At 48.7% G+C, this 144,179-nt stretch overlaps 1 protein-coding gene across 2 annotated transcripts; it reads left to right on the top strand.

Annotated features, from left to right (window-relative positions):
• Nucleotides 1-88,928: 88,928 nt before the first annotated feature.
• On the top strand, nucleotides 88,929-132,935 carry EGLN3 (egl-9 family hypoxia inducible factor 3). Of its 2 annotated transcripts, none has more exons than XM_085627419.1 (5): nucleotides 88,929-90,525; nucleotides 109,477-109,596; nucleotides 111,326-111,462; nucleotides 114,190-114,263; nucleotides 116,581-118,774. In XM_085627419.1, the coding sequence occupies exons 1-5, from the start codon at nucleotides 90,040-90,042 to the stop codon at nucleotides 116,625-116,627; spliced, it is 864 nt and encodes a 287-aa protein (XP_085483545.1). In that variant the 5' UTR covers nucleotides 88,929-90,039; the 3' UTR covers nucleotides 116,628-118,774. The 2 variants fall into 2 exon arrangements, with proteins under 2 accessions (XP_085483545.1, XP_085483543.1); XM_085627417.1 differs by lacking the exon at nucleotides 116,581-118,774 and adding an exon at nucleotides 132,764-132,935 and having other exon boundaries at nucleotides 89,022-90,525.
• The last annotated feature ends 11,244 nt before the right edge of the window (nucleotides 132,936-144,179 follow it).

Raw genomic sequence — 144,179 nt, 5'->3', positions numbered from 1 at the left:
TGCTGGGAAGAGCTGATACTGGGGAAGAGCTGCTGCTGGGAAGAGCTGCTGCTGGGAAGAGCTGTTCCTGGGAAGAACTGCCTTTGGGAAGAGCTGCTGATGGGGAAGAGCTACTGCTGGGAAAGAGCTGCTGTTGGGGAAGAGCTGCTTCTGAGAAGAGCTGCTGCTGGGGAAGGGCTGCTGCTGAGGAAGAGTTGCTGCTGGGAAAGAGCTGCTGTTGGGGAAGAGCTGCTTCTGGGAAGAGCTGCTGCTGGGGAAGAGGTGCTGCTGGGGAAGAGCTACTACTGGGGAACAGCTGCTGCTGGGAAGAGCTGCTGCTGGGGAAGAGCTGCTGTTGGGGAACAGCTGCTGCTGGGACAAACTTCTATGAAGAGCTGCTGATGGGTAAGAGGTGCTACTAGGGACGAACTTCTGTGAAGAACTTCTGCCGAGGACGAGCTTCAGTGAAGATCTGCTGCTAAGAAAGAGCTGCTGCTGGGTAGAGATACTGCTGGGTAGAGCTGCTGCTGGGGAAGAACTGCTGCTGGGGAAGAGCTGCTGCTGGGGAAGAGCTGCTTTTGAGTAGAGCTGCTGTTGGAGAAGAGCTGCTGCTGGGGAAGAGCTGTTGTTGGGGAAGAACTGCTTCTGAGAAGAACTGCTGCTGGGGAAGAACTGCTGCTGGGGATGAGCTGCTGCTGGGGAAGAGCTGCTGCTGGGAAAGAGCTGCTGTTGGGGAAGAGCTGCTTCTGAGAAGAGCTGCTGCTGGGGAAGAGCTGCTGCTGGAGAAGAGCTGCTTCTGAGAAGAGCTGCTGCTGGAGAAGAGCTGCTGCTTGGGAAGAGCTGCTGCTGGGGAAGACCTGCTGTTGGGAAAGAGCTGCTTCTGAGAAGAGCTGCTGCTGGGGAAGAGCTGCCGCTGGGAAGAGCTGCTGCTGGGGAATAGCTGATGCTAGGAAGAGCTGCTGCTGGGGAAGAGCTACTGCTAGGAAGAGCTGCTGCTGGGGAAGAGCTGCTGCTGGGGACGTGCTTCTGTGAAGAACTACTGCTGGGGATGAGCTTCTATGAAGATCTGCTGCTGGGAAAGAGCTGCTGCTGGGGAAGAGCTGCTGCTGGGGAAGAGCTACTACTGGGGAACAGCTGCTGCTGGGAAGAGCTGCTGCTGGGGAAGAGCTGCTGTTGGGGAACAGCTACTGCTGGGACAAACTTCTATGAAGAGCTGCTGATGGGTAAGAGCTGCTACTAGGGACGAACTTCTGTGAAGAACTTCTGCCGAGGATGAGCTTCAGTGAAGATCTGCTGCTAAGAAAGAGCTGCTGCTGGGTAGAGATGCTGCTGGGGAAGAGCTTCTGCTGGGGAAGAGCTGCTTCTGAGTAGAGCTGCTGTTGGAGAAGAGCTGCTGCTGGGGAAGAGCTGTTGTTGGGGAAGAACTGCTTCTGAGAAGAGCTGCTGCTGGGGAAGAGCTGCTGCTGGGGATGAGCTGCTGCTAGGGAAGAGCTGCTGCTGGGAAAGAGCTGCTGTTGGGGAAGAGCTGCTTCTGAGAAGAGCTGCTGCTGGGGAAGAGCTGCTGCTGGGGAAGAGCTGCTTCTGAGAAGAGCTGCTGCTGGGGAAGAGCTGCTGCTTGGGAAGAGCTGCTGCTGGGGAAGACCTGCTGTTGGGAAAGAGCTGCTTCTGAGAAGAGCTGCTGCTGGGGAAGAGTTGCTGCTGGGGAAGAGCTGCTGCTGGGAAGAGCTGCTGCTGGGGAATAGCTGATGCTAGGAGGAGCTGCTGCTGGGGAAGAGCTACTGCTAGGAAGAGCTGCTGCTGGGGAAGAGCTGCCGCTGGGGGCGAGCTTCTGTGAAGAACTGCTGCTGGGGACGAGCTTCTATGAAGATCTGCTGCTGGGAAAGAGCTGCTGCTGACAAGAGATGCTGCTGGGAAAGAGCTGCTGCTGGGAGGAGCTGCTGCTGGGGAAGAGTTACTGCTGGGGAAGAGTTGCTGCTGGGGAAGAGCTGCTGCTGGAAAACGCTGCTGCTGGGGACAAGCTTCTGTGAAGAACTGCTGTTGGGGGAAGAGCTGCTGCTGGAAAGAGCTGATGCTGGGGATGAGCTGGTGCTGAGAAGAGATGATGCTGAAGAAGAGCTGCTGCCGGGAAGAGCTGCTGCTGGGAAGAGCTGCTGCTGGGAAAATCTGCTGCTTGGGTAGAGCTTCTGCTGGGGAAGAGCTGCTGCTGGAAAGAGCTGCTGCTGGGGATGATGTTCTGTGAAGAACTGCTGCTGGGAAAGAGCTGCTGCAGGGGAAGACCTGCTGCTGTGGAAGAGCCGCTGCGGGAAAGAGCTGCTGCTGGGGAAGAGCCTCTGTGAAGAGCTGCTACTGGAGAAGAGATGCTGCTGGGGAATAGCTGCTGCTGGGAAGAGCTGCTGCTGGGGAAGAGCTGCTTCTGAGAAGAGCTGCTGCTGGGAAGAGCTGCTGTTGGGGAAGAGCTGCTTCTGAGAAGAGCTGCTGCTGGGGAAGAGCTGCTGCTGGGGAAGAGCTGCTTCTGAGAAGAGCTGCTGCTGGGGAAGAGCTGCTGCTTGGGAAGAGCTGCTGCTGGGGAAGAGCTGCTGTTGAGGGAGAGCTGCTTCTAAGGTGAGCTTCTGCTGGAGAAGAGCTGCTGCTGGGGAAGAGCTGCTGTTGGGGAAGAGCTGCTTCTGAGAAGAGCTGCTGCTGGGGAAGAGCTGCTGCTGGGAAAGAGCTGCTGCTGGGGAAGAGGTGCTTCTGAGAAGAGCTGCTGCTGGGGAAGAGCTGCTGTTGGGGAAGAGCTGCTGTTGGGGAAGAGCTGCTTCTGAGAAGAGCTGCTGCTGGGGAAGGGCTGCTGCTGGGGAAGAGCTGCTGTTGGGGAACAGCTGCTGCTGGGACAAACTTCTATGAAGAGCTGCTGATGGGTAAGAGCTTCTACTAGGGACGAACTTCTGCCGAGGATGAGCTTCAGTGAAGATCTGCTGCTAAGAAAGAGCTGCTGCTGGGTAGAGATGCTGCTGGGTAGAGCTGCTGCTGGGAAAGAGCTGCTGCTGGGGAAGAGCTGCTGCTGGGGAAGAGCTGCTTCTGAGTAGAGCTGCTGTTGGAGAAGAGCTGCTGCTGGGGAAGAGCTGTTGTTGGGGAAGAACTGCTTCTGAGAAGAGCTGCTGCTGGGGAAGAGCTGCTGCTGGGGATGAGCTGCTGCTGGGGAAGAGCTGCTGCTGGGAAAGAGCTGCTGTTGGGGAAGAGCTGCTTCTGAGAAGAGCTGCTGCTGGGGAAGAGCTGCTGCTGGGGAAGAGCTGATTCTGAGAAGAGCTGCTGCTGGGGAAGAGCTGCTGCTTGGGAAGAGCTGCTGCTGGGAAGAGCTGCTGATAAGAAGAACTGCAGCTAGGAAGAGCTGCTGCTGGGGAAAAGCTGCTGCTGGGAAGAGCTGATACTGGGGAAGAGCTGCTGCTGGGAAGAGCTGCTGCTGGGAAGAGCTGTTCCTTGGAAGAACTGCCTTTGGGAAGAGCTGCTGATGGGGAAGAGCTACTGCTGGGGAAGAGCTGCTGTTGGGGAAGAGCTGCTTCTGAAAAGAGCTGCTGCTGGGGAAGGGCTGCTGCTGGGGAAGAGCTGCTGCTGGGAAAGAGCTGCTGTTGGGGAAGAGCTGCTTCTGGGAAGAGCTGCTGCTGGGGAAGAGCTGCTGCTGGGGAAGAGCTACTATTGGGGAACAGCTGCTGCTGGGAAGAGCTGCTGCTGGGGAAGATCTGCTGTTGGGGAACAGCTGCTGCTGGGACAAACTTCTATGAAGAGCTGCTGATGGGTAAGAGCTGCTACTAGGGACGAACTTCTGTGAAGAACTTCTGCCGAGGATGAGCTTCAGTGAAGATCTGCTGCTAAGAAAGAGCTGCTGCTGGGTAGAGATGCTGCTGGGTAGAGCTGCTGCTGGGGAAGAACTGCTGCTGGGGAAGAGCTGATGCTGGGGAAGAGCTGCTTCTGAGTAGAGCTGCTGTTGGAGAAGAGCTGCTGCTGGGGAAGAGCTGTTGTTGGGGAAGAACTGCTTCTGAGAAGAGCTGCTGCTGGGGAAGAGCTGCTGCTGGGGATGAGCTGCTGCTGGGGAAGAGCTGCTGCTGGGAAAGAGCTGTTGTTGGGGAAGAGCTGCTTCTGAGAAGAGCTGTTGCTGGGGAAGAGCTGCTGCTGGGGAAGAGCTGCTTCTGAGAAGAGCTGCTGCTGGGGAAGAGCTGCTGTTTGGGAAGAGCTGCTGCTGGGAAGACCTGCTGTTGGGAAAGAGCTGCTTCTGAGAAGAGCTGCTGCTGGGGAACAGCTGCTGCTGGGGAAGAGCTGCTTCTGAGAAGAGCTGCTGCTGGGGAAGAGCTGCTGCTTGGGAAGAGCTGCTGCTGAGGAAGAGCTGCTGTTGAGGGAGAGCTGCTTCTGAGAAGAGCTGCTGCTGGGGAAGAGCTGCTGCTTGGGAAGAGCTGCTGCTGGGGAAGAGCTGCTTCTGAGAAGAGCTGCTGCTCGGGAAGAGCTGCTGTTTGGGAAGAGCTGCTGCTGGGAAGAGCTGCTGTTGGGGAAGAGCTGCTTCTGAGAAGAGCTGCGCTGGGGAAGAGCTGCTTCTGAGAAGAGCTGCTGCTGGGGAAGAGCTGCTGCTGGGGAAGAGCTGCTGTTGAGGGAGAGCTGCTTCTAAGGTGAGCTTCTGCTGGAGAAGAGCTGCTGCTGGGGAAGAGCTGCTGTTGGGGAAGAGCTGCTTCTGAGAAGAGCTGCTGCTGGGGAAGAGCTGCTGCAGGGAAAGAGCTGCTGCTGGGGAAGAGGTGCTTCTGAGAAGAGCTGCTGCTGGGGAAGAGCTGCTGCTGGGGAAGAGCTGCTGTTGGGGAAGAGCTGCTTCTGAGAAGAGCTGCTGCTGGGGAAGGGCTGCTGCTGGGGAAGAGCTGCTGCTGGGAAAGAGCTGCTGTTGGGGAAGAGCTGCTTCTGGGAAGAGCTGCTGCTGGGGAAGAGCTGCTGCTGGGGAAGAGCTACTACTGGGGAACAGCTGCTGCTGGGAAGAGCTGCTGCTGGGGAAGAGCTGCTGTTGGGGAACAGCTGCTGCTGGGACACACTTCTATGAAGAGCTGCTGATGGGTAAGAGCTTCTACTAGGGACGAACTTCTGTGAAGAACTTCTGCCGAGGATGAGCTTCAGTGAAGATCTGCTGCTAAGAAAGAGCTGCTGCTGGGTAGAGATGCTGCTGGGTAGAGCTGCTGCTGGGGAAGAGCTGCTGCTGGGGAAGAGCTGCTGCTGGGGAAGAGCTGCTTCTGAGTAAAGCTGCTGTTGGAGAAGAGCTGCTGCTGGGGAAGAGCTGTTGTTGGGGAAGAACTGCTTCTGAGAAGAGCTGCTGCTGGGGAAGAGCTGCTGCTGGGGATGAGCTGCTGCTGGGGAAGAGCTGCTGCTGGGAAAGAGCTGCTGTTGGGGAAGAGCTGCTTCTGAGAAGAGCTGCTGCTGGGGAAGAGCTGCTGCTGGGGAAGAGCTGCTTCTGAGAAGAGCTGCTGCTGGGGAAGAGCTGCTGCTTGGGAAGAGCTGCTGCTGGGAAGAGCTGCTGATAAGAAGAACTGCAGCTAGGAAGAGTTGCTGCTGGGGAAAAGCTGCTGCTGGGAAGAGCTGATACTGGGGAAGAGCTGCTGCTGGGAAGAGCTGCTGCTGGGAAGAGCTGTTCCTTGGAAGAACTGCCTTTGGGAAGAGCTGCTGATGGGGAAGAGCTACTGCTGGGGAAGAGCTGCTGTTGGGGAAGAGCTGCTTCTGAGAAGAGCTGCTGCTGGGGAAGGGCTGCTGCTGGGGAAGAGCTGCTGCTGGGAAAGAGCTGCTGTTGGGGAAGAGCTGCTTCTGGGAAGAGCTGCTGCTGGGGAAGAGCTGCTGCTGGGGAAGAGCTACTACTGGGGAACAGCTGCTGCTGGGAAGAGCTGCTGCTGGGGAAGAGCTGCTGTTGGGGAACAGCTGCTGCTGGGACAAACTTCTATGAAGAGCTGCTGATGGGTAAGAGCTGCTACTAGGGACGAACTTCTGTGAAGAACTTCTGCCGAGGATGAACTTCAGTGAAGATCTGCTGCTAAGAAAGAGCTGCTGCTGGGTAGAGATGCTGCTGGGTAGAGCTGCTGCTGGGGAATAACTGCTGCTGGGGAAGAGCTGCTGCTGGGGAAGAGCTGCTTCTGAGTAGAGCTGCTGTTGGAGAAGAGCTGCTGCTGGGGAAGAGCTGTTGTTGGGGAAGAACTGCTTCTGAGAAGAGCTGCTGCTGGGGAAGAGCTGCTGCTGGGGATGAGCTGCTGCTGGGGAAGAGCTGCTGCTGGGAAAGAGCTGTTGTTGGGGAAGAGCTGCTTCTGAGAAGAGCTGTTGCTGGGGAAGAGCTGCTGCTGGGGAAGAGCTGCTTCTGAGAAGAGCTGCTGTTTGGGAAGAGCTGCTGCTGGGAAGACCTGCTGTTGGGAAAGAGCTGCTTCTGAGAAGAGCTGCTGCTGGGGAAGAGTTGCTGCTGGGGAAGAGCTGCTGCTGGGAAGAGCTGCTGCTGGGTAATAGCTGATGCTAGGAAGAGCTGCTGCTGGGGAAGAGCTACTGCTAGGAAGAGCTGCTGCTGGGGAAGAGCTGCTGCTGGGGACGAGCTTCTGTGAAGAACTGCTGCTGGGGACGAGCTTCTATGAAGATCTGCTGCTGGGAAAGAGCTGCTGCTGGGGAAGTGCTGCTGCTGGTGAAGAGCTGCTGTTGGGGAACAGCTGCTGCTGGGACAAACTTCTATGAAGAGCTGCTGATGGGTAAGAGCTGCTACTAGGGATGAACTTCTGTGAAGAACTTCTGCCGAGGATGAGCTTCGGTGAAGATCTGCTGCTAAGAAAGAGCTGCTGCTGGGTAGAGATGCTGCTGGGTAGAGCTGCTGCTGGGGAAGAACTGCTGCTGGGGAAGAGCTGCTGCTGGGGAAGAGCTGCTTCTGAGTAGAGCTGCTGTTGGAGAAGAGCTGCTGCTGGGGAAGAGCTGTTGTTGGGGAAGAACTGCTTCTGAGAAGAGCTGCTGCTGGGAAAGAGCTGCTGCTGACAAGAGATGCTGCTGGGAAATAGCTGCTGCTGGGAGGAGCTGCTGCTGGGGAAGAGTTACTGCGGGGGAAGAGTTGCTGCTGGGGAAGAGCTGGTGCTGGAAAACGCTGCTGCTGGGGACAAGCTTCTGTGAAGAACTGCTGTTGGGGGAAAAGCTGCCGCTGGAAAGAGCTGATGCTGGGGATGAGCTGGTGCTGAGAAGAGATGATGCTGAAGAAGAGCTGCTGCCGGGAAGAGCTACTGCTGGGAAGAGCTGCTGCTTGGAAAATCTGCAGCTTGGGTAGAGCTTCTGCTGGGGAAGATCTGCTGCTGAAAAGAGCTGCTGCTGGGGATGATGTTCTGTGAAGAACTGCTGCTGGGAAAGAGCTGCTGCAGGGGAAGACCTGCTGCTGTGGAAGAGCCGCTGCTGGAAAGAGCTGCTGCTGGGGAAGAGCCTCTGTGAAGAGCTGCTACTGGAGAAGAGATGCTGCTGGGGAATAGCTGCTGCTGGGAAGAGCTGCTGCTGGGAAGAACTGCTGCTGGGAAGAGCTGCTGCTGGGGAAAAGCTGCTACTAGGGAAGAGCTGATGCTGGGAAGAGCTGCTGCTGGGAAGAGCTGTTGCTGGGAAGAACTGCCTTTGGGAAGAGCTGCTGCTGGGGAAGAGCTGCTGATGGGGAAGAGCTACTGTGAAGAACTGCTGCTGGGGAAGTGCTGCAACAGGGGAAGACCTGCTGATGTGAAAGAACTGCTGCTGGGGAAGAGCTTCGGAGAAGAGCTGTTGCTGGGGAAGAGCTGCTGGTGGGAATGAGCTGCTGCTGGGAAGAGCTGCTGCTGGGAAGAATTGCTGTTGGGGAAGAGCTGTGGCTGGGGAAGAACTGCTGCTGTGAAGAACTGCTGCTGGGGAAGAGCTGCTGCTGGAGAGGAGCTGCTGCCTGGAAGAGCTGCTGCTGGGAAGAACTGCTGTGGGGAAGCGCTTCTATGAAGAGGTGCTGGGGAAGAGATGTGGCTGGGGAAGAGCTGCTGCTGAGAAGCGCTGCTGCTGTGAAGAGCTGCTGGGAAGAGCGGCTGCTGGGAAGAACTGCTGCTGGGGAAGAGCTGTGGCTGGGGAATAACTGCTGCTGGGAAGAACTGCTGCTGAGGAAGAGCTGCTGCTGGGGAAAAGCTGCTGCTGGGAGGAGCTGCTGTTGGGAAGAGTAGCTGCTGGGTAGAGCTTGTGCTGGGTAGAGCTGCTGCTGGGGAAGAGCTGCTGCTGGGGAAAGACCTGCTGCTTAGAAGAGCTGATACTGGGGAAGAGCTGCTGCTGACAAGAGATGCTGCTGGGAAAGAGCTGCTGCTGGGAAGAGCTGCTGCTGGGGAAGAGTTGCTGCTGGGGAAACGCTGCTGCTGGGGAAAAGCTTCTGTGAAGAACTGCTGTTGGGGAAGAGCTGCCGCTGGAAAGAGCTGATGCTGGGGATGAGCTGGTGCTGAGAGGAGATGCTGCTGAGGAAGAGCTGCTGCCGGGAAGAGCTGCTGCTGGGAAGAGCTGCTGCTGGGAAGATATGCTGCTGGGGAAGAGCTTCTGCTGGGGAAGAGCTGCTGCTGAAAAGAGCTGCTGCTGGGGATGATGTTCTGTGAAGAACTGCTGCTGAGAAAGAGCTGCTGCAGGGGAAGGCCTGCTGCTGGAAAGAGATGCTGCTGGGGAAGAGCCTCTGTGAAGAGCTGCTACTGGGGAAGAGCTGCTGCTGGGGAAGAGCTGCTGCTGGGAAGAGCTGCTGATAAGAAGAACTGCAGCTAGGAAGAGCTGCTGCTGGGGAAAAGCTGCTGCTGGGAAGAGCTGCTGTTGGGAAGAGCTGATACTGGGGAAGAGCTGCTGCTGGGAAGAGCTGCTGCTGGGAAGAGCTGCTGTTGGGAAGAGCTGATACTGGGGAAGAGCTGCTGCTTGGAAGAGCTTCTGGTAAGAAGAACTGCAGCTAGGAAGAGCTGCTGCTGGGGAAAAGCTGCTGCTGGGAAGAGCTGATACTGGGGAAGAGCTGCTGCTGGGAAGAGCTGCTGCTGGGGAAGAGTTGTTCCTGGGAAGAACTGCCTTTGGGAAGAGCTGCTGATGGGGAAGAGCTACTGTGAAGAACTGCTGCTGGGGAAGTGCTGCTGCAGGGGAATACCTCCTGATGTGGAAGAACTGCTGCTGGGGAAGAGCTTCTGAGAAGAACTGCTGCTGGGAAGAACTGCTGCTGGGGAAGATCTGTGGCTGGGGAAGAACTGCTGCTGGGAAGAACTGCTGCAGGGGAAGAGCTGCTGCTGGAGAAGAGCTGCTGCTGGGGATGAGCTGGTGCTGAGAGGAGATGCTGCTGAGGAAGAGCTGCTGCCGGGAAGAGCTGCTGCTGGGAAGAGCTGCTGCTGGGAAGATATGCTGCTGGGGAAGAGCTTCTGCTGGGGAAGAGCTGCTGCTGAAAAGAGCTGCTGCTGGGGATGATGTTCTGTGAAGAACTGCTGCTGAGAAAGAGCTGCTGCAGGGGAAGGCCTGCTGCTGGAAAGAGGTGCTGCTGGGGAAGAGCCTCTGTGAAGAGCTGCTACTGGGGAAGAGCTGCTGCTGGGGAAGAGCTGCTGCTGGGAAGAGCTGCTGATAAGAAGAACTGCAGCTAGGAAGAGCTGCTGCTGGGGAAAAGCTGCTGCTGGGAAGAGCTGCTGTTGGGAAGAGCTTAAACTGGGGAAGAGCTGCTGCTGGGAAGAGCTGCTGCTGGGAAGAGCTGCTGTTGGGAAGAGCTGATACTGGGGAAGACCTGCTGCTGGGAAGAGCTGCTGATAAGAAGAACTGCAGCTAGGAAGAGCTGCTGCTGGGGAAAAGCTGCTGCTGGGAAGAGCTGATACTGGGGAAGAGCTGCTGCTGGGAAGAGCTGCTGCTGGGGAAGAGCTGTTCCTGGGAAGAACTGCCTTTGGGAAGAGCTGCTGATGGGGAAGAGCTACTGTGAAGAACTGCTGCTGGGGAAGTGCTGCTGCAGGGGAATACCTCCTGATGTGGAAGAACTGCTGCTGGGGAAGAGCTTCTGAGAAGAACTGCTGCTGGGAAGAACTGCTGCTGGGGAAGATCTGTGGCTGGGGAAGAACTGCTGCTGGGAAGAACTGCTGCAGGGGAAGAGCTGCTGCTGGAGAAGAGCTGCTGCTGGGAAGAGCTGCTGCTGGGAAGAACTGCTGTGGGGGAAGCGCTTCTATGAAAAGGTGCTGGGGAAGAGATGTGGCTGGGGAAGAGCTGCTGCTGAGAAGCGCTGCTGCTGTGAAGAGCTGCTGCTGGGAAAGAGCGGCTGATGAGGAAGAGCGGCTGCTGGGAAGGAGAATCAGAAAAATATAATTCAAGGACTTACTAGAAAGGTATTGATAAATCCAGCAATTTACTATTCTAGACTTTCTGTAAGCCAAAATTCAGCCTTCCAGTGATCTGTCCTGATTGGTCAGAGTTAAGTGGATTATCCAGGTGGCTTTGATGAGGTGATGAGTAGCCCTGGGGTGAAGGAGCCATTCTGGGAGGAGAGGGTTCTGCTACATCGAAATGCCAGAGCAAGGGGAGGGGTCCTAAAGAATGATCTACAAAAGAAGGAGGAGACAGGCAGGAGAAACCAGTCTCATTTACACCCCTACTCTTTGAACCCAGCAAGATGGCAGGCTTAACATAACATAACATAACATAACATGTGTATTTGTAAAGCACACATTCACCCGTATGCATCTTGGCACTGAATAACTGATGTTTATTGTTACCAAACTCAATGGTACTCATTTTATCGACCTCAGAAGGATGAAAGGCTGAGTGGACTCACTGGGAGTTGAACCTGTGACCATGAGCTCGCACACAGGCCCCTGCAGTGGATGCATTAGTCCACTGAGCCACCGGACTCGGCTTAAGGAAGGGATGTGCAGATGCCAGGGGGAGGGAGATTATGGAGATGAGCCATCCTGGAGGGTGGTTTAGCCAGCTCTTGCCTCTCTGCTGAGACCTCCACCATATTGAATTTTGGAGTAATAGTGCTACCTGGCAGACCACTGTGTCGCACTTTGGAGGAAAGGGCCATGCTCTGGGGTGTTGTCCTGCACCTCAGTGGAAAGGAGTGACCTCAGAGAACACTGAATAAGTATCTGAAAGGGGCGGAGCCTCTCAGCTCTGCTTCTTGAAACTGAGAGAAGAAGGATTGCCAAGCAGGAAATTTGATTTGCACCATCAGGCCCTGCATTCTGGCTGACTGCACCTGCTGCATTATCTGGAACTATAGCCCTTTGGATGTACCTTGCTTCAAGAGGAATAAAGAGTGGGCTCCCTGCAAGGTACAGGTTAATGGAGCTCACCTGAATCAACTCCCCCAAGAGGCCCCTGCTTGGAGTGTATCCAGTGGACTTTTGAGGGTGTAGTCCAGGTGCATTGTGGGAAATGTGGTCCCAACCTTTCAAGGACTGTCTTGGAGATTCCAGACCCTTGGATCGTGTTTTGGATACTTAGACCCTCAAAAGGAACTTCAAGAAGAAGTTTCAGAAGTTTGGGAAAGTTTGATGAACTTTTGTAAACAAAAAAGCTCCAGAGGGTGACTGGACTCTCACAGAAAGGGAATCCGGCAAACTCTCACTGAATCCGGCCTGCTGGAGAAGGCTCCACGACGTCTGGTGAGAAATCCTCCAGAAAAGTTTCTAAGTGTGCAGGTAAAATCTTAACCACAGCCTCCCGCTTAGTATATCCGACCAGGGCTCCATTGTGGTCAGCCTCAAACTTTGACTTTGTCCCGGTCAGAGGTGCCCCAATGTCCAGAAGTGGCACTATATGTTTCTAAGCACTAAAAAGTGTTTGATCTTTACAAATTCATATCCATTGTTCGTTACTGTGGATTGTTTTTGTTTTGATGTCATTTTAAAGATAAAAATATTTATATTTAAAAAAAATTGATGTTGGATTTATATTGTGTGTTGTGTCTTAATTATTTACTGAACTGGTGTTTTTAAATGCTTTACATACCTGTCTCTGAAGTTAAGCCTCCCTGCTTGCAGCCAAGCTACTAATGGTTGAGCATGGGAATAATTTTCTGAGCAAACACAAGTCGATGATGGATGGAGTGCCGAAACTTTTCAGACACTCACCCCCAGTCACAGATCTGGGTTGAATCCATCATCGTTCTTTAGCTCACTTTGCCACCCCAGTTCAGAGCCAGCCATATGCAAATCAGTTTTGACCCTGTACCTCATGGGATCAGTTCAGACTGAACTGTCTAGCCGGGTCTTCCCTGGACCGGAAACAAGCTTCCTGGGACTGGGTTCGGGGTAACAGCCCTCATTAACCAGGTTAGCTTGAATCCAGTGGCAAAGTGAGCAAGGGACCCTCGTCTGGGCATACCCTGCCAACTTAGGGCAACCAAAGCAAACACAAGGAGATGATGGATGGAGTGCTGGAACTTTTCAGACACTCACTCCCAGTCAGAGATCTGGGTTGAATCCATCATCATTCTTTAGCTCATTTCGTCACCCGAGTTCAGAGCCAGCCATATGCAAATCAGTCTGACCCTGTGCCTCATGGGAACAGTCCAGCCCGAACTGCCAAGCCATGTCTCCCCTGGACCGGAAACAAGCTTCCTAGGACCGGGTTCAGGTTAACTCCCCTCACCGGCCAGGCTAGCTTCAATCTAGTGGCAAAGTTGGCAAGAGACCCACGTCTGGGCACACCCTGCCAACTTAGGGCAAACAAAGCAAACACAAAGAGAATTGTGTCAGAGGTCATGGAACTCTGAGCGGACAACAATTTCAGTCGGACCCCCCTGCTCCTCTATGGAAGTAAAAAAATTGTATAAACGTTTCATTAAAAACGATATAGGTGCAATTACCTACAACATGAATTTTCAGTACTTTTGAAGTATCCCTGAAACTAAAAAATCATCTAAGTCCCAACGCATCACGAGTGCTTCAAAGTGCTATTAATGCAGAAACGATCAACAATGAACTAAAGTGGAAAAAAAAGTTACAGTGGCCTAATAACACGCTAAATAGAGATTTCTTTTTTTTTACCAATTAGGATGAAAATTTTAATTTGGAAGTTCAGGGGGAGAAAAGCCACTTTTGTGTCCAAGGTCATGGAACTCCGAGTCGTATAAAATTTCAGCCTGCCCCCCTTGCCCCAAGGAGGTCAAAACATTTAAAATGACTTATTCATTTAAAAACACTATGGGGAATATTATCCAACTGACATATCGCTGCTTTTCCGGCGCGTAGCGCCAGAAAAGCGGCGATCATAATTTCACGATATTTACAATGCGCCGCTAACATGCATTAGCGCATGTTAGCAGCAGTTTTCCTAACGCCTCGCCTTGCATCGCTAATTAGATGCAAAGTAGGCGTCCCTGAGGAAAACAACATTGCAAGACGCGCTGACACGGCTTTGCCAAATTGAGAAGCCGGCAGCGGACCCGCGAAGTGATGCCTGAACTCGCGCTAAGCCCCCATTATCGCCTGATTTTAACGTCTGCAGAAAAGCAGACTTAGCATTATGTCCTACGGGAGGTGGATTGTGAAGTTAAACCCACACTTCAGTATCAGCGAGCTCTGCCATTATCGCTGATCATTTATCTCCGGATTTCTCGCGTTGAAGGGGTTTTTGGCTGCTATCGCTGGATTTTATATCGCCAATGCGCAAAGTGTTGATAATACAGCGCTATCATGGCGATAAAATCCAGCGATAGAAAAAAACGCCCTAAGCGCGTTTAGCGATAATTATCGCTACGTGTTGTTAATATGCCACTATATGTGCAATTTTAGTGCCCTGAATACCCCTCAAAGGCATTTTCAGCACTTTTGAAGTGTACCTGAGCAAGAAAAACATCAATTTCCCAATGCATTACTGGTGCGTCAAAGTCACCTAAAACGCACAAAAACTGGCAAAAATTGAACAAAAAAGCACGTTACTGTGGCGTAATAACATGCTATACACGATGGACATCTCTAAATGTTTCTATATTCATTTTAAAAGTTACCTTTTGCGGATCACTTGTGATGCACATCAAGTCTGCGCGGCATCTCTGGTGACGAGAAGCTCTTGTGTCTCTTCCTTTGTCTCTGATACTAGTCGGGGTTATATTTTAAGAGTGCTTGGTCTGGAGAAGCACAAACCTACCACAGTGGTTGGGGATGGTGGTACTAATAAAATTGTATTCCTGCGCAAACAAACTCTTCCAAGCAACATTAGGATAATGAAACCCTGGGGAGCAGTACATAACGTTCCACCCTATACCATGCAGTTTGCGTTTAGCTCTTTGATGACAGTCCATAGCTCACTGTGATATATTAGGATTGTAACTTATGAACTGGAAGTAACAAAAGGATCTCTGCGACTACAGCAGTAACCCTCTGAGCTATCCACTTAAAATACAGTTGTGTGTTCTGCATGGTACACATTCTTTACAGCAGGTACCACAACCCTCTGTGCTACTTTACGATGAGTCAAACTACCACTAGACAAAACTCCAATCCCTCTGGTGCAGGAGCATTAATCAGCAGAGTTATCTTGCCATTTTTATTGTTGCCTGAAAACTGTTGGACACACACGGAACTCTACAGCCACTGTTGTTAAACCATTGCGTTATTTGTGAACACAGCACCCCCTTCCCTGAGATTGGCACCAGGTGCAGCTGCCCAGCCCTACAGCCTGAAGCCGGTCCTGTTCCTGCCTCTCTCAAAGACAGAGGCGCAAGGACTGAGCAGTCTGCAGAAGACCTGCCTATTTGAAACAAGCACTGGCAAAGCCAATCTGTCTGGCTTTATTGTACCAACAAATGTAAACACAGGCACCCAGAAATACTGTTTGCACACGTTGTATGCCCAAAGGTCAGGTATCACAATAATGCCTGTGCTACTGGGTTTGCCAATGACGGGGAAGTTCACGAGAAAATGTGTGTAGAATTCATAAAGGAGAAAAAGAACTGAATGCGACAAAGACCAAAGTTACGTTTACTTTTTAGGTTTAGAATAGTACCCTGTGCATTCTAATGGGTGTACTTCCTGGATACATCACCGGCTGACAGCATCAGGTGAGAGGGTGAAACTGCACTCAGTAGAGCCAATCCAAAGCCCGCTCTATGCATATATTAAAGAATTGCTGAAAATATATCGTCCAGAAAGCAGCGTTGTCGAGTCAGGCGTAAGAAGGGAAGTCCACCCCACCTAGAAAGTCCATTGTTAGGACCACTTTAGAATAGTCATGCACTAATATCTGATGTATTTTGTTGTTCAGGGACACACTACTTTAGGGGTCATTTAGAATAGATGGGAAGCCGGAAACACATGCAGGGAAGTGTATGGAGAGTGGATCTCACATTCAGAGAAAAGTACAACCTTCCTTGTCTATGAGTCCCTGAACACAAGCCAAACGCTTGCGTAATTTTACATCAAGAATTGCGTAAAATGAGACAGAAACACGCCTTGCACGTTAGTCTCTGGACTGGCAGTAATGACTTGTTAACTGGTCGTGGTACCAGCATCAACAAAGTGTGGTGCTCCGGCAAACCTGGCATTCTGTGCATGACTCCATTAGTGGGAGCGCGCATTTCTCCCACGTGGCAACGCAGGGGCACTGCGCTGTTTTACAGGGTCGGATTGGTAACACGGGCACTCGGGAAATGGCTGAAGGGCCGGTAGACGAGTTCCAGCTGTGGGCTGTTTAGGTCTCGCCTGACCCAGCGCATCCGCTGGTCTGGCGAGACTTATTGAGAGGGCTCCAAAAAGTGCTACCAGGCCAGCCTAGAGCTACAGTGCATGTGCGCGGGTGCGCGCGTTGCGCTTTACCGAGATTTGTTTGTTGTTTGATCGCGATCACTTTCACTTTTGCGGCTGCACGGCCGCTTGGCATAGCCAATAGGTCTCGCTTTTGGGACCTTATAGGTGTTTAGTTATGCAACTATTGCATGGCTAAACACTTAGAAGGTCCCAAAGGCGAGACCTATTGGCTATGCCAATGCTTGTTTTGTGCAGCTGTGGGGCTGTCTGTGCTGTTAGGATGCGGCCCGTGGGTGCCTGAGTGGCCTTTCTAGAGGCAGATGGGCGGAGGGGTCACTCCCAGTCTCTCGCTGGGCCGGCCCATTAATGGATGCTGATTGAGGGGGGGCAGGGGGCCTGAGCAGACGTGCTCTCACTTGCATTCATGTGTGGCTCAGCAGCGTGAACTCATCTGGGATTTATTTTTATCTAAGTGAAGTTAAAACATGATCCCACCCTCTTTCTTTTCATACAACTTCGCTGAAGAAGTGTTTTGCGGAAAGTCAATATGCAAATGAGGGCCACTTTTTTGGGTGTGCCCGGCCGATTGTTGATCCCAATCCAACCCTGGCACTGCACATAAACAGCAGAAGATAGTCCTGGAAGCGCCTCGACTGAAGCCCGAGGAACATTCCTCTAACGCTGTCAAGAGGGAGGCTATTCTGGATTGGGGGTCCCTGATATCACCTGGTGGCTCCTCCCTAGAGGTCCCTATACCGGGGGCATTGATAACTGGGGGGGGGAAGGGGGCAAAGGAAATAACAAAGATCCCAAGTATGGCCCTGAGGGTCGCATTAGAAATAAGGAATTACCGGGGATCTAATAATTCGATTCCAAATCCCCCCCGTGTTTCCCGCTCTGGATCCGGCTGCTCTCGGTAAGAGGCAGTGGGGAGTTCTAGGGTTCAGAAAAGGGTCGCATTAGGGGTAGTAAGGATATTTATAGTTCAGGGAAGTGTAGAGTTAAGGGGTAGTTATGTTTTTCAGGGTGCAGGCATGGATAGAAATAAGGGAAAGTAAAGGTATGTAGGGTTCGTGGAAGAGTAGCGTTAGGGAGTTTGTAGGGTTCAGAAAAGGGTCGCATTAAGGGGTAGTAAGGGGGTTTTAGAGTTCAGGGAATGGCAGTGTTAAGGGATAGTAAGGGTTTTTATGGTTCAGGGATGGGTACCGTTGAGGGGTAGGAAGGGGTTTTTATGGTTGAAGGAGTGTGGATTTAAGGGGTAGTTAGGGTTTTCGGGGTTCAGGGATGGGTACAATTAAAGCAAAGTAATGGTATGTATGGTTCATGGAAGAGTAGCATTAAGGGGTTTGTAGGGTTCAGGAAAGGGTAGTATAAAGGGGTAAAACACAGTTTTAGGGTTCAGAGAAGGGTAGCATTAATGGATAGTAAGAGTTTTTATATTAAAGGGAGGTGAAGAGTTAAGGAGTAGTTAGGATTTTCAGGTACGGGTAGAAACAAGCGAAAGTAAGGTTATGTATGGTTCATGGAAGAGTGGAGCTGAGGTGTTTGCAGGGTTCAGGAAAGAGTAGTATAAAGGGTTAACATACAAGGTTTTTGGGTTTAGAGATGGATAGCATTAAGGTGTATTTAGGACTTTTTATGATTCAGGGATGTGTAGCGTTATAGGGTAGTGTGTGGTATTTAGGGTTTAGGGAAGGGTTACTGTAGGGCAGGGGTCTTCAAACTGTGGGGCGCGACCCCCAGGGGGGCCGTGGAGTGATGCAAAGGGGGTCGCGCCTTCCCAGTCACACTTCTGCCCAGGCCCAAGAGCTTCAGCCCCCCCCCCCACACTTCCCCCGTCCTGTGTCTCAGCCCAGGCTGCTGCAGTGAAACTTGAGCTGCTGGGGGCTCAGCTGGGCAGTGTCTGGATTCCTATCTCCGGCACCCCGTGTTTTTTCGCAGGTCTTTAAAGACCATTTGCATTTTAACATGCCTTTGTAAACTGGTTACAGAGGCTTAGGTTTTTTTGCTGGTTCCAGTACCCCCTGGGTCCCCACTGTGCCTATTCCTTACATTTGAATTTTCCATTCACTGCCGTAGTGTGAGAATGCATTTCATGGAAAGGAATACAAAGTTGGCTTCCTGGGGGCGCCGTGTGTGAAAGTTTATTGTGCTTTTGAAGCACCTGCTGCAGCGTTTCTTTCCCCAGCAATTACCAGGCCTCACAAAAATGTCAAGATAACTCGTGTGATTAATTATCTTCCTGGAGAGAGATCAGAATGTTGTATAGTTGAGGTTTTGACATAGGTGATGTTAGTGCAGAGGGTTAATGTGCCTGCTGCAAAGAACGTGTACCAAGTAGATTACAGAGTGCGTTTGATGTGAAGAGATCAGCAGGTTACTGCTTTCAAAAGAGACATCTTTTGTTACTTGCAATTTATAACTTAAAGTCCTAATAGAGAATAGTGAGCTATTAACTTTCATCCTAGAACAGCATGCACACTACAAAGAATACATTATTAGACCATTGATTAATGTTGCAAAAAGGGTTAATTTGGCTAGAAATCAATTCTTATTATTAAAGTAAACTCCCAACTATGCTGTTTCTTTTTCAACTCTGAGTTTGTGCTTCTCCACACCAAGCACTCTTAAACTATACTGCCTACCAGTTTGGATGACATGTGACTCCTATACTTTTAGTCCTTTGGCTTATGTAACATTTCCTATACACTGATTTACACACTTATGATTGATTGTCTCTGTGTAATGTGTGTGTGATGCAAAGTGCTCGGACACCCTACACTGGTATGAGTGGCACTATATAACTAATTCAATGCATCTGAGAGTGTGGGGTTATGGAGACTTGGTCACTGTTAAAGGGTGCTAGTGAGAGAATCCGTGGTGGGGGTGGTCATTGTGGGGGGCACCAACAAACATTGTCGCACAGGGCACCACCAGCACTAAAGCCGGCCCTGGGAAGTATGCACAGATAAGCGCTGAAAATACCGCTTTAGGTGACTGCTTTTTTTTGTACCGACTGGGCCACCAAAATAATCTGCTGGCAACCCTAACCATAGGACTGGAAGTTTGTTGCAGGATCAGCACATTATTTATTTCCTTCACCCTCGATCCCCGATTAATGCCGCAATAGTTTAACTTAGATATTAAAGTCTACGCCCCCGTCAATAACATGCTGAGTTACTTCATGGGTCTGGGAATGCACCCTGCATTCAGACAACTCATTCCTCATTCTCGCCCTTTATTGTCCCGCTCACCTTGCACTCACAGTGATCACAATGCACTCACACTGATCACCATGCACTTGCACCATTCACCCGCTCACCTTGCACTCACAGTGATCACAATGCACTCACACTGATCACCATGCACTTGCACCATTCACCCGCTCACCTTGCACTCACAGTGATCACTCTGCACTCAAAATGCACTTGTCCTGCTCACACTATACCTCAACCTGCAGTCACACGAGTACACTACTCATCCTGCACTCATGTGACACTTCACTCACCTGTCCCCCTCACTACTCAATATGCAACTCACTCAAACAAGCCCATCAGTAATCATACATTCATTCATCCCATTCTGAACTTGCATCCGCACCCAAAATGAGAGAGGACAGCAAGGGAGTGAGAGAATTTCATTGAAGAGGTCAGGGATGAGGAGAAATGTGAATTGCCGAAGAGAAGTGTGGACACGCAAGAAGTGAGTGTGATCCAAAGGTGAGGGCTTCTGTTAGAACAAAGGGGAGATGTGAAAGAGGAATGGGGGGACTGGAGAGGTGTAAGATACAAATAGACAAAAATTTGAATGAAGAGACGAGGTGAATGAGAAGTGCTGAGGGGCACGGAAGGTGACAGGGCCAGAGAGGCCATGAGATAAATGTGAGAGACTGTTAGAGATGAGGGCAGTGAAAGGACAGAATGGCAAGAGGTGATTAAAGGTGAAGTGAGAGGTTGAATGGGGAGAGTTCAGAAGTTGTAAAAAGGGGTGAAAGAAAATGACCTGCAAAGTGAGAGAGGGATCCGGGGTTAGGAGAGGAGAGAGGGATGGAAGGGAGGGGGTGAGAGGAAAGCTGCATGGGTAAACGGCTTAACTCTACACAAAACCGCCAGGGTTTTAAGGGACCCCTGCTTCTTCCGGTCAGGGCCAGGTGAGCTTCTAATGTGGCAGCACGTATTGCTGCAGAGTGGAAGGCCCTTCACAAAGGTTGACTTGAAATCTTTCTGATGATAATTGCTGTATTTTGGTTATAAATGGGTACTGATTGGGTGAAATCTTTCCTCAGCGTTACTGTGTGTAACAAATATCAAAATAATGAAGCAATGATATCCCAAAATACGCGGCATCACATAACCTTATTTACATTTTCATCCCACGCAATTTAGTCAACAGGTTTAGACATTTTTGTCAAGAGGGGGTCCTTACGCCTCAAAATGTTGACAGGGGGGTCTCGGCATCCAAAAGTTTGAAGACCTCTGCTGTAGGGTACTAAGGTTTTTTTTAGGATTGAGGGATGAGTATTATTAAGGGGTAATAATAGGTTTTTAGGTTTCAGGGACGGGCAGCATCAAGGGATAAGAAGGGTTTTTTATGCATGGGAAGCTAGCATTAAATTGTTTGAAAGATTTTAGGGCTCACAGAAGGGTAGCGTTAATGGGTAGTGGTGAGTTTTTAGGGTTCATGACAGGGTAGTATTAATGGATAGTAAGGTGTTTTTAGAGTTCAAGGATGAGCAGTTAAGGGGCATAAAGGGGTATTTAGGATTTAGGAATGGTTATTTTAAATCACTGTAAATTAATTTAGGCCTGGGCGAAGCACTACGCTACGCTCGCGTAGTTTGCGAAGTTCGCGCTACTTCGCACTACGCGAACTGCACGTAGCACAGTGCGAACACGCGTAGCGTAGTGTTGCGTAGTGCTGCGGTCATTTTTTGCTTGCTCGCGGTCCTCAACGTCAAGTTGGCGACCGCGAGCAAGCAAAATGACATCCTGGCGAGACTTTTTCCTTGTTCGCGATCGCGAGCATGGAAAATAAACCTCCCGGCGAGATTCCCAACGCGAGAAGGTCAGGTTTCTCATTGCGAGGGGTCGCGTATGCTCGCGACCGCTCGCGATGAGAAACTACCAGTTCGCGTTGAGAAAGCTGCAGCTCGAGTAAAAATCTACTCGAGCAGCAGAAAACTACAGCTCGCACTGTGCAAGATGCCATTTTCAATGATTGCACAGTGCCGGTTGCTTGTCCGCACTGTGCAATCATTGAAAACAACATCTTGCACAGTGCGAACATGTTACTTCGCAGTTCGCGAAGTGCTACGCGTAGCTCGCGTAGTGCGAACTTCACTTTGCGTAGCTTCGCGAAGTGCTACTTCGCGAACTACGCCCACCCTTAAAATTAAATAGGTATATCCATTTCATTTAATATATACAAATATTACATTTGAAGCACATTAAATATAATATTTGTAATGCAATTTATAAAAGTTAAATAACACATTTCAACTAATAACACGTAACTTTTTGGAGCTATTAGCTTCAAATAAGTGTCTCCAGCCCATGCATCTTAAAACAAGGAATTGGAAAAAAATACCATTCCCTCAAGACGTGCAATATTCAGGTATCTCTAAAGTTGATGGGAAAGGGAAGGGGGGGGGGGGTAACTGGGACTGCAGTACAGCAACACATCCCTCTTGAATGCCCTCCTTGCATCTGTGCTGCTGCCAGACACTGGTGATGCCCTGGGAAGTTTGGGAGAACCTTGACTGACATCAGCTGTCACTCAGCCTCCACAGAGGAACTGGAAACCCTCTCTGTGCAGGGGTCTCCAGCTCATCTTGTCTCCCATGCCCCACCGTGTGATCCTGCCTCTTCCGTTGAAGGCCGTGTGAAGAAAGCTGATATTGTGTGACACACGGTGGCACGGTGGCACCGAGTAACCTGGCAGCTCTAAGGCTTACACACCAGACACAACGGGGAGTGTACAGGCTGGAGAGGAAAGGGTCGACTGAACTTCAAAGCTCCTGTGGGGCATCAGCAAGGATGAGGTGGGGCTGTTATTGAGGGTTTTGGAATGTTGATGTCAAAGGGCGAATAACATCGATTAACGCCCACTGCTTCTGCTTTATTTTCAATTACCCTGGGATTTCCAAAGAGCTGTTTGTCACGTTTCTCTGATATAATAAAACTCCTGCACTTTGGACTCCTCCGCGTTAATTGGCGACAGATGTGCACGCTCTGGAATGCATGTGTGTTGGTGCTACCAGGAATAAAGATTGGTATTTCACCAGGTATTTTAATTGATGTTTACCTGAGAAGTGATTCAAGTCATTATGTTTTGTAACTATGTTCACACCAAAAAAAGCCATTCGCCTGTTTCCGCTTGAGGGCTATTCTGTTCCCAGAATGCCCTGCAGTCTAGGGTGCATTGACGGCCTTCACACCCAACGCTCGTGTATTTTCAAACTGAGAACTCCAAGCTGACAGATGTGAGCCCCTGGATTAGAGAGAGCCTGCTTTTCACACAATGTAGGTGTGGGGAGCCTCTCTGCCCTTCCCATTTTCGGTCCTGATGAAGCACCACGGGTCATTTTTTGACCACTAGGGCGCGAAACATGTTGACCTTGTTGTACCTTACCCACACACATTGAGCTTCTCAGGCACATTATACCCTCATTGTTTCCTTAAACATTTTGGGATTTTGACTCTGTCAGCAGAATCTTTAGATTAAAGAATGATTTGATATCCCCTAACAGTTTTAATTCACCTTTTTCACAATCACTGCACCCCACCTCTTGGACACTCTCACAGCTTTCATCAGAGGGCATCAACAAAGAAAGATCTCCACTAAAGTGACCCTTTGGGGGACCCGTAGGACATTACAGTGCAGGCCCAAAGAGGACCCCCTTCCCGATGATGAAGCAGGCTATCCCGAGGGGTGTGTGAGGGCAGCAAGAAACAGCCCTGAGGATTGCCGTCTGCGTCCTGTCCACAGCCGAGTCCTCTCTGTTTAAAGGGACAGTACCTTCTTTGTTGAATGGACCTACTGTCCTGTCCACAGCCGAGTCCTCTCTGTTTAAAGGGACAGTGCCTTCTTTGTTGAATGGACCTACTGTCCTGTCCACAGCCTAGGCCTCTCTGTTTAAAGGGACAGTACCTTCTTTGTTGAATCGACGTACTGTCCTGTCCACAGCCTAGGCCTCACCTTCTTTGTTGAATGGACCTTTGGCGCTTCCCTGACTAACCACAGTGGTGGAAGGTGTCCGGCTTCTGTTCATCTCTGCACTGGTGCTCAGGGGCACCGGCAGGGTGGCAAGGGAGGGGGAGGGGACATGGGCATCACGGTGGCAATGGTGCTTGTGCTTGCACCGAAATGGGGCTTTATATCCTGGGTTAATTTGGTTTCTGACATTAAAGGGGTTTAAGCTGCCGTCTTTGCCCTCTCTGCATCCCTCACTCACAGTCCACAGCACCCTCGGGGGGGGGGGGGGGGGAGGCCTGGGGGCATGTCTGCGCAGGGTCACCGGTGCGCCGTTGTATAGACGTGGCAAATATAGGGACAAGAAAACAAATAAATTAAAAATAACTAGAAAAGCCTTCCGAAGAAAAGAGGGTAACGAAGCGTTGTACATGACGTATCTAGTCCCCTGCGCGCGACCACGAATTCATTTTAGATGAAAATGTCTAAATCGCCCAAGAAATAGAAAGCCAGGGCAAGAGCTTGATACTAATCATTCGAACACTAAATTGGATCGTGGGAATTAAGTTAATTACCAGAATGATTGCGGACGTTTTCTAATTACCTAGGGATTTAAAACAGGAAAGTTGTTCTGAAATCAGTGTCTTCTACCCAAATTCAAGAAGCGGTGGGTGCAATTTATGCCCATGCAACTCGATGACGTCATCGGCATGCATCTGTTTCTGAAAATGAATCCAGCGCATCTGAACGGAGCTGGCTTTCCTTATGGTGTAATTGCATTTCATATACAAAAGTCTACACTCTCGGCCTTGTCAGTTCTTTTGCTGGTTGCCTGTACTCCAGCCATCATCTTTCACTTCTCCCATCTCCAACAACGCCCTGGTGAGAGCTATTAATGGCTGAAATTTTTTTTTTTCTCTTTAGAAAACTCATGGTTTCTTAAGGCTAAGGTTACAGCGACTAAAAACGTTAACATTGTGGTTTTAAGCACTGCATAGAACAAGGTACTTAAATTCTTATTATGCCGGCACAGGGGCCTCTCCCTAAACTGCCCCTCCCTCCCCCCAAACCCCCAGCCCCCTCCGCTCTGCTGTGCCACCCCTGGGCCGGTGCCGCCTGTGCCCTGATAGCACCAGACCCCTCTCGGGGCAGTTCCTTCGCGTACCGGAGCTCTAGTCCTATCCGACCCCAGTACTGTCAGCTCCCCCCCCCCCCCCCCCCCATCGGCAGCCCCGCCCCTTATCAGGCCTCTTTCATGAGTAGGTGAGTGCTTGCAGCGCGCGTGCCTCGGCTCACGTAGGCCGCACGTATCTGTGCCCAGGTAATTATAATAATTAGAGAGGCGGGGCCCTCCCAGCAGGAGGCGTGGACTCACCTGGGGGAGACACCGGGCCCTGGTTAGAGGGCGAGGGTGAGGGGTACCGGCGGAGGCATCCTGCTGACAGGAGCACTGAGGGGCACCCAGCTCCCAGTGAACACAAGGCAAGGGCACCCTGCTGTTAGGGGCACCCAGAGCACACCCTCCCTCAGGGACCCATCCAAGGCCACTCTGCTGTCATAGGCGACCAGCTGCACGCTGCTGCAGGTGCATGTAGGGGCACTCTACAGCTAGGTGCATGGAGGGGCACCCTACCTCTGCGTAAACACAAGGGCACCCTGCTGTTAGGGGCGACCAGCCGCACACTGCTGCAGGTGCATGTAGGGGCACTCTACAGCTAGGTGCATGGAGGGGCACCCTACTCCTAGGGAAACACACGGGCACCCTGCTGTTAGGGGCACCCAGGGAGCACCCGGCCCCCAGGGACCCATCCAAGGCTGTCATATTCGACCAGCCGCACACTGCTGCCGGTGCATGTAGGGGCATTCTACAGCCAGGCGCATGGTGGGGCACCCTACTCCTAGGGAAACACAAGGGCACCCTGCTGTTAGGGGCACCCAGGGAGCACCCGGCCCCCAGGGACCCATCCAAGGCCACTCTGCTATCATAAGCGACCAGCCGCACACTGCTGCAGGTGCATGTAGGGTCACTCTACAGCTAAGTGCATGGAGGGGCACCCTACCTCTGCGTAAACACAAGGGAACCCTGCTGTTAGGGCACCCAGGGAGCACCCTCCCTCAGGGACCCATCCAAGGCCACTCTGCTGTCATAGGCGACCAGCTGCACACTGCTGCAGGTGCATGTAGGGGCACTCTACAGCTAGGTGCATGGAGGGGCACCCTACCTCTGCGTAAACACAAGGGCACCCTGCTGTTAGGGGCACCCAGGGAGCACCCTCCCTCAGGGACCCATCCAAGGCCACTCTGGTGCCATAGGCGGCCAGCCGCACACTGCTGCAGGTGCATGGAGGGGCACTCTACAGCCAGGTGCATGGAGGGGCACCCTACCTCTGCGTAAACACACGGGCACCCTGCTGTAAGGGGCACCCAGGGAGCACCCAGCCCCCAGGGACCCATCCAAGGCCACTCTGCTGTCATAGGCGACCAGCAAGTGCCCTGCTGCAGGTGCATGCAGGGGCACTCCATTACCAGCGCATGTAGGGGAACCCTGTTGCTAGCACATGTAGGGGCACCCTGCTGCCAGCACATGTAAGGGCACCTTGCTGCCAGCACATGTAAGGGCACCCTGCTGCTAGTGCATGTAAGGGCACCCCTCTGCCAGCGCTTGTAGGGGCACCCTGCTTCCAGCACATGTAGGGGCACCCCGCTGCAGCGTATGTAGGGGCACCCCGCTTCCAGCACATGTAGGGGTATCCTGCTGCAGCGTATGTAGGGGCACCCTGCTTCCAGCACATGTAGGGGTATCCTGCTGCAGCGTATGTAGGGGCACCCTGCTGCAGCGTATGTAGGGGCACCCTGCTGCCAGCAGATGTAGGGGCACCCCGCTTCCAGCACATGTAGGGGAACCCTGCTGCAGCGTATGTAGGGGCACCCAGCTTCCAGCACATGTAGGGGTATCCTGCTGCAGCGCATGTAGGGGTACCCTGCTTCCAGCACATGTAGGGGCACCCTGCTACAGCGTATGTAGGGGCACCCTGCTTCCAGCACATGTAGGGGTATCCTGCTGCAGCGCATGTAGGGGCACCCTGCTGCAGGTATGTAGGGGCATCCTGCTGCAGCGTATGTAGGGGCACCCTGCTGCAGCGTATGTAGGGGCACCCTGCTACAGCGTATGTAGGGGCACCCTGCTGCCAGCACATGTAGGGGTATCCTGCTGCAGCGTATGTAGGGGCACCCTGCTTCCAGCACATGTAGGGGTATCCTGCTGCAGTGTATGTAGGGGCACCCTTCTTCCAGCACATGTAAGGGCACCCTGCTGCTAGTGCATGTAAGGGTACCCCGCTGCCAGCGCTTGTAGGGGCACCCTGCTTCCAGCACATGTAGGGGCATCCTGCTGCAGCGTATGTAAGGGCACCCTGCTTCCAGCACATGTAGGGGCACCCTGCTGCAGCGTATGTAGGCTAGAAACAAAAGCAGCTAGGCATGCACTCAATATTCAAATTCAAACTGTAATACAGCAAAGTACTCAAGAATAGTTAAACTTCAAACAATTATGGTGTGCACCTGAAAGATGGCACTGCCAGCCACCTGCATACAACAATGTCGAGAAAAAATCTAAACAAATGTTTAGAAAAACAAGTGCACTACTCCGAGCCCAGGTGGGGCTATTGGTATTTGAACATAAATGGATAACGTACTATAACAAATGTTATCTGGAAGAATGAAACAATTAATCAGAAATGACACCAATTGAGTAACGTTTAAATCATCATAGTGGTTAGTTCTCCATGCTTAAAACACAAATGAATGTCGAAGCTGAATCCATGTGTCCATGTAGTATTTACTCGATAGCAAGAAAAAGTAAACAGAACAATGTTCATTCTCAACGAGAATTCGCAGTTTCATATTGGGTCTGTGTAGCTATCAATAGGAAACTGGTTTGAGCATTTTTTTGTCTTCAATACACACATTTTTTCGAGGCTTCTACACCATATTTTTCTGGTTTCTGCGGTGGTGGCACTTTACTCCTGGTGTTATGACTATAATGTTATCCCCTTGCGTTTTCCTTGTACAGTAAAATTGAATGTAGTATAATTTTTGACATACTTTCAATTGATATGTATATATTGTTTGTTTCTAGAGATTCCCCTGACGAAGGGCTATGTGTTAAGCCCGAAATGCATTGGGATCTGCCTTCTGAAACTGCGAATTCTCGTTGAGAATGAACATTGTTCTGTTTACTTTTTCTTGCTATCGAGTAAATACTACATGGACACATGGATTCAGCTTCGACATTCATTTGTGTTTTAAGCATGCAGCGTATGTAGGGGCATCCTGCTGCAGGTATGTAGGGGCATCCTGCTGCAGCGTATGTAGGGGCACCCTGCTTCCAGCACATGTAGAGGTATCCTGCTGCAGTGTATGTAGGGGCACCCTGCTGCCAGCACTTGTAGGGGCACCCTGCTTCCAGCACATGTAGGGGTATCCTGCTGCAGCGTATTTAGGGGCACCCTGCTGCCAGCACATGTAAGGGTACCCTGCTGCTAGCACATGTACGGGCACCCCGCTGCCAGCGCTTGTAGGGGCACCCTGCTTCCAGCACATGTAGGGAATCCTACTGCAGTGTATGTAGGGGCACCCTGCTGCCAGCACTTGAAGGAGCACCCTGCGGCCAGCGCATGGATGGACACTGTTCTGCTAGTGAAACAAAATGGCTCCCTAGTGTAAGGGACACCCAGCGACCCCTAAGGCCACTGTGCTGTCATAGGTAACCAACGCTTACCCTGATGCCAGTAGCACAGAGGGTTACCCTGCTGCCAAGAGCATGGAGGGTTACCCTGCTGCCAGGAGCACGGGGGGTTACCCTGCTGCCAGGAGCACAGAGGGTTACCCTGCTGCCAGGAGCACGGAGGGTTACCCTGCTGCCAGGAGCACAGAGGGTTACCCTGCTGCCAAGAGCATGGAGGGTTACCCTGCTGCCAGGAGCACGGAGCGTTACCCTGCTGCCAGGAGCACGGAGAGTTACCCTGATGCCAGGAGCACGGAGAGTTACCCTGATGCCAGGAGCACGGAGAGTTACCCTGCTGCCAGGAGCACAGAGGGTTACCCTGCTGCCAGGAGCACGGAGAGTTACCCTGCTGCCAGGAGCACGGAGAGTTACCCTGCTGCCAGGAGCACAGAGGGTTACCCTGCTGCCAGGAGCACGGAGAGTTACCCTGCTGCCAGGAGCACGGAGAGTTACCCTGCTGCCAGGAGCACGGAGAGTTACCCTGCTGCCAGGAGCATGGAGGGGCACCCTGCTTTCAGGGAAACACACGTGCACCCTACTGTAAGGCAGTGAGGCTTTAATGCATGGGGCTATCTCTACCTCTAACTCAGTTTCTTTACCCAGTGCCATCTTATGGATTTTTCGGGTCCTGCCAAGGCATATTACAACCGTTCCTGCGTGACCCTTTTAGTAGTGTATGTTGTGTACTGCTCATCACCATGTATTCTCACTGATGGGTTTTCACTGGTGGCCACACCCTTTTGGACAGCGGGTCGATATTGGAATCGGTCCGTATCTGTTTTTAATCGGTCCTTATAATGTTTTGATAAGATCTGCGTCTTTCAATGTGTTATTGGGGATGTAGCATAAAAATGATGTAATATTTGATAGTTTCATATTATCACATTATTGAGAAGAATGAGAATGTTTTTTTTGGGCAAAATAGATTTTTTTTTAAATGTAAAAGAGGTTCAGGAGAAGTTTTATTTTGATGCAATATTTACAATTCAATTGAAAACCTCTTTGCCCAACAGTAAAAACCCAGTTTGAGGTAATTATCGTGTCATCAAGTGAAATTAATATTTGACCGCATTTAGCGACAATCAAAATATAAAAAGATGGACATTCAAGCTTATAGTGAAATAATGAGGCAGTTACCAAATACATTATGACCCGCATCATATAAATCACAGTATTGACATCAGCCATAAAATCTGAGGTCGTTTCATAACAAAGAATCACAGCTTGCTTTTGTTACCCTGCAATAAACACAGATCCCGATGATACATTTATAAAAATATTGCAAATACATGGCGAGTTTAATGGTGGTATAATGAGGTAGTTATAAGATACATAATGATTTGAAGCATTTAAATCACAGTATCCAAATAACAAGTCACTTTAAATAGAGACAAAAATGAGGACGGTACACACAGAAATCAAGAGACCATAGCATATTAATGTTACCCAGTAACGCACAGTATCGACATCATTCATAAATCATACAAAAAGCACTGGCCTGAGATTAAAATGAGATAATTACATTAAAATAATAGTTTATTTTTGTTAGCCTGTAATAATCACGGATCTTAATAATACATTTGTGTGCGGCATAAAAATCAAATCCCGCATGACCCCTGTTTCAGTAGCAAGCAGAGTGCAGCGCCAGGGAGACAAGCAGCGCCATCTTTGAATGTGGTCCTTTTCTTGGGAGGAGCGCTCTACGCGGGGTTCCGGGTTCGCGAGTGTTGTCTGTGATAACTTGACGGTGATGCACTAATGTTCTTTGAGGGTCCTGCAAACATGGGATGCAGGGGGAGAAGGAATAACAAAAGGGGTGACAGCTCTTTATTTTCTTGAATTTTATTGTGGAGTCACTCAGCGTTCCCTGTGGGTCGGGGGTTGACATTGCCAATGATGTCTTGATTAGATTACTGGCTGGCGAATCTGGTTCTTTGACAGGAGGAGCTGGTGACTCTTCACTTTCAGGCATTAATAAAGTCAGGCCCTCTTTGTCCATGTTACCGTGATGGAACAGGTCAGATACTTTTGAAGACTAGAGGTGTAAACTTAGCCTTTTTGTGAACAGATAAATCACTTCGCTGTAGAAGTTCTCTCATCTTAGTATCCAGAAGTCCTGTGGCTGTTTCTCTAATGTCAGGATCATCACCTGTGGCACCGCACTCTAGCTGATGTTTAGGAACAAGATACATTTTTTCAGTGTACGCCATCACCGACCACCCAGCAGGACAGTCAGAAGCTGAATAGCGAAGCTTAGCACCGATGCTATGAGGCACCCAGACTGCCTGACAGGGTTTGAAGAAAAAAAGTTTTAATAGATATCCTGTTATTGCTCAGTTTTCTAACAAGATGACTTTTCTTTTTAAGCACTCAGATTTCCTGAAGACTCAAAGGGACAAGGTATTTCGGGCTATCCCAGATATTGCAGCTACTAAACCATCAGACGCGGAGCACACAAGAGCTTCCCTTCGTTGTGGGGTTGAAGAGGCCAGCAGTCTTTCCCACTACCCTGCTGGACAATGTCATCCGGAGGTGATACTCTAAAGTGATGTGAGCCTTTCTGTTTCATCTTCTTTTTATAGCCGAGGAGGACTTCTTCAGAGTAAAAGCAACAGGTGATATGGGAGGAAAAGGGGGTCCTCAATCTGTAATCCTCGGGTATGTCCGCTTTAAAATCTATAAAAAATACCCATAGGGTCTCTGAGTGGCATTCTCAAAGGCTTCCAAAAAGAAACTAGTGCGGCCAGGGTGCATCTGTCTGGCTAGAGTTGTTACTTGAAGTTTGTCTGGAGGGTTTTTGAAAAGCACCATGTATTTGGTGTTCAGAGCAATGGTTCAAGAGCTCTTATCTTGGTAGAATACGTTCTGCACAAAGTATAAAATGCTGAGATTCCGATGGTGAACATACGGGGTAAAAGCTTTTTCAATTTTATCGCTGTCATATGCAGAGGCCATTAGATCATCTACAATTAACAAAGTAACACTAGAGGGGGAAAACAAATTGTCATCATTGAAGGCCTTGAGGATCCCATCGACAGATTCACGGTGCGGAAACCTTCGTGAGAGTTCTTGATAGAGCTATTACCCACTATGTTGGTGGGTGGTTGTGTCAGCATTTGATGAGCATTTTCTAAAAGCTTTTTTGCAAAGTAACTTTTACCGGATTTGGAAGGAACAGCAAGGATGCAGAGGAATGGATGCCGTAAATGAATATCTATACTTTAAATGGCCACTAAAAAAACTATCAACCCGTGCAGAAAGTCTTTTCTCTAGCAATGTGCTTGTACAGCGGCCGTATGACTCTTAAAAGCCATGGGCAGAGTTTTCTAGTCATCGTTATGAAGACACTTATTGTATACAGCCCTCAACATCTTGTGAAGTGGGTGCATCTCAATATCCCAAAGATGTTTAATTCTTACAATGCTGGGGTTTGCAAACCTAAGCTTTCCGCCTTTGGAATGCATTCACTTCTATCAGAGGGCTTAGCATATTGGGTGACGGGCTCTTTTAAGTTTTGAAAATTTACATTTTCACGTTCTGAACATTGAGGGCCCCCTACACCTTCAAGCAGATTTTACTGCCTGATGAGCGGTAACCATAGGTTTTGGGGCTGGCGGAGACAAACTCTGTGATGTATTCACCGGAAGGTGTTTTGCTAGTGAGTTCCCCCAGATCACCACCCAGAGAGAGGGTTAACGTCGCCCTCTTTGCTCCCAAAAATCAAATAGTCTGTGTGGTTGTAAAGCGCGCGGTCTTGACGCAGCTCCAGGAGCTTCTACAGCTCTAGTCTAGCATTAGTGGTTGTGAAACTGTCAATACATTTTTTTTGCGTTGAATGAAGGTGGGTAATGTTCTTGGATAAACCTCCAGCACACACGCGGTAAAACAAGTACTTTTCAAATTCCTCAGGCTCAGTCACTAGAGCAATTTCTGAGCGATTTTCTCTCTGACCCAATTTTACCCATAGAGAATTGAGAGACAGTTTAGCAATCTGTCTTTTAGTGGGGTTCACACCTCTTTTACTAACTCGCAATCGAATACCCCCTTTCTGAAAATATTCCCGCCGGTCCTTCTGTTTCTCTGCATTACTGGTACACCACAGGGAATAACCTGACACTTCTTGCTTGTCTCCAAGATGTCTTCGAGCGGCCTCGACTACGGCAACGCCCTCTACATCGGAATCTCCGCCCAACTCCTCACAAGGCTCCAGACCATGCAGAACACCGCATCCAGACTCATCCTGGACCTGCCAAAACAGACCCGCATCACCCCCACCTCACAAACCTCCACTGGCTCCCCATCCGGAAGAGAGGCCAGCTCAAGATCCTCACGCACGCCTGCAAAGCTCTAAAGAACCAAGGACCATCCTACATCAACCATCGACTGAACTTCCACCTGCCTTCAAGACACCATTGCTCTGGTTCACTCGCACTCCCACAATCCCCTGCATTCACTGCCGCTCTTTCTCCTACATCGCCGCCAAGACCTGGAACGACCCACCCCTCCACCTTCCAACAGCACCCTCGCTGGCAGACTTCAGAAATAAGCTCAAGACCTGGCTTTTTGACGGAGACATGACAACTTTAGCGCCCAGATGCCCCTAGGGCTGACAGTGTGCGCTCTACAAATGCTGATTAAGTGATTGATTGATTGACTGATACTTCCCTACTTTCTTAAGTCTCTGAGGATGCAGCCACTGAGCTACTGGTGGGTCGGCCTGATGTCATCAACATGAGCGACAGCATCCTTGAATATGCCACCACTACCGATGAGCACCATGGCCTTCTGAAGGTAGACTTTCAGAGCTTGAAAGAAAGTTGCTTAACACTAAATCAATTAAAGTGTGAATAACTAACAGCAACACTGGAATTACTTGAGCAAATGCTCAGTAAGAAAAGGAACCGTAGCGGACTCCAAGAAAGTGAGAAACATGAAGGATGCTAGGGACAGTTACCTGTGTATGTGCTGAAGTGAAAGTGTTATCTCAGATCTCGGGGTGGGCAAAGAATTCCGCTCCACTGGCCGAGTTAGCAGAGTTTTGTTCTCTACACATTACCATAGAGTTGTGTGATCCATGGTGTTCCCACTGCTTCTCAGTGCGTACAATCCTCGCACGCTGCACTTGCACACATGTGCTTGTATGTGAAACATGTCAGTTCATTGCGGTAGCAAGCTGCTGGGGTAAGATGGCCCTCGGTATCAAGGGCCTTCTGAGGTCACCGATCATCCGTTGTGTGAATCATGCATTACACCAAAGTAACAGAAGCTACAGAAATGCAGTCAGGACCGGCGTGATTGGACACCAGACCCAGAACAGCACTGCGCACTGAAAAATACAAAAGTCTCTGACAGAAACATAACCGTGTGGTACAATATGAACAGGGGGTAGTGTTGGCACAAACAGTCGCACATCAACACAGAATCCATTCAATGTGGTTAACGTAATATTGCTTACAATTCAAAACATATAAATCTTGGTGCCACTCGAGGTAATAGGAGGACAAATACAGGAGTGCCGGGGTACAAACTGTAATATTGAAACCGTGTGGTAGGGGGAAGGGCAGCAGAGGTTCACTCAATGAGTCCAATTAGAAGACAGAGCAGCACATCCATGCGGACTCAGTGTTATCTCTGGCCGCAGACATGCTTTCAGCAAAATCCTAGCATCTGTGGACAGCCCCAGCGACCCAAAGCCCACCTCACTCCGCCAGCGCTGCCGAAGGGCCCGCTTCAGGCCTGAGGAGGGAGGGCGAGTGGTAGATGGGTCCCGGGTAGAGTAGTCCCGGGTCCTGAGGAGAGGAGTCATTGAGAGGAAATAGGCAATAAAGCAGGGCTTGGCGACCTTGTGCGGGCCATTACGGCTCACACACACCATGTTCAAATCCATCACTGTCCAGTCAAGAATTATTGGAAAGCATAGCTGTGACCAGGGAAGGCTTCATCCTCTTAAGGAGCTGGCAGTACATTCTTGAGGCCTCGTTTCCTCAGTGCTGGGCCGGCGTCTCAGGGTGCAAGACTTCTGTAGATATCACACTTTGCACCAGTTGCATATAAGCTCTTTCTGCGAATGTACACATTGTGTCATGAATAAACCTACTACAGTTAGAGGGGAAACAGCAGCTGTCACAGCTCGGGAAGCAGGCGCCCTTGAGAAACAGCCTCTAACATTTGACCCCGGTCTTGAATTCACAGCAAATGTAACGAGATAGGAACAGCACTTTTTAAAGAAATGGACCTTGGAGCACCAAAAACATCGAGTGCTCTGGTCAAATTCTCTTAGAGAAAGGTAAAGTAGTCCCTAAACAGATGTTACAGTGGGACAAGTGGAAGCTTAAAAGCACTGGGGTGATACTCCAGGGGAGTGAGCAACTTGGAAAAAGGAGGGACCAGGAAGCCAAATTACCCACTAGCAAGAAAGGATTTTTACAGGACAACTGACTAGACAAATCACAAGCGCAGGGAGGAGTCAAGACCCACAAAGGACATACAAAAGATCATCTTGACAGCTCCCAATCTTGATTCCTCCTCATCCTCCTTACACCCGCATCACTTCCCGTCTCTTCATCTCACTCTTGAAGTATCTTCTCCATCCTTGCGTTGTCACTTTGCCAATGAATTGCTGTCTTCCTCTTCCTCCCTCCTTTCTCTCTTTTCTGTCTCTCTGTCGCTCTCTCTCTCTTTCTCTGAGTCTGATGTTTAAAAGTAAGTCCTGGTGCCTGAAGGTGAGTGTCAGTGCTAGGCCTGAGTGGTAAACTCCGCTCCGCGGGCGGGGTACACAGAGTTTTTGTCACTCCGTGCTCCACTTGGAGCTGGGAGTTTGGCAATAACAGAGTTTATCACCCACCGTTAGCTTAAACTCGGTGTTTGATGTGCAAATATGGTATGTTTGGCGGGGGAGTCGTTCTTTGTGAATTACTAGAGCAGAAAAGCTATGAATAATCCAAGCATGTCCCTCCCCTCCTTCACAAAGGAGTGCACTGCTGTAACAATGACCGCGAGCTTGTCCTTGAATTGAAAATAACCCACCCAGCCAGCTGTTCAGTATAGTGTAGCTTATTATTATAAGGTCCTTTGGCAATTTTAGGGTGATGAAGTTGTGTACAGGTCCTGGTCTTAAAAAGGGTTGGGGTTTCAAGACGCACGTCATCACTCACCGCAAAAGGGAGCGCGACTTGTGGTATTTAGCGCCTTTTCTTCATAGGTCAGTGAAAAGGAGACTTGAACCACTAGGTGTACTGATTTTCACCCTGTGCGGTAAATAGTAAAAAAATAACATATCAACACCTAAAGGCCTAGCATGTCGCTTGAAATTATATTACATTTTATCATACAGACTCTTGGGATACAGGCTGAGCAATTGTACTTCATTATGGGGAAGTCGCTGTCATTTTCAAACAATTTAACAGTGACAAATCTATGTGTGGCAGTTTTTGTAGTGAAACCTCGGAAAAAACGCATTTCCCAGGAACTAAGTGTCAGCATAATCCATCCCACTAGTCTATGCCCCCCACCTGCAACCAGCACAGAGGTTACGCTATGTCCTTCTTCCACCCTCATCCTGAATAAGGGTTTCATCTCCTCCATTACTCCTCAGGGTGTCGGAAACCTGTCAGATGATGGAGACTTATGCTAGCCCTGGGGAAGGGGGTGATAACATAGAAAACTGTGTGAACAAGAAAGCAAGTAACCCAACTCCTGTCCTAGCGCAGCTGTCTGTGTGTAGATCCTCACGGGCAGCCTCCGACTTGCTACAACTGTACATCTTCCACTCATGTGTCGCCCTCAGGCTTGCTGGGACCACAAGGAACCCATGAGTACCCAGGAGAGCAATCTTTTTACACTAATTGTTTACAAGGGTGGGGAGTGGTGATGTCATACACTCACCTGGACCCAACTGCAGAGACAACACTGGAGCCAATGCTGGACCTCCTGTCCATCTCAGGGCGTAGCCTGGTCAAGGAATGGAAACACCTTAAAAAAAATGTAACCTAGGGGCGAGGGGGTTTGGGATAAAATAGGAAAAGAGAAACTTGCAGTATTGAATCTGCTTTGTGGCAGTGCGACACTGCATAAAAGGATATGCCACTTCTGACACCTTTGCGAGGTAGATGTGCCCGGGACCAGAACGTCTGTTTTTACGATGACGCAATGCATCGAAAATAACAAGACGAGGCAGTTACCATCCATACACTAATAGGCCTCTAAAAACTGACCATACATTGACTTCAGTGAGATGCACTTACAGGTGTCATCAACAGCACAACATGAGAGCAGAATAACCACAATCACAGATTGGAGTTTGGGACACTCGCAAGGATTAAACCCGGAAAATAGATTTCGGTACAAGGTTCATTCATTTATCAAAAACTCTGAAGTGCCTTCTCTAGACACTACTGCTCATCAGAAAAACATGGAGCTTAAGTCTTTTATCCTTGCGCAGTACCAGTTCTAGCACCAAGGTTGTAGGAAGGGTCCGTGGTTTTTGTGGGTGACGGGCATGGAAAGAAAAAAACAGGCGAGTATGCTCTCACTCATATAATGAAGGATTCTCTGTACCTCGAATTCCAAATGACCATCCAGCGTTATGTTGTGAATAAGACAGATATTTTACAAAGTCTTGTATGACTGGTACATTTTCAGAGTGCATTACAACATTTTCGGGCAACATACGAGGATGTGTACCAATTAAGCAATAGAATGGAGAAACCCCAGTGTCTGAATGCTGTGAGTTATTGTAGGCAAATTCAGCGAAAGGTAACAAGGATTCCCAGCCCTTAGGAGTAGAGGTCAATGGACATCATAGTGTCTGTTCTAAAACCTGGTTTACCCGCTCTGTCTGCCCATCAGTGTGTGAGTGATAGGTAGATGACAGTCGGGCATCAATGTCCAATGATGTGCAAAGACTGCACAAAAATAGAGAAATGAATTTCTGGCCCCTATCAGAAATGAGGACCGAAGGGAGTCCATGCAATCGCATGATTTGTTGAATAAACAGCATTCAGAGGGTCTTGACAGTGGGTATCTTTTATAGGGCAGCAGAATGTGCCCTCTTGGACAAAATATCTATTACTATTCAAATGGTTGTATAGCCATTGGATTTGGGGAGGTCAGTAATAAAGTCCATACTTGTGATATGCCAAGGAAGTTGCTCACTGGCAAGGTTCGTAAATATCCTGATGGGGCAGAATGGGATGCCTTGTTTTGAGAATATATTGGGCAGGTCTGAACATAGTCATGCACATCCGTGGACAATGTGGGCCACCAAAACCCTTGATGACAGTTTACTACGGTCTTTTGGAATCCTGGATGACCTGCTAATGGAGTGTCATGACACCAGGTTAAGGCTTCATGTCTTAATTCTTTTCTGGGGACATATAAGGTGGTACAATGTTAAGGAAGCTCATTGTATATATGATTATCCTTTTCAGTCACCCAAGCATTTAGAGACCCTTACTTCAGCAGACCTCTCCATGTTTTTGACCCATACCTAGAGCTACGGGCCTAGGGCCACGAGAGATCTGGTAGGACTTGGACCCCCACCTTCTCTTAAGGAGATTTTATTTCACCGCCTGCACCTTGAATGCAGGCAACTCACAGAGTTCTCTGTCACCGTCCACCGATGGTGGCCTCAGTCTGCAGCCCAGCATGCTACCAGGACTCCCCAAAAAGTGGTCCATGTGGGCTTCAAACTTTTTCAGCCAGTGATCCCTTGACCCCCACATCTGAAGGCCCAGAGGCACCTGCAAGTGAGCAAGCTCATGCAGGCCTCATCTCGAAGACCCCTCCAACACCTTCCCTCCTAGGTGGGGGGGTCCTCCAACTTCCCTCTCTCATCCCTTTGTTTGTCCTTCCAGTTGGAGGTTATCTAACTTCCCAATCTCACCCTACATCGCCTTTACTGGAGAAGTTCCTCTGACACACCTTTCTTCCATACCCTTTCATGTGGTGATACCCCACCTGCCCTTGCACCAGGCTGGGTCCCACAAGAAGGCCCCTGGATGCCATGCTCTCCAGTACCTTGTTCTACACTGTGTCCCACTGCCCTGAATGCCTACAACCTCTGCTTTGTGGACCACTTTGTTGGGCAGCGCTTGGGGGAGCGCATGCTGTAGGGGGTGGCCACTCTGCACCAGAGTGGCAGCTTCCAAGCCGGTGAGTCGGCCAACGCCCGCGGTGCCCTGGAAAGAAGGCACCAATATGTGGCGACCAGATCCTCTGAGGGGAGGACAACAAGAGAGGAGGTGAAAACATTGGGGTCCTCCAATTGCAGATGGACACAGTGATCGTACTTGCTGAAGGCAGCTTCAGCCGCTACAAGATCCGGGGCCGGCATAGGTCAGTGACACAGTGATCTTACCCATACCCCACGATGAGCTTCCAAAGCATCCCCTTAGAATGGCATCATCACTATCGTCCATGTAGTCCTGACATTCCTGGCCGCTGAAGCCCCTCATTTCAGGTGCCCATAGCGTGAATGGGTGATGGGGCTGGATGAATGGGTCTACGTGCACCAGAAGGTGGACTTGTGTCACCTGGTGTGTGGTGGATGGTGGGTCTACATTCATCGGAACATGTACATGTAAAATACCAGAGGTTGGAATCCATAGCATCAGCATCACGTTTTACAGAAATAATATATGTTAAAGGATTATCTTTTAGAGCCCACTGCTTCATAAAACAGCCAAAGACATTTGTTCACAAAATGTAATGTTGAAGGTTTTAAATTCCCAGAACATCATCTTCAAACATTTCTTCGGTCTGCTGCTTCCAGATGAAGAAAGAGGGTTGCCCAGGATCAAAGCTCTTCTTGTGCAGAGGAGACTTCAGGAAACGTTCAATACGTCAAAGGAAGTATGAGGTCTCATGGACATTGATAATGAGTTCCAAATGTTAGGTGTGCACCATGAGGAGGGTTTAAGGTGAAGGATCTGTTCTTTGAAGATATGGTCTGTAGTCAGTAGATTATTTTACCTCTAACCATAATCATAAATGCATCGCACTTCAAATGGGAGCCATTTTCAGAAGGAGAGGACCGTCTGAAATGGTCATGTTTACGGGAACTGGGGGAAGACCTAGCTGCAACATGTCGGACATGGTTTAGAGGTCCCAGACTCTTCAGAAATACAGTGAGGAGAGCGTTTCCATAGGCAAGGCAGAAATAGACAAGGGATTGCACTGCCATTTTATTAAGTGCTTTGCTGCGAGGAGAGGTTTGCAGCTAGGGAGATCTTTGAGTTGGGAAAACGCCTCTTTGATCAGATTCCGAATACAGGCTTCAAGGACGGGTTTCCTGTGTAGAGCGACTCTTAAAGATTTAGCTGCCTCATCAATTTAGAGCTGAATGATGGACCTCGTTGGTCCTCTTGGGATTCAGATAGAAGTCCGGTTTAGAGGAAAGGAGAAGACATTCTGTTTTGAGTTTCTATAGTTTTCGATGTTGATCTCTTAGCCAGGTTTGAATCAGGAGAAGAGGTGGCCATGATCAGTGTTGGAGAGACTATAAATGTATTATCTCCTTATTGATGATTCCAGACACCTAAATCTATTACTAAAGATGTGAGGGATTAAATGTCTACTGCAGACGTGATCCCCTGATTGGGACATAAAGATGGTGAATGGTCATCTCAGCGGGACTGGTGGAAGGTTTTGGCACAACCCAATCTTTGGCAAACTAGTGTAACTCCCGGACGACCTGGTCTCACTGGAGCCCAAACTCAATTACAGGAGCTTGCCCCACCATCCCAAAGTGACTAGGAGAGAACTGTGGTGAAGGTTATTCTGGCATACACTGATCCCTGGAATCACTCATGGCGCTCACACAGGGGGGATAGAGATATGAGCGAGATATTCCCGCTCTTATCACAAAGCACCTCAGTGATGCAGTGAGCTCTAAAACTGGAGGAAGCCGATCCACTCCAGTGTGCAGTACAAGGGGATCCGCTCCTCCAGGTGATCTGCACCTCACACTGCTCAGTGGAGCCTGTTTAGAAGACATTTACTAGGGGTGGATCGAATTTGCGGAGTTTCACTCAGTGGAGATACATAAAAACTCTGCAAGATTCCACAGAGTTCCACCAATGGGCGGAAATATGCACGTCTCCCTGCTCGTGCTGCAATTTAGCGCCAGTAGCGCATGCAGCGCTGAAAAGCCAGCAAAAATGGCACAATGTGATGCAGAAGAGCTCACACCCATTCAAGTCTATTTTGCTGCCGCTCGAGTACAAAATCTACTCAAGCTGCAGCAACTGTACTCGAGAAGCAGCCCTTGACGACTATACTAGAACGCCAGCGCCAGTGAACACCAAATTTCGCTTGCATTTCTGCACGCTCACGAGGAAAAATTCCGCCACGCGACAATTGGTGGAATTTGGCTGGAACTCCACATTACAAGAGTAACCGAGTCGCACAATTCTGCCAATACCGTGGGCGGATTGAAACATTCTGACCAACTCTACTTTTTGCCTGCAACTCAAGGAAGACGCTGAATCTACAGGTCTCCAGACTCATACTGGAAAACACCCACATTTTCCCTCTAATGGTTTCTGCAAAGTCTCAAAATATTTAAACAATCTACAGGCGACGTCACTTTCAGTTTGACAGTGTTTGCTCACAAAATCTGTGATTGTTGAAAAATATCTTGTTGAGCACTGGTCAACAAACACAGACACCTGTTTTGGGAAAATATAATTTCAAAATTATATTTTAAGACTGTTATGATGACATTAAGTATTTGTTTACCAGTTAGTAACTTTCCATGGACGTCTACTGGTTTATTTAGTTCATTAGCCAGGTGTATTTGCTAACCCAAAAATTAGTGGCAAAAAGTTAGTAAAGTTAATTTCACCCACTTTGTGATGGACGGAAACGTATTTAAAATGGATATTCAGAACACTATTCCTGCATCGTTTGTTATGCTTGCTACGTTTTCAATATAAATACTTGTTAAATATAATTAAACCATGTTACCAAGCGGCTTTAAACAATGTATAGTACAAACACAAATTCTACCTGCACTGTTTGAACAAATGTAGCTTTGTTCTCTCTGGGACTCTGTCAGCGTAAGGTCAAGGTCATTGTAATTCATGACTAATAATTTTGTGAAATAGGGGTGGAAAGAAGGGAATGGGATCTGAATTCTTTATTTGAGTGAGGGTTTTAAATAAACAGTTTTAATCATAGACTTTAATGATTGTGTCCCCAGTTTGGATTGGACATTTGAGAGCGCCCTTGCTGTTAGTCACCACTTCCGTAGGAGCTTACATTTGCCCCCCTTCTCTTCTGTGCTCTGCTATCACCACAGCCGGCAGCTCCTCAGGGATGGTGTCTTTGGGTTGCCCCTTAGGGCATAGAACACATTGAGTGGCACTTGGTCTCTCAGCAAGATGTAACCAGTTCAGTATTATGTGACGCTTTCATGGGTGGATAGTCGGGTAATTGGATCCGGGACATTTTAAAAAATAAAAATGTTATCTTTAGAAGTGGTGGACTCTGAACATTTTGGAGGCAGAAATGCTTTTTAGGTCGAGTCTAGCAGCGTGCATGCGCTGCCCTGTGAGGCATGTTGTATCTAGTCTGGGGCCATAGACCACGTCCACCACTTTTTATTTGTTTCTTCCTATGCCAGTCAAAATTGCTTTCTTTTCTTTGGTGGAATGCTGCTCATTGTCCTGCCTTTGGGTGTGTTTTGACTTTGGTGTTAACTGCCCCGGTCACATATCACCTTACTCATGGCTTTACATATTGTGTGTTTGGTGCACTCCTTTTTAGGTCGAGCCTAGCGCAGCATGCATGCGCCGCTCAAGGAGAGGACCTCTTGCGATCACTCCAGACTTTCAAGAGACTTCTCTGTGTGGGTCGGACTCCTCCCACACATTCCATTGGCCTTTGCATGTGGCTTTCAAAAATGAAAGCATGCAAATGGCGAAAGGCGGGGGTTTGTCTCGCCTTTTCTGTGGATGTTTACTCCTATGGCCTATGGGTCTCGGAAGTGAGCGGAGCGAGCAGCGGCATGCTGTGTGACAGCTGCATTCCTTAAATTCCTTGCAGCTCGCCTACCACATACGGGCTTGTTCTTTCCTGCACTTCCCTTGAAAATCCCTTCCATTTTCTCAACTCCCTCTTCCCCTGTCTACCCTACCCCCACCCCGTCACTTCTTATCTACAAGTTGTAAACAAGTCCTCGAGCGCTTCCCCGCACTTAAATTAAAATGTTGGTGTGACAACTCTTAACAGGAAGCAGACCACCGCCGCCACGGTAACAGCAGGCAGACACAGCACCCCTCACCCACTCCCCAAAAAAGGCTCTGCAGTAAACTTTATTTCCCTTCATTTACTCCTCACCGCATCCTTTTAATGTTACCCTATCTCTCTCCCACTCACACCAGAGCGCTTTACATGTGCACCAATTGCATTACACATTCATTTTGTTAGGCACGGGAGATTAAGTAACTTACTCAGATACACAGAGGTGCCGATCACGATCCGGTAAAAACCGGGTACGAACCGTCGGTCGGAGCGTTTTCCCCGTCCGACTCGTACCCGGTCGTAAAACTTTACAAACATGGAATTACGATTCGCACGGAAACACCATTTCCGTACGAATCGTAAAAAACACCGACCGACGAAAATATACATACGAATGTGATCCGGGAATGCTGCGACGTGACGTCGGGACGCTTTCAGGCAGCGTTTCACGACCCAGGAATTACGATTCGAACCGACAGCAGTCCGGACGGCAATATTGTCACGGCACCCAAAAAGTGCCGCAAAAGCGAAGTACGGCGCGAATCGACCAGAGTAGGTGGCCCGGTACGCACCGTACCCCCCCCCCACCCCCGTAGGTACGCGCCGCCCCCCCCCCAGCCCCCGTAGGTACGCGCCGAACCCCCCCCAGCCCCCGTAGGTACGTGCCGACCCACCCCCAGCCCCCGTAGGTACGCGCCGACCCCTCCAGCCCCCGTAGGTACGCGCTGACCCCCCCCCCCAGCCCCCATAGGTATGCGCCGACCCACCCCAGCCCCCGTAGGTACGCGACGACCCCCCCCCAGCCCCCGTAGGTACGCGCCGAACCCCCCCCCAGCCCCCGTAGGTATGCGCTGACCCCCCCCAGCCACCGTAGGTACGCGCCGACCCCCCCCAGCCCCCGTAGGTACGCGCCGAACCCCCCCCCAGCCCCCGTAGGTACGCGCTGAACCCCCCTGTATGTACACCCGTGTACGTGTCGAACCCCCCCGTGTACGTTCGAGTCGAACCCCCCCGTGTATGTACGGTGCGTACCCCCCCCGTGTATGTACGGTGCGTACCCCCCTGTGTATGTACGGTGCGTACCCCCCGTGTATGTTCGAGTCGAACCCCCCCGTGTACGTTCGAGTCGAACCCCCCCGTGTACGTTCGAGTCGTACCCCCCGTGTACGTTCGAGTCGAACCCCCCTGTGTACGTTCGAGTCGTACCCCCACCCGTGTATGTACGGTGCGTACCCCCCGTGTACGTTCGAGTCGAACCCCCCCGTGTACGTTCGAGTCGAACCCCCCCGTGTACGTTCGAGTCGAACCCCGCTGGGTGGGGGTACGCACCGTACATACACGGGTGGGGGTACGACTCGAACGTACACGGGGGGGTTCGACTCGAACATACACGGGGGGTACGACTCGAACGTACACGGGGGGGTTCGACTCGAACGTACACGGGGGTTCGACTCGAACGTACACGGGGGTTCTACTCGAACGTACACGGGGGGTTCGACTCGAACGTACACGGGGGGTACGACTCGAACGTACACGGGGGGGTTCGACTCGAACGTACACGGGGGTACGACTCGAACGTACACGGGGGGGTTCGACTCGAACGTACACGGGGGGGTTCGACTCGAACGTACACGGGGGGTACGACTCGAACGTACACGGGGGGGTTCGACTCGAACGTACACGGGGGGGGTTCGACTCGAACGTACACGGGGGGATTCGACTCGAACGTACACGGGGGGGTTCGACTCGAACGTACACGGGGGGTACGACTCGAACGTACACGGGGGGTTCGACTCGAACGTACACGGGGGTACGACTCGAACGTACACGGGGGGGTTCGACTCGAACGTACACGGGGGGTTCGACTCGAACGTACACGGGGGTACAACTCGAACGTACACGGGGGGTTCGACTCGAACGTACACGGGGGTACGACTCGAACGTACACGGGGGGGTTCGACTCGAACGTACACGGGGGGTTCGACTCGAACGTACACGGGGGGGGTTCGACTCGAACGTACACGGGGGGTTCGACTCGAACGTACACGGGGGGTACGACTCGAACGTACACGGGGGGGTTCGACTCGAACGTACACGGGGGTACGACTCGAACGTACATGGGGGGGTTCGACTCGAACGTACACGGGGGGGTTCGACTCGAACGTACACGGGGGGTTCGACTCGAACGTACACGGGGGGTTCGACTCGAACGTACACGGGGGGTTCGACTCGAACGTACACGGGGGGGGTACGCACCGTACATACACGGGGGGGTACGCACCGTACATACACGGGGGGTACGCACCGTACATACACGGGGGGTACGCACCGTACATACACGGGGGGGTATGCACCGTACATACACGGGGGGGTACGACTCGAACGTACACGGGGGGGTTCGACTCGAACGTACACGGGGGGGTTCGACTCGAACGTACACGGGGGGTACGCACCGTACATACACGGGGGGTACGCACCGTACATACACGGGGGGTACGCACCGTACATACACGGGTGGGGGTACGACTCGAACGTACACGGGGGGGTTCGACACGTACACGGGTGTACATACAGGGGGGTTCAGCGCGTACCTACGGGGGCTGGGGGGGGTTCGGCACGTACCTACGGGGGCTGGGGGGGGTCGGCGCGTACCTACGGGGGATGGGGGGGTCGGCGCGTACCTACGGGGGCTGGGGGCGCGTATGTGGGCACGTCTCCATGGTTGCTATGGGAGTTTGGTGCGGACGGTGATTTTTCCATCCGGTTGTAACCTCGGACGCACCGGATGGATCGTGATTCCTCGGTCGGACTTCACCTTTCACGTTTGTACGGTAAATCGTCCGAGGACGTGTCGGACACATTTTCCGACCCGAGGACGTGTGGGGAATGATTCCCAATGCGGTTCGTATGGACTTTTTACCATGCGAATCGTGATTGCCAGTTCGTACGGCACTTGTACGATTCGTACGGTAAAAAGACCGGATACGAGTCGCACGGGGATATTTTTTACCGGATCGTGATCGGCACCAGAATGTTAAGCATCCCTGCCTAGATTCGAACCCTATTCCCCATGAAAAAAATACAAATGCCTGCTGCACTTCATACAATTTTATTGTTTAGGCACTGCAAAATTTCCTAGCAATATCATCCTGAGAAACACTTCTCAGCTGAGGCTTTGCTTGTCACAGGCTGTCAATGTAGGCCCCTGCAGGGGCTTAATTGAAGCCGGTGTCTGCCGGAACGCACATTCACTTTACAAAATGCTTGTGTGACCGCTGACAACCGCTGAGATCAGAAAGGTTCTTAACACATTCTTTTCCTTCCCAGTTTTATTCTGTTCATGTGATGAGTCCCTGCTGGCACTTTGTGTGATCTTTGGCACGCATAGTGCGTAGAAGAGAATACCTTAGTAAATGAACATATGCACAGGCTTTACGTTGTCATGCAGTATTCCATTTTTCGAATAAACACATTTTCAAAGTCAAGGAATGAACCAGAGCACTTTACATGTGCACCTGTTGCATTATAGATGGACACATTTATTTTGTTAGGCACCGGAGATGAAGTAACTTGCCCAGAAACACAGGGTGTTAACCATCCCTGCCTAGATTTGAACCTGGTACCCCATGAAAAAAATCCAAATGTCTGATGCACTTCATAGATTTTATTGTTTAGGCACTGAGAAATTTACTAGCAATATCATCCAGAGAAAAACTTCTCAGCTGAGGCTTTGCTTGTCACAGGCTGTCCATGTAGGCACTTATTTTTCATTTTAGAGGACACTTTGAAAATTATTACTTATGGAGTCCTCATATTCAGCAACTATACTTACACCTCCCAAAGGCGAGACCTATTGGCTATGCCAATGCTTGTTTACATTGAATGGTCCCACGTCATTTCTTGTTGTTTGCCTGTCTCTGCTTGCTTGTGCGCTGCTTCATCTTTCTTCCCGGTCGCTGATCAGGCTAAAGCAGACTCTACCATTTATATACACGCACGGTAAGAGTCTACCAGAGCGGCCGAGTGGAGAAGATAAGTGCCAATTTTCGGAATGCACATATTAAAAAGCTAATACAGCTACTTTATAAGTGGAAGCACTGTTTAGTGCAGGAATTAAAGTAAACCCACCTGCTTGTTGTTCCACCCAGGATCATGTGCTGCATGGCTACACACTTATAATGCCCCAATAGCAGACCTATTGGCTACGCCAATGCTTGTTGATCGTTGTCAACGGGGGATGTCAGGCGCTGTGCTGGTCCAAGCTGGGGCGTAACTCAGGCCCCCGCAGCCCCAGCGGTGGGGGGGGGTCCCCAACCTGCAGGGGGCCCCCTTAGCACCGCACTTCGGCTGGAGAGTTCCAGATTGAGTCCAGAGGGGGGGGCCTCCACGTACCCTGCAGGGGGGACTCAGGTTTCATTATGCCACTGGGTCCAGGAGAGAGCATTGCATATTGTGGAGTTCTTCATTGGATCAGCAGAGGAGTTCTGGCAGCGCCTAGTCCAGCCTCAGTACATGTACTCCGAGGTGCGTGAGGTCTTGTAGGGGCTGCTCTTGGACCGGCTCCTCAACCGTGTCTCGCTCAGTGCTGTTGAATAGAGTCTCAAAAGCACTTTTCATGATGGCCTCCCTTGCCTCCATGCACAGCCTTGACCCTGTTTTTATGCACCTGCAGTGCCTAAAGTCAGTTCATGTGACCTGATATTTCTCCAAGTGAGAGCTTCGTTTTCAGACAGAGCAGCTCGGAGACAGGAGCAGTGTTTACCTTCCCCCTGTCTGTTTCTGAGCTGTGGGGTTTAAAATAATGCACTGACTTAGAGAAATATCTGGTTAAATTGGTTGACTTTGCGCACTGACTGCAGGCGCAACAAAGCTGCCACTTGGCTCTGCATGAGGTGGTGGAGCCCATCATGATACGGCTCATGGTGCCAGAACAAGTGGATATTAGAGCATTGTATGACCCCAGGTTCTCCCATCCTCTTTGCGGGATCTGATGAACTGCCTGGCAGCTCAGCAACGAGTGGCGCAGGAGGAAAGCTGCTTTACCAAATCACTGCTAACCATGGACTCTTCGAGCTTTGTAGACTGGGAGGTCCCTCCATCTTGAGGTACCCCTCAAAAGCTACGGCGCATCCACTTGCTCTGGGGTTCACGTCATGGCAGGGCTGATTCCTCGGCCTCTAAGGTCTCCGACCCCTAACTCTGCGTTTCAATTGGGTGATAATTGTGGTTTTAAAGTGTATCCCTCAAAGCTCTTTGGATAAAAAGCGGCACGCGCTTCTGTTGTGTCCATGTCAATTTCTGCCAAACACGTCAATATTACATAATTTGTATCCCTATTTTCGGAGCTCTCATCAGTTTTTGTAACGTAATTCCCTAGCTACCGATTTTAATTCCCTGAAGTAGATGGGAAAACACAAATATACAACGTGCACAGTTTTTTAGGGCCCTTTGAGTTCTTGAGGGTATTTATGGATCTCTTATCCTTCAGTTAACTGGTTTCCTGTTCCTTCTGCTTGAATGGTTCTTGAGCTGCCTCCTTGGTTTTGGTGACCGATCACAAGGTTGCATTCTCTCCCCTTTCGGTTACGTTGGTCTGCATTGGCTTTGACTCCTAGCCTTTCCTCTGACGATGTTGGGGAAGGTGCTTGGAGCCCACGTTCATGTACTGGACTCTTCGGTGCCACAACTGGTCCAACAGTAACTCACTTCAAGACTTCAGTGCTTCATGTCTCACCTCTGTCTGTCCTCCCTGAATGGGTAGATCACATGCAACGGCAGCAGTGAAAATACACCCAGGTGACCCGCCTTCCGGCTCTTTACAGACGTTCATGGACACTGAATGAGGAAATCTTTGCTGATCTGTGGTGGGGCTGTGTCGATGGCGAACGGAGCGGCGCGGACCTAACACCTTGCTACCTTCTGCTGTGCCGGCCCTGCTGTGGCCCGAGACTACACTTCCCAACTGCCCTAGCGGCGGACACGGAAGCCGCAGGGCGAACTCCCGCGCCTGGAGGCGCTTAAATCGGACCATCTCCCCTGTCAGAGTGGGAGTCTTTGCTGATCTGTGGTGGGGCTGTGTCGATGGCGAACGGAGCGGCGCGGACCTAACACCTTGCTACCTTCTGCTGTGCCGGCCCTGCTGTGGCCCGAGACTACACTTCCCAACTGCCCTAGCGGCGGACACGGAAGCCGCAGGGCGAACTCCCGCGCCTGGAGGCGCTTAAATCGGACCATCTCCCCTGTCAGAGTGGGAGTCTTTGCTGATCTGTGGTGGGGCTGTGTCGATGGCGAACGGAGCGGCGCGGACCTAACACCTTGCTACCTTCTGCTGTGCCGGCCCTGCTGTGGCCCGAGACTACACTTCCCAACTGCCCTAGCGGCGGACACGGAAGCCGCAGGGCGAACTCCCGCGCCTGGAGGCGCTTAAATCGGATTATCTCCCCCGCACCGCGGGATCGCGCGCGGGTCGGCGCCGGGAGAAGCCCGGGACAAGGGCGGGACCGTCTGTGGCCGTCCGGGGCCGACGGAGGCCGGGCTGGGCCACGTCCCGTACATTGAGAAGGAAGTATCGGGGGCTGAGCCTGCTGCAAAGGTATTTTGCACCATCTGTGTATTGTGACATTTGTATTTTTCAATCTGACTGTGGACACTGTGACTGGGGAGAAACTCTGGTATATATCGATCTAGCGGCCTGTTGTTCATCTAGTACCCGGCCGGTCTATACCGACGGCTGACATCAATGTAGAAGGTATCGGCGCTCTATAGCCACAATACTTGCCTGATTGATAGTTTAACCCCACGTAGAGGGGACGGAAGAAGACATATAAGGCAGAAGACCGTGATAGCATGGTCAAAAATAAGATGGCTAAAACGAGGGCAGGGGGAGGAGTTAAAGGGACATTGGATGCCTTCATAACCAGAGCCGAATCAGTATTAATACATGAAATCCAATTGGCCGAGCGCAGATTGTCCCTGGACCCCCCAATTAGTAACAAAAAGATCTTCGCTGGGCAATATAGCATCTTGTGTAACGCCTGGTGCTCCGGCAGACTCAAATGAGTCTATTTCGGTGCAGTACACCCAAGCTGATAATACTAATTTACCATTAATTACAGTCCATAAACCGCAGGGGGATATAACAAGTCCAGGCATGATAGGGCCATTATATGACAACCAAGGTGCTGCACTCAGCCCACATGACAGAGAAGGCCTACAGCTAATTATATCACAGGGAGTGACGAATGGGGGAGCCATAAGGGAGGAGTCCATCAATCAGCAAGTAGAAGTTGAGACTGATCTGGAACAGAGCATGGGGGAAGATGTAACTACACGCACTAAAACTCACAAAATAGGACCGGGGCCTTTAGCGGGGGGTGGTTCAAAACGTTGCACGCGCTCCAATACAGCTGGCCGGAAGGGAGCTGCCAAACCAACTAAAGGCAGTATCATAAACCTGGAGAAAACAGGGTGCCTTAGATGCTGTCATGAAAAAGGGCCATGTGGGACCCAACAAATTATAATAGAGTTAGAAAACAAAATGGAACAGCTCATGCAGCGTTTGTTAGAGCCAGTATTGGCGAAAATAACGAATATGGAAGGGACGATAAACAAACTCGCGTCCCGAATCCAGCCACAACATGCTAGAGTCCCAGGGCAGGAAATGGAGGAGGGTAGTACAGTGCCGAATTGTAATAACAAGGAGCCAATTAAAAGGGGAGGTGAACAAGCAGTGTGTAGTAACGTATCACAGGGAGCTAACATTGGTAATATGGGGAACAAGAACTGGAATGGGGAAACTCGGGGTCACTCAGATACTCAACTCGAGACTAGAGTTATTGGCCTGAAACATAGGGAACATACGAAGCACAGCGGGACAGACCGCATAGATTGCACACAGGCCACCCCAGGGCTTCCTATATTAGATCTACCCCCAGCCTCCAGCCCATATGCAGTGGTGCTAGTAGGAGTCCCGGGATTGAGTAAGGGAGCCGAGGAATCGACTAGCACCCTGATAAATAAAGCAGCACACTGGATCAAAAATAATATACCAGTTAATTGTCTCCAACATGACCACATCCTCATGGCCAGGAGGATAGCCTGGATTGGCCGAGGAGAGAAAAAGTTCCCCGGCGACTGTATAATTGTAAACTTAAGATCACCGGGATTAGTAAGAGAACTCCTAGATAATCGGCATGGGGAGAGTGAAAGAGGGTCGTGTGTAAGGATGCTCCCTTTGCATTATTTCTATAGGGATAGTGCTCGTGATCCCGGGCAGACCCGACAAGGACTAAGACTACCCATGAGAAATAGATGGGATAATATATACTTAGCCCCAAATAGATTTGCCGCCCTCACTGATTATTCCGCCCTGGATGAACAGGACTGACTGGGGAGTGTTGGAAATATAGTGGGGGAGAGAGTATATGATGTGGCAAAAAATCAAGGATCCACAAGTAAAATAGGACCTAATAACCAGGATGATAGCACTGATACACTTTCCAGACAGGCTAGGGTGGTGGGAGATACAGCCCCGCAAGAAATAAGCCCGGAGATAAATATAACACAAAGGACGACCAGAAACGACACAGATGGTAGGGCTCGCACAACCTCGGAGTTAAGGTTACTGTCCTGGAATATTGCGGGTCTTGCATCTAAAGTGGCAAACCAGGAATGGCAAAGTTTTGTCAAGGGATATAATATTATTTTCCTACAGGAAACGTGGGAAACGGATTGTAGTGGCCTGTTCCTGGAGGGCTATAAATTGTTTTATACTCCGGCACGTAAATCACCCGTGGGTCGAGCCAAGGGAGGTCTAATTCTGTATGCGGCATTGATACTGCAAGGGAGTTGGCAAGACCTAGGGTGGGACTCTGAATGCCTCCAGGGCATAAGATACATTGCAAAGGGCCTTAAGGTTATTTTTATAAATTTTTATAACGCAGGACAATCAATGTCCAATTTGGCGGAATTAGAGCAGAGAATTTCTGAACTAAATGATGTGGGAGACCCCAGCGTAAGAATAATTTTAGGGGGGGATTTTAACACTCACCCATGCCCATACTTGAAATGGGAAGGAGGTTCATGGGACGCCTGTCCTTCCATAAAAGGCTGGCATGTTGAGCACTCTAGAGAAGGCAAGGCACTAGGCATGATTTTAGGTAAATTTGCATTAACACACACAATGGACCTAGTCATGAATGGTGCATTAGTTTCAATGACGCCATCATTCAAGGGGCGGGGCTGCGATTCCATCATTGACTATATTTTTGTTTCCCATGCCTTAGTTGGCAGGGTCAGTCATTTTGGGATAGTCCCTAGCATTTTCAGCGATCATAATCCTCTAGAATTAACAATAGAGACCCCTGAGCCGTTTGCCAAAATAGATAGAAGACCTCTTGGGGGACAATACAAGGCAATGGACCAGGGCAGGAGGATTAAATGGTGTAAGATTGACGGATTGGCATTACATAGAGCGCTCCTGGCAGAGAATGACAGCTATATGTGGAAGTGCCTAGATAGCAACATTGAGGGGAGCGATCTGATTACAGCATTTGAGGGCACTGCCAAACAGATTGATAGCCTCTTAAGGCGTAAAATGAATAAGCAGACAGACCCCTGCCCAAGATGGTTCGATAAAGAATGCTCGAAGGCACATAGGAATCTGAAGCAGGCGCTTAAGACAGTCCCAAGGGACAGAGGCACAATCATGGAATACAGGAACCAATATAAAAAGGCTATTAGTAGAAGGAAGTATTGCCTTCAATCTCAGGCTTGGGAGTCACTAAAAGAAGCAGCGGAGCATCGTGACATGACAAGCTTTTGGAAAACAATAAATGATCCTTGTTTCCAAGATTCAAACAAGCCCCAGGTGGTATCCCATATCCTACCGGAAGAATGGGTAGCACACTTCTCTAAACTATACAATCGGGGTAACCAAGAGACGCTGCAATCCCAAACTCTGGAATTACCCAAGGGTGAGTGCGTACCATTTACGGTGGAAGAAGTGAAATTAGGTATAGAAGGCCTGACGTTAAGAAAAGCGCCTGGACCTGACGGGATCCCACCAGACCTGTTCAAAAGCCAGGTAGAACTGTGGGCACCAATACTGGTTAGGGTATTAAATGCTGCTTGTCAGGAGGGCATGCCGAGATCATGGTCCACGGCAGTTATTGTCCCAATTTTTAAAAAGGGGAATAGGAATGACCCCCAATGTTATCGCCCAATATCCCTTATAGATGTTACGGCGAAAATCATGGGGAGAGTCATTCTTAATCGTCTTTTGGAATGGTCTAAAGAACATAACATCATTACAGATCTCCAGTATGGGTTCAGGAGTGGGCGTTCAACATCAGACCAGTGCCTTAACCTTTACCATTAGTGGCAAAATACACCCTGGCCAGGGAAGGCACTGTGTACTTAGCATTTATGGACCTCTCAGCAGCTTTTGACTGCGTTAGCAGAAGGAAGCTGTGGGAAATGCTGGCTGAGATGGGCATAGATCAGGGCTTGCTACGAATACTTCAATCACTCCATTTTGAAACTACGGCACATGTGAGATTCACAGATGAGGGCGACCTGACTGAGGAGTTCCACTGCCGGGGAGGGGTGAGGCAAGGCTGCATCCTGGCACCTTTTTTATTCACATTATATGTAAATGGGCTAGATAAAGCACTGGGGGGGCTGGACGCAGACTGCCCTTGTATAGGAAGGAGAAGTATACCAGTCCTCCTCTATGCAGATGATGCGGTACTTCTGGCCCGCACAGGAAGGAGCCTGCAGTTGCTTATTAATGGGTTCGTCAGGTTTATGGCGGACCTAGATTTAGTGCCCAATTTATCCAAGTCGTATGTCATGGAAGTAGGCAAAAAACCGGTTAAGAACTTTAGCTTCTCAATAGATAACCATACATTGGAAAAAGTAAAAACTTTTAATTACTTGGGGATTGTCTTTGACCAAGAACTTAGCTTCAAACCCCTAGTAAGCCTGAAATGCGGTCAATTCCCGAGTGCTGTGGGATCCATTATGAATTTTGCAACAAGATTGGGTCGCTGGTCCCCGCACGAAATTACCCAGTTATATAGTTCTGTTTGCTGCTCAAAGATCCTCTATGGAAGCGAGGTTTGGGGCTTTCGAGATATGGGGAACATTCAAAAAGAAGAAGATAAATTTCTAAAAAGGCTTCTGCAGGTCCCTATAAGCGTCTCCTCGTATGTTGCCCATGAAGAACTGGGTATGGACTACCTTATGGATCATGTTGCCTCTAACCCAATCTTATGTTGGGTAAAAATATGGACTAATCCAGAGGCCACCCTGAGCAGATCAATTATACAGGATTGCTTGAAAGGGGACAAGTGGACTAAAATACCATGGCTAAGATATGTAAGGGATGTTCTGACCAGGCTGGGTCATGAAACGTTTTTCAACGAGCCAAGCACGCTGGCCAATAAAGATAAGGGCAGCATAAAGAAAGCCTGTAGGCAGTACTTGGCTAGGACTAGAGAAGTAAAAGAGGGGTCTAAAAGTACAGTGAGATCACACCAGCTCATCAAAACTCAGCCGGGTATGGAATTTTATTTAGCAAATATGTATAATAGACATGACAGATACTTAATGTCTAGATTTAGATTAGACTTGCTACACCACATTTTGGCCGTCCCAGCAGGTTTTGTACATGACATAAGCATAAAAGGGTGTTGCGGCTGCGATCTTAGATCTCCGCAAGATACCCTGCATTTTGTATTATTGTGCCCCTACTATTCTTATCCACGTTCATTGTTTTTAAAAACACTACTTAAACGTGTAAATATTAAACAGGCCAAAGTGGCCCTCCTATTTCTTAAGCTTGCTGCTGATCCTTTCACACTGTTTAGCATGGTACATTTTCTGCGCCTGGCAGTCAAGCTGAGGAAAACTAGGGGAGAGGAGTAATGGGGCCAACGGAAATAAAATGGCGCAGTAACAAAGGAACCAAAATTAAGAAAGAAGTAGAGTATAAGTGTATAGCTCTCCCGCCTAAGGAAGACATGGAATGTCTGCTTTTAAAGTTGCTTGTTTTAACATGAATTATTTATTAGTATATGGTAAACTGTGTTTTATAAGGCCCGATTGTATAATAATATGTATCTTTTATGGCTATTTTTAATAACCGAATAAAGATTATTTGAAATAGAATGAGGAAATCGCCTCAGAGGTTATTCTCCTTGTCCAGGTTAGTCTCCTTGTCCAGGTTAGTCTCCTTGTCCAGGTTAGTCTGCTTGTCCAGGTTAGTCTCCATGTTCCGGTTATTCTCCTTGTCCAGGTTAGTCTCCATGTTCCGGTTAGTCTGCTTGTCCAGGTTAGTCTGCTTGTCTCTTTGTTCAGGTGAGTCTCCTTGCACAGGTGAGCCTCCTTGTGCAGGTGAATCCCTTGTCCATGTTAGTGTCCTTGGCCAGACTCGGTCTCCTTGTCCAGGTTAGTCTGCTTAATCCCTTGTCAAGGTTTGTCTCATTGCCAAGGTTAGTCTCCTTGTCCAGGTTAGCCTCCTTGTCCCCTTGTCCAGGTTAGTCTCCTTGTCCAGGTTAGTCTCCTGACCCAGGTTAGTCTCAATGTCCAGGCTAGTCTCCTTGCCCAGGTTAGTCTCCTAGCCCAGGTTAGTCTTGTTGCCCTGGCTAGTCTCCTTTCCCAGGTTAGTCTCCTTGTCCAGATAAGTCTCTTTGCCCAGGTTAGTCTCCTTTCCCAGGTTAGTCTCTTTGTCCAGGTTAGTCTCTTTGCCCAGGTTAGTCTCTTGGTCCAAGTTAGTCTCCTTGCCCAGGTTAGTCTCATTGTGCAGGTGATTCTGGTTATCCCCTTGTCCATGTCAGTGTACTTGGCCAGGCTCAGTCTCCTTGTCCAGGATAGTCTGCTTGTCTTCTTGCCCAGGTTAGTCTCCTTGCTCAGGTTAACCACATTGCCCAGGTTAGTTTGCTTGCCCAGGTTATTCTGTTTGCCCAGGTTAGTCTGCTTGCCAAGGTTAGCCCCCTTGTCCAGGTTAATCTCCTTGTGCAGGTTAACCTCCTTGCTCTGGTTAGTCTCTTTGTCCAGGCAAGTCTCTTTGTCCAGGTGAATATCTTTGAGGAGGTTAGTCTCCTGGCATAGATTTGTTTCCCAACCCAGGTTAAACTCCTTGTCAAAGTTAGTCTCCTTTCCAGGCTAGTCTGTTTATCTCCTTGTCCAGTTTAGTCTGCTTGTCCAAGTTAACCTGCTTCTTCAGGTTAGTCTTGTTATCTATGCTAGTCTGCTTGCCCAGGTTAGTCTGCTTGTCTAGGTTAGCCTGCTTGTCCAGGTTAGTCTCCTTGTCCAGGTTAGTCTGCTTGTCTCCTTGTCAAGGTAAGTCTGCATTTCCAGTTAGTCTTTTGGTCCAGTTACTCTGCTTGTCTAGGTTAGTCTACTTGCCTAGGTTAATCTCCTAGTCCTGGTTAGTCTCCCTGTCCTGATTAGTCTCCTTGTCCGGGTAAGTCTGCTTGTCCCCTTTTCCAGGTTAGTCTGCTTGTCCAATTAGTCTGCTTGCACAGTTAGTCTGCTTGTCCAGTAAGTCTGCTTGTCCAGGTTAGCCTCCTTTTCCAGGTTAGTCTGCTTGTCCAGGTTAGTCTGCTTCCTTCTCCAGTTTAGTTTGCTTGTCCAAGTTAGCCTGCTTCTTCAGGTTAGTCTCGTTATCTATGCTAGTCTGCTTGCCCAGGTTAGTCTGCTTGTAGTCTGCTTGTCCAGGTTAGTCTGCTTGTAGCCTCCTTTTCCAGGTTAGTCAGTCTCCGTGAGCAGGTGAGTCTCCTTGCACAGGTGAGCCTCCTTGTGCAGGTGAATCTGCGTATCCCCTTGTCCATGTTAGTGTCTTTGGCCATACTCATTCTCCTTGTCCAGGTTAGTCTGCTTGTCCCCTTGCCCAGGTTAGTCTCCCTGTGCAGTTTAATCTCCTTGCCCAGGTTGTCTGCTTATCACCTTGTCAAGGTTTGTCTCCTGGCCCAGGTTAGTCTCCCTGTCCATGTTAGCCTCCTTGCCCTGTTTAGTCTCTTTGTCCAGATTAGTCTCTTGGTCCAAGTTAGTCTCCTTTTCAAGGTAGGTCTACTTGCCCAAGTTAGTCTGCTTGTCTACGTTAGTCTGCTTGTTCAGGTTAGCCTCCTTTTTCAGGTTAGTCTGCTTGTCCAGGTTAGTCTGCCTCCTTCTCCAATTTAGTCTGCTTGTCCAAGTTAGCCTGCTTATTCAGGTTAGTCTTGTTATCTATGCTAGTCTGCTTGCCCAGGTTAGTCTGCTTGTAGTCTGCTTGTCCAGGTTAGTCTGCTTGTCTCCTTGTCCTGGGTAGTCTGCTTGTACCCTTTTCCAGGTTAATCTGCTTGTTCAGGTTAATCTCCCAGTCCTGGTTAGTCTCCTTGTCCTGGTTAGTCGCCTTGTCCAGGTTAGTCTGCATGTCCCCTTTTCCAGGTTAGTCTGCTCGTCCAGGTTAGTCTGCTTTCTTCCACAGTTTAGTCTGCTTGTCCAAGTTAGCCTGCTTCTTCAGGTTAGTCTCGTTATCTATGCTAGTCTGCTTGTCCAGGTTAGTCTGCTTCCTTATCCAGGTTAGTCTGCTTATCCAGGTTAGTCTGCTTCCTTGTCCAGGTTAGTCTGCTTATCCAGATTAGTCTGCTTGTCTCTTTGTCCAGGTTAGTCAGTCTCCGTGAGCAGGTGAGTCTCCTTGCACAGGCGAGCCTCCTTGTGCAGGTGAATCTGCGTATCCCCTTGTTCATGTTAGTGTTTTTGGCCAGACTCATTCTCCTTGTCCAGGTTAGTCTGCTTGTCCCCTTTCCCAGGTTAGTCTCCCTGTGCAGTTTAGTCTCTTTGCCCAGGTTTGTCTGCTTATCACCTTGTCTAGGTTTGTCTTCTGGCCCAGGTTAGTCTCCCTGTCCATGTTAGCCTCCTTGCCCTGTTTAGTCTCTTTGTCCAAGGTAGTCTCTTTGCCCAGATTAGTCTCTTGGTCCAAGTTAGTCCCCTTGTCAAGGTTAGCCTACTTGCCCAGGTTAGTCTGCTTGTCTACGTTAGTCTGCTTGTCTAGGTTAGTCTCCTTGCCCTGGTTAGTCTGTTTGTCTCCATGCCCAGGTTAGCCTTCATTTCCAGTTAGTCTTCTAGTCCAGTTACTCTCCTTGTCCAGGTTTGTCTACTTGTCCAGGTTAGTCTGCTTGTCCGGGTTAGTCTGCTTGTCCGGGTTAGTCTGCTTGCCTATGTTAGTCTGCTTGTCCAAGTTAGTTTCCTTATCCAGGTTAGTCTGCTTGTCCGGCTATTCTGCTAGATACCGGAAGCTCCATCTCGGGGGAGGGGGGTGAATTGTCTGGTGTCCCACCATTCGTGCCAGAGGGAAGAGAATTGTCTTATGTTTGTTAATGCGTAGCCCAGACACCCACCCAAATTCCTCCATAATTGCCAACATTATCGACACTGAGCAAGCCAGGTGGCTCAGGTAGATGAGCGTATCGTCTGCATACATTGACACAATATGCACTGTGTTCGTGACCCATATATCCCAGACCCTATGATCCTGTCTCAGGAGTATCGCAGACAGTTTCATCACTAGCACAGGTGTAAGGCTTCAGTTAGCTCCCAGTCACAATCATACTCAAAGTCCTTCTTTTGTTTGAGTATGATTCTGGCTGGGTGTTATTTGGAGCCTTACATCTAGATGCCAAGCCTTACACCTAGACACCTAGCCTTACACTGAGACGCCAAGCCTTACACCAAGTTGCCAAGCCTTACACCTAGATGACAGGCCATACGCCTGGACGCCACGCCTTACACCTAGATCCCAAGTCTTACACCTAGATGGCAAGCCTCACACCTAGACGCCAAGCTTTACACCTAGATCGCAAGCCTTACAGCTAGATGTCAAACCTAACACTGAGATGCCAAGCCTTACACCTAGACGCCAAGCCTTACACTGAGACACCAAGCCTTACGCCTAGATCCCAAGCCTAACGCCTAGACACCAGTGCTTATAGCTAGATGCCAAGCCTAACACTGAAATGCCAAGTCTTACACTTGGACGCAAGGCCTAACACCTGAACGCCAAGCCTTACACCTAGACGGCAAGCCTTACACCAAGATTGTAAAGCTTTCACCTAGATGCCAGGCCTTACACCGAGACACCAAGCCTTACACCTAGACACCAAACCTTACACCTAGACGCCAAGCCTAACACCTAGACGCGAGTGCAATGGAGGGAAAGAAAAGTGCACAGCTTGTTATCAGTCCACAAGCACTTAAGAGTAACTATGGTTCGAAGGCAAGCTTCTGACTTTGTTGAATCTTGGTATATAAGAGATATGCCTGCACTGTACGAATGTCCGCTATATCGGTCTATTTACACGAATAACAATTTAAGTAGCACTTAATATTTATATTATTAGTACTTTTAATTCTTTATAGCGCTACTCATCCCAATGCAGGGTGTCAGAGCGCTTCACATCATACGCACACATTATACATTGACAACAAACGACGCAAGTGTGTACGTCAATGTACAGGATGTTACATAAGAACACGGTGAAGGAAAAAGAAAAGACAAAGATAGTTTTTATGTGTAGTAGTTACTGGTAGGGATTATATGTTAAGAAAGCACGGCCGGGAGAAACATAAAGTCAGGAATTAAAGCAGAACGCAGGGCTTGGGTTTGTCTGCACTAACAGGACTTTATTACTACGCAGCCTTAGAATAACAACAGATTGAGAAAAAACAATCAGGTTCCTAAGCCCACGCCTTGCAGTTTGCATGCAGCTCCTTGGAGCCAGGTTATAGCTCGCTGTGCTATACTAGGAGGATTGCGATTGAGGAACTGGAAGGAATCAAAGGATCTCGGCGTCAGAAGCAGTAACCCACTTACCCACCTTCATAAAATAAAACTCTTTCATCAGAATGATGAACGATGTGTTTTGCAGGAGACATACTAACCCTCTATGCTACATTTTGTCAAAACTGTGACTAGAAAAAAAACACAGATCTCGCCAGCAAGTGCGTTAACCTCCAGAGCTATCTCATCTTTATTATTATTCCCTGAAATGTACCGGGCAAAGAAAGCTCTGCAGCATGCGCATCAACCCCATAAGATATTTTGAAATGCAGTCTTTGCGACCACTTAAGCCAGAACAGATGTGCTGTCACGTTTCTCCACATTGCCTATTTCTTTCTAGCAGACTTTTTTTTCTTTTAAATGTATAGTTTGCCTGTAGTAGGACTGCTTTTCATGACTCCCTCCCCTTTTTGTTACCACACTTTGATCCCCAGTTAATGGGTTCCCGGAGTAAAGTTGTTCCTGTTCCAGAACTGCCTAGGAGAGTTTCTATTGGTGGACTTCCAGCCACCAGGAACTCTGGGAATAATTAGAGGGAAATTCAAAGGGACCGGAGCTGCCTTTGATCGAGCGGGTTGGGCCCGACCTAACCCTGTCCTTTTACTACCAGTTCCTCATTAGGCCGGCCCCGTTAATCCGTCATCCAGGGCTTCACACTGGCACGGTGGAACGCCGTGCCAGCCGCCGGTGTGCGTGGGTGCACGTGCGTGCGGCCGGGAGGGAAGTGCAGCGCCGAGACGCGTAATTACAGGCGCTTTCTAGGAACCTGTGCCTTACAAAGAAGGTAATTAACTAACCTGTCACCTTCCCAGAAAGGAAAGAGTTCAGATCTTGTAAAAATAACCCCGTGTTCCGTATGCAACGCGTCCTGTGTCAGGGCGGCCCCTCTGTAGCCTCTTCTAGGAAGCACGTTCTTGGATGACGTCCCGGCAGACACTCGTACAACCGTCCCACCGGGCTTTAGTGATCTGTGATAGAGTTTAAAAAGCTTTCCTCAGACCCCAAAGTCCAGCGGGGTCCTGTACTAAATACAGCTTAAAGATATAAAAGTGGAAATCCGAACCAGAAAGGTATCGATGGAAATATAAAAACAACAAGGTGAAGAATGAATGTTTGATTTACTCTCACCCGGGGCCTCATCCCAGTCCATTCATATTTCACCCACCATGCCACCTCAAGACAGGAACCAGCCATATGCAAATCAGTGTTGACCCTGCGCCAATGAGAACAGACCGGCATGAACTGCAGAGCCAGGTCCGCCCCCAACCGGAACGCAAGAACCGGAACGCAGGCATCCTGGGCTCGTGCGCAAAATATCAATGGATTGGGAGGCACCCGAGTGATTACCAGCGACTGAGATTAATTCAAGCATTCATCCATCACTGTAGTGTATACTTGTGATGAAAATATAAGCAGCACAAGAAGAAGCAGTGAGTAGAAGAAATATTACAGTGTCAAGAACGGTGGGTCAAATCTCATTAAAAATACATGCTCGAAATATCATGAAATATTCAGTAGCGGCTGCTACTGGGCATCAGTGGTGAGGCGGGGAGGGGGGCTGTTAGGAAAAAAGAGAGAGAAAAGGTCAAATAAAAAAAATTAAAATCCTTACTGGCGGCTGCCTCTCCTCCGTCCTTCTTACCGACGCAGGAACAGGAAGCACTCAGGCTGCCAGACTCCCCTAGCCAATCACAACGCTGCTGATACCAGGATTGTGATTGGTCTGAGCGCCGTGGCTCTCAGATGGAGAACGGGAGGCTGGGCATGTTCCTCACCAGGCGCTGTATTGCAGCCCGGTGTGGAACATGCAAAGTGCGCTGGACTGTTTGGCCTTCCCAAGATGGCCGGCCAAGCAGGCATGCGCACTTGGGAGGGCCAGCACTCCTGCCCTGCTCTTTGGGCAGCCCAGCCCCGTCCCGCACCACACCTGGAGATCTGCGAAGGAAAAATAAAATGGTAATAACTTGGCGTTATTTTCCTTTTATTTTTCTTGCGGGGTGATGCTGCTCTGCTTAGCGTTGGAGCCGCAACTGGCAATAGTCAGTATAATCATTCAAGTCTCTCACTTACCTGTGTACGGCCGCCACATCTCCTCCATCATCTTCTGTTTCTGTCTCCCAGCAGCACACAGCATCCCAGACTCCCCAAAGCCAATCACGAAGCTGCTGTCATGCTGGTAATAATATTACCAGCATGACAGCAGTGTCGTGATTGATCCAAGCGACCTGTTTGCCGCTCAGACATGGCGTGGGAGCCTGCAACTGTTCTCCACCTGGCTGTGCCACACAGCTGGCTGGAGAAATGCTAAGTGCACAAGTCGGTTTGGCTGTCCTAAGACGGCCGGCCGAACCGTCATGGTCACTTATGACGCCCACCCCTCCTCCTCCCTGCTGGCAGCTGCTATCCGTCTGGATAGCCCAGCCCTGGCCTGGCTCAGTACTGAGAAATAAAATGCTCAAAAAGGAGTGTTATTATCATTTCCTTTTTCCTTTTTTCACTGCTCGGAGAGCAGTGGGGCGACGCTCCTCCGCCCTAATGGAGGAGCTGCCCCTGCCATTGGTGACCTGGGCGTCTTTGTAGGACTTGTCAGCATTAACTGTACAAGTGCCGGCAGTGCGATGCAGAAAACACGGAGGTGGGCTCTATTGGAGAAGGGGGCCTTCTTGGTGAACAGAGCAGTGATCGTGTTTACAGGCACCACCGTCTTCTAAATAAAAAACATCTCCAGCGAGGTATAGTTTCAGAAGAGCATTACCACCAGGCACACAAACGATGGACCCTTGTCCTTTTTTCAATCCAATTAAAAGACTCACCAGTCCACTGCGCAAAATAATCTCATATTTCCCTGTGCTAATTCACCACTAATCCTTTTTGTGTTCCAGAGTAGCGAGCAATGCAGAGCGAAGAAAGAAATCCCACCCAGGCCTGAAGGGTGAGAGAGGTGGGACAAAAGGTATCAGTCCGTCCCTTGTGCCCTGCATGTCTGCCAAGGACCAACCCACTCCTTCAAAGATATCAATCCGTTCCTTGTGCCCTGCATGTCTGCCAAGGACCAACCCACTCCTTCAAAGATATCAATCCGTTCCTTGTGCCCTGCATGTCCGCCAGGGACCTACCCACTCTTTCAAAGACATCAGTCCATCCCTTGTGCCCTTCATGTCTGCCAAGGACCAACCCACTCCTTCAAAGACATCAGACAGTCCCTTGTGCCCTGCATGTCCGCCAAGGACCAACCCACTCTTTCAAAGACATCAATCCGTTCCTTGTGCCCTGCATGTCTGCCAAGGACCCACCCACTCCTTCAAAGACATCAGACCGTCCCTTGTGCCCTGCATGTCTGCCAAGGACCAACCCACTCCTTCAAAGACATCAGACCGTCCCTTGTGCCCTGCATGTCTGCCAAGGACCAACCCACTCCTTCAAAGACATCAGACCGTCCCTTGTGCCCTGCATGTCTGCCAAGGACCAACCCACTCCTTCAAAGACATCAGTCCATCCCTTGTGCCCTGCATGTTTGCCAAGGACCAACCCACTCCTTCAAAGACATCAATCCGTTCCTTGTGCCCTGCATGTCTGCCAAGGACCAACCCACTCCTTCAAAGACATCAATCCGTTCCTTGTGCCCTGCATGTCCGCCAAGGACCCACCCACTCCTTCAAAGACATCAGACCGTCCCTTGTGCCCTTCATGTCTGCCAAGGACCAACCCACTCCTTCAAAGACATCAATCCGTTCCTTGTGCCCTGCATGTCTGCCAAGGACCAACCCACTCCTTCAAAGACATCAATCCGTTCCTTGTGCCATGCATGTCTGCCAAGGACCAACCCACTCCTTCAAAGACATCAGTCCATCCCTTGTGCCCTGCATGTTTGCCAAGGACCCACCCACTCCTTCAAAGACATCAGACCGTCCCTTGTGCCCTGCATGTCCGCCAAGGACCCACCCACTCCTTCAAAGACATCAGACCGTCCCTTGTGCCCTTCATGTCTGCCAAGGACCAACCCACTCCTTCAAAGACATCAATCCGTTCCTTGTGCCCTGCATGTCTGCCAAGGACCAACCCACTCCTTCAAAGACATCAATCCGTTCCTTGTGCCATGCATGTCTGCCAAGGACCAACCCACTCCTTCAAAGACATCAATCCATCCCTTGTGCCCTTCATGTCTGCCAAGGACCCACCCACTCCTTCAAAGACATCAGACCGTCCCTTGTGCCCTTCATGTCTGCCAAGGACCCACCCACTCCTTCAAAGACATCAGACCGTCCCTTGTGCCCTGCATGTCTGCCAAGGACCAACCCACTCCTTCAAAGACATCAGACCGTCCCTTGTGCCCTGCATGTCTGCCAAGGACCTACCCACTCCTTCAAAGACATCAATCCGTTCCTTGTGCCATGCATGTCTGCCAAGGACCAACCCACTCCTTCAAAGACATCAATCCATCCCTTGTGCCCTTCATGTCTGCCAAGGACCCACCCACTCCTTCAAAGACATCAGTCCATCCCTTGTGCCCTTCATGTCTGCCAAGGACCCACCCACTCCTTCAAAGACATCAGACCGTCCCTTGTGCCCTGCATGTCTGCCAAGGACCAACCCACTCCTTCAAAGACATCAATCCGTTCCTTGTGTCCTGCATGTCTGCCAGGGACCTACCCACTCCTTCAAAGACATCAGTCCATCCCTTGTGCCCTGCATGTCTGCCAAGGACCAACCCACTCCTTCAAAGATATCAATCCGTTCCTTGTGCCCTGCATGTCTGCCAGGGACCTACCCACTCCTTCAAAGACATCAGTCCATCCCTTGTGCCCTTCATGTCTGCCAGGGACCTACCCACTCTTTCAAAGACATCAGTCCATCCCTTGTGCCCTTCATGTCTGCCAAGGACCCACCCACTCCTTCAAAGACATCAGACCGTCCCTTGTGCCCTGCATGTCTGCCAAGGACCTACCCACTCTTTCAAAGACATCAGTCCATCCCTTGTGCCCTTCATGTCTGCCAAGGACCAACCCACTCCTTCAAAGATATCAATCCGTTCCTTGTGCCCTGCATGTCCGCCAGGGACCTACCCACTCTTTCAAAGACATCAGTCAATCCCTTGTGCCCTTCATGTCTGCCAAGGACCCACCCACTCCTTCAAAGACATCAGACAGTCCCTTGTGCCCTGCATTACTGCCAAGGACCTACCCACTCCTTCAAAGACATCAATCCGTTCCTTGTGCCATGTATGTCTGCCAAGGACCTACCCACCCTTGCAAAGACATCAGTCCATCCCATGTGCCCTTCATGTCTGCCAAGGACCCACCTACTCCTTCAAATACATCAGTCCGTCCCTTGTGCCCTGCCACCAAGGACCACATCTGCAAGTGTACCTTGGTCCTGTCTGCTCGTGCATTCTGTGTTGCGCATTCCGTGTCAGGTTTTATGCATTCCTTTTCTTTGAGGGATCCGCGCAGCGCTTTTGTTGCTGTTTGTGGCTCTTCACCAGATCTAAAGAAACGTTTTTAGGGTCGAGCCTGCGAGAGCATGCACTAGTATCCAAATTTGGCTTGGAGGCCGCCCGTAGCTTACCATTTGTTGGCTTACGTGGCACTCTTTTTGACAGCCTTGTTATTCGTCAAGGCAGGTCTAACATAATTTCTGGTCCTCTCTGTGGAGCAGGGACCAAGCACTGATTGATTCAACTTAATCTGTGCCGTCTGCTGCTCCCTACGTGACTGAGGCACTATTGTGTTCTGTTTAACTTTAGTTCTCTGCAAGCAGAAGGCGTGTGACTGGTGTGTGACTGGCAAAACATGCCCAACAGGAAAAACTAATTTGCAAAGATGTATTTTCTATATTTAACTTTCTTTTATTTTGGCAAGTCTTCTTTTCTCACTTTGCACTTATGTTTTCTTTTGTTTTTGCTCGTGTGTACTGTTCTCAAGAGATGACATTGTTTCTTTTTTATGTATAATTTCTAAAATTATGCTTTAACACACAATTGTGCAGTACACCCCACTCCAATCTGCCCCGCTCCAAACCAAAACAATCTGAACCACTCCAATTTGTCCACTCCAATCCAAAACAATCTGCCCCACTCCAATCTGCCCACTCCAATCGGCCTCACTCCAATGGACCCCACGCCAATCTCCACTACTCCAATCCAAAACAATGTGCCCCACTCCAGTCCACCCCTCTTCAATCCTCTCTACTCCAATGTGCTTCACTCAAATCTTCCTCATTCAAATCTAAAACAATCCGCCCCTCTCCAATCCGCTTTAATCCAATCCGCCACAGTCCAATCAGCCTATTCTAATCCAAAACAATCTGCCCACTCAATCTGCCCCAATCCAAAACAATCTGCCCCGCTCCAGTCTGCCCCACTCCAGTCCACCCCACTCCCATCCAAAACAGACTGCCCCACTCTAATAAGCCCCATTCCATTCTGCCCCATTCAATACAAAACAATCTGCCCCACTCCAATTCAATCCATCTCACCCCAATCCACCCACTCCATCCCAAATTATCCCACTCAAATCCACCACAATCCCCTCTACTGACACTCCGAACGAACCCACCCCACATCAATCCAATCCAATCTGCCCCACCCCAGTCCAAAACAATCTGCCCCGCTCCAATCTAAAACAATCTGCCCCACTCCAATTTGCCCCACTCCAGTCTGCCCCAACTCCAATTCAAAACAATCTGCCCCACTCAAATTTTCCCCACTTCAATTCAAAACATTTTGCCCCACTCCAATCCAAAACATTCTGCACCACTCCAATCCATAACATTCCGCCCAAACCAATCTAAAACAATCTGCCCCACTCCACTCCAAAACAATCTGCCCCACTCCAATTAAAAATATTTTTCCCCACTCCAATCCAAAATATTCTGCCCACTCCAATCCAAAACAATCTGCCCCATTCCAATCCAAAAGAGTCTGCCCCACTGCGAACTACCCCACTCTAATCAAAAACTAGCCGCTCCACTCTAAACCAGTCCACCTCACCCCAAGCTACCCCATCCCAGTCCAATCAACCCCAATCAAGCCAAATCCAATCTACACCACTTCAATCCACTCACCCCAGTCCAATACACCTCAATCCACCGCACCTATATCCAATCCACCCCATCCCAATTCAGTTCACCCCACCCCAATCCCATACACCTCAATCCAATCCAATACACCGAATCCAATCAAATCCACCCCACTGCAATCCAATCTACTCCACTCCAATTCACCTCACTCCAATTCACCCCACTCCATTCCACCCCACCCCTCTCTAATCCAATCCACCCCACTCCACTCTACCCAACCCCAATCCAATCCATCCCACCCCATTTCAATCCACTCCACTCCAATTTAATTCACCCCATCCAGTCCACCTGACTCCAATCCACCCCACTCAACTGCAGTCCAATCCACCCCACTTTTCTCCAATTCACCTCACTCTACCCCAATGCAGTCCACCCCACTCCAGTTCAGTCCACCCCACTCAATGCAATCCATCCAGCCAACCTCACTCCAATCCACCACACTCCAGTCCAGTCCACCCTACTCCGGTCCAGTCCACTCTACTCCAGTCTGATCCACCCCCTTTAGTCTAGTCCAATACATCACACTCCACTCCACTCTAATTCACCCCACTCCAAACCACCACCCAATCCATTCCAATCCACCCACCCCACTCCAATCCAATCTACCCCAACCCAAACCAATCTAATCCACCCTGCTCCAATCCACCCCAGTCCAATACACCACACCCCATTTCAATCCACCCCACAAATCAAATCCAGTCCCCCCACTCCAATCTATTCCACTCAATCCAGCCCATTCCACCCCAATCCACTCTACCCCACCCCAATCTACTCAATACATTCTACCACACTACCTCATCCACTCCAACGCACTCCACCCTATTCCATGCCACTCTATGCCAGTGCACTCTGTGACACTGCACTCTACAACGCTCTCTGTCACTGAACCCCTGAACTCTACTCCCCTCTACTCACCTATACAATACTCTACTCCCCCTACTCTACTCTATGACACTCTACTCCAACAAATCCAGTGTATGACTCTACTCCCCCCACTTCACTCTAGGACACTCCACGCCACTAACTTTTAGCCATGCTGAACAGCAGCCACACTGGTGTACAACATGGCAGAAACACATTGCCAAAGCCAATAGCTCTCGTATTGGCGAGACCTGTTGGCTTTGCCAATGCTTGATTTTTCTGTATCTGCTGTGCTCGGGAAGTCTTCCCTTCCTATCACGTGTGGGGCAGTCTTTGGAGATGTGTAGAAAGAAGTGTGTCTTTTTGTCTCCATCTTTCCAATCCCTCTTTTCAAGGACTCGAGCCTATTGGAATCTCTGGCTTGAAAAGTATCGACAACGCCTGATTTCCAATCTTTGTACACGTGGTTTGTACTTGGTGAGTGTTTGTCTACTCTGTGGGCTAGATGTAAAAACATTAGTAATAACGATTACTAAATAGTGATTTTTTTGGAAATCATTATATTGTAATCGCTATAACTAATGTACTAACGTAAAATCTTGCCCTGATTTCCAAATTAGGATTCCTTGTGGGTCGCAAATGAACCTACCTCATGAATATTAATGAGATAGGTTGCAGTTTGTGACTCAGTGAGATCTGCCGCCATCACACGGATGGTGGCCTTTGGGGGTCAGCAGACCACCATGTCTGTGATTGCTTTTAAATAAAGCAATCATTTTTTAAAATACAGCCAATTTTCCTTAAAGGAAAACAGGATGCGATTAAAAAATATAAAAGTAAATGCTTCATCTTTATTTTTTAAGTGCAGACTGTGGTTTTTGGGACCACTGCCTGCTCCTAAAAAATATTTTTTCAAATATTCCCAAAGGGGAAGGGGGGCCAGGAGGACACCTGCCCATTTGGTGGTAAAGTGTAAATGTTTTGCAACCACATTTCGGTCACAAAACATTACTACATGCCATTCAGATTCTCTATTTGGAAGGGACATCCTGAACGAGCCTCTTTCAAATAGCAATTCTGTTTTTGTTCGCAAAACTAAACTGCGATACGGTAAAAGTTACTGAATGCCAATTTGGTGTTTGGACATTACGAACAGCATTTTTGCGGTCACAAATGTGAATCGGGCCGTTTTCTGCAGCAAAAATGCTTTGTTGAACAAGCCCCTTGTGACTTTGACCAAAGAGGGGTACTGCACCTGGGTGTGGTCGTCTTTGAAAACTGTGACAGCCTTGAGTAAGCAGTGTATTGTCCTACGTGTGTCCTGCAGATGTCCAGTGTGTGCCAACCAGACGAAGCAGCAACACTCAGACCAGGCCTTCATGCCATCCTACTTGTAAGCAGCGCAACTTTCTCACGTCACACGTGATGTAGAACTATTGTCTTGCTGCATTTGAAGGTCTTCGATTCCAAAAATCGAAAACTTTGCAACTTGAAAAACACAGTTCACAATGTACGAAAGGCACGCTGGACACATTGCGACTCACTGCAATTTGGGTGAAGAAAGAGGCTTGCTACACCCACCACAGGTCAAAATGAAGGTGGAGCCCTAAAGCAGACCCTTTTTATATGTGACAGCTGCTTTGTGAAGCTACCTTCATAGGCCTGGAAGGCCTAAGCTGTGGAGACGAACAACCTGGGTGTCTAGGTTTTACCAACCAGTTTTACTTCCTTGTACTCTACCACCCTTGGTGGTCATGAATACCGGCATTCGCGCTCTCTTGGCCTCCAGATGGGGCACTAACTGTGTCCCGTCCACGATAGCTCATGAATCTTCAGCTGTTACCATTGTTACATGAGTCTGGTCACTGTACTGTTGTGACATCAAACCCACTGGCAGCCCTCAACATTTTGAACAGGTGCAGCATGGATCCTGGGGATGCGCAGCGTCTGGTGCGCGTGTGTTCGGAACCTCTGCGAAGAGGATGGCACTTGTCAGCCTGCTTAGAGCACAGCTACTTCTGTGGAAGTGCAGCTTCTCCAAGTAACAGTGACCTTAGGTGATGTCTCCTCCATCCATGGAACACCAAAGAATGAATACAAAACCCCAAGTCTCCATCGCACTTCCGGGACGCCGACTTGGATACCACCTAAGAGAGAACGGTGTTAAAACTTGCATATTCGCTCACTGATCCGCTTATACAATCATCTCAGTGACTTAAGCACCCACTCCAGAGATCAGTCTGTAACCTATGTGCCACCTATGCCATGACTGTACATGTTCTGTGAAAGATGAAATCTTTGTTCTGTGAGAAATGGAAGCTTGCATGTATTGCCATCTGTGAGCGAGAGAAGCTTGCTTTACTACTGTCATGCAGTCCCGGTTCTGTGAGGAGGTAAAGCTCGCATTGCTGCCCAATTTGAACCTGTCCTGTGATGGGAATGGCTTGTCCTGATGTTAAACTGGCTGTTCATGTCCTCTGAAGTTGAGAAGCTTGCACTGTTTCTGGTCAAAGAGGATCTGTTCTATGAAGAGGGCTGTTTCTAATGCTGTTGCCCTATTTCATAAAAATGCAAAGGATATTTCGAATGTACTTGCCTAACATGCCCAGGCCAGTCGGAAGCATTTGTTGGACCCAGGACAAAACTAGTGGGGAGCTTGATGAACCTGTGTGACCCTGGGCAACTGCTTCTCTTCCCTCTGCCTCCTTTCTGTGATCCTCACATTTGAGAGCATCCTTCAGGATGTGCACTGTACATATTCCTTTCTCTTTTATGGTTTAATAGACCACAACGTTGCTTATCTGTCACAAGCATTAACTAGGCCTTTATAAGTGGGGGCGATTGATCAAATTGTCATCCGGGCAAAAGGGGAAAAGAATGCAAAACCCATCCAGGATCGGAATTGCACATTTTCGAATCAGGAAACCTGGTTTCAATCCTGGCTTTAAAGCTTCACCAAGCAGTGTGACCCTAGGCAATTACTGTCCTTCCCTGTGCCTCCTTTTTCATGATCATCATATCTGTGGGACCGTCAAATCAGATCAGGATACACTGTACAATAATAATCCCACTACTGTATGGTTTAATGGACCATCTATAAAAATAAACGATTGTCTGCGAGAAACACGACAACTGACCTGTCTCTTAAGTCATTAATAAAACTGTCACAGTAGGAAGGGTGTTGCTCACTATATAATAATGGCTACTAAAAGCAGTGATATATTCTAAGGCACTAAAGTGAATAAATCTAAAAATCAAATATTATACACTACTTATGCAAAAGTGTCAACTTCAGCTACAAATAAAGGAGCATTCAGTGACGCTTTTAGGAGGGTATGAGGTCTCGGATAGCAAAGAGCTCTTCTCCTCAGCCTTCACGGCGCTGCTTTTCCAGACAGAATGTAACACAGACAAGGCTCTGGGCATCTATGGGACCCAGCCATCCCTGCTTTACTACGACTACCCTATCCACACTGGTAGAGAAGCCACACAGACAAGGCTCTGGACCTCTATGAGACCCAGCCATGATTTGTAAAATGATAAAACATTGCTGACAAGTGGTCAGTTCTTACTTTTTAGCAAATACCACTTTGTATGCTGAGGTTTTGAGGCCATGGGGAAGCTGGTGAAATCAAAACTGCAAGCCCCACAATGTAACATGTTGTTGGTTGAAAAAAATGATGATTGTACCCTATGTCACAGTGCCAAAGCTGCAGAGTTGTGAAATGCAAACTAAAATGTAGTTCCCGGCAATGTTCTTTTTTTTCTTGTAGACAAGTGTGTGTTAAATGTTATGTATATATGTGCATTGATCTATCATCTGTGGGTGTTCATATCATTGACAACTATTAGGCATTCAAGCATGAACGCATGTTTTTCGGGTATATAAATGTAGAAATATACTAGTTTCAAATTCATTTTTTCTTAAAACCTAAAATAAATATGGATAAATACAGATAAAATTAGAAAAAATAAATATGGATAAATGCAGACGAAAATGTAAAAAAATACCGTCAAACCGGAAACCCTAGTTATAAATGCTTATAGAGCGCAGCAAATACCCGTGGGTGTCAAGGTGCTGAGCTCATGGTGAACTGATATGGTACCTGATGGATCTAAGTGGCAAAAAGTCGTGTTTTAAGAGCCTTCCTGACTTAGAGCAGATCAGATATGGTTCTAATTTGGAGAAGAAGAAGGTTCCACTCTTTAGCAGTTGATGTGACAAACTTCTTCCTCCCCAGTTTGAGAGTCTAAATCTGTTGACCTTTAATTTATTGGCAGCCATGGATTGGAGAGTTCTTCTTGGTCTATACCATTTAAAAAAGCTCTGCAGAAAAACCAGACCAATACCATGTAGGGCCTTATGAGCCAGGCATAGTTCCTTAAATGTCACATGTTGCCTAACTGGCAGCCAGTGAAGTTTGATGATAGCCTGCGAGATGGATGAATGTTTGGTTGTCCTGGTCAATATTCTGGCTGCAGCATTCTGTACTAACTGAAGCCTATTTAGATGCTAATGCTGCATATTCAGGAAGAGGTGGTTGAGGTACGCAGGTCCGGGGTAGTGGAGGGCTTTGTAGGCATGAGTGAGAAGCTTGAAGGTGACTCTCTTGTTGACAGGTAGCCAGTCAAGGTCTCTCAGGTGGCTGGTGATGTAGTTGCTGCATGGGATGTTCAGAATGATTCTGGCGGAGGCGTTCTGGACAATCTACAGTTTTTTCTGGAGTTTCTGGGTGGTGCTGGCGAAGAGTGCATTGCTGTAGTCAAGTCTGCTGCTGACGAGCACCTGGGTGACTGTTTCCCTGGACTCATGGGGATTCATTTGAAGATCTTCTGAAGGAGGCAGAGCGTGTGAAGCAGAAGGATGAGACGGTGTTGATTTGGTGGTTCATTGAGAGTGAGGAGTCCAGGATGATGCTGCGGTGTCGTGCGTTGCCCGTGGGTGCACGGGGGGGGGGGATTCCGAGTGCTGCGGGCCACCAGGAGTCTTCCCAGGTGGAGGGGTTGGAGCCCAGGATAAGGACTTCGGTCTTGTCTGAGTTAAGTTTGAAGCAGCTGTTCTTCATCCCGGTGGCGACTGCCTTCATCCCGTTATGGAAGTTACTCTTGGTGGCTGTGGGTTCACCTGTGAGGGAGAGAATCAGCTGGGTGCCGTCAGCATGGAAGACGATGTTGAGTCCATGGCTTCTGACAATGGCTGCAAGCGGGACATTGTAGATGTTGAAGAGGGTGGGCCTCAGGGAGGATCGCTGAGGTACTCCACAGCTGTTCTCTGTGGGTTCTGAGTTGAATGGGGAAGTCTGACTCTCTGCGCTCAGCAGGCAAGAAAGGAGCGGATCCATTCTAGGGCTTTGTCATGGATGCCGGCGTCATGTAGCCATCCACAGAGGGTGTGGTGATAGATGGTGTCGAAGGCAGCTGAGAGGTTCAGGAGAATGAGGGCTGCAGTTTCATCTTGGTCGAGGAGGGTGCGGATGTTGTCTGTGCCAGCGAGGGGTGCAGCCTCAATGCTGTGGTTGCTTCTAAAGCCCTATTGGAAGAGGTCCAGGATACTGTTTATTTCGATGAACTCGGAGAGTTGAGGGTTGATCGCTTCTCATTGACTTTGGCTGGGAAGGGGAGCAGAGGGATGGGTCTGAATTTCTTTAGGTCCATTCGGTCAGCAGAAAGTTTCTTCAGCGGGGGGTTGATCTCTGTGTGTTTCCAGTCTTCCGGGAAGTTTGCAGCCTCGATGGAGCAGTTGATGGTGCGGCAGGGGTCGGGTGCGATGGAGGTGCCGGCTCTACTGAAGATGTGGATTAGGAAGTAGTGCTGCTGGATTATGTGAATTACATCTCTTAAGCGAGGCCATACATAGGATCTCAATTGAGTACAGGACATATACAATTAAAGTAGGACCCATCACTATCCCTTTTTCTTTGTTCAATGGCAACTCAAAGAGCCGCAACCAATGTCAGACAACCAGGAAGACTTACATCCACTGGATTCAACGCAGCTGAAAGGCAGGTCAATGGGCTCATTGTCCCGCCATGCTTCTGGGAAACGACTCACAATGCACACCCACCTCTCTCATGACATGACAGTAGAAAAAGAAAGTAAAATGAGTCAGGCATTCCAAGGGTGGGTGCATTGCATAAACTCTCTCTTAATATCCGGAATGCCTCTGAACATTCTTCGTCAAATGGTACCGGGCCCTTTATGTCACTGTGATTCAATCTCATTAAAGTTTTTGCAATCAAGGAATAGTTTGGGATACACCATCGTCAGACAACACAGGCTCAGCATCCTATCCTATGCCGACGACACACAGCTCATCCTCTACCTCACCAAAAACCCAGAAATCACCAGGCTCAGCTTCCAGGAAGGAATGAGAAACGTAGCCGCTTGGATGAAGGACAGCTGCCTGAAACTCAACTCCGAGAAGACCGAGGTCCTCATCCTCGGTCCCTGCACCTCCGCCTGGGACAACACCTGGTGGCCCTCCGCCCTCGGGAGCCCACCCACCCCTATAGACCACTCTCAGAACCTCGTCATAATCCTTGACACCTCCCTCTCCATGAACCACTAGATCAACGCTGTCGCGTCCACCAGCTTCAACTGCCTCCGCATCCTCCGCAAGACCTTCAATTGGATCCCACCCGACTGCAGAAAGACCGTCACCCACGCTCTCATAACCAGCAGACTGGACTACAGCAGCGCCCTCCACGCCAGAATCAACAAAACTCTTCTACACAAACTCCAAACCATCCAGAACACCACTGCCAGGCTCATCATAGGGACGCCATGCCACAAACATATGACCCAACACCTCCAAAGCCTCCACTGGCTCCCCGTTGAGAAGAGAATCACTTTCAAACTCCTCACCCACGTCTACAAATCCCTCAACAACATCGGACCCAAATACCTCAACGACCAAGTTTGTTTCCACGCACCCAGGAGGAGCCTCCGCTCCGCTCACCTCGCCCTGGCAGAGGTCCCCCGCATCCGCAGAAACATAGCCGGCGGGAGAGCGTTCTCCTACATGGCAGCCAAATCCTGGAATGAGCTTCCAGTCAACATCAGACGCTCCCCAACCCTCCACACGTTCAGGAAGGACCTCAAGACGTGGCTCTTCGACTGACCCGGAGCTGCTCCTCCCCTCCCCCCAGCGCCTTGAGACCCTCGTGGGTGAGTAATGCGCTCTACAAATTACTGATTAATTGATTGATTGACTGCTGACCATAGCCAACTATTTTCAGAAACATTCTCAACTCTCTCTCTCAGAAATGCAGAAACACATTCTTTTGATATTTCTCTTGCACATTTTTCAATGTGGCTACCAAGATAAATTGCTTCCTTTTTACCGTACTGCTTGTTTGTTGGGCAACCTCATGACCACTGCCAGCTAAATGATCCAGCAAAGCAGGGGTGTTAAGTTTACCGTCCTCTTTTGTCTGATATGGTCAGTTCGCAATGTTCCCGCTAATTCTTAAGTTCGATGAGCAGCATTGACTTGCCTTTCTGCACACTATTTTGAGCTGTGTGCTCAATGGAACTTACCATGGGCTAGTATGCAAGCGAGCCGGCTATCTCGTGGGTGAAAGAACACTTTCATTTTTTAGGCAAATAAACTAAATTGTAAATTATATTTTTTAAATGTTATTTTTCAAACTGTATTGTCTCAAGGCAAATAGGTAGTAGTGACATTTCTGAGAGGGTGAGGTGCAGCTCATGCAAAAATCCAATCTTGGCAGCCCAACAGAAGATCCGAAGAGGTGTTTTCTCAAAGTTAACATGCTCCTTTCCAAATTCACTGCAGCTTATCTCCTGCACAGGCTTCTTTCTGTCGACTGCCCCCAGAGCGCAGGTTCAGCTTCTCATGCTCTTCTCTGAATAACCCTCTACACCGTCTACCAACCACGTACTGTGAACAACACCTCCCGGGTCCCAACCTCAACTTTAGATGCCGTGCTAAAATAGTAAACAAATTATATATATCTATATATCTATCTATATATATATATATATATATATATATATATATATATATATATTATCTACTGGCGGTCGCCAGTAGATAGTTATAGTTAGGACCGTGTTTCCATAGGAAATCCGCAACATTCTATTTGGAATAACTTTGGCGCCGGTTGACAAATCCTCGCGAAATTTTCAAAATAGGTGGGGCGCTCCGCTCCGCTCCTACCCTGAAAGTCTCGGGGGGATTCGTCAAGCGGGGGCTGAGAAAAAAGGGGGGTCCCAAAACGCATTTTTCCCCATGCAATTTTCCATAGGGACCTTTAGTCCAAGGTACAGCCCGAACGGCTGAACAGAATTACTTGAAATTTGGCAGAGAGGTAGTCCTCAGGTTAGGGAAGTGCCTTTTGCAGGTCTGGTGTCAATCTGTTCAGTAGTTCCTGAGAAAATCAAAAGTAAAATCATATATATATATGTGGGCGGAGCCTAACCACACATCTCATCCTGAGATCTGATTGGCTGTCAGCACTTCATCCAAGAAGTGTTGGCAGCCATCTTGGGACCAATATCCATGATAGCACCTCATTAAAAAGCATTGCAGTTAATAGAAGGTTTTAAGACTTTAGTTACATTATAAATCATTTGTTGATGGTACCATACTCATTTTGGGAATTGTGGTATGTTCTAAGGTGATTTCACCATGTGAAAAAGCCTTCTGCTGGGATATCATGATTGAGAGAAAAATATTTTCTCATGCTTTTCCCACAGAGGTTTGGAAGGTGATCTATAAGCTAAACTGAGAGCTTATTTTCTGTAAATTCACATTATCTTTCTCAGTCATGTGAGAATGAAGTCTGACATTCTCAGTAAAACATGTACATCCAACAAGGGCAGAGACTGTCAGTTGATTCCTTTGTGTTCTAATGCAGCTTCCCAGAGTGTTCCAAAGAACAACTAGAGTGCTAACAGTCCTTCTTATGATAAACGTATAGCACACCTGAAGCCATCTTGCTTGGATTAAAGTGGTAACTCTTAAAACATTTAATTTAAAAAGGAACAAAATGAGGGGGTACATTTTTCCATAAAAAGTATGATTAGTTCTGCAGAAAGAAAAATTAGGGCACATTTTGAGTGACTTCTCAAATCCTCTTCTATTTCATAAAAAAATTCTGACATGCAGACTGAAACATGCACTTTCAATACCAGCAGCAGTTTTCCCTGGTGAGCAGTAGCTTTACTACAGTGATTTAATGCGCAAAAAGAGTGCTAACATTCTGAATTTATGGCAAATGTGTGACACATCTGAATGCCTTCTTGATGGAATCAAAGTAAAAAACTTAAAGTATTTCCTACTGAGGAGACTGCATTAAATGAGGAAATTAGGAAACTTCATAACAAATAAGTCTCCCAAGATGGCCACCAGAGACAAAAGAGCCCAAATGTAGCCCAAATATCACCCAGATGTAGCCCAAGTATAGCCCAATGACAGAATGTCCCAGAGTGTTCTTAAAAACAACTAGAGCGCTTACTGTCTTCATTATGACAAAAGTATGGCACACCTGAAGCCATCTTGATTGGAATAAACTGGTAACACTTAAAACATTTAATTTAAAAAGGAACACAATGAGGGGGTTCATTTTGCCATAGAAATTATGATTAATGCTGAAGAAAGAAAATGAGGGCACATTTTGAGTGACTTCTCAAATCCTCTTCTATTTCATTAAAAAATTCTGACATGCAGACTGAAACATGCACTTTTAATACCAGGAGCAGACTTCCATGGTGAACAGTAGTTTTACTACAGTGATCTAATGAGCAACTAGAGTGCTAACTTTCAGAATTTATGGCAAATGTGTGACATATCTGAATACCTTCATGATGGAATCAAAGTAAAAAACTGAAAGCATTTCCTACTGAGGAGACTGCAGTACATGAGGAAATTAGGAAACTTCATAACAAATAAATCTCCCAAGATGGCCACCGGAGACAAAAGAGCCCAAATGTAGCCCAAAATCACCCAGATGTAGCCCAAATATAGCCCAATGACAGAAGTGTGCAAAACACTTATTATTTTGTGTTTTTGCAGTGTTATATAGTGCAGACTTGTCAGGTATTGGAGTGCTTTACATGGCATTGGTTACATCACACAAGAACAAATTCATTTTGGTTGTAGACATGGGGAGACTAAGTGATTTGACCAGAATCACAGAATGTCGAGCTGAAGCAGAAACTCCAACCTGGTTCCCCAGTTGCAAAGTCTGCAGTTCTGGAAGTAACACCACATCCTCTCCCCTAAGTGCAACATTTAATCAAGTGGCCAACTGGATAAAAAAACATAAAGATAACAAATAATTTTAAAGTGCTTTGTCGCTATTTGAAAACTCAGAAAATATGTCCTTATTTTAGTCTTTTAGAGCACTAACCATAATTTTGATGCCAATAAGACCCTCTCATATATGTAATTTCTAAAGGAAATGCTCTAGGTATTACAGTTTTGATTACATCAAGATGACGTCAGGCGTTCCACACTTTTGTAATAAATATAGAATGTTAGCAATCTAGTTGTTCATTAGGATACTGTTGAGAGGCAGAGGCCAGGGGCACGGACTCTGAAAATTGAAGGCAGGTAGGAGGGTGCAAAGGCAACAATTTAACCACACTGAGCAGGCAGGAAGGGCCGTGGCAGCACAACAGACTATGGAGGGCAGTGGAAAGGGGGGCAGGGGCAACAAACCAACAATACAGGACTTGCAAGAGAGGCTGTGGCAATGTAATAGACCATTGTGGGCAGAAGGAAGAGGCAATGGTAGTACAACCATACATGCCAACAGACCCGATTCAGCCAGGAAACGTCCAATGTTTTTAAGCTCAAATGGGCTTTATTTGATCTGTCTCCTGTCTACAATCTCCTCTTTTTCAATGTAACTCAAAGGGGAAAATCAATACCCCAGTTTCTTTTCAAAATCTCCCTCTTACCAAGTTCAAAATGTTCGCAAGTATGGTACATTGGATCATGGAAGGAAATGGGGTAGGGACATGGACTTGGATAACAGAGGACAGAAGGGACATGGAGAGGTGCACCAAACTGACCCTCCAGGGCAGGCATCAGGGTTTGCAACAGCACAATACACCACACAGGGCATGCGGGACGGGAGTGCAGCACAACAATCCACAGAAAGCAAGAGGGAGGGGACAGGACCATTCACATGGACAACAGAGAACAGAGGGGCAAGAGGCAATGGTAGCTAGCTGACCATAATGGACAGACAGGAGAGAAAGCTGCAGCATAAAAGACCATAAAGGGCAGGAGGGATGGATCAGGGGCATTACAATGGAACAGACAAGCCAGGAGGGAGGGAGTAGGGGTCTGCACATGTAAACAGAGGGCTGGGGGCAAGGGGGCAGGGCAGGAGCAGCAAGATAGCCATGGAGGTCAGGCAGGATGGGCACTAGAAGCAAGACACACCATGAAGAGCAACAGTGAGACTGTGATGGCATACACACAGACCATGGAGGGAAGGTGGGAGGGGGTCAGGGGCAGCTAACTGAACACACAGGGAAGGTGGGAGGGGCCATGGCAGCACAGAAGACCATGCATGGCAAGTGGGAGGGTTAGTGGCAGCACAATGGCTATGATGGGCAAGAAGGAGGGTGCAGGGGCATGCACAAAGGACGATGGAGGATAGAAGGGAGGGTCAGGACCTGTGCACAGACAAGAAAGTTCAGGGGAAGGGGCCTCACAACAGACCGCACGGGGCAGGCAGGAGAAGCAGTTGCAGCACAACAGACCAGGGAGGGCAGAAGGGTGTGGCAGTACAATGGACCATGTAGGACAGGAGGAAGAGGATAGGGGCATGGCATGTGGACAGGCAGGGTGGAGGTGGCAGGGACAGGTTACAGTCATCTGACAATGCTAGGCAGGTGGGAGGGGAGTGGCAGCTCAACAGAACACTCAGAGTAGATAGGAGTGGCAGGTCCATGGAACATGGTGGGCAAAAAGGATGGAGCAGGGGCATGCACAAAGACATCGGAGGGCAGGGGGAAGGAGAATAGGGGCAGCAAGCTAAGCACAGAGTTTAAGCAGGAGGTCAATGATGGGGCATAGAATTGGGCAATGGAGGGCAGGAGGAGTGGACTGGTACATCATACTAAATTGAGGGCAGTGGCAGCACATCAGACCATGCATGGCAGGAGGGAGGAGGCTAGTCCATGGATTCACACAACAGAGGATAGGAAGGAGGGGGATGGGGCAGCAAGCTAACTGTTCAGAGAAGGTGGGTATTAGGAACTGTATTGTTTTTAAAACGTGTGTCTGTGCGAACTACTTAAAATATGAACAAGTATGCAGCATAATCTCACTTTTATTTAGGAAGAAGAGGACGTTTGTGACTGTGACTCCGGGCTCACTTGGCAGAAACACCCCCTGACCCTCCACCCCCTATCGCAAAATGTAATGCCCGTGAAAAGGGTAGGTGAACACAGTGTTATATAGAACATAGTCCTGAGAGCACGATTGAAAATGAAAACTAGATATAGTGTATGGTATAAACTATGCACCAAAAAGTGTGATATAAGATGAACCGGGCGTGAAATATAATATGCAATACATTGTGCGCAATGACAGATTCATTGGAGAGCGCGAGATAGCACAGGCACTAGCGCGTGCTATGCGATATGCGCCTTGGAGTGTAATATGCACAGGGCAGTGTTGTGTAACCTATCTAGCCTCTATAGTTGTAATATAAAATATGTGCTGGGGAGTGTAACGTTGCATATGCACTGTGACAGAGATATGGATCCCAGATTGTAATATGTATGGCATAGCACTGTGCGTTATAACATAGGCATCTAGGAAGGCACGTTAGATGGGGCAATATAACCCGTGCGAAGACAAGTGTGGCATGACATATTCACGGGGTGGTGTTACAGTGCACATGGGCTAGAGAGTGTCACAGCATATGCACTAGCTGGTGGAATACAACACAGAGGTGTGTGGCACTCGGCAAGCAATGGTGGGTGTAACACAGCATTGGGCTCTGCCAGGAGTGCACTGTGACTCTCAAGTGATGGTCGTCCCCTTTCCAGAGAGTAAAATAAAAAGTATTACACATCCGGCAGTGGATGTGTGTTTTATTAACCGTGAGGGGGGTTTCTTGCATAGTTTTGGTCGAATTTTTGTCGAATCCCTTTGAATGGCTTGGTGTGCATGTGTATTAAATGTGCCCGTCAATAGCTACCCATGTTTGTATAAATAAACGACAAGGGTGTCTACCGGGATTAGGCACGGTAGGGCATCAGACATGTCACAGCTTCACTAGTGGTGTAAATACATTCCACGTGGATTCATTGTATGCATAGTCGCCTTTTAATGAATATCACGCAAATCGTCATGGTGATAGGTACGTACGGTTTGTCCAGCATGTCCTAGGTGTGTCTATAAATATATATTTTTTAAAAATAATAAAAAACAGTGGCCGGCCCTGGGGATTGGGGTCAAAAAAATATAATTAGGAGACAGGCCCTGGGGGATGGGGTCATCAGGGCCAATAAATTAGAATAAGAAGAGGAACCACACAGCCCCCCTTCATAAAAATTTAAAATAAATAAAAGACTGGCATCGTGCCGGAGGCCACGCCCCCTCCTTGCAGCACTCTGCAAACGCGCCCCCTGGCGAGTTGTAAGTTGGGGAATTAATTCCTCTTCAATACTGAGGGTCCCTGAGGGCCAACTAGCCCAACAGGCATCTCCAGTATACGCCAGGGAGCTGCGCTGCAGACAGGTGTTCTGAGGCCAAGCCCCTATTTACACCTCTTTGCAACGCAGCTCTGTGGCGCTTACTGGAGGTACCTAGTGGTCTAGTTTGACCCTAGGGACCCTTAGGATTCAAGGGGACTTAATCTCTCAACTTAGAACAGCCACAGGGCGCGTTTACACAGTGGTGAAGGGAGGGGACGGGGCCTGAGGTGACGTGTGCAAACACGCACTATGGCACGTTTTAAATTGGGGATATAATTTCCCTTCAATACTGAGGGCCCCTGGTGGCTAACTAGCCCACCAAGTGCTTCCAGTAAGCGCCACTGAGCTGCATTGCAGAGAGGTGGTCCAGGCCGTGCCACTTTTTACACCTCTCTGCAATGCAGCTCTGTGGCACTTACTGGAGGTACCTAGTGGGCTAGTTGGACCCTAGGGACCCTCAGGATTCAAATGAACTTAATCTCCCAACTAAAAACGGACACAGGGCGTGTTTACACAGTGGTGAAGGGAGGGGACGGGGCCTGAGTTAACGTGTGCAAAAACGCCCTGTGGCTTGTTTTAAGAGGTAGTTTTAATCCCCCTGCCCTAATAAATACTAGGGGCTTACAGAGGAGGTCATGCTAATCACAGGGGGACCCCAACGCATAATGTTCCCTAGTGTATGTAGGTGTTTTTACTGTATTCTAAGTGTCTTTTAACATAGCACTGGCTCTAGGACTGGTTAGTCAGACTCAGTTACCACCAGTATCCGTCTGAAAAAGTCGAGGGTACAGGATGATTTTGCAACAAGGATTCTTTCTGCTCCTCTTTTTGTTCTTTCTGCACGTTATCCTTCTTCCTGCACTTTTCTTCGTCTTTGAGGACTTCTGTTGCTTCTTTCTGCACTTCTGTTTTTTTCTTTCTGTGCATTTTTTCTTCTTTCTTCACATGTCCTATCTCTGTAGGCATAGTTAGAAATTAGCATTTAAAAAACCTTTGAAATTCACAGAAAAAACCATAGGTTTCAGGCACGTTATAGTTAGGAATTAGCATTTAAAAAACCTCAGAAATTCACTGAAAAAACCATAGGTTTCAGGGGTGTTATAGTTAGCTGGACTTTTCACTTGTACAAAACCATTGAAATTCCCCCGTTATAGTTAGTTCAGCTAACTATAACTCGCGCGCCCGCAATGCACTGCTGATGACGTCACATATTACATCACTCATGACATGGTCAGTGACATCACTCATGACATCACTGATGACACCTCAAATGACATCACTGATGACATCACTGATGACATCATCCTTGTGATAGAGTGGCAGACCTCCTCTCACCCTAATATAACCTTTGATACACACATTCAAAAATAGAGACTTAAATTTTCAAAACAATGGACATACCAATACCAGTCACAACAACCTCTTCAGTAATTCTACGATCCACATACACATCCACTCATTCACCAACAGTCCTATACAGTCACTCATACATGTACTCACTCATCATATGTACTCATACACCTATACATCCTGTTACACAATGCCACTCATCCATAGAGTTACTCACACACATAGTCACTCATGCTAATAAAGAATCAAACATACATTTACTTGCATATACAGTTATACACACACCACCACACTTACTTCTAGGGAAACTTACACATACTTAGTCTTTTAAACAATCACTTATAGAAACACATAATTATTCATACAGGAACTCTTTCAATCTCTCACTCTCACATATACTCACTTATATACACCAATAGTCACATATACGAGTTTAAAACATATGTAGTTACTCATAAAGACACTATTGAGACAGTCATTCACTCACTAACACACCCATACACACACTCATCCACCCATACAGTCCTGCACACATGCTGTCTTCAACACATACAAACAGTGAGTCACTCATTCATGCACCTATGCACTACGTAATACCCCCCACCGAACCATGCAGACACTCAGACTGATACTCAAAAAACCAACTAATAACCTATATAGACACCCATGTAGCTACTCACCAACCCATGCAGTCACTTATACACAAAGTGAGAGACTGATACAGATATTTACATATTTAAACATTACTCACTAAGCCATGTATTCACTATGATACACTTAATCAGTCAGTTACACAATCAATTTTTCAAAAACAAATCATCCATTTAGACACTTATATACCCATTTATTCTTCCATCGACCTTGAGATATACATATATAAAACATATTTAATTTTCAGAAAAACACACATTCACTGGATGATGTCATCAGTGATGTCATCAGTGACGTCATTTGAGATGTCATCAGTGATGTCATGAGTGATGTCACTGACCATGTCATGAGTGATGTAATATGTGACGTCATCAGCAGTGCATTGCGGGCGCGCGAGTTATAGTTAGATGAACTAACTATAACGGGGGAATTTCAATGGTTTTGTACAAGTGAAAAGTCCAGCTAACTATAACACCCCTGAAACCTATGGTTTTTTCAGTGAATTTCTGAGGTTTTTTAAATGCTAATTCCTAACTATAACGTGCCTGAAATCTATGGTTTTTTCTGTGAATATATATATATATATACCTATATTTACATATAGGTGCAGATGCCCACATTTGTTAGGGTACCCATAGGTGCAGAGGCCCATATTTTCTTAGGGTACCCCAACCACTTCTCCCACTGACACAGAACACTTGTCCCACTGGCACTGCTTACTGTAAGCATTGCCCCCCATGGTAGTCCCTCTTCTATGTTCATACTGCTCTGCCTACACCCTGTCCTGCCTTGCTTGTGCTTCCCATGTATTCATTGGCTGCCCCAGCTGTCTCTGTGCCTCACTGGGCAGTATACGCCTTTTCTGCCCTGCCTGTGCATCCTCTGCAGCCTGTACTGTCCCTGGGTAGCCCCTCTTCCATGTCAATACTCCTCTATACACTCTGTCCTGCGTTGTTTATGCGTCCTCAGCTGTCTCTGTGCTTCCTAGGGCAGTATATGCCTTTTCTGCCCTGCCAGTGACTCCTCTGCAGCCTGTACTGCCTCTGGGTAGTCCCTCTTCTATGTTAATACTCCTCTGTTTACACCCTGTCCTGCGTTGTTTGTGCTGCCCCAGCTATTCCTTTGCTGCCCCCGCTGTCTCTGTGCTTCCTAGGGCAGTATATGCCTTTCTGCTCAGCCAGTGCCTCCTCTGCTGTCTGTACTGCCGATGGGTAGTCGCTCTTCTATGACCATTCTCCGCTGTTTACACCCTGTCCTGCCTTGTTTGTGCTGCCCCAGCTATTCCTTTGTTGCCCCCACTGTCTCTGTGCTTCCCAGAGCAGAATATGCCTTTTTTTGCCCAGCCAGTGCCTCCTCTGCAGCCTTTACTATCCCAGGGTAGTCTCTCTACTATGTCCATACTCCTCTGTTTTCACCCTGTCCTGGGTTGTTTGTGCTGCCGAGGTATTTATTGGCTGCCCCTGCTGTCTCTGTGCTTCTCAGGGCAGTATACGCCTTTTCTGCCATGTCAGTGTCTCCTCTGCAGCCTGTACTGCCCCTTGGTAGTCCCTCTGCTATAGCCATACTGCTCTGTCTGCACTCTGTCCTGCGTTGTTTGTGCTGCTCCAGCTATTCCTTTGCTGCCCCCGCTGTCTCTGTGCTTCCCAGGGCAGTATATACCTTTCCTGCCCTGCCAGTGCCTCGTCTGCAGCCTGTACTGCCCCAGGGTAGTCCATCTTCTATGTCAATACTCCTCTGTTTACACCCGGTCCTGCGTTGTTTGTGCTGACCGGGTATTCATTGACTGCCCCAGCTATGTCTGTGCTTCCCAGGGCAGTGTATGCCTTTTCTGCCCTGCCCATGCCTCCTCTGCAGGCTGCAGCTTGTACTGCCCCTGGGTAGTCCCTCTTCTATGTCCATACTCCTCTGTTTACACCCTGTCCTGCGTTGTTTGTGCTGCCCTGCTATTCATTGGCTGCCCCAGCTGTCTCTGTGCTTCCTAGGGCAGTATATGCTAGGGTGGCCAACTGGCATGGGTGCAAACTCTGGACAGTGAGTGCAAAAATTCAGGACAAAGGGTCAAAATTCAGGACAAAACTTCGGGACAAAAGGTACGTTTTTCAGACACATCAGAGGAGGTCACGCAATGGTAAATAAGTAAGCCCATTCATATCCAAACATATTCATCCATTTGCTTCCCTATCCATCATGTATCCTTCCATCCATCATTTCACTCATCCATCCACACTTTTACTCATCCATCCATCCACTCTTCCACCCATCCATTGATTCACTCATCCATCCAGCCATTTACCCTTTCACCCATCCAGCCTTTCTTTTACTTACTTATCCATCCACCCAGTTACTCATCCTTCCACCCATTCACGTTTTTAGTCATCCATTCATCCTCCCTTTCTCTCTCCATTGACCATTTCACTTAGCCATCCCTCCTTCCATCCATCCACCCATCCATCTACTCATCCACTCATGAATCCATCCATTGACCCTATCACGCATCCATCCTTTCACTCACACATCCATGCATCCTTTCTCTCATCCATCCACTTTTTCAGTCCTTCACTCATCTATCCATTCTTTTGTCCATCTACCCTCCCTTTCACTCACTCATCCATCCTTACATCCACCCTTTCACTCATTGCTCCATCCCTTCACCCTTTCACTTATCAATTCATCAATCCATCCATCATTTCACTCATCCATCCACCCATTCACTCATCCATCAGCCATCCTTTCACTCATCCATCCTTTCACTCATTCATCCACCCATCTACCCTTCCACCAATTTACCTTTTCTCTCATCCATCCTTCCACTCACTCACTCATCCATCAATCCATCCTTTCTCTCATTATCCATCCATTCACCCTTTCATTCATCCATTCACTAATCCATCTAGCCATCCACCCATCCCTTCACTTACTCACTCGCCCACCTTTTTATATTAATTATGAGCTTAGCCTTTGTAGGCAGAGTTGCAGACAGAGGAGACCCATCAGGAACTCCACCCTCGATGTAGTTCCTAAAGCAAAGGCTGGGGTGGGGGAAGGGGGGGGTCACTATGCCCCTGCACATAGGCAATCTGAAAAAGTGAGAGTCATGAGTCATGCATGGTGCACAGTGCCAGGCCATGAGGTGACTGTGATATGGTGTTGTTTCCAGGGCTTTAAGCGGGATGAAATAAAATGGGGGTGGGGTCTCTCCAAAGGGGGTGTTTGATTTAATTAAGGGTGTGGCATAAAACACCTAAGCTAAAAATCTGTGCTTAGAATAGTGTACCACCTGACTGGTATTTGGCCTCTTCTGTCATTGTATCTAGATATATAACACAAGTATAACAAGTAACGTTACACCTACAACAAGCCAACACTATAGGCTTTGTCAATGGTTGTTAGATGCATAAAATAAAAATGCAGCAACCATGGCTTTGTTGAATATAATATTGAAAATGCACCAGTTCTACAATGATGAGACTGAAAGGACTATAGCCCCTTCTTTTTAACTTGTTTCACCACCTTCTTTGAATGAACTGGATACTCACATGGCAGCATTGGCGTTTTTGCACATTTCTTCCATCTGACAGAATGCCCTGCCCTAGACTAGGCTAGAAGAGGCCCACCACATGCTGTAAGAGCCCAGACAGGCCCACTGTCATTCAGTATTTGGCAAACATTCAGCATACAGAATGACAATGGGCAGGTGGGGCTGCTCTTGTGCTCCCAGGAAGAGTGGGAGGCGGCCCCATCAGGGAGCTGAGGCTTCATGCAGGGGAACAGTGCTTCTCCCTGCAAGGGCCAAAATTACAGTCAAAAGTTGCTGTAAAAGGGATCATCATGGACAACGGACGTGAGATCCAAATTAGGGATGGCCCGTGAAATTTACAGACGGTTGGTCACCCTAGTATATGCTTTTTCTGCCCTGCCAGTGCCTCGTCAGCAGCCTCCTCTGCCCCTGGTTAGTCCGTCTTCTATGTCGATACTCCTCTGTCTACACTCTGCTTTGCATTGTTTGTGCTGCCCGGCTATTCATTGGCTGCCCCAGCGGTCTCTGTGCTTCCCCAGCAGTCTCTGTGCTTCCCAGGGAAGTATATGCCTTTTCTGCCCTGCCAGTGCCTCCTTTGCAGCCTGTACTGCCCCTGGGTAGTCCCTCTACTATGTTCATACTGCTCTGTCTGCACCCTGTCCTGCATTGTTTGTGCTGCTCCAACTATTGCTTTGCTGACCCAGCTGTCTCTGTGCTGCCCAGGGCAATATATGCCTTTTTTTACCCTGTCAGGGCCTCCTCTGCAGTTTGTACTGCCTCTTGGTAGTCCCTGTTTTATGTCCATTCTCCTCTGTTTACACACTGACCTGCGTTGTTTGGGCTGTCCCAGCTATTCCTTTGCTGCCCCTCGCTGTCTCTGTGCTTCCTAGGGCAGTATATGCCTTTCTGCCCTGCAGTGCCTCCTCTGCAGCCTGTACTGCCCCTGGGTAGTCCTTCTTCTATGTCGGTACTCATCTCTTTACAACCTGTCCTGCCTTTTCTGTGTTCAGGGCCGGCTCTAGGGCGGTGCGACCAGTGCCACCGCACCGGGTGCTGACTTCCCGTGGGGACGCCTGTTTGCTAGTTTTCCTTGTTTTTTAAAGCACCCGCTGCCGTGTTCCTGACCTCCAACAATTTTCAGCAAACAATAAAAATGTCAAGTGAACTCCGGTGATTAATGTTCTTCCCGGAGAGAGACCGTAGATTTGTCTAGTGAAATTTTGACTTGTGGATGTTTTGATTAATCATAAGGTGGTGCAGAAGGTTAATATGGCTGCTGCGAAGAATGCGACCATGCAAATCACAAAGTGAATATAGCATAAATAGGTAAGTGGGTTACTGCTTTCGACAGACTTCCTATTGTTACTTGCAGTTTATAAGTTAAACTCCTAACAGTGAGCTATTAACTGTCAAAGAACTGAAATGCAGCCTTCAAGTATAGATTAGACCGTATTGATTTTTTTCCTCAGACTATCATTTCCCTAATGTTTCACCTAGGGTTTGTTTGGGTAGAAATCATTTCTGATTGTTCAGAGAACCCCCAACCATGGTGTTACATTTTAAATTCAGAGTTTGTGCTTCTCCAGACCAAGTCCCCCTAAACTATACTGCCTACCACTATGGATGACATAAAAATCCTACCCCTGGTAGTCCTCTGTCTTATGTAATGTTTCCTATATTGATTTACACACATATAATTGATTGTCTCTGTAATGTGCGTGCAATGTAAAGTGCGCTGACACCCTTCACCTTTATGAGTGACCCCATAAACTAATTAAATGCATTTTGAGAGAGATTGGTTATGGAGACTGTTGAAGGTTGGTAGTGCAGGAATCCGTTGCGGAGGTGGTCACTGGGGGGGCGCCAAAACAACATTGTCGCACGGGGCGCCACCAGTGCTAAAGCCGGCCCTGTCTGTGCTTCCCAGGTATTCATTGGCTTCCCCAGCTGTATCTATGCCTTTCTGCCCTGCCAGTGCCTCCTCTGCAGCCTGTACTGCCCCTGGGTAGTCCCTCTTCTATGTCCATTCTCCTCTGTTTACACCCAGTCCTGCGTTGTTTGTGCTGCCCCTGGTATTCATTGGCTGCCCCAACAGTCTCTGTGCTTCCCAGGGCAGTACATGCATGTTCTGCCCTGTCAGTGCCTCCTCTGCATCCTGTCCAGCCCCTGGGTAGTCCCTCTTCTATGTCCATACTCCTCTGTTTACACCCTGTCCTGCGTGGTTTGTGCTGCCCGGGTATTCATTGGTTGCCCCAGCAGTCTCTGTGCTTCCCAGGGCAGTATATGCCTTTCTGCCCTACCAGTGCCTCCTCTGCAGCCTGTACTGCCCCTGGGTAGTCCCTCTTCTATGTCCATACTCCTCTGTTTACACCCTGTCCTGCGTTGTTTGTGCTGCCCGGGTATTCATTGGCTGCCCCAGCTGTATCTGTGCTTCCCAGGGCAGTATATGCCTTTCTGCCCTGCCAGTGTCTCCTCTGCAGCCTGTACTGCCCCTGGGTAGTCCCTCTTCTATGTCCATTCTCCTCTGTTTACACCCTGTCCTGCGTTGTTTGTTCTGCCCGCGTATTTATTGGCTGCCCCAGCAGTCTCTGTACTTCCCAGGGCAGTATATGCCTTTCTGCCCAGCCAGTGCCTCCTCTGCAGCCTGTACTGCCCCTGGGTAGTCCGTCTTCTATGTCCATACTCCTCTGTCTACACTCTGTCCTGCGTTGTTTGTGCTGCCCGGATATTCATTAGATGCCCCAGCAGTCTCTGTGCTTCCCAGGGCAGTATATGCCTTTCTGCCCTACCAGTGCCTCCTCTGCAGCCTGTACTGCCCCTGGGTAGTCCATCTTCTATGTCCATACTCCTCTGTTTACACTTCCCCTGTGCGGACATGCGGCGGGAGCAGCGTTCAATGGCGGAGTCCACGCCCTCGCGACGCGGTAACCTGGCAACGACACGTCGACCAATGGGCGCTGCTGTGGGTGTGTACGCGCGCACGTGCGGATCTGGCATATACCCTGGAGGGAGTGGCGCAACTAGGCGAGGCCCCGCCCCCGCATGCCGCTGATTGGCTGCCCGAGTCCCGCGGGGCTCCTCCCTGCGGTGTTCCCTGTCAGAGGGAAGCACATAATGCACGTAGCACCCGGGGGTATTAAAGCGCGGGGAGCACCGCCGGCACGTAGCACCAAGGGGAGCTGGGACTGGAGCACGGGTGCAGCTGCACAGCCCTGCAGAGACAGCAGAGATAACAGCTCCTGCAGAAAAAGCAGGAGAGTGTCACTGAGTGCAGACCTCACAGGCAAGAGAGACTGCAAGAGGGAGATTAGCACTAGAGAGACAGCCAGCAGTACTGGCAGGAGAGACCGTCACTGAGTGGAAACATCCTAACTCAGAATCAACAGAGAGTGCAGGGGAGAAGCACGAAAAGGAGAGTTCCAGCAGCTGAGACTGCAGAAGGTGAGATCCATTACTGAGACACCAACTGCCAGGAACAGTGAAGCTGCAAGAAAGAGAGTGGCTTGAACACGGGGAAGAGACATCCAGCAGCACCGACAAGAGAGACCGTCACTGGGTGGAGACCTCCCAGTTCACAGGCAAGAGAGACCGCAGGGGAGAGGCTAACACTCAAAGGGATGATGGTCAAGACCACAGAGTGCAAAGACTGCAAAAGGTGAGATCCATTACTGAGAGACCACCTCCCTAGAGCAGTGAGTCTGCAAGAGAGAGGCCCGCATAAGGGGGGGAGACATCCAGCAGCTCCTCAGAGAGGTGAGATCCATTACTGAGAGAATATCACACAGTAGAGAAACTACAAGAGAGAGGCCATCCTACATGAAGAGTGGCACACACAAGAGGGCACGTTGCAGAGAGTGAAAAGGCCAGCATTTCAAGACAGAGACCCAGCAGCGCAGACAGGACAGACTGCGGATTGTGAGAGCCATTACTGACAGGAGATCTTCCTTAGAAGCAGTAGAGACTGCAGAGAGAGAGGCAGACGTACAGAGGGGAGACCTCCATCAGCAGAAGCACGGAAGGTGTAGTCCACAGAGGAGAGACCTCCATCAGCAGAGACTGCAGTGAGATGCAAGTGTACAGGGGGCATCTATGAGCACCGACAGAGCCAGCAGAGGGGCGAGGCAGCAGCATAGATCATCTGCAGACCACTCAGTGTAGGCGCAGGCCCCACCAGGCCAGCCTCTTGCCCATGGTTGTCCACCCAAGCGCCTGTCACATCATCCCAGCCTTTGGCCCAAGTCCATCATTCCACAGTCTTCTGACTCGCTTCAAACCTTCCTGGGGTGTCCTTTCCACACTAGGTCAGATCGCCCCAAGCATGCCTCTGCGACATATCTCCACGCTAGATCTGGAGCACTTGGCCCTTGAGCACATTGTTCCCCGCCTGCACGATGTTGGCTTCTGCTACCTGGACCACTTCTTGGGTGAGGTGGTTGGGGACTGTGTCCTGGAGCAGGTGAAGCGCATGCACAGCGACGGGGAGTTGAAGAATGGGCAGCTAGCCGGCCAACACCAGGGCACTGTCCGGAGCCACCTCCGTGGGGACCAGATAGCTTGGGTCACCGGTACCGAGGAGGGGTGCGAGGCTATAGGCTACCTTCTGTCCGTCATAGATCGTCTCGTAGTACTGTGTGGCAACCGGCTGGGGAGGTACTACATCAAGGAGCGCTCCAAGGTAAGTGTCAAAGGATTCAGTCTGCTGTAGCTCCTGCCACAAGACACCCCAAATCTGGCTTTACTGTCAGTAGAAGACTCACAGCCTGGCTTGTTTGTGTCAGGGGGTCCCTCATCTAGCCTCTGTGTTATAAATTCTCTTGCTTTAGCTCCTGGTGAAAGGTGGACCTAATTCCAGGTCCTGTTAAGAAGACCCCCCCCTCCCCCTACATTAGCTCGCTCTAGGCCATGAAACGTCTACAGCTCTAGCTCGTCCATGTCAAAGTCTCTAGTCTAGATGATTACTCACTCCAGTTTTGTGTCATGTGACGCCCCCTTCTAGTCCATGTGTGAAAGGATGCCCCAGCCAAGCTCGTCTTCAAGCTGAAGCCACCCTCCTTTAGATGTCCTGCATCAATGCAAACACCTTCTTCTATCAGCTCAAGCCCCTCACTCTAGATCCTGTTTGTTAGACCTCCTGTGTCAGTGGTAGCCCCCTACTCTAGATCTTCTGTTGGTGGTAGCCCCTTACTCTAGAATTTCTGTTGTGGTAGCCCCCTACTCTAGAACTTCTGTTGGTGGTAGTCCCTTACTCTAGATCTTATGTTGGTGGTAGCCCCCTACTCTAGAACTTCTGTTGGTGGCAGTCCCTTACTCTAGATCTTCTGTTGGTGGTAGTCTCTTACTCTAGATCTTCTGTTGGTGGTAGACCCTTAGTCTAGATCTTCTGTTGGTGGTAGTCCCTTACTCTAGCTCTTGTGTTGGTGGTAGCCCCTTACTCTAGATCTTCTGTCATTTGTAGCTCCTTACTCTAGATCCTCTTTGTGGTAGCCCCCTACTCTAGATCCTCTGTCAGTGGTAGCCCCTTACACTGGATCCTCTGTCAGTGGTAGCCCCCTACTCTAGATCCTCTGTCAGTGGAAGCCCCCTACTCTAGATCCTCTGTTGGTGGTAGCCCCTTACCCGTAGCCCCTTACCCTAGATCTTCTGTCAGTGGTAGCCCTCTAACCTAGATCTTCTGTCAGTGGTAGCCCTCTAACCTAGATCTTCTGTCAGTGATAGCCCCCTACTCTAGATCGTCTGTTGGTGGTAGCCTGTTACTCTAGATCCTCTGTCAGTGGTAGCTCCCTACCCTAGATATTCTGTCAGTGATAGCTCCCTACTCTAGATCGTCTGTTGGTGGTAGTCCCTTACTCTAGATCATCTGTTGGTGGTAGCCCCCTACTCTAGATCCTCTCTCAGTGGTAGTCCCGTACTCCAGATCTTCTGCCCTAGCCCCTTACTCAAGATCTTCTGTTGGTGGTAGTCCCTTACTCTAGATCTTCTGTTGGTGGTAGTCCCTTACTCTAGATCTTCTGTTGGTGGTAGTACCTTACTCTAGATCATCTGTTGGTGGTAGTACCTTACTCTAGATCCTCTCTCAGTGGTAGCCTCTTACTCTAGATCTTCTGTTGGTGGTAGCCCCTTACTCTGGATCTTCTGTTGGTGGTAGCCCCTTACTCTAGATCTTCTGTTGGTGGTAGCACCTTACTCTAGATCTTCTGTTGGTGGTAGCCTCTTACTGTAGATCTTCAGTTGGTGGTAGTCCCTTACTCTAGATCTTCTGTCCTAGCCCCTTACTCTAGATCTTCTGTTGGTGGTAGCCCCTTACTCTAGATCCTCTCTCAGTGGTAGCCTCTTACTCTAGATCTTGTGTTGGTGGTAGCCCCCTACTCTAGATCTTCTGTTGGTGGTAGCACCTTACTCTAGATCTTCTGTTGTAACCCCTTTCTCTAGATCTTCTTTTGGTGGTAGTACCTTACTCTAGATCCTCTCTCAGTGGTAGCCTCTTACTCTTGATCCTCTCTCAGTGGCAGCCCCCTACCCTAGATCTTCTGTCAGTTGTAGCCGCTTACTCTAGATCCTCTGTCAGTGGTGGCCCCTTATTCTAGATCCTCTGTTAGTGATAATCCTTACTCTAGATCCTCTCTCAGTGGTAGCCCCCTGCTCTAGATCCTCTCTCAGTGGTAGCCCCCTGCTCTAGATCCTCTCTCAGTGGTAGCCCCCTGCTCTAGATACTCTCTCAGTGGTAGCCCCCTACTCTAGATCCTCTCTCAGTGGTAACCCCTTATGCTAGATGTCCTGCATGAATGTTGGCCTCTAAAGAAGAGAAGGGAACACACTCTTGACCTGTGTTTCTTCTGCTAAACATACTAAATATTATTTGTTCTGTTCCATTTGTATGAAAGTATTACATATTCATCGTTTTTCATAAGATCAGATTTATTATATTTGTTTCCCAAAATATCTCATATTGCATAATTGTTAGTTGATAAACCGCATACATATTTGAGCAGCCAACAAATACATTTCAACAGTTCTTTCTGTGTATTGTGACATGATTGTTCTGTCAAAGAAAGAGAGGGATTGTTTCCATTTCTTTGAAAGCAAAGTCTCCCCATTGCAAAAGAACGACCTTCATAACCGATTCTCTCACTTGAACATCCGTTCAGACTCAAACACGACCACACTAAGCAATCCTAGTAACCTCCCAGCAAACGACACCCACGAGAGCAAACAACAGCAGAAATACAGGTTGAATTACTATCCACTGTGATGTTGTGGGCTGGGATCTGTTTTCCAACAAGAGGTCATGCACGTTTCGGCCTGGGTATATGATATAAATTGATACTTGTATAGCGCACTACTCACCCGCAAGGGTCTCAAGGCGCTTGTACGAATACCGCTGTGGAACCCATCCTGGCTTTCCCTGTGAGGCGTCCACTCCTGGGCACCCCCAAGGTGGAGGCCAGGCATCCTTAGCGTTGTGGGGGCCGTTGTGGAGATTAAGCAAGCTATTGCCCAGAGTTGCAGAGTGGGACTCCATGATTGGAATGGCACCGAGGCGAGAATTATCAGGTCCGTGGAATTTTTGAGCCCAAGACCCGCCGAGGCGGGGAATTGAACCCTGGTCCTGGGCTAGACCTCTGCATCAGTGTCTGCTGCTCTAATCATTGATCACTGATCACCTTCTCCAGGACCACACAACAATAGTCTAGTAACTCCCAGAGGTGGGCATGTAGGGAAGAATGACGGTTTTCACAAGAAGCCCCAGGCGCTTAGAAGCGCTCATCCACATTGATCATATCCATACTCCGAGGCGGAGCCTGCTGGTCCGATTGGAGTATGTTTTCACTCTCAACTGCATCTCTACGCATACTTCCTTTGCAGAGTCCTGACAGGGTTAGAATGGTATAGGTGCAAATGCCAGCGTTGTCACGGTTCAGAGGAGATTGGCCGGCTCCTGCTTGAAATACTGGATGTCTTCTCTAAAGTCGTCGGTCTTGTGCCTGGGTGCTTTGGTGAGCTTCCAAGCGCTGTTCAGTCGTAGGATCACCTTGGACCCTCTGTGTCAACAGATGACCCTGCTCTAGCCCCTGTCTCACCAGAAGTCCCCCCCACCCAACTCCTTGGACGCCTCCGCACCTCTTGTTAGTGACCCCTCAGTTGGTCCAGGTGCGAAGCCTTCGGATGAGATGTTTGGGGTGTAGGGTGTTTGGGGTGTAGGGTGTTTGGGGTGTAGGGTGTTTGGGGTGTAGGGTGTTTGGGGTGTAGGGTGTTTAGGGTGTTTAGGGTGTTTGGGGTGTAGGGTGTTTGGGGTGTTTGGGGTGTAGGGTGTTTGGGGTGTGGGGTGTTTGGGGTGTAGGGTGTTTGGGGTGTAGGGTGTTTGGGGTGTAGGGTGTTTGGGGTGTCGGGTGTTTGGGGTGTCGGGTGTTTGGGGTGTCGGGTGTTTGGGGTGTAGGGTGTTTGGCCTCTGCAGGTTCCAGGGTTTCTTTGCTGGTTCTGATACAGCATCTAAAAGCGGGTCTTGACCTCTCACAAAGTGGTGAACCCTCCCCGCCCGCCTCACACCCCGGTCAAGAGGATATGGCGCGGGGGTGGGGGGTAGTGGGGCACAGGGTGGGCCCTCCATGCCAGCTAAGGAGCACAAGACGTCATTGGGGTTCACCTGGACATTTAACCCGCTCCCATGAAGTCGGCTTCTCCCCTAACTTTGGAAGGGTGGTCGCCGCCATGGGAATGACATTTATTTGAGAGACATTCATAAGAGTTTGCAGTAATGTAAGTTCGAGACCCTGCGGGTCATGTGTAGCTGACAGAGAGAACCCGAGTTTATCGCACATTGCATAGAAAGTGACACGTTTAAGCACGTGTTTCTGCTAACGTGAAAAATGGTGTTAAGTTGATAACACAGAGGGTGCCTGTTGCAGCCGGCCTGCCTCTCCTTGAACCTGCCACTAGTGCTTAGAGGTTGCCTGGTGCAGCTGACCAGCCTCTCCTTGAACCTGCACTAGTGCACAGAGGGTGCCTGTTGCAGCCGGCCTGCCTCTCCTTGAACCTGCCACTAGTGCTTAGAGGGCGCCTGGTGCAGCTGACCAGCCTCTCCTTGAACCTGCACTAGTGCACAGAGGGTGCCTGTTGCAGCCGGCCTGCCTCTCCTTGAACCTGCCACTAGTGCTTAGAGGGCGCCTGGTGCAGCTGGCCAGCCTCTCCTTGAACCTGCGCTAGTGCACAGAGGGTGCCTGTTGCAGTCGGCCAGCCTCTCCTTGAACTTGCCACTAGTGCATGAAGTGTACCGTGGTGCAGCCAGCCTCTCCTTGAACCTGTCACTAGTGCATGAAGCATGCCCCGGTGCAGCCAACCTCTCCTTGAACCTGCCACTAGTGCACAGAGGACACCGGGTGCAGTCAGCTAGCCTCTCCTTGAGCCTGTCACTAGTGCTTGGAGGGTTCACCTGTGCAGTCAGCCAGCTTCTCCTTGACCCTGTCACTAGTGCACAGAGAGCACCCTGTCACTAGTGCACAGAGGACACCGGGTGCAGTCAGCTGGCCTCTCCTTGACCCTGTCACTAGTGCACAGAGCGGACCCGGTGCAGTCAGCTAGCCTCTCCTAGAACCTGTCACTAGTGTACAGAGGGCACCCAGTACAGTCAGCCAGCTTTTCCTTAAACCTGTCACTGGTGCACGGAGGGCACCCAGTCCAGCCAGCCTCTCCTTGACCCTGTCACTAGTGCACAGAGGGCACCTGGTACAGTCAGCCAGCCTCTCCTTAAACCTGTCACTGGTGCACGGAGGGCACCCAGTCCAGCCAGCCTCTCATTGACCCTGTCACTAGTGCACAGAGGGCACCCGGTACAGTCAGCCAGCCTCTCCTTAAACCTGTCACTAGTGCACAGAGGGCACCCGGTGCAGCCAGCCAGTCTCCCCTTTGTATTCACTGGTTGGTGCACGCAGCTCCCCTCACTCGTGTGAGGCTTTGCACGTCTCCTGGGCCGGGCCCTCCCCGCGGAGCCCTCGCGTGGTCCGAGCACATACTTGTGCATTGTGCTGTGGTTTTTCTTCCTCCTCGTGGTCACCACGCCTCGGAAGCAGTGTGACCGCAGAGGAGATCAGCGCGCTGCGGACGTGCCCCCGTGCATGGTGGGGGAGCTGAAAAGGGAGGGGAGTGAAGGCTATGCGTGGAGCCGTGGCCCCTGTTCACCCCGTGCTCCCCAGGCACAGGGAGCCGCTAGCGAGGGAGAGGGGCCCTGCCTCCTGTCAGCAGGACTGTGGGCCGTGGCCCCTGTGCTCTCCGGTGCTCCCCAGACGCGGGGAGCAGCTGCTGAGGGAGAGGGGCCCTGCCTCCTCTCAGCAGGACTGTGGGCCGTGGCCCCTGTGCTCTCCGGTGCTCCCCAGACACGGGGAGCAGCTGCTGAGGGAGAGGGGCCCTGCCTCCTCTCAGCAGGACTGTGGGCCGTGGCCCCTGTGCACTCCGGTGCTCCCCTGACGCGGGGAGCGGCTGTCGAGGGAGTGGGGCCCTGCCTCCTCTCAGCAGCAGTGTTGGACCGTGGCCCCTGTGCACCCCGGTGCTCTCCAGATGTGGAGAGCAGCTGCTGAAGGAGGAGTCCTGCCTCTTCTCAGCAGGAGTGTGGGACCGTGGCCCTTGTGCACCCTCGTGCTCCCCAGATGTGGGGAGCAGCTGCTGAAGGGGGAGTCCTGCATCCTCTCAGCAGGGGGTGGGTGTGATCGGTCTCTAGGACACATGGACGTGCCCGCGGCGGGAGAAGCAGCAGGTAGTGGAGCTGGGGGGTAGGGCTTTAAGTGGGCCGGGTCCTGCCGGTGCTCGGCACAGACAGTTCTAAAAAGCAGGTGCTAAGACGGGTCCCTATCAGGCTCTCATTCATCCCACTTAAATAAACCCCTGGCCACAGTGACGGACGTCGCGAACATTAACACTGCACACGGACAGTGCAAAGTAAACAAGCATTTGCAATGCAATCGGTCTCGCATTAGTAAAAGTTTGACTTTTTGGCTTAGCAAATATTAATGAACATTACCAGCTCTCATTTTGTTAATGTAGACCTATAGAGTGTAGTGTGGTGCAGTGAAGTGGTGTAGTATAGAGTAGAGGTCATTATTGTAGAGTGTAGTGGAGTAGTTTAGCGTGGAGCGGTGTTGAGTAAAGTGGAAGAAAGTTTATAGAGTGGGATTGTGTGTGCTTGTATTATGATTGGGATGGTGTGTGCTTGTATTATGAGTGGGATGGTGTGTGCGTGTATTATGATTGGGATTGTGTGCTCTTGTATTATGATGGGGATTGTGTGCGCTTGTATTATGATTGGGATTGTGTGCGCTTGTATCATGATTGGGATTGTGTACGCTTGTATCATGATTGGGATTGTGTGCGCTTGCATTATGATGGGGATTGTGTGCGCTTGCATTATGATTGGGATGTGTGTGCTTGTATCATGATTGGGATTGTGTGCGCTTGCATTATGATGGGGATTGTGTGCGCTTGTATTATGATTGGGATGTGTGTGCTTGTATCATGATTGGGATTGTGTGCGCTTGCATTATGATGGGGATTGTGTGCGCTTGTATTATGAGTGGGATGGTGTGTGCGTGTATTATGATTGGGATTGTGTGCTCTTGTATTATGATGGGGATTGTGTGCGCTTGTATCATGATTGGGATTGTGTGTGCTTGTATCATGATTGGGATTGTGTGCGCTCTTATTATGATTGAGATTGTGTGCGCTTGTATTATGATGGGGATGGTGTGTGCTTGTATTATGAGTGGGATGGTGTGTGCTTGTATTATGATTGGGATGGTGTGTGCTTGTATTATGATTGGGATTGTGTGTGCTTGTATTATGATTGGGATTGTGTGCGCTTGTATTATGATGGGGATTGTGTGCGCTTGTATTATGATTGGGGATTGTGCGCGCTTGTATTATGATTGGGGATTGTGCGCGCTTGTATTATGATTGGGGATTGTGCGCGCTTGTATTATGATTGGGGATTGTGCGCGCTTGCATTATGATTGGGATGTGTGTGCGCTTGTATTATGATGGGGATTGTGCGCGCTTGTATTATGATGGGGATGGTGTGCGCTTGTATTATGATGGGGATTGTGCGTGCTTGTATTATGATTGGGATTGTGTGTGCTTGTATTATGAGTGGGATGGTGTGTGCGTGTATTATGATTGGGATTGTGTGCTCTTGTATTATGATGGGGATTGTGTGCGCTTGTATTATGATTGGGATGGTGTGTGCTTGTATTATGATTGGGATTGTGTGCGCTTGTATTATGATGGGGATTGTGTGCGCTTGTATTATGATTGGGATTGTGTGCGCTTGTATTATGATTGGGATTGTGTGCGCTTGTATTATGATTGGGATTGTGTGCGCTTGTATTATGATGGGGATGGTGTGTGCTTGTATTATGATTGGGATTGTGTGTGCTTGTATTATGATTGGGATTGTGTGCGCTTGTATCATGATTGGTATTGTGTGCGCTTGTATCATGATTGGGATTGTGTGCGCTTGCATTATGATGGGGATTGTGTGCGCTTGCATTATGATTGGGATGTGTGTGCTTGTATCATGATTGGGATTGTGTGCGCTTGCATTATGATGGGGATTGTGTGCGCTTGTATTATGATTGGGATGTGTGTGCTTGTATCATGATTGGGATTGTGTGCGCTTGCATTATGATGGGGATTGTGTGCGCTTGTATTATGAGTGGGATGGTGTGTGCGTGTATTATGATTGGGATTGTGTGCTCTTGTATTATGATGGGGATTGTGTGCGCTTGTATCATGATTGGGATTGTGTGTGCTTGTATCATGATTGGGATTGTGTGCGCTCTTATTATGATTGAGATTGTGTGCGCTTGTATTATGATTGGGATTGTGTGTGCTTGTATTATGATGGGGATTGTGTGCGCTTGTATTATGATTGGGATTGTGTGCGCTTGTATTATGATTGGGATTGTGTGCGCTTGTATTATGATGGGGATTGTGTGCGCTTGTATTATGATTGGGGATTGTGCGCGCTTGTATTATGATTGGGGATTGTGCGCGCTTGTATTATGATTGGGGATTGTGCGTGCTTGTATTATGATTGGGGATTGTGCGCGCTTGCATTATGATTGGGATGTGTGTGCGCTTGTATTATGATGGGGATTGTGCGCGCTTGTATTATGATGGGGATGGTGTGCGCTTGTATTATGATGGGGATTGTGCGCTTGTATTATGATTGGGATTGTGTGCGCTTGTATTTTGATAAAATATAGTCATATTATGTAGGAATGAACGTATGAGGAATATAGGTTGGCGGTGCTGCATTTGCTGTTCCAATGTATTTATCATGTGTTTGCTGTGCAAGGTGACGTTACTTGTACCTGCTTCTTTAGTTGCCTGTGTGGGCTTTAAGCAACGCATATAAAACAAGCTGCACGTTCATTTCCCAGTTTATGGGATCAGTGTATCTGGTTTCTGTGATTGTAGCAGCATCCCAAAATGACTGCTAAGATCTAGAGCCCATGATTGCAGCCAGTGGCGCTGGGTAAGAGACTGCTAAGATCTAGAGCCCATGATTGCAGCCAGTGGCGCTGGGTAAGAGACTGCTAAGATCCAGAGCCCATGATTGCAGCCAGTGGCGCTGGGTAAGAGACTGCTAAGATCTAGAGCCCATGATTGCAGCCAGTGGCGCTGGGTAAGAGACTGCTAAGATCTAGAGCCCATGATTGCAGCCAGTGGCGCTGGGTAAGAGACTGCTAAGATCTAGAGCCCCTGATTGCAGCCAGTGGCGCTGGGTAAGAGACTGCTAAGATCCAGAGCCCATGATTGCAGCCAGTGGCGCTGGGTAAGAGACTGCTAAGATCTAGAGCTCATGATTGCAGCCAGTGGCGCTGGGTAAGAGACTGCTAAGATCCAGAGCCCATGATTGCAGCCAGTGGCGCTGGGTAAGAGACTGCTAAGATCTAGAGCCCATGATTGCAGCCAGTGGCGCTGGGTAAGAGACTGCTAAGATCCAGAGCCCATGATTGCAGCCAGTGGCGCTGGGTAAGAGACTGCTAAGATCCAGAGCCCATGATTGCAGCCAGTGGCGCTGGGTAAGAGACTGCTAAGATCTAGAGCCCATGATTGCAGCCAGTGGCGCTGGGTAAGAGACTGCTAAGATCCAGAGCCCATGATTGCAGCCAGTGGCGCTGTGTAAGAGACTGCTAAGATCTAGAGCCCCTGATTGCAGCCAGTGGCGCTGGGTAAGAGACTGCTAAGATCTAGAGCCCCTGATTGCAGCCAGTGGCGCTGGGTAAGAGACTGCTAAGATCCAGAGCCCCTGATTGCAGCCAGTGGCGCTGGGTAAGAGACTGCTAAGATCTAGAGCCCATGATTGCAGCCAGTGGCGCTGGGTAAGAGACTGCTAAGATCCAGAGCCCCTGATTGCAGCCAGTGGCGCTGGGTAAGAGACTGCTAAGATCTAGAGCCCCTGATTGCAGCCAGTGGCGCTGGGTAAGAGACTGCCCTGTGTGATGTGCTGGCTTCAGATCACGCGCTACAACAGGCTCTTTGGAATTAGCGGTGTTGTGCTACTTGCGTCATTTATTTTGCCTGGGTACTGTGGTCATCTACTTGGGTTTGATTGTTACCGGCCCTCGTTTTGTAAACTATGATCCCAATCTGTGAAATCTTGGCACATCCCTTTATCTGACTGTCACGTGACTGAGGTCGCCTTATAGTTTAGAGCACCTGGGATGAGCTGCTGCCGACTCTCCCGATGAAAAGCCAAAGCACAGTAACAAAGGTCAGGCCTTGGAGCGCGCTCAGTCCTCGGAGCGCGCTCAGTCCTGGGAGCGCGCTCAGTCCTGGGAGCGCGCTCAGTCCTGGGAGCGCGCTCAGTCCTGGGAGCGCGCTCAGTCCTGGGAGCGCGCTCAGTCCTGAGAGCGCGCTCAGTCCTCGGCGCGCGCTCAGTCCTCGGCGCGCGCTCAGTCCTCGGAGCGCGCTCAGTCCTCGCTCCCATCTCACCTCACATCCCCCCATGCAGCCAGGCTGCGGAGCTGGGGCTGCTGCCTGGAAACTGCCCACAGAAAGATGTTGCTTTTTCCAAACTGAGGCCTGGAGGGGAGTGGAGAAGGGAGAGGCGAGTGGCCTGGAGACGCCGCCAGAGGAATGTGTCTTACAGGCTGGGTCCTGGGGCTGCCAATGACAGGAGTCAGAGGGTGGAAACTGTGGGCTGGGCGGAGAGCTGGGAAAGCTGAGGGAGGAACACGGACTGCTCGCAGCCCTCACTCACAGCACTGAGCCCTCGTGGGCAGCAGACACCCGCCACTGAGTGTTTAGGAGCACCACAGGGTGACACTCACACACCGGGTGTAGAAACAGACTGTCCGCAGCTTTTGCGCACTCTACAGAGACCTCACAGTAGCAAAAACATCCCTCGGTGAGTGTACAGGGGGCGGCTGTGCCTATGGCCCTCACTGACTGCTCCCTGTGACCCGTCACTCTGAGGGAGCAAATGTTCCTCAGTGAGTGCATAGGAGCACAGGCTGTGCCTAGGGCTCTCAATGACTGCTACCCGCGAGCACTCACTATGCAGAAGCCTCGCGGGCAGCAAACATCCCTCAGTGAGTGTAGGGGGCGGATGTGCCTAGGGTACTTACTGACTGCTACCTAGGAGTAGTCACTCACTGACCCTTCATAAAAGCACAGTCTGTCCGCACTCTTTAAATAGCCATGCAGATAGGACACAAACACCGGTCACTGAGTGCACAGCGAGGCAGGGTGTTAACACGGCCCTCACTGTCTGCTGCGGACAGTCTGTTTCGGTGCACAGAGTCGCGACGCTGCTCTCAGCCCTGGCATGGCCACTTCGGGCAACAGATCCCGCCTGATCCGGCAAGTAGACTGGAAGAGGCACATCTTGGCCTCCAAGTTGCAAACATCTGCGTTGACTGTTTTCCACCACACGCGGCATCTTATGGAGGCTGTTACCCCTTTGAGGTGAAATGCATACAGTGCCCCAGAGCCAGAGCCGTCCTAACTTGGAAACAAATCTTCCTTCACTATAACCCTTGCATAGGCTGCAAATGTCCATGAAGATGGCTGCACGTAGGGGTTAGTGCCAATATCGGCAACTGTTGTCACATAACACATAGTAAATACATAAATAAACCACACAACACTTTTTGTAAGTGGAGAAATATTGCTGCAGGTTTATTAGCATAACCAAATATGCAAACATGGTGGGTTATCTTGCGTGCGATCCGATCCCAGGGCAGGCCAACCCCTAGCAGCCTGCCCGTCTGATAAGCCTAAATTACACCATGGCAGTCACCGATTGGTGCATACCAAACCTTGGGAGAGGCCACCCCTCCCATCCGTGGACCACCAGTCCACGTGCTTACTCACGCCCCCCCCCCGAAAGAGGTGGGCGGAGCGTATGCTGGCAGCCCCCGGTTGCTCAGACCCACAACCGCCCGTAGGACTAACGGGGCGCCGTAGTTCTTCCAGGGGACACTCTAGACATCCCTGGGTATCCTGGCTTAGCACCACGCTGTGCTGCTGCATGAAGTACCCCTTGGTATCTGCAGACTCTGGATCGCCCTGTAACTCCTCCTGCAACACAAAATAACATGTTAGAGAGCCTAACCCCCTCCATGTACCTCCGGGCGGGCAAGGCGAGACAGAGGGACAAGAGGGCGAGGAAGGGGCGGGCACAGCCTAAATACCCTTGATGTAATGATGCACAATGACCAAACGGGTCAGGCACTAGGACCGGCCTGGGTGGGGACCAGGGCGGGCGGAAAGGGAGGAGCAGAGGGCAAGGGAGGGCAGTTGGACACCGGCCCTGGTTGAGGAAGGACGTGAATAAAGAAGCTGCACAAAAGATGATCACGTGTCCGTGTCTCATTTGAATCCAGCGACACTACAACTGGCGACGAAGGTGGCAAGAACCTTCACGTGAGCTCGCCCTGCGTCTGGGGCTGGAGCGTAACGACAAAAGTGCACACCGGGAGCCCACCCCGGCGGCAACGCATCCGGAGCTCGCCCCCGCGTGTGGAGGTGTGAGCGTGATAGCGGAAAAAGCCTACCGGGAGCCCACCCCGGCGGCGTCTGGCCCGGAGAAGCTCGCCCTGCGTGTGGGGGCTGGAGCGCGATATTAAAAAGCCTACCGGAAGCCCACCCCGGCGGCATCTGTCCTGGAGAAGCTCGCCCTGCATCTGGGGGCTGGAGCGCGATGCTAAAAAGCCTACCGGGAGCCCACCCCAGTGGCATCTGACCTGGAGAAGCTCGCCCTGCGTCTGGGGCTGGAGCGCGACATCCAAAGAGCCTACCGGGAGCCCACCCCGGCGGCAATAGTGAAAGGAGCACAAGAACGAAGAAAGGAACCTCACCTGGATTGGAAGCGGTACCCAAAAGCAGAGCCCCGGTGAGTGAGTTCAAGCGCTGTTCTTCGCGGTGCCTCCGGTGATTTGAATGACAAAATCTCGTTGCACACGAGATTCTCGCGGCGGCCATTTTGAAGTCAGGCGCGAGATTTGGCCCTATCCCCTGTCAGGGGCCATCGGCGGCCATCTTTAAGTCAGGCGGCCGAGCCAAACAGCAAACAAGCATTGGTAGATGAAGTGAAAAAAAAAAACAAGCCTTGGTGAATACAATAGTAACAACAAACAAGCATTAGTAAATGCAAACAGAAGTAACAAACAAGCATTGACAAAGGAAACAGGAGTACCAAACAAACACTGGCAAATGCAACAGAAGGAACAAACAAGCATTGGCAAAGGCAAGAGAAGTAACAAACAAGCATTGGTAAATGCAACAGAAGTAACAAACAAACACTAGCAAGTGCAACGAAACAAACAAACACTGGCGAATAAAACAAGCGCAACAAACAAGCACTGGTGAGTGCAACGGAGAGCAAACGAAGTGGGTAACAGCAATAACAGCTGAACAATGCCCGACCAAGCGCCCGCAAGTATGTTTGGAGCCTCATTCCTGCGTCGCCCTGAGCCCCTCGTTCTTGAATCGAGTGGGGGCATGGGTCCGCGATGGCAAGAATGGATAGAAGATTTTGAGGATTTCATGAAAGCGTCCAAGGTGACGGACCTTGAAGAACAACTGTTTGCCCTCAAGAACTTGATTGGCAAGGAAGTCGGACGGATCATAAAAGAACTACCGGCTGAGTCCTCTGGTGCCTATGACAAAGTTCGCGAAGCACTAGATCGCAAGTTCCTCCACAAACGGAACGTTGACTACGAGCGGTACACATTCAATCTGGCCGCGCAAGAGAAAGGTGAACAGATGGGGTGTTCGTCACGCGGCTGAGACGACTGGCGAGATACTGTGATTTTGACAATTTCTCAACTGAAGACGCCCTTCGGCTGAGAGTCATAGAAGGATGCCTCTCTGAACCACTACGACGCAAATTGCTCAAGAAAAGCTACTCGCTGGAAGAGATAGAAGAGATGACGAGAGTAGAAGAACAAGCAGATGAACATGCGAAGAAAATAGAAGCCGGGAAAGGTGAGAGACGGGAGCAAGCATTCAGGATGCAGTCTCGGCCAATGCATGAAAGATCACCACCACAGAGGCGTTCCTCCAGGTCCAAGAGACAACACCACCAGTCAAGCAATGGACACAAAGGCAGACCACACCACAAGGAACGATCAGACAGACACCTCAAATGTTACAGATGCGGCTACGACTTCCCACATGCCGACGCATGCCCAGCACTAGGCCAACAATGCCGGAAGTGTGGTAGAGAGAACCACTTTGAAAGCATGTGCGGGGCGGTACCCAAAGGTGATCAAAAGGGAAGACACCGGCAACATCAGACTTCAAGCAGTCGTCACTATGTCAGAGCAGTCCAGGATAGACGAGACTCATCCACTGGGTCGTCACAATCCAGCTGCCACTCATGCGGGACATATCAATCTCGACGGTCGTCATCAGGAGAATCTCGATCCACATCACCAATTTATCAAGACCGAAAGGAATACATTTATTGTGTAGCTGACCATGATTGGCTGAAAGAATACCAGCGATTGGACATCAGAATGGGGGCTCACCCCACCAAGTTCGTGCTAGACAGTGGGGCTTCACTAAACTACCTGCCCGTCACGGAATACCAACGAATGAAATCACCCCCCAAGCTGGACAACGCACATGTGCGAGTGTACACGTGGATGTCCAAAAAGCCACTAACGTGTCTAGGGAAATTTGCAACCGAACTGTCGTATCAAGATCGCACAATATCAGCATACATCCACATCATCGAGGGACCTGAGGCCGACTGCCTCCTGAGCCTAGCCACCGCAGAACGACTGAAACTGATTGACATCTTATACCGAGTGGCTGACAAACAAGCTGTCATCCACAAGCCAGGAAAAGCTGCAAACCAGGCCGACTACACGTCCCGGCACCTCATCACATCAAGCAAATCAGAACAATCAATAGCAGACGAATACATCCACTTCGCAGTGGACCAAGCGAGACCTCCAGCTGTTCCACTAGAAGCCATTTGTGAAGCGACGCAAACAGATGCCACCCTGCAAGAGGTGAAACGTCAGATCGAAACAAACAGCTGGAGACACACGCAAAGCAGTGAACAAAGCGACCAAGAAATAGCAACAAAAAGAGACTGGTTTCCAACACTAGACATGGTGGGAGAGACAACACTGAAAGACTACCAGCAATGCCAACTGGTGAGCAGTCCGGATCCTCCTGCACCACTACAAATGTCTCCGCTACCGGAGGGTGGTTGGCAACGCATTGCCACTGACTCCTTTGGGCCAATAAAATCGAACCAACATGTCCTGGTCATCATGGACGAGGACTCCAGATTCCCCATAGCACACCTGTGTTCATCAACGAAAGCATCAAGCACCATGCCGATATTAGAGGAGGTCTCTGCTGCATGGGGCATTCCTCTAGTGGTGAAGTCAGACAACGGGCCTCCACTCAACAGCCATGACTTTGCTGATTTTGTTCAACACCTCAATTTCAAGCACCGCAAGATCACACCATTATGGCCTCAGACCAATGGAATGGTTGAACGCTTCATGGGCACGATAAAGAAAGCCATTCAGCAGGCAGAACTCACCGGTAAGAGCATTCAAATGGCCCTCAACGAGGTACTACGAGCATACCGAAACACGCCCCACTCCACCACAGGCAAATGTCCTGCCACTCTCATGCTGGAACGCCCAGTGCGTACCAGACTACCAATGATGACTAGGGCAGTGAACGAACAGTATCCTGACTGTGACTATGAGGAGCTGGCGGCCAGAGACAAAATAAAGAAAGAAAAGATGAGAGACTATGATGATGAACGGCGACGTGCTGCGCCCCCACAAATACAAGAAGGAGACTGGGTGCTTGCGCGACAAGAGCAGCCCCGGAAGACTGACAGCAAGTACCACGAGGTTCCGCTGAAGGTGATACAACAAAAGGGAACCATGATCTCTGCAGGGACTGACAGAAGAAGACTAACAAGGAGTGTCACGTACTTTAAAAAGTGCGGACCAAACATTAAGGAACTACTGACTGAACTGAAAATGGAGAAGAAAGAACCAGGGGCACCGCCCCCACACAGTCGGGCGGTGATAGAACTAGCTGACGAGATCGAGCGTGACAATGCTGAACTCCAGTCACGCTCCAGACGGGTCATCACAAAACTGTCCGCCTTACTGAGGAACTTTAAAGAGACGTTGCTGCAATATTACTACTTTGCTTTTATTTACAGAGGGGGGAGATGTAATGATGCACAATGACCAAACGGGTCAGGCACTAGGACCGGCCTGGGTGGGGACCAGGGCGGGCGGAAAGGGAGGAGCAGAGGGCAAGGGAGGGCAGTTGGACACCGGCCCTGGTTGAGGAAGGACGTGAATAAAGAAGCTGCACAAAAGATGATCACGTGTCCGTGTCTCATTTGAATCCAGCGACACTACACTTGCCCCCTCCCCACCGCCGGAAGTAACCATTCGCCGGACGTCTTCCCTGGCGGAGCCCAGGGACTAGACCGGCTGCCCCCAGTGCCTTCATGCGGCACTAAGGCGGCCGCCCTGTTAGTGGGGCTGCTGCACAACCCCCGGGCAGCCTTGCAGAATGTCAGGAAAAGAGCTGCAGACGCGACGCGTGGGAGCGGAGGGTGGGCCCGTGGGCTGCAGCAGGAATGAGGAAGCAGTCAGTCTGCCTCTGCTCGGGCTCGGCTGACTTCCCCTCTCTGTGATATCTGGAGCAGCAGGTTAGTCAGAAAGCTCCACGCGTGGAAGGTGCTCTCAGGTCTTGGAGCGAGGGGGTGCGTGAGTCCCCTCTGAGAGAGCGGGGTACGGTCTGCTCGACCCTGAGCCACACCGATGCAGACTGACGAGAAGCCCCATCCCCGGGCGCATCAGAGGCGCTGGAATATCTCATGAGAGCACCTTCAGACCTGTGTTCCTTGGAGGTTAAATGCATACAGTGTCCCAGAGCCGTCCTAACTCGGAAACAAATCCTCCTTCACTATAACCCTTGCATAGGAATGTCAGGAAAAGAGCTGCAGACGCGACGCTGGAATCTCATCAGTGCACCTTCAGACCGGTGTTCTTTCTGGAAATGCATTTGAAAATTGTGCAGAGGAAGTTGCGCGCGCTTGCTCGTGTGATGTATACACAATTTAACAGTTTCACTGTAAGAAGAATATCGCGGTAGACAGTTTAAAAACCTAGCAACAGCCGAAGGAAACGAGTTGTGCGCACGAGCAGCCCACCTCTCTTTCCTTCTTTCACTTAGTTGCTTCCCTGTGAAATGGATCCAAATAAGATCTGTTCTCAGTTGCTGACTGGTGGGAGAACTCTGACGGTGTTGAAGAGTTCCTTGCTGTGGTTGGAGGAGGCTACAATGCCGTCTGCCAGGGCATGTTTTTTCGTGTCTTTTAGGCGTTGATGGTAGTTGTTGAGGGCTGATTTGAAGGTGGGCCGGTCTGTGGGGTCTTTGCTGGTGCACCATCGTCTCCAGACGTTTACAGTTGCGTTTCATGATCCTGAGCTCTTGTGTTTACCAGTCGGCTTATGTAAAGTCATGCAATAAAAATGCTTTTACAGAACTAGGATCCCCTGAGTTGGTAACTTCGCAGATGGAAACCCGCCCCAGTTTATAAGGCTACTTACAGCATATTCCCCTACCCCTTGTGCATCCCCAGAATATGTTGGTCTCTGTCCCTCCATTTCAGCCCCCCACTGAGGGTCGGTCTATGGGTTTCTGTTCTGAGGGCAAGCCCCCTCGTGCAGTAGACTCATGCATAATGCCCCTCATCTTTCCTGACATGATACTCCTCGCCTGTCCTGATGCCCCCGCCTGTCCTCACATGATATCCCTCGCCTGTCCTGATGCCCCTCGTCTGGTCTGACATGATGCGCCTTGCCGATTCTGACATGATGTCCCTCACCTGTCCTGATGCCCCTCACCTGTCCTGACATGATGACCCTTGCTTGTCCTGATGTGCCTCGCCTGTCCAGACATGAGGCTCCTCCCCTGATGCCCCTTGCCTGTCCTGATGTCCTTTGCCTGTCCTGATGTCCTTTGCCTGTCCTGATGCCCTTGTCCGTCCTTATGACTCTCGTCTGTCCTGACATGATACGCCTCACCCATCCTGATGCCCCTCGCCTGTCCTAACATGATGCGCCTCGCCTGTTCTGACATGATGCCCCTCATCTGTCATGATGCCCCTCGCCTGTCCTGACATGATGCCCCTCGCCTGTCCTGACCTGATGCCCCTTGCCTGTCCTGACCTGATGCCCCTCGCCTGTCCTGACCTGATGCCCCTCGCCTGTCCTGACCTGATGCCCCTCGCTTGTCCTGACCTGATGCCCCTCGCTTGTCCTGACCTGATGCCCCTCGCCTGTCCTGACGTGATGCCCCTCGCCTGTCCTGACGTGATGCCCCTCGCCTGTCCTGACGTGATGCCCCTCGCCTGTCCTGACGTGATGCCCCTCGCCTGTCCTGACGTGATGCCCCTCGCCTGTCCTGACGTGATGCCCCTCGCCTATCATGACATGATGCGCCTCGCCTGTCCTGACACGAGGCCCCTCATCTGTCCTGATGCTCCTCGCCTGTCCTGACATGCTACAACTCGCCTGTCCTGACATGCTGCGTCTCGCCTGTCATGACATGCTGCGTCTCGCCTGTCCTGACATGCTGCGTCTCGCCTGTCCTGACACGCTGCGTCTCGCCTATCCTGACATGCTGCGTCTCGCCTGTCCTGACATGCTGCGTCTCGCCTGTCCTGACATGCTGCGTCTCGCCTGTCCTGACATGCTGCGTCTCGCCTGTCCTGACATGCTGCGTCTCGCCTGTCCTGACATGCTGCATCTCGCCTGTCCTGACATGCTTCCCCTTGCCTGTCGCGACGCGATGCCCTTCGCCTGTCGTGACGCAATGCCCCTCGCGACGCGGTGCCCCTCGCCGTCGTGACATGCTACAACTCGCCAGTCGTGACATGCTGCCTCTCGTCTGTCCAAGTGATGCCCTATGCCTGACGATTGTGATTCTTTATAGAATACTTATTGTTTTGTAAAGTGCTCTAAAGCCTCTGACCTTGCAAATTAAATACATCAATACAATTTTATCTCACACTGAAGACACATGTCTCTGTTTGGCTAATCTTAGCCCTTTCTTTCCCCCTCTGTAGGCGATGGTGGCCTGTTACCCTGGCAACGGAGCCGGGTACGTGCGGCACGTGGACAACCCAAACGGGGATGGGCGCTGTGTCACCTGCATATACTACCTCAACAAGAACTGGTACTCCAAGGTATGGCGTAGGTCTTGGGCCACAGGGTACAGGCAGGTCCCAGGGACAGAGGATGGGGTCCAGAGACAAAGGGTGCGGGGTCCACATTACATAGGTCTTGGGCCACAGGGTACAGGTCCCAGGGACAGAGGATGGGTTCCAGAGACAAAGGGTGCAGGGTCCACATTACATAGGTCTTGGGCCACGAGGTACAGGTCCCAGGGACAGAGGATGGGTTCCAGAGACAAAGGGTGCAGGGTCCACATTACATAGGTCTTGGGCCACAGGGTACAGAACCCAGGGACAGAGGATGGGGTCCAGAGACAAAGGGTGCGGGTCCACGTTACACAGGTTGTGGCCCAGGGACACAAGATGTGTGAGTGGGGGTCCAGAGGCACAGCATGAAAGACCACAAGACGCAGTTTCTAGATCCATGGAACAAGGGGTGGGAGGAACGATGGGTTTGGATGCTACACTGAGCAATTACCAGTGCTTAGAGTTATCGCAAGCATCCTCCCATCATCTTCTCTGTGTTTGATGTACCGCCCTGGGTGGCAAGGATAAGCCCTGGTGTGCCACTGGCAAGGATATGCCCTGGCGTGCCACTGGAATCGAGCTACACCCGACTGATGAGCCCCAATCAGGCCAAAGCAGGTCTTGGGTTGCTTATGTTTCGGTTCAGGGAAGACCTGGCCTGGCAGTTCGGGCTGGACTGTTCCCATTGGGCCAGGGTCCATGTTGATTTGAATATGGCAGAGCCCAAACCGAGGTGGCATGGTGGGCAGAAGAACGATGGGTTAGAATGCTACCCTGAGCAATTGCCAGTGGTTAGACTTATTGCTAACATTCCTTCCATCACCTTTTGTGTATCTGATGTACCGCCCAAGTGGCATGGGTATGCCCAGACGTGGGTCCCATACTCACTGTGCACCGGAACCAATATACACCCGACTGATGCGTCCCAATCAGGGCAAAACCGGTCCTGGCGTGCTAGTGTTCCGGTTCTGAGAGGACCTAGCCTTGCAGTTCGTGCTGGACTGTTCTTATTGGACCAGGGTCAGGACTGATTTGCATCTGGCTGGGTCCAAACTGACGTGGCATGGGGAGTGAAATAACTATGGATTAGAACGCTACCTCGAGCGATTGCCAGTGGTTAGGCTTATTGCAAGCCTTCTTGTCACCACCTTTTGTGTGTTTGATGGGAGGCGACACAACAGAGGGTGAGTCCCAGAGACGCAGGGTGCAGGTCAAAGGGTGACCGGGGACAAAAGCTGGGGGCCTACAGACACAGGGTGTGCAGGGGTCCCAGAGATGGAAGATGAGGGCCTTAAACAGCACAAGGCAAGAGCTCCAGAGACTCTGGGTGAGAGACCCAAGAAACATCTGTGGCACAATACAAGCATCCCTGAGCCATGGGGCTCCTAGGTCCCAGTGACATCCCTGATAACCAGGAACACTAACTAGAGCATGCACCCCTGAAAGTCTCAAGGCATTCGGGAGACAGCCAGGTGTCCTTGAATGAGACCGGCTGCAGGCTATGAAGAGACCCCCATGAGAGCCAAGGTGAGACACGGTGTAAAGGGGCCATACATGAGAAAAGGCACCCCTTCTCGGGAATGGTGGACACTCCTGTATTACATGAGACTTTGGGGTACTCTAGAGACCCCCAACACACAGAACTCTAAGATACGTACTCATCTGTTTTTGATCCCCCAGGACATGTTGTAACCCAGCCCTTTGTTTCACACAGGTTGATGGCGGGGTGCTAAGAATATTCCCCGAAGGGAAGTCCTACGTGGTGGACATCGAGCCGCTGTTTGACAGGCTGCTCCTCTTTTGGTCTGACCGACGGAATCCGCACGAGGTGCAGCCTTCCTACTCCACCAGGTGAGTGCAGCTCAGCCAGTGCACCTCTGTCCGGCTTGCAGCACATCCTGCTCTTCCAGTACTTGGGTCACAGCTCAGCCAGTGCACCTCTGTCCGGCTCGCAGCACCTCCTGCTCTTCCAGGACTAGGATTACATCTGCCAGTGCATCTCTGTCCGGCTTGCAGCACCTCCTGCTCTTCCAGTACTAGGACATCTGTCAGTGCACCTCTGTCCCGTCAGCAGCAGCACCCCCTGCTCTTCCAGTACTAGGACATCTGTCAGTGCACCTCTGGCCCGTCAGCAGCACTCCCTGCTCTTCCAGTACTAGGACATCTGTCAGTGCACCTCTGTCCCGTCAGCAGCACTTCCTGCTCTTCCAGTACTAGGACATCTGTCAGTGCACCTCTGTCCCGTCAGCAGCACTCCCTGCTCTTCCAGTACTAGGACATCTGTCAGTGCACCTCTGTCCCGTCAGCAGCACCCCCTGCTCTTCCAGGACTAGGACATCTGTCAGTGCACCTCTGTCCCGTCAGCAGCACCCCCTGCTCTTCCAGTACTAGGACATCTGTCAGTGCACCTCTGTCCCGTCAGCAGCACTCCCTGCTCTTCCAGTACTAGGACATCTGTCAGTGCACCTCTGTCCCGTCAGCAGCACCCCCTGCTCTTCCAGTACTAGGACATCTGTCAGTGCACCTCTGTCCCGTCAGCAGCACTCCCTGCTCTTCCAGTACTAGGACATCTGTCAGTGCACCTCTGTCCCGTCAGCAGCACCCCCTGCTCTTCCAGTACTAGGACATCTGTCAGTGCACCTCTGTCCCGTCAGCAGCACCCCCGCTCTTGCAATACTAGGACATCTGCCAGTGCACCTCTGTCCCGTCAGCAGCACCCCCTGCTCTTCCAGTACTAGGACATCTGTCAGTGCACCTCTGTCCCGTCAGCAGCACCCCCTGCTCTTCCAGTACTAGGACATCTGTCAGTGCACCTCTGTCCCGTCAGCAGCACTCCCTGCTCTTCCAGTACTAGGACATCTGTCAGTGCACCTCTGTCCCGTCAGCAGCACTCCCTGCTCTTCCAGTACTAGGACATCTGTCAGTGCACCTCTGTCCCGTCAGCAGCACTCCCTGCTCTTCCAGTACTAGGACATCTGTCAGTGCACCTCTGTCCCGTCAGCAGCACCCCCTGCTCTTCCAGTACTAGGACATCTGTCAGTGCACCTCTGTCCCGTCAGCAGCACCCCCGCTCTTGCAATACTAGGACATCTGTCAGTGCACCTCTGTCCCGTCAGCAGCACCCCCTGCTCTTCCAGTACTAGGACATCTGTCAGTGCACCTCTGTCCCGTCAGCAGCACCCCCGCTCTTGCAATACTAGGACATCTGTCAGTGCACCTCTGTCCCGTCAGCAGCACCCCCTGCTCTTCCAGCACTAGGACATCTGTCAGTGCACCTCTGTCCCGTCAGCAGCACCCCCTGCTCTTCCAGTACTAGGACATCTGTCAGTGCACCTCTGTCCCGTCAGCAGCACCACCTGCTCTTCCAGTACTAGGACATCTGTCAGTGCACCTCTGTCCCGTCAGCAGCACCCCCTGCTCTTCCAGTACTAGGACATCTGTCAATGCACCTCTGTCCCGTCAGCAGCACCCCCTGCTCTTCCAGTACTAGGACATCTGTCAGTGCACCTCTGTCCCGTCAGCAGCACCCCCTGCTCTTCCAGTACTAGGACATCTGTCAGTGCACCTCTGTCCCGTCAACAGCACCCCCTGCTCTTCCAGTACTAGGACATCTGTCAGTGCACATCTGTCCCGTCAGCAGCACCCCCTGCTCTTCCAGTACTAGGACATCTGTCAGTGCACCTCTGTCCCGTCAGCAGCACCCCCTGCTCTTCCAGTACTGGGACATCTGTCAGTGCACCTCTGTCCCGTCAGCAGCACCCCCTGCTCTTCCAGTACTGGGACATCTTTCTGTGCACCTCTGTCCCGTCAGCAGCACCTCCTGCTCTTCCAGTACTAGGACATCTGTCAGTGCACCTCTGTCCCGTCAGCAGCACCCCCTGCTCTTCCAGTACTGGGACATCTTTCAGTGCACCTCTGTCCCGTCAGCAGCACCCCCTGCTCTTCCAGTACTGGGGTGGGGGCCATTCATAGCTCCACTGGAGCAGCTCTGTCCCACTCACAGCACCCCTGCTATTTTAGTATAGAATTATGTACATTTTTGCCAGTACCCTAACGTCCCACCCATAGTGTCCCCTGATATTGCAACATTGGGTTCACAGACTGTTCTCACAGTCCATCTCTCCCTCACCGGCATCAACCCCTTCCTGTACTAGGATGACTGACCGGTCTACCAGTGCACTGCTCTGCCCATGTGTACACACTCACCCGCTCACGTTTTAGTTGCTCCCATGTTTAGAACACTAACAACGCGGTGATTACTTATTCAATCTGACTTGACGAACTGTGACTTTTTAAGTATGGGCAAGTTGTTTGAAATTGTTGGAAATACATGAATTAGGCTGTTCATTTATTGCCCTGAAGAAGTACCTTTGAACAACACGTTTTGGCTCTTTGGGTTTCTGATTCTAACTCAATAAGGAATGCTTCAGTATGTCAAGACTGTTTTCTTCTGATTTGATGAATGTTGAACTTAAGGTAGAGTGCTCCCTGATTGGTTGCTTCCACCACCTCACTTGTTCCCGCGCCTTCTCTGCAGTAGATCTTTCTGTAATCTCCTGGTCTTCTTTCTGCCCCCAGATACGCCATGACGGTCTGGTACTTCGATGCTGAAGAGCGAGCTGAAGCGAAAGAGAAGTTCAAGAACTTAAATGGTGAGAACCTTTCGTCCCATCCCTCGAACTGAGCGCGCATGCCACCCCTCGTCCCATATTCGCAAATCAATGTAATGATCCTAAGTGCACCGGGTGCCAGGAAGCATCGTGGCACTGATGAAGATGACAAGAAAGGAAAATCACAGAAATAAGAATCGACTCCAAAGGAGTCGTTTAGCAGAATTCTAGATGATCTAGCGTCCAAGAGTCCATGGCTGCTTCCCATTCCGGCATCTTGATGATGCTGCACTAAGAATAAAGAAGGTGGGCCATCTCTCTGGTCTTTAACAGGAGCCATTACCGGGACAGGTTGTGAAGTCGACCTTTGAGAGTAGGCCCTTATTCGTGGGTCCTTGATCACTTGAGTGTAGTGTTCTGCGGTTCCACAGAGCCGATTACCTATAAAAGAATGACTCCTGATATTCAGCGTGGCCCCGCACCATGGGTAGTTCACACTCCTGCCTTTGTACAACCACCTCTGCTACGCAGGATGTAACCGCACAATAACACTGGGCTTCCGTGCTTTTGGAGGTGTGGTCACACTTGTTACGCAACACTGTATGTCCGGAGCTGAACCTCAGGACCTGTGTGTCTCTGGTATAGCCACAGTTGTTACACCTCTGTTGAAGGCATGTTTGCTGTAGATTCACATGCTTTGCATACTCCTGCCATGTAGTGTTGGGTCCGGATGGGTGCAAGTTTTTTTTTCTTCAAAGAAGTCTTTCGAGTCACAAGATAAGGTAACACCTCTCTAGTCACCCATGTGGAACTGCCGCTGTTGCAAAAAACATACGAGCCCCTTGTGGAACCACTCTTTATCACACCTCTTCTTCATGGATGCATTAATTGAATTCACAAGCGGTTAACGGCTCTTCCTCCATGGAACACATCCAAAACCGAACTTTTTACAGTATATTAAGGCATGTTTTCTGTATTTCATATCTTAGAAAATCCCCCAATATAATTTCCTTTTGCCCAAAAATACAAGTGGAAAAAGTGAGTAGATTGCATCGCGGTTTGGCAGGCTTTACTGTCGCTTTAAGTAGGATTGTCTGACCCGCTTTCCCAGAATGCATTGTAGTGGCAGTTGAAAAACACTTCATTTGTCCTCACTAGCTAGGCCGTTTAGTGATTGTGTTGTATTTTTTTTTTAAAACACTTGGTATCTCTCTGTCTGATTTATTTCAGTTTCTTTTACTGGAGAAAATATTTTGCTGTGCTTTTTTTGTTTCCCTCAAAGTATACCGTCCTCTCGTTCTTTACGATGGGATATTTCTGAGGTAGAAAAAGTCATAAAAACACTCATGAGCTTTGTGGTTTTATGTGTATACACATCGGATACCTTAGGATTCTTTCTGTACTTTTTCATAATCCCGCACACATACCTATAGTCAGTGTTTATGAATTTACTGATGACGCCCATGACAAGAGAGCAAGGCTTGCATGATACCCGTGACGTAGACTTAGGATCACATGATACCCATCCTGGAGAGCTAGGATTACATGATATGCGTGACTGCGAGCTAGGATTACACGATATGCCTGATGGATAGCTAGGGTTACATGCTATCCATGACGGATAGATAGGATTACATGCTATCCATGCTGGAGCGCTAGGATTACATGATGTGTAGAGCTAGAATTTCACGATACCCCTGCTGGAGAGCTGGGATTACATTATACCTATGGCAGAGAGCTAGGATTACATGATACCTATGACAGAGAGCTAGGATTACATAATACCTGTGACAGACAGCTAGGATTACATGATGCCCATGATGGAGAGCTGGGATTACATGTTATCCACGATGGAGAGCTAGGATTAGATGATATGCATGACAGAGAGCTAGGATTACATGATACCCATGATGGAGAGCTAGGATCACATGATTCCCATGACAGAGAGCTAGAATTACATGCTGGAGAGCTAGGATTACATGATACCCATGAATGAGAGCTAGGATTACATGATACCCATGATGGAGAGCTAGGATTACATGCTATGGAGAGCTAGGATTACATGATACCCATGATGGAGAGCTAGGATTACATCATATGCATGACAGAGAGCTATGATAACATGATACCCATGATGGAGAGTTAGGATTACATGCTATGGAGAGCTAGGATTAATGATACCCATGCCAAAGAGCTAGGATTACAAGCAAGTAACTTTTCCTTCATTGGTCCGGTGTAATGTGGCACTTCGGATCCTTGTCCTGCAGTCACAGGACCTCTGTGCCCAACATGTCCACAGCTGGCACTCAGAACTTAAGTTCTCTTGTATAACCACCTGTTTCTTTTTCCTTTACTGCAGCATCTGGGACGAAGGCCAGGCTTCTAGGAGAAGATGGCTCAAGTTGACCACTCTGCGTGTTTGTAAAGCTGTCTTGCTTCCAGAGGGCCAGTCTTGCAACGAACAGGAGTTGCCTGGTGTCAACTCTCTCATGAGCAAGTTTGGGACTTTCCTGTATGAGCAGTGGCTTGGAGTGAAGACACTGGCCATGACTGAAGGCCCATCTGCACCTTGCACGTTCCCTTCTAATAATGAGCCTGGAGTGGAGCTCTTTTACAAGTGCCTGACACAGTCTTTCGGTACAGATGTGAGCGCCTTCTCCAAGAGACAGTTCACTGAGCACTTTACTGCTGTGGAGAAAAATGGCACATTCTAGAGCCAATCTTTGATGTATCGTGGAAAAAGAGCTTGCTGATTGGCAGGACTGGTGCCTTAATGGGAAATATATGTCCAAAGTCCAAGGCAGTCGATCCACAAGCGGTTTGGGTTTAAAATGGGATTTCACGATGTACACCGCTGCCTCGGCAGAGAGAGTTGGCGTCTGTACGTTACAGCAGTTCTCTTCGCTTGGTCCAAGTTTGCTGTCCACAGAAGACCTCATAATTTCCTGGACAGAGTCTGTTGTATAATACAAGGGTTGCCAACACCTGAACTGCTTCACCCAGAAGTAATGCAACCACCCACAGGTACAGGGTGTAAAAACCTGATCAGTTCGAGCCAACCACAGGGGATCAGCAGTAGGTGGGACTGATCGGAACAACCTCAAAGGTGGCACCGTCTGTAACAACTCCATGAGTCGATGCAGAAGCTGTCGGAAGGTTTGCAAGAACCCTGCATCCCCTGATAATAATCCTAGGTAAAGACTGTCAGTGGGAGGAACCTACTGGCCATGTCCCAGGATGCTTGTTTTCCGGTTCCGAGAGGACCTGTCCTCGTAATTCAGTCCGGACTGTTTCCATGGAGAGCAGGGTCTGGACTGATTTGCATATGGCGGGGTCCAAACTGGGGTGGCATGGTGAGGGGGAAAACAATGGATTTGCCCTAGATCTTTGACTGGGGGTGAATGTTTGACAATGTTCAGCATTCTGTCCATCATCTTTACTTGTTACATACATAAATGCCAGCGTGGAAGCACCCCAAGAGGGAAGGAGCCAGGACTATTTAAAATCACATTGAATATTGTCGGTATGTCCTCCGTCTTTATAATTTTACAGTTTATGACTTTGGGGCTGCACCCTATGACCTTAGCATTGTTTTGAAGGTAATCCGCAGGGGTTCAGTCGGGACAGTGGTAGGGGAACTGTGTTGAAGGTTGGGGGTTCTCTTGCAGGCCATCGAGGCCCTTTGTCTAGTTTCTGTGTAGCCTTTTGAAGGACACTCCTTCTACTTTGCCTTGTTAAGAGGGTGAATCGTGTTGAATTTTAGCCTTGTGCCCATAACCCTGACCGTTCACAACACAGCAATCTTGGAATAAACTGGGGAATATGCTCTTCGGGGGGCGGGCACACATCAGGGTCTCCTCGTACACTTGGGCAGGCAGATAGCTGTATTCAGCACCCCACGTAACACCCTTTCAACTTCTTACACACTGCCACCCGTACATACCCCTGGAGACAGTGTGCAAGGGATTACACCCACTGGCATAGACTGGAATATTCCTTCCTTATGAGAGACAGCATTGGCAAACCTCCTGGCCCCCCAACAAAGGCTGCCAGTGCAGTGAGGGAGAGCACCAATCTCAGCAGACCCCATCTTCAGGGTACGTCGCTCATCATCTCAGCAGACCCCATCTTCAGGGTACCTCACTCGTCATCTCAGTGAGTGCCCATCTTCAGTTTACCTCACTCGTCATCTCAGTGAGAACCCATCTTCAGTTTACCTCACTCGTCATCTCAGTGAGAGCCCATCTTCAGTTTACCTCACTCGTCATCTCAGTGAGAGCCCATCTTCAGTTTACCTCACTCGTCATCTCAGTGCGACGGCATCTGCCTCGCCCATAGTTTACGCCGCCCAGCAGTGCCAGTGCACCTCAGCATTTCCAAAATCTTCCTCTGGGGGTTCGGTTTGCATCACTGCCACTCGTGCCAATTTTCCTTCCAGCCAATACCTTCTATGATAATAATTGTTTTTTACTTGAATATTTTTATACTATTTGCAAATGTTTCTATTAATTTTTGTGAAATGAATGTTGTAAAATAAACACACAATGCATTGATTTGTGGTTGATGTCTTGCGCCTCTGACTGCCCATGTCTGTAACTAAACTCCTTCACATATTGGAGGGTCTTCCATGTCGCACTACGTCATATCCGCGATGGCTTTGGGCTTTGTTTGCCATGGAGTTCGATAGTAGGATGCAAGACACAGGTGAGTCTCGACAGACCAGACATTCATGTATCCTATGGGCATTTTTTGTGCTGTCTAATTGCACGACAGGGTCATATGGGAATATTTAACTTTCTTCAAATTATTTGTGAATTTTAGTTTTGCATTATTTGTTACCAGTATTTCCATAGTACAAGGCTTGTCAGTTTTTAAAATGGGAGTACTGTGTGGAGACTTCACGCGGGTTGTCGAAAGAGTTTCATTAATATTCATCAACATTCTAACACTTCTAAGTGTGAAAAGGATCCCAGAGGACTTTTTCAAGATAGAGAAATATATTCATTCAACTGTGAAACAACAGTGGCAAAGTAACACTTTGTATATTTATATTTCAACAAAATTAAATATATTTATATGGAAAATATGTAGAACATCTAAAGTTGGTTTCAAAACTCATGAATCATCCTTGTGGCCAAATCCATTTTTTCATTGTCCGGCAAAGGCAACATAAGTGCTGACTGCAATAAAGAGCTTATAGTCAAGCACATGAATCTGAGAGGGTGTGGGGGTTTGGAGGGGGAGGGGGCGGAGCCTGGCATGTGCTTCACATGCAGTTCAGTTTGCATTAATCCCTTCACAGGACAGATCAGCATTGGATACAACAGACTCAACACAACAGGCAGGTTGGGCTCTCGGCTGTGTAGGTGAAGGAAGGAAATGGGAAGTGATGCTGAATGTTTAGTGGCTGCGGGCATCAAAGGAGGCCATTCTTTCGTCGTTCTATCGCAAAGCCAAATCCTTCGCCTTGATTAAAGTTTAGGGAGTGTTCTTCCCACTTGGCAGAGGAATCGGAGTTCTGAGTTGTGCGATAAGCATCACACCATCACGGTTTTATGCCTGATAGATCATGACAAGTCAAACCTTCTCAAACTTTGACTGAGGAGACAGGGCCATAAAAAAGGCAAGCCATCAAGAATTAGGTGCTTTAAATACCATTCTACAGCATGACTTTTTTCTGGATTCACGTGCCGTGCATTATTCCGTCGTCGAGTGGTTGGGTCCAGGATTGCTTGTAGTCTTTTCTTGGTGGGTGTCTTTGAAACCATTTTGTGATATGTCCCTCTTTGGATGATGTCGGACATAGGCCCAGGAATCTCCACAGCATGGGCACCATCTTCAGATTCTTTCTTCTGCTGTTGGGTCTGGAAACACAACAGAGAGCTCTGAACAGAAGAAGAAGGCCACAAAGTGATTATTTGAGGAAAAAGCTGAAAAGCCACTTAATAACAGAAAAAGCAGAGCCGGCACAGCTGTCTACCAATGTCGAGGGAAACCTGTTTCCACTGAAAAACACCAAAGTCATAAAGTTTTTCTTTTCAGAGAAAATATCAACCCTGTGGGGTGGGGAATGAAAAACAGGGTTGCAGCGCACCCACTTTAGATTCTGTCCGAAGTACCACCACAAGTTCATTCAAAGCATACTCATGAAGTCTGCAACCTCTGGTTGTTGAACGATAAAAGCTCAGCGTGTGGGCAGAGTTTCAACCAGGACCAGCAAAGGTGGGCCCACTACGCCATGACATGGACACAGAAGCACTCTTTGTTGAAGGAACTCAGGCTCTCAACGAGGAGTAAACCCAGAGGAGACAGAAGTCCAGACGGGGAAATGCTCAGATGCCGAGGAAATTATCAAAGTGGAAAGCCTTACTTACCATGGGAACCTCAAGAAGAGCAAAAGGAAGGGTTTTTCCAAGAACATGAAGACGGCATGTCTGAGAAGGAACATTGTGAGCAAATGAAGACAACAGAAGAGGGGTGGCAAGATCTCGACACAGACTAACCCAAAGGGCAGCTCAACATGTGCCCTTGGAGGTCATCACACACAGATGACCTTGCACTATGCAACACCCTGGTGAAAAGGGCGGCGGACACTTATGGGGTCATTTCGGAAGAGGAGTAGATGGAGTCATGTTTCCTGTTTGAGACCCTTCTACTACCCTTAACAAAAGAGGGATTGGTTCCTTCCAGTGCTTCCAAATGTGTTTGGCGAAGATTAAGAAGCTCTTTAAGACCCTGCTGCTGCCAAGGCAGTTATCCACAGGCTGGAAAAGAGTGCAGGCGTTGTACCCAGGATTCTGTGTACTCCGAAGGCAATGTCAACACTGACTCGATCATTGTAACTATATCACAGAAGAGAGCTAACACACATTCCACCATAGGGCCCCCCCAGACAAAGAGCAAAAAAGATAGTGGGATGGAGATGGAGAGGTCGGTGGCATCCAATAGCATCCTACGGTACCACCAGCAGAAAAACATCTTAAGGACTGAGTCCATTTAATTTCTGGTACCAAAACCAGACGAGATATTTGGGCCAATACTGGGCCTACGGAGGTCAATCAAGATTTGTAGAGCGAGGCTAATCCCCCGTGAGGGTATCCAGGTGCTAGGATCCTGCGCTCAGTCGAAGAGCCAAGTCTTGAGTCCTCTTCTGAAGTACAGGGAAGAGGTTGCTATTTGGAGGTGGAAAGGAATTTCAGGATTTGATGGCGCGGTAAAGAGAAGGAGCGTCCCCTGCTGTGGCTTCGACGGATGAGGGGAGTGTGAGCAAGGGAGGCAGAGCGCAGGTGTCTGGAGGGTTGGTGGTAGTTCAGATGGTGGTTGATGCATGCTCCTTGGCCGCGTAGGGCCTTATAGGCGTATATCAGTATCTTGAACAGGCATCTTTTCTGGATGGAGAGCCAGTGGAGATGCCTGAAGTGGGGGGTGATGAGGGTTCTTTTGGAGAGGTTGAGGATGAGTCTGGCAGCTAAGTTCTGTATCGTCTGGAGTCTCTTCAAGAGTTAGGTTCAGACTTTCTGCATAGAGCGCGTTACTGTAGTCAAGTCGGCTGGTGGCTAGGGCTTGGGTGACGGTTTTCCCAGTGTCGACGGACAGCCATCTCAAGATCTTTCGAAGCATGTGAAAGATGTGGAATCAAGCGGAGGTGACTGTGTTAATCTGGCACTTCATGGTGCGTTTGCGGTCCAGGATGATGCCAAGATTGTGGGCGTGGTCTGTCAGTGTGAGCCCGAGCGTGGAGGGCCACCAGGTGTCGTTCCACAGAGAGGTGTATCCAAATATCAGCACATCCGTCTTCTCCGTGTTGAGCTTCAGGCAGATGGTCTTCATCCATTCGCCGACGCTCATCAAGCAGTTGTCGAAGTTGGACCTGGAGGTGAAGGGGTCTTCTGAAAGTGAGAGGATGAAATGGGCGTCTTCTGTGTAGGAAGGTTGAGGCCCCAGTTTCTGAGCATGTTGGCCAGGGGTGTCATGTATGTGTTGAACTGGGTGGGACTGAATGATGAACCTTCCAGGATGCCGCAGATGATTCTCTTGGGTTCCGACGTGAAGGGTGGTAGGTGGATTGTTTGGGTTTGTCCTCTGAGAAAGGAGGCGATCCCGATGTGGCGTAATCTCTTGATAAGGGTGTGGTGAAATATGATGTTGAATGCTGCTGAGAGGTCAAGGAGGATCTGGGCCTCTGTGTTTCCCCAGTCGAGGGGGGGGGGGGTTCTGATGTTTGTAGCAGCAATCGGGGCATTCTTGGTGCTGTGGTTGGTGCGGAAGCCCATCTGGGAGGTGTCCGGCAGGTTGTTGTTCTCCAGGTGTTGGGTGAGTTATCAGTTGATGGCCTTCTCAAGGACTTTGGTGGGGAAGGGGAGCAGAGAGAGTGGCCAGTAGTTCTAGAACATATTCATCAAGACAAAGATTCAAGATGACCGTGCTGCAGTTCTTCATGCTGTGCTTGCTAAGGACAGACTATATGGAAACGATAGATCTCAAAGTATCATACCTGCATGTGCCTATGAACAGTGGAGACGTGAAATTCCTGAGGTTCATCAGAAGGTACATTATCAGTTCAAAATTCTGCCCTTTGGGATGAAACTTCACTAGCGCTTGTCACAAAATGTGTGGCAGTAGTGGCAGCCGAGCTGTAAATACTGGGAAAACATGTACACCCAGCCCTAGATGATTGACTGGTAGAGGCCAGATCAATAAAACACCGCCAACACAGCACACGTACAGTGATAAGGAAACTACACTGGATAGGATTCTCCATGAACCTAGGGAAGTCGACCCCAATCCCGGAGGAGCAAAACAATCTTCTGGCAGTGACACTCCGTTTTAGTTAGACTAGAGTGTTTCTGGTGACAGTGCATCTTGTCACTGACCGTACAAATTGTCATTTAACTGAAAGGTCAGTTGACTGCGAGGGCAGTGGGGAAGCTGATGGGCATGATGGCATCTTGCATACCCCTAGAACCAAATGCCAGACTTCGCATGAAACCACGGCAAGAGTGACTGCAGAGGCAGTGGTCGCAGGCAACCAGGAGTTGGGAGGGTCTAGTGGTTATCATAGAAGGAAATCCAATGGTTGAACACAAACACTATTACTGTCAGCAGACCTCTCACACAGCCAGCTCCCTCTGTCACGTTACAACGCACACATCCTACATGGAGTAGGGAGCCCACGTGGGCAAGTTGAGCACCAGAGAGCTATAGAGTCCAGAGGAAGCAGTGGCACACATACATGTCTTAGACTTCAAGATAGCTTATCTAGCTGTGGAAACGCTTCAAGCACAGGTCACAGGGAGGCTGGTACAAATCCAGATGGAAGACACTGCCACCGAGTTTTACCTGAACAAACAGGGAGGGGCAAGATCACACGTGTTGTCCAAAAAAGACACTAAACTTATGGAAATGAGCCCCACAGATAAACATAACACTAGTGGAAATACAGCTGCCAGGGGTACAACAAACAGAAGTTGACAGGTTAAGCAGAAAAACACCTCACGTGAGTGGGAGCTAAAACAAGGAATAGTGGAAAAATATATTTCACGTTTCGGGCTGCCCAGAGGCGTCGTCACAGCCAGCTATGCAAAGCTACAACCACTAAGGAATATCCCGTCAACAGACTGACTAGCAAAATTTGCATATACTTTTCACCCAATCCCACCCAAACCAGTGTGCTAGGGAAATGCAAGTAGACAACCATGACCTCTAATTCTGTTAACACCCCTATGGGTAAGACAGACCAAGTTTTTCAACCTAGTGGAATTGATGAAGGATGCACCAAGGACACCACCATCCTCAAAATACCTCACCTGCCGGATGAAGAACTCCCCTATGCCTCGCTTAAGGTACATCTGTTGCCCATAGTAGTTTAAACAAGGGGCATCGCAGGACCCAGTTTGTTCCTAACACCAGGCAGCAAGAGATTCCTGGAAAGGGCAAAAAAGGTTCGCACCTCCAAGATGAGCCCCCACCTGAATGTGGAACCTAAACGTAGTGCTAAGCCAGCTTACAAGAGCACCTTTTGAGCAGTTTCGTAGCTCAGTACTCAACAAATACTCAAAACATCACATCTGTTGGCAGGGTGAGTGAAGTCGAGGCCCTCTCAACACAGGAACCTTATCTGCAAATTCACAGAGTCAGGGTGGTCATAAGAACCAACCCACAGACCTTGCCAAATGTGCTCATCGTCCTTTTAAATGAAGCAATATAGCAACAGTTTTTTTCCAAAAGTCAAAATCTCAGGCTGAACAAGCCCTTCATATGCTGGTTGTCAGAAAGACGCTGTCCTGTGTTACCTGCAAGAAGCAAAAAGACATTCAGAAAAGGAAAGTATTTCTTCATCTCCTTTGCCCCATGACTAAAGGTTTACTGGTCACTAAAGGAACTATCGCTAGATGGAAAGTCCAAACAACCAAACAATGTTATAAGACCGCAGGAGTGGCAGTGGAAGGTAAACCAAGAGTGCGCTCTACAAGGAAAAAGGAGCAACTCTTGCATTCAACGCTGTGTCCGTAAGCGACATATGCATGACGGCACGTGGTCTTCTGTGTACACCTTCACTAAAGACTTGTGTGGACATCCAAGCAAACGAGGCACAGGTGGAACAAAATGTACCCGGATACCTGTTTGCAAATACAATCTCTTTTCAACCAAACCTCCCTTAAGGAATACCACTACTGAATCCATGCACAGCATGTGAATCCAGAATAGATTCACACTGCAAAACTAAATGGTTACATACCTGTAGGAGTAGTTTTGCAGCTTGTAGAATTTTTGGCATTGACGTGCGACCCACTCACCTCCACGCATAAGAACATGAATTTGCAACAAAGGGGAGGTGCATCAACGCACAGAAGAGGAAGCCAAAACTACAAGAGAGTTGCAAATGAGGAAAAAAAAGGATCTGGAGAAGGCGTCCACACAGCGGGGCTTCCAAGGAATATGTCTGATGTAATCCGAGGAGTGATATAGCATCAAAAGCTCGATGACGCCCCACTAAAAAAAAAAAAAAAAGCCTGCCCTACAAGAAACAATTCCGGACCCAAACACTAGATGGCAGGATAATAAACAGCCTGTGTGTCCAGAAAACATCTTCACACTTCATTTTGATTTGTGAATCTTCTGTAGATTCACATGATGTGTGTTATTCCATTATCTAGTGGTTGGGTCTGGAAAGTCTTTTGATATTTAGTTTTTTCCTCATGGGCATTGGACAGTAAGTGGGCAAACTTCTCCCCCATGACATCAGATGCACCCCCATAGGCCGCATGAGAGGTCACCGTCAAAATCTTTTTTTACTGCAGTTTTATATGGAAGCTGAGTCAACAGCTTTGAGTCAGAGACCCTGAAGATTTAATGGATCATGCCAAAAACCACAAAGACACTGAAGAAAAGCATCTTTGTCAAATAAGTCACTGAAGAAACCTCCAAAGACGCAGTTTTGTTTTCTACTTGGCTTTGACCTAGGGTCGGTAAGTGGGTGGCAATTGTTATAGAGTCACTGTTGGGTCCATGATAGCCGCAAAACAACATTGTTATTTTTCCTCCCTAGTGATAACACAAATGGACAAGGTGTGCATTTTGTGTCTCCTTAAAGACCATCAAACTGAAGGATGCAGAGCTTGTGCAGAGGTCCTCCTTAGAACCCTTAAGGTAAGGGAGAAACAGAGTCTGGCACATTACGTCATCGAGCAGTCCCCACAGGTCTTTAAGGATCTAGGACTTGCTAGTGATGAGGAAACCATCGAAGACATGGAAGAGGCCCAGGGAGACCACGGGACGTATGTTGAGATCTCAATATACACCGAGCCGCAGGGAGAAAAGGTGTACAACAAGCCACACATGGAGACAGAACCCACACCCTTAAGGTCACAAGATCTCAAGGGCCAAACCAAGGTCTTCAGGCTGGAAGTTTCAAAATGATCTCAACACCAAAACACAAGCTAGTTGAAGGTAAAATGAAAGCAAACAAACCTCACAGGTTGATGTTAAGATACCGCTGAGGGCAAAGCATCACACCCCAATTTGACTCCAAAAGGGGATCAGGTGAATGAAAAGGGATTACAAAAGGACTACTCTACTCCGATGAGACTGGGCGAGCTGACAGTCGATGCCAAAAGGAGGGTGTTCAACATCGAAAGAATAAGACGAAGGCTTGAAGCCAAAGTGAAGGGGATCCTACAAAAAAAGGATTTAGAGGACTGGCCTCAAGGTTTTCCCCACAAAAGCTGCAGGGGAAATGGGTGAAACTGGGTGACAGTCTGAATTAAAATCAGAAGTGGAAGAGTTCTATGTGTCACAGGATATACACAACAACCTCTTAGCTGGTCCAGTACAGGAGCAGGACATTTGGTACGGCTTAGATTCAACTGAAGAAGGGGTTCATGCCCTCCAGACCCTCACCACCTGATGACCTTTCAGTGTATAGCTCTTTCATTAAAAAGACAGCTGACACCTATGGGGGCCGGCCAAACACCACACGCACAGAGAAGCTCTCTCCAACCCCAGCTGCATTGCTGGGGTTGGAGAGACCACACCACCTTGTGAATAAGGCACCCTTTCACGCTATACTTAGCGTGAAAAGGGCGGGCGATGGGTGTTGTGGTGGGCATTTAACCGCAACACCCATTGATTTTGATGCTGTCCCACATTTACAAGGATGGCGCAAATATGGGGAAGCGCCAAAATTAAGACCAGGAAAAACCTGATCTTACCCTGGTGCAATGAGGAGAAATGATTTATTTCTGGTCCGGATTAAAAAAGCCCAGCATGGTTCTGGAGTCGGGTATTTTTAGAGAGAGGATTCATGTCTATGTCCCTTCCAGAAATCGACATTCCTCCTCCGAGTGTCTGGCCAGAACAGTGCGGGAGGTCTTTCTCTTATCTTGGGCCTGTCACATGGAATAAACTCCCTTTGGAGCTACGATCTACAACTGATCTCTCCACTTTCAAGAAAAAACTAAAAACGTGGCTTTTCCAACAATCTTAATAGGACAATCATTGCTGGTTGCGTGATTTAACACCAGGACACTCTTTGAGTAGCTGTGTGCTGTATAAATCTCGTTAACATAACATAACGATAATCAACTACGTGCTGACTGACTCGATCATAGTACCAACAGACAGGAACAGGGAAAATGCTTTCTCCTCTGTGGATCCACCACCAGACAAAGAGAGCAAGAGAATTGATATGGTAGGCAGGACGATGGAGAGATCAGCTGCCTCACGGCGGAGGATTCCAAACTCCAGTGCCCTTTCAAAGTGTATGGTCACTATGATGAGGAGGAAATAGACGAGTTGAAGTAACACCTCCTATACTAATAAAATGTAGGGTGAAAGGGGTAATTCAAGAGGGCAAGAGTGTAGTCAACCGGCCTCAATGCCCTGGATGCAGCGGATACTGCCAGCAGGCACCACACGCAGAAGGCCTGCTTGGGTCAGGATCCAGGCTTCAAGCCTCCATAATTACCAAGCCCTTCATGGGCATGTTAACTATGGGGCTGTGAATGAGTAAGTAAGTAAATCTTTCTTGCTTGATTAATACACATCTTAACAAACAGCTGCATTATAAAACACTTATATTACTAAAACAGCACTTGTTCCGATAAAAGTTACAATGATTCTATAAAATAAAAAAGGATAGAAACTACATATAATACAAAAGGTCAAACTATGATTATGTGTTTTATGTTAGGCGCACGATGTCTGCTGGGAGGCGATGTCCTTTGAGTTTGCCTCAATTCAGATGTCTCTGAAATTAGATGTAAAATCCATACCAGTTTAGTGGTGAGTCTAAAATTGGTCATTCCCAGTGAGTAAATGACAGTTAGCAGTCTAGATTACTAGTCAGTTTGTAGGGAGGTTGCTAAAATTAATTTTGCTTTTACTATGTTCATGAATTGAACAATGCTGCAGGCTAACCGGATGTCGCTGTGAATGAGTCCCTGCAACAAATGAAAAAGACGACACAGCCAAGGTCATGTGAGCCTTAAAAATTCAAGAGAGGCATAGCTGCCTCAAGGAGACATATGGACAGAGGTCTATAAGCCCTACCCCACCACAAAATATACCCTCTCCCTGTGGCATCTTTTGGCAGTATCAAGAGTAGCTGAAGTAGCCCTTTTCAGGGAGGGCAAGAGGTAAACGCCCATCCCAGAGGGTCAGCAGCTCCTACAAGTGACTGGTCACATGCACCTCTAGATATAACACCAACCGGGGCAAAATAGGGGGGTTCCTCTACAAGCAGAGAAAGAAATGGTGGATAAACATAATACAGTAAAGGTACTGCTTAGAAATCCACGAAAAAACACCAAATGCAGACCCAAAGTTAAGCCATTACAATGGGCAAGAACCCAATCTCCTACCACAGGAGGTTAAAGAGCTGTTAGAAAAACAAGCCGTAGAAAAGGCCTCTCCAGGGGAGTGGAAGAAGGGGGTTTATTCCTACTTTGTAGCTCTGAAGCAGCATCTGAAACTGAGGCAGGTGGTAGACCTCTGATTCTTCAACAAATTCATAAAGAGATAAAGAATCAAACTGACCACGCTGCAGGAGGTCGCACCTATGCTAGAAGAGGGTGCCCACCTGGTGTCCACAGCCCTCAAAGACACCTACTTCCTGATCTTAATGAACCCCGGGCACAAAATAACTTCAGGTTTGTGGTCAGCAGTTCATATTACTAATTCAAAGTGCTTTTCTTTGGGATAAAGTTAGCTCCAAGAGCTTTCACAAAATGCCTCGCAGTGGTGGCAGATCACCCCTGAAAGCAGGGGATACATGCGTAGTCCTACCGAGACAACTGGAATGTGAAGGCGAGCTCAATGTGGAAATGGAAGGACAGCGGAGAGAAAGTAATACACACCTTATAGAAATGGGGGCTATGCCCGACTAAGGAGAACACCGCCCAATACCTGAGAAAGAGCAGGGTTCCATTGGGGTGTCGCTGAACCCAAACAAGGGGAGGGTTGTCCCCATGCAGAACAACATCCTTGAATTGATGGAACAAGCGTGGCTTTTCCGGAAGGGACAGTCTCTTACAATGACCTCCGTGATGAAGCGACTTAGGGGCATATTTACAAGCTGGCGATAATAAATTAGCGCCGCTTTTACGGCCGTTTTCGGCCGAAAAGCGGCGATAATTTTATCGCCTAATTAGCAAGGCCACGCTAACGCGTGAAACCTTGCTTTAGCGTGGGGATTCCTAACGCCCATCTTTGCATCTCTAATGAGATGCAAAGTGGGCGTTCCTGACCTAACATGACAGGAGAAATGTCTCTAAGCGACATTTCTCCTATCATCAAGCCCCACGCTATGAAGCATAGCGGCAGGAAAAGTAGCGATAACCCCTGTTATCGCTACTTTCCTTACGCCTGCTTCAGGACTGACTTAGCCATGATATCCTATGGAAGGTGGATATCATGTCTAAGTATGTGAGGCCCTATCAGCAAGCTAACGCCACACTACGTGAGATTATCGCTGGGTTTTCAGCGATAATCTCACGTTAGGCAGTTAGCGCTAGGATTTTTATCGCTGAGGAGATAAGCGTTGCTAATAGCACGCTATCTCAGCGATAAAAATCCACGCTAGCTGGCGATAATTAACCTATTGCTAAGTGCGCTTAGCGATAATTATCGCCGGGTGTTGCTGATATGCCCCTTAGAACAGTGGTTCCCAAACTTTTGACTCCTGAGGACCCAACTGAGTCACCACTGGAACTCGGGGACCCCCAAGCAATTTGTATGATTTAAATTTCAAACGTTAAAACAGTAATTAAAAAAAAATAAACACGTGTGCACACAAAACAAATACTCAAAATACTAAGGATTTTAGGCGCATATTTACAAACCCCTACCACCATGGAAACATCACTTTTTGTAACGTTCGCGTGTCGATAGGGGCTTCGCCTTATTTACAAGGCAGCGGTAAGCCACTTAATATGGCTTAACGCTGCCTTGTAAATAAGGCCACCTTTTGCGCAATGCTTAGCGTGAAAGGGGTGGGTAGTGGGCTTTGCAGTGGGCGTTCCACCGCAAAACCCATTGATTTTGATGCTGCCCCCTATTCACAGGGGGCAGCGTAAATAGGAGGCAGCGCCAAAATTAACACCAGGGAAAACCAGGTCTTAACTTGGCGAAACGAGGAGGAATGCTTTATTTCTCCTAATTTTTGCTTTTTCCATGTGTGCTGCCTTGTGCAGCACACATGGAAAAAGCAAAACGCCTTGGATTGTTCATGTTCAGGAAGGTGACCCTTCCTGCACATAAAGTATCATTAAAAAAATGGCATTTTGTAACTTCCATGTGTGCTGCATTAAGCAGCACACACACAAGTGACAAAACCCCATTTCAAGATTGTTTGTTTATGTAAAGGAAGGTCCCCCCTTCCTGCACATAAACAATCTTCCCCTGCACACAGACACCCGTTGACTGTGTTGCAAGGGTGCCTGCGTTGGCGCTACACTGCTAAGTGTAGCACCAGCACAGGGCAAAATGTAGGGCTGCACTATATTCTTGTAAATATGGTGCAGCCCTGCGTTTCTGAAGTGGCGGCGCGTGTCGTTAAGCCACAGAGGCTAACGACACGCTCCACCACTTCTTTTGTAAATATCCCCCTTAGTATTTTATATTGAAAGAATTTGCAAAAAACTAAAATTTTAATGGGAAGGTTGGTGTTGCATCTCTGTGACTAACTTTTAAATGGTTGGTTTTATTTCGCAGTACGAGGCTCCTACTCCTGCCAGGGCCAGACTGGAAACCCAAAGCAGCCCTGGCAAATATTTTCAGACCAGTCCCCATACGGTGCACACCAAGTGCATTGAGTGTGCCTGACCACTACAAAGGGGCCTTTGGGAGGCTCTCCCCCCAAAGAAATTTAGGAAACAATGGTGCAGTCTACAACACGTTTATCACTTACATCACACACATATAGGGACAATTAATCGTAAGTGTAAATCAGTGTATAGAAAATGTTACATAAGGCAAAGGGGACTACAAGGTGTAGGTTTTACATGCCATTTATACTGGTAGGCATTTTTAAAGAGTGCTTGGTCTAGAGAAGCACAAAAAACTCGGGATTCAGAACATAAGACAGTGGTTAGCATTGACTTTAACAATAAAAATGTATTTCCACCCTAATAAACCTTTTTAGCAGCATCGGGATAATGAAAGACAGGGAAAAACATAAGTTACTAACTTGTACCATGCAGTTTGCAAGCAGCTCTTTGATGACAGTTCATAGGTCACTGTGCTAGATTACGGTTGTCACTTATGTACTGCACAGTAACAAAATAATCTTTGTGACAAAAGCAGTAACCCACTCGCCTATGCACATTAAATACTGTTATTTAAAATGCACAGTACACGTTCTTTGCAATAGGCATATTAACCCTCTGTGCTACATTAGATAACTCAAAGCTGCCACAAGACAAAACTCTCATCTCTCTCCAGCAGGTACATTAATCACTGGTGTTATCTTGGCACTTTTATAGTTGCTGGAAAACTGCTAATTATACAAGTGCAGTGCTTTTTAAACTGCTGCCTGCGGACCCCCTGGGAAAGTGTCAGGGACCCCTGGGGGTCCCCGGACCACAGTTTGGGAAACACTGCCTTAGAATGATGGCCTCGTGTGAGCCACCGATGCCATTCTCCAGATTGCACATGAGTCCAATAAAAGTATGGTCACAGAAACAATGGCCACAGACAACAGGGAGCTGGGAGGAGCCAGTGGTTGTTACAGAGATGGTACAAAAGGAAATGCAATGGTGGAATGTTCAGAATGTCTGAAAAGGCTTGTTATTCAAACCACCGTCCCGCTCTGTGACCATTATAACAGATGCGTTCCACACATGTTGGGGGGCACACATGGGGAAACTGAACATCAGAGGGGAATAGAAACCCCAGGAAGCCAACACGCACATACATGTGCTGGAGCTCAACAGTATTCCTAGCACTGAAAGCATTCCGCATACATGTCAGAGGGAGGACTGTAGGGATACAAAGAGACAACACAACAACAGAGCTCTACCTGAACAAACAGGGAGGGACAAGATTCGGCGTCCTATCCAAACTAACCCTTAAAATAGGGAAAAACCGGTAAGAGCCATACACCTGCCAGGTGTGCAGAATATAGATGATGGAGCAAGGACTCGTAAAGAAGAGACTTGCTCAGAAGTAATTCTCTCGTTTAAGAAACTAACAAGTTATTAATCACATTTTGTGAATAACTAATACTCACCATACGCAGTTTAGTGAAGCTTGCTTATGTGTTTACTAATAATAATATGAACAAAGGACTAAAACCGCTTTAAATGGAGAAATCTTTACTGCTCTTGCGTCAATTGAGGGAATTTATTGCGCATGAGCAGAAGGCACTAAAATGGAGTCTTAAAGACTCGCGTGCATGGCACCTGCTGAGCTGAAATGAAAACAAGCTATTTTACTAATGCTAATGTAAAAGTATCAAGTAAAGTGGAATAGAGTAGAAGTGGATGGTAAACAGTGCCACCATTTTATTTGTGAAAGTAACGTCTGTCTTTTGACTTTATTACTAGTGCGCATTTGGGCCTCTCGTGTATAACTGAAGTAAGCTGAGCAAGAGAAAAGACTGCGCATGTCTATTTGAAAGAAGCCATGAAGGTCAATGACAGAACACTTGAACGGGAGCCAATCTGAGTGCCATAGCCTGGGAACGGATGGTGCAGAGTTCAGCAAAGAGATGTTCCATTCATCGTAGTGTCATTAATGTTTCAAAACGGATACATGTAGTGGATGGGAATACAATTTTGAATAAAAATTAGGGTGATGGGTTTAGTGAACAATGGTTTAACTGAATTAAATGACATGTAAGAATGGTGTGATGATCTCCCCCCCTTGTCTGACCAATTAGATTTCGTATTTTTACGCTATTGAAACGTTAGTGGGTGGAACATGAAGAACGGAAGGTATAATTAAGATAACTTTAGGTAGTCAGTTAGCAGAGCTCGGGATACTGTCTGAGAGTCGGGATGCTGATGCAGGGAGAGATGCAGTGAGATGCTGATGAAGAAGCCGAATGCAGGACCTTCTACCCTAATTTAATTGGGTCAGATAAGAAGATCGCGGAAGAATCTCGAGGAGGAAGAGAGTGTCAGAGAGGGGTGCAGCGCAACCGTCGGTATTTTAGAGAGGTCAACTATCCTGTCCTGATTCCTGTCCTGAAGTCTTTGTCTCCTGAATCTATCTCAGGGGACCCTCACCAGCCCTTTGGCCAGGGGGTTGGTCTTCAACACCATTCTTGGTAATTATAATTTCACGTTATTTCCAGATGTTCTTTTCTCCCTATCCTCTTCTTTCCTTCGACATTGCTCATTGAGTAAGTCCATGGTATATTGTTTGATGATCTAATTGATTTTCTCTCCCCTGAATGATGGTGAGTGCACTGTGTATTTGAGATGGTTCATATGCACTGACATTTAGATAAAGATTTTAAACCTTCCAGAGTCTGTGATTATTTGCTTCTGAATTAAGGTTAGAATTAGGAGTTAAGTTAATTTTCACCATCAACTAGTTCAACGAATGGTCCATTGACCAGAGGGAATAACTTTTTGATCGGTGAAAGGTTAGTTAGGAATATTGAATAACTAATGCTGGATATTGTGAATATACACAAACTGTGACTCCAAATGTTTACTCAAATTGATACGTTTGTGTGTTTATGGGATCAGGTGCGTATATGGTAGTAGAGTATCTGCTGTTGGTATGCCGCTGGATCAATACTCTGGTAGCAGAGTTATGGTTATTATTGACTAGTTTGGTGATGAGCAATGTTCCCTCTGTGTGCGGCAGTGTATGGTCTCTGTGCGGTGCAGCCATGGCTATGTGCGGCAGGAACCACACCGCGCATGTGTGCAGCGCCAAATATCACTCCAAACGTTTGCTTAAAACCCTAGCAGCCCAGCTCTGTTAAGAAGAGACATTTTTTTCCTCTGTCTGATGTAACATTTCCTATACATTGATTTGCACACTATGATTCAGTGTCTCTGTGTAATGTGTATGCGATGTAAAGTGGTTAACACCTTACACTGAGATGAGTCGCGCTATTAAACAATATAAATATGAAAGAGAGAGGGTTATGGAGACTTGAGGGTCACTGTTAAACATTGATAATGAGAGTATCCGTGGTGGAGGTGGTCAATGGGGCGCCAACAAACATTGTCACACCAGGCGCCACCAGCACTAAAGCCGGCCCTGTTCAAATAGCGCTAATAATTACAGGGAAATTATGAAAACATCCCGCATTGCAACTTGAAACCTTGGCAGCTATGTTGCTGCATTTCTTTTCCTGATAGGGTTGGGCTGCGGGGGGATTGTGTGCATTTGTTAAGGTTTTCGTGTTAATTGCAGCTCATGATGGGTGCTAGGATTAACTTTAAAACTTTAACAAATGCACAGGGACATCTTCAGGATTTTGAGTGCCGGGGCCAAACTTGTGTCTGGGGCTCCTGATTAGAACAGCTTTGGATTTATGATTCAATTTCAGCTTTTTCATGTCCTTTTTGGCCAGGTCGCCCACACTGCAGAGGCACACTGGTCCAAATTCTAAATGTGCTTCCATATAATATTCAGGGATAGTGGTATATGTTTTCAAAATCGGAACATAGCCTGAAGGAAAAGGAGAGGAGACTAGTGAGAAATAGGATTTAGTGGTGGAGAAAGGGGGAGAGAGGAACAAAGTTGAAAAAAAGTCAGGGCGCAAAGACGAGAAATGGGTAAGGGGTAATGGAGAAATTGGTAAGAGAGGGACGGAAAGAGAAAGGCAGCCAGAGGCTTTGGAGAACTGGGAGAGAGAACGGAGAATGGAAAACCGGTAAGAGAGAAAGCAAAGAACAGGCAGTGAGAGGGAAATGGAGACAAGAATAGGATGGGGAGAAGGGGAAAGTGGGTAAACGTGGAGCGAGACTGATATGAGGAGGAAGACAAAGAAGAGAAGGAGATGGCGAGAGCAGCTGGGGAGTGGAAGAAAAAAGGACAAAAGATATGTCGGAGAAGACAGCGAGTGTGGTATGGCAATGCTTCAGAAGTAGCGTCTCTGCATATCGATGTTGGGGGGGTTCTATAAGGAGCCTTTTTCACCATCTTGTCATTTCTAAATGCTTGCTCTATTTAACCGTGCTCACCTGAACGAACTAAGAAGGGTGGAAGGCTGGTTAGGCCTTGCCAAGATTTTTAATCTTGCCAAGATGTAGGTCTAAGCAGATGGCAGCTGCAAGTGTGTAAATGACTGATCAATCTGTCGGGAGTATTCTCTTCACTAACACTTGCTTCCCTTCTCTTTATGAAACTCAGGGGCAGCAACATTGTCGTGGTGTCACCAGAGCTTTAAAACAAACATTTCCCCTTTCTTCCTTCCTCTGACCCCATTATGCCTGGAAAGAATAATCACCCTACAATTTGAAAAATATTTAGAAGCAAGCCAACTGTTGAATTCCCATTAGTCACTTTTCTGTCCCATCCACAGTACGTAAGCTGCACTCCTAGATGTATGGCAAGCTCCCATCACAAGACAGTCTGCTTAACCTGATGAATTTCAGAGCTGAGTTTTGTACAGATCACCCCCTTTTGCCCTAATATATGCAAGTACAAAAAAGCGAATGTCATGAACAGTCAAACTGCTTCTTGTTAAAATGTCACCTTCTTTTGCCAATTGAGGGTGCCACTGATGCCCTGCAACAATACTTACAACATAATATTTCTATTTTTAAATCTGCTGCAAAGATATTGGTAACAGATGACAAATGTGACTGTAAATCTGTTCTAGGTTACTCAATTGGTTACATCAAGGCTGCATTTAAAAATATCTTACAGAGTTAAGATACCTGTTGTAGAGACCATTGTGTGCCCTGCAATTTCGAGGGGACAGAGAAAAACTTAATTACGATACTAAAAAACAAGGTACTACACGTTTTAATAAAACAATTTTCAGGGCTTGAGTAACAGTTCTGTGGGTGCTGGTGGGGGTTGAAGACCCTCTGTGGCCTCCTCCTGGTGTAGAAGCAGGTAAACCTCTGACCCTGTCTCGTGCGCAGTCGCTGGATGAAGGGAAACTCTCTAAAACTAAATTCAGATAAAATAGAGGTGGTGTACTCGGGCCATATGGTATTTCAGAGCCGTCTAAATTATTCGATAATAAGGCAAACAGAAGCATCGTTTCCATGGTAAAAAGGAATACAGAGGATTTCACATACACATGCCTTTCCAGAACATCCAAACAGGATCAAATGGCTGCTTTATTTCTCGGAGAAGCCTGCTAGTGAAAGCAGCCGCGTTTTATTGGACACTGCATGAGGCAAACCTGGATTTTAAAACCGCAATCAGTGCTGAAAGGAGAATTGTGTCAAGGTGAGCGTGCACATATTGACAAACAACTATGAAACTGATGCACGTCTGATCTTGCACATCTTAGCTCACTGAATTTAGACATCATTGCGTCATGACGCACTCTTTCAAATGTAGCACTTGTTCTGCTAAACCTTGTAGAGTGGCCGGATTACCTTTTTGTTCCCAAATACACGTTGCTGCATCATTTTGTAACATATAATGGGACGCGCCTCTGTCTAGGCACCCCTGTCTAGGCGCCCTCCCCCCCACACCACCTTCGCCTAATTTAGGAAGAGAAATTCAGCAAGTCTACAAACATGACGTGTGCTTATCACGCCGTGTTTGTAGACTTGCTGAATTTCTTTTCTTAATAGAGCTCTGGCTACGGGGTGATTGTGGGCCTTTGTTAAAGATTTCAGGTTAATCACAGCGCCCGTCTGGAGCTGCAATTAACCTGAAAACTTTAACAAAGTCACACAATCACCCGCAGCGCAGCTCTTTTAAGAAGAAAAATTCAGCAAGTATACAAACAGGAAGTGTACTTTTCACGCCCTGTTTGTAGACTTGCGGAATTTCTTTCCTTAATAGAGTGCAGCTGCAGGGTGATGGGCAGATTGTGTGCTTTTGTTTAAAGTATTCATGTTAATTGCAGCTTGTGACAGCGCTGCAATTAACATGAATGCTCAAACAAAAGCTCTACATGAAAGAAATACCTGTTTTTCGCGCCGCTCGCTTTTTAAAAGCAGCGGCGCGAACGTTTTTCTTTGATGTGCTGTGTTTGCGCGCTCCACACACAGCACTGCAGGCTATATTTAACAGAGGTGCGCGGGCGCGCTTGCGCGCACGTTATTGGGAACAGTGGTGATGAGTATTGATTATTAATTTATGTTTAACAAAAGAGTTAGCATCTTTGTTTTATGTTGTCCACAATTCCCGGGAAATGAATAGCGGGTGGTGACAGAAACCACACTGCAGTGAGGTTACTCGTCTGTTGGAATAATACTGAGAAGCTACGTAGGGCTGGCAGTATTAAACTAGGGACTATTTCGCATAAAAGTTGAGAGTGAATGATAGCAGAAGGTTCTGGTGAAACTTTGGTCTTATTTCCTAGTAAGGGTAACACTGAAGGAGTAACAGGTTCTCTCGAGCTTCAATGAAGGGTAAACAGAGGTTTTTACTCACAGTAGAAGAGGAGTCATTCTGAAACTCCAGAATACATCGAAAATCTATCCTTTGTTTAGTAGAACAGGCAGAGTAGCAAATGTTTTTATGTTGTTACTAACGGATTTCATTTCAAGAAAAGTAAAAGAAATACGTTTTCGTATTACCTTGTGAAGGGAGGGTCAATTGCCCGAGTTGTTCTGACATCACAGATAGCCACACTGGAATTGGTTGAAACAGCGGGCGTGACACAGAAGCAGATTGTAAAGGAGGGGTCAGTAGTAAGGAGTAATGCTGATGTCACAAAAAGCCGCACTGGCATTGTTCAGACCATGAGCGTGAGCCTGAGTCTGATTGGTTGATTGAAAGAAGTCGTGCTAGGATTGGTCGATGAAAATTTGTATGTTGGATTCTGATTTGACTGCTGGTGTGAGTCGCACCGATATAAGAGTTCAAGGGTTTGCGGAATATTCTTTCATATACCGTTTGTCTAGAATGTATGGAGAAAAGAGAAAAATGTTTTTAATAAAGAAAATTAAAAATATCTTTAAGAACGATAAGCCTGTGTTGACTAGAGAAGGAATTCCTATTCCTTCGCCGAAAACTCCTGTTTCCTTTATGATGATGGAAAGAGGCTATCATACTTGTGTATAGTTGGAGAATTGGATGGAGCATACAAAAGGTGATGGAGTTTTAGCTTTTTTCTGAACATGGTATGTTTAATGGGAGAATTCTTCAGAATTTAAGAATGAGAATGAATGATTTGGAACCTAGACCTAGGTTAACTCAGTATGAGGCTTTGGAAGAATGGGAGACTCAGTCATGTGAACGAGAGAAATGCAGAGGCAGTAAGAGATATAGAGGATTTTTTCCCAGATATTTGCATGAGTCACGTGAAGGTCAGATGAAGCAATGGAGAAGGGCTATGGTATCAGAAGGTTTATATCTGTTAATGGCCGAGGAACAGTCTGCAGGCAAGTGTAAGGAGAAAACAAAACACCCAGGGGCATATTTACAAGGGATTTATCTCTGCTTTTTTGGCTTACAAAGCCAAAAAAGCGGAGATAAAACCAGCGCCCTATTTACAAGAGGGTGCTAACATGCATAATCGCATCTTAGTACCCTTTTTCCCAACGCCTCACTTTGCATCTCCAATGAGATGCAAAGTGGGCGTTACTGGGCGTACCCAAGATGGACTACCTTGCAAATATCGCTGATGTTTACATCGCGATATTTACAAGGCAGCCCACATGATTTTAGCACACATTAGATTTTGGGGAAAACGGCAGTTTTCGCCAAAACCTAACGTCTGCTAAAATCCTGACTTAGCCATCCCTAACATAGGGGGTGGAATATGCTGATACGACGAGGGTCGTATCAGCAAGGTTATCGCCCTTTTGCAGGGAACATCGCTGGAAAACCCGCGATGTTCCCTGCAAAAGAGCGATAACCTCGCTATCTCTGGAATTTTTATTGCCCTGGTGTAATGCGTTGTTAATAACGCGCTACCAGGGCGATAAATACCAGGGATAGCCTGCGATAATATAATTATCGCTAAGCACGGCCAGCGATAATTATCGCTGGCTGTTGTTAATATGCCCCATAAATGTGACAGGATATGGTGAATCAGATGACGAATTGTTGGAGGAAATTTAAACAAAAATCCTCCACCGTATCAAGAAGGACCCAGTAGAGTCACCCCAAGTGCACCGGTAATGGGAACACTCTTAATCCCTCAAATTTTATATGATACATCAGTTAATAGGGTGCTTCAGATAAAGAGAGAGAAGCATTAAATAGAACTAGAGAGGAAGTAGTACAGAGAATAAGTCAATTGAATTTAAATGCTGAAGCATTGACTGTACCAATGAGTATAGTGTTATCCCATTATATGGAGATAAAACGAGTTGCCCAAAACCCCAAGCTGTAACAACTCCTTTGAGTAATCCTAGAAACAAGTAATATCTGATGATCAGGCCAGTGAGTGCGATTCAGTCATTTCATTAATGGACCTTCCAATAAGAGAACCCGTAATTGAAAACCCAAAAAGAGCCACACCCAGAAGTTCGGAAGAAAAGGGGGCTAAGATACCTTTAGGAACCAGAACCTCAACAGCGGTCACTCCAGAAGATTTAGAAAGATGGACACAGGGAATAGAAAAGCGAAGCTCAGCACCAAAGATCTTAGATATTCACAGATTGAAAGTGGAATTGGAAGAGATGATAGCTGGAAATGTGGGAATAGAAAGATTGAACCTTTACAATGAGGAGGAGTTGTTGGTTATTTATAGGAGTATAACCAGAAATGCAAAAAATTTCCACGAGAGATTGACAGAGATTGCTTCAGAGATTGGAGTGGATATAAGGAGATCAAAATTATTACAGAAGCCATATAGAGCGGAGTTTACTGACAAGGATTTGGAGAATATGAACGTGTCTGGTAAAAGACTACAGATAAAAGAGTTACGAATATCCTGCAGAAATGGGGCGACATTGACAAGTGGAGAACTGGGTGGACAAGAAAGAAAGAGGAAGCACAAGCAAATGAAGCATCATCTGCATTTTTACTAAAAGAATCAGAAAAAGTAGAACGGTTGTGTCCCATGAGAGTGGTTCCTGGTGGTGGAAATGTTCATGTTCCATGGAGTAGACAGGATATTTTGTCATTTACAAATGATTTTTCTAGGTTGAGAGAATAGCCAGTTGAATGGTACAAACAGGTTGAAAGATTCGGGAAAGTTTCAAAGGTTTTGTTGAAGGATCTGGATGGGTTGTTTGATATTGTGGTACCTGCTGATTTATGGACAGAGTGTAAGATTACAGTTGATTGGCCTAATGAGGAATATCCGAGAGATTCCAAAACAGGAGCACCATCAGAGGAGGTGATGAAAAAATATCACCAAGTAATTACTTTTCTGAAAGGGAAAATTCCTCTTAAAGATACAGATTGGGCGAAGATAGATAGAACAACTCAGGAGCCAAACGAGTCTGTACATACCTATTTTGAGCAGTTGTTGCAGGTGTTTAAGCAGTAAAGTGGATTTGAGAACATTGGTGATAAGGATATGGGACATTTTGTGTATCGGTTTGTGTATGGTTTGAAACCAGAGATTAGTCAGATGATTCAGCAGCACATGTTGTGCTGGCAGAGCAAGCTGAATGACGATATTTTGAAGTACGCGAATGATTGCTGAGATGACATTAAGGCAAGGCGTAGAAAGATAAAAGAGAAAATGATGTGGGCACAAGGAAAGTTGGCAGAACAACAGGAAGATAAATTGAATACTCAGACTGATAGGTGTAAGAGCAGAATCAGAATGATCATGCAGCGAATGGTGGTAAAGTAACAGGACGAATGAATAGAGAGGAAGCGAAGAAGAAGTTTCCTTGTCATGCGTGCAGAAAGCTTGGACATTGGAAGAACGAGTGGAAGAGTATTCAGAATAATAATGGGCCAAACCAAAATTTAAATCCACAGATGCAGAATGAAGTGATTATGAATCAGCCGCAACAGGTAGTTACGCCACAGTATCAGGTGCCACCAGCTACCATGCCCAAATTTGTGAACCCTCAAAGATACAGTGTGAACGCCGGATTTCATGGAGCAAGTGGTTAGAAAAATTCTGCGGTTACACAATATTTTTTACAGAACAATGCTGACGAGATGGACTATGCGCAATGACATGCCTGAGGGGGGAGGAAGAGGAGTGCGTACTTGGCACATCCTTGCCGGTAGATCAGTCAGGTCCATTTATTGATGGGAAAGTGGATGGTAGTGAAATCACTTTTCTATTGGATCCTAGTGCTACCTGGTCTACTGTGAAACAGCAGACATCCCAAACCCACCCCTCTTGGGAGAATCTATCCAAGTTGTAGGAGTGTCAAAACAACAGATTAGAACCCCGATCACAAAACCAATGGAGGTACATATTAGAAATTTTAAAGATATGCATTGGTTTGTAGTTTGTGATTCCAGTCCAGTAAATCTGCTAGTAAGGGATCTGTTGTGCAAAATGAATTGCACAATCTACTGCACACCGGATGGTGTTGCTTTCCAAACCCCTGATGAAGACGTTGTATATACAATTATGCTTGCTAAGCAAGGTACTGAAGAAGATGAGATGTATTCATTAATGACTAAAAATGAATTATCAGAAGAATTAAGAACCCCAGTGAATCCAGAAGTGTGGGATTTTACAGGAAAAGATATTGGGATGATGTCAAATGTAGGCCTGGGCGGTAAATTCCATTCCGCTCGCGGAATTTGCGAAATTTGCGTAATTTCGCGTTCCGCGGAGAACGCGAAATTGCTCAAAAGTCTGCTTTCCGCGATTTCGCGAAATTTTTGCTTGTTCGCGTTCTCAAAATGCGTGTTTGCAAGATATTTCTCCCCGAGCACGCAAACAGCAATTGTGAACAGGAAAAAAGCATCGCGAACAAGCAATTCCGCGTGTTCGCGGAATTTCTGCGTGTTCGCGGAGATTTTTTACCGTTTCGCGGAGATTTGCGTAACGCAATTACGCAAATTCCGCCCACCCCTAGTCAAATGTAGATCCAGTGAAAGTAACAGTGAAAGAAGGTGCTCTCTATCCAAACACACGACAGTACAAAATGAGTCCGGAAGTGAAGGCAGGAGTTGCTCCAGAAATAGATCGAATGATTAAACAAGGCATTCTAAAAGAAATAATGGGTAGTCCTTGTAACTCGCCCATAATGGGACTTAAAAAGCCTAGCGGAAAATACAGGATAGTACAGGCTCTGAGAAAGATCATCAAAATTGTAGTGCCATGTTGCCCTGTAGTGCCAAATTCAGCAGTGATTCTTTATCAGATACCCTAGAATGCAGGCTGGTTTACAGTAATTGATTTATGCCAAGCCTTTTTCTCTATTCCATTGCACCCAGACAGCCAATATTTATTCGCATTTAGGTTTGAAGACCGTGTCTTGGCATGGTGCCGAGTTGCTCAAGGGTATACAGAGAGCCCCTCGATTTTTAATCAAATCCTGAAAAAGTGTCTAGAGAAATTGGTCATGCCCAAAAATTCAGTCCTGGTACAGTACATTGATGACATACTAGTGGCATCAAAATCACGAGAAGATTATGTCACGGACACAATGCATTACTGAACCATTTAGCCGATGGAGGACACAAGGTGTCTCCAGAAAAAGTACAGTTTTGTCAACAAGAAGTTAAATATTTAGGCCACAAAATAGAAAGAGGAGTTAGAAAAGTGACCCCAGAGAGAATAAAGATAATCAAGCAGATGCAAAAGGAAATGAGAATGTTTCTCGGAGTAGTAGGGTACTGTAGACAGTGGATAGTTGGGTTTTCCCTACTGGCAAAACCATTGATTCAGTTGACCCAGAAAAGAGCGAAGGAACCGATTGTCTGGGATGATGAGTCTTCAGAAGCATTTGTGAAATTGCCAGATTGTCTGTGTAAGGCCCCTGCATTAGGCATGTCTGATTATACAAAAGAATTTGCACTGTTCTGTTGTGAGAGAGAAAGTTGCACACTTTCAGTGTTGACTCAAAGGCATGGATTAAGCCGACGTCCAGTAGCATATTTCTCCCTCCACTCTAGATCCTGTGGCTTCAGCTTTACCTTGCTGCTTAAAAGTAGTAGCTGCTACTTGTATGAGTCTGGAACATAGACTGGAACAAAGACTGTAACCATTTGTTTTTAAATCTATTTTTGTAAAGACAAAATACGAAGAACACTGGCACCTGGAAATAATGTAAATTATAATTGACAATTTTTTTTATAATTATTCAGTACATTTTTTATTTAAATTATAGATCAGATTTGTAAGGATTGAAGTGGTCTTTTTTTGAACTGGAATGTTTATTCAAGGAAGGCATTGTGGAATACTTATAGTATTTCTGTTAGTGTGAAAGGAATACACTGACATGCACTTGCACTCTAGATTTGTGAGAAAGGTGAGGAAGGTAAAAAGAAGGAAAAAAGAGAAACCATTCCTTAGGGAAATTGTTGAAAAAAAACTCATCCTCCCTTTTTTCTTAAGTGAATTGTAAAGTATATGAGGTTTTATTTTTGTTTTTTATAAAAATAATATACTGTATAAACACTTGCACTTTAAGAGTCTAGTGTTGCAGAAGAGTTTACAAGGGCCAGATAAAAAGGAACTGTCTCTTGTTTACTTAAGCACTAGCACTTTTTGAGTGAAAATGTAAAAAGATAGACCACTGACAAAGGAAATTGTTTGATATATTTGATATTGAGTGTATAGTAAAGTATATGAAATGTATTCTTGGTTTTTATAAGAATAATATACTGTGAAGCACTTGCACTTTATAAGTCTGGTACTGTAAAAGAGTAAACAGGGGTCAGATGAAGAAATGATTTGTGTAAACCAAAGCACTAGCACTTTGTGATAAATCGTACTGTATGAAATAAGCAGTAGCACTTTTTTCAGAAACCATCATAAAG

The sequence above is a fragment of the Triturus cristatus genome, chromosome 9 (assembly GCF_964204655.1).
Source record: "Triturus cristatus chromosome 9, aTriCri1.1, whole genome shotgun sequence".
Taxonomy (NCBI): domain Eukaryota; kingdom Metazoa; phylum Chordata; class Amphibia; order Caudata; family Salamandridae; genus Triturus; species Triturus cristatus.
This window is presented reverse-complemented; position numbering and strand designations above follow the sequence as displayed.

Bases quoted from the DNA above. Each gene is read 5' to 3' on its own strand.
- EGLN3 (XM_085627419.1), top strand. From the start codon at position 90,040: ATGGTTGTCCACCCAAGCGCCTGTCACATCATCCCAGCCTTTGGCCCA. The intron at 90,526-109,476 runs GTAAGTGTCAAA...CCCCCTCTGTAG, and splicing joins ACATCAAGGAGCGCTCCAAG to GCGATGGTGGCCTGTTACCC. The intron at 111,463-114,189 runs GTGAGTGCAGCT...TTCTGCCCCCAG, and splicing joins CAGCCTTCCTACTCCACCAG to ATACGCCATGACGGTCTGGT.